The sequence below is a fragment of the Centruroides vittatus genome, unplaced genomic scaffold (genome assembly GCF_030686945.1).
Source record: "Centruroides vittatus isolate TY-2023 unplaced genomic scaffold, ASM3068694v2 contig_1401, whole genome shotgun sequence".
Lineage (NCBI taxonomy): Eukaryota > Metazoa > Arthropoda > Arachnida > Scorpiones > Buthidae > Centruroides > Centruroides vittatus.
Window position 1 is genome coordinate 173,672 of NW_027120880.1, and position 121,896 is coordinate 295,567.

The window sequence follows — 121,896 nt, forward strand, 5'->3', positions numbered from 1 at the left end:
CTGTTGTTTGATAAGTTCAAGTGTTGTTTGTGGAATAAGGTTGTTGTGTATAATTGTTCTTTTTTGATCAACAACCCTTTGTTCGGTGACAGTGAGGTGAGGATACTGTTGTGTGAATCTATGGTGTAGTTGTTGTCTGTATGCTGTCATGTTTGTTTCGAGTTTTGTGATGGTGTAGTAAGTACGGATGATAAACTCGTTCATTTCTACTGTCCATTTCATCCGTTGGCGTGGTTTTCCAGCCTTTGTGGTCTGTGGATGCATTGCCACAGAAACACCAAGGTTGGGTTTGTTCCTCACATCTGTTGAGGGCATTGCAGTAGCCATGCTTGGGCCGGTGCTGCTTTCGCCACCGGTAACCAAGGGAGACTGTGGCCTATTTTTCGAACGTGAGCCTCTGCCTAACCCACGAACGCGGACCTTGTTAACCCGGGCGACGTCCGAGCCGGTATCACACTTTGATCTAGTTATTACCATAATAAATATCTCCACAGAATGTGGGTGTGGTCACTCTTAGCTTCATTTCTCCCCATAGACCTTACTGGCATGGGTGTCCCTACCAGGAGCTTATGCTCCAGCCTGCATTGCCCTATGGATCAGTAAAATTACTGGGCTCTCCCACCACGACCAGGTGGTGACCACGGGAGAGTTATTATTATAATTATTATTATTATTATTATAACAAAATATATCATTTTTGAAACATCGGTATAAAATTAGGTTTATTTAATCTGTCCATTATAATCAACGTTAGAGTATTGTTAACAATTCTGATAACTTCAGGGGGCAAACGATAAGTACAGTGGCGTAGCTAGCATGGGTGACACCCGGTGCGGATATCGTAGTGTCACCCTTTTTAACTCTTTTATAAAACACTGTTGAATTGTAATATCTTCGCACTCGAGCAACTTGCACGATATAATGAATATGCGATGTCACGACGTATGAGTTTAGATTTCCATAATATTAAAATTATTAACATCTAAAAGTGATAAAAATTCTAAAGATTTTGTCACCTAGGCCCTGCCAATTGAAACTTTTATGTGGGTTTTAGACTTACAATATCTTTCAGGGCCTAGAGAAAGAAATTAAAAATGAAAGTATTTAATTTTTGAAAAACGTTCCACACTATTTTTTGAATATTTCTAGTTTTTAAACACGTACGAAATTTTCCATTTCTATAAAACCTGTATATTAGAGATAAAAGAAAAAGTATTCTATTTCTGAAATTACCTTTATTGTAAAAGTTGTAGAAACAGACCGAGGTCTTGAACATGACATTTCATCTCGTTTCTCTCGTTAATTATATATTCATTTGATTGAAATTACCAGTAATAGCTAAATCATATTCTTAAATTAAAAGTTGTGTAAAACGTAACAGAACTTTTAATTAAGTATAACGAGTATTGTTCAATTATACTTTTTCACTTAATTTTATAAAGGTAGTATTTGATAATTAGATTATAGAGCGAGTGATAAATTAAATATTTTAAAATAATCAAATAGCTACAACATGAGAAGTTTGTAATTAGGAAGAACATGTGAAGAGTTGTATCAGTATACAACTAGAATGTATTGGTGAAAAAGCTTAATGTCGTTTATTATTTATTATCCAATTAATTTTGAACTAATACTCTTTGTATTTTAACTAATTATCTATTCTATATTGTTTCTTATGACAAAATTTGTATTGGTTTTAAAACAAATCAATTTTTGAAAAACTTTTAGGAGTAAATTATGCTCGATACCCGATGTTTTACTTCATACTGTATTAGGCTTGTTGGGCTAGAAAAATGTACATTTTTATATCAATTTGACATCATTTTTCGGTTTGTTCGTTGTAAAACTGAAGAGATGACTTCAAATTGACGTTAAAGTGTACACTTCTTGGAAGAAACGAACGCTGCTATTATTAATAATAAAAAAATTTAAATTGATGTTATAGAACGGTGAAAATTTTCTGTGTTTGCATATTGTTTGAAATAAATAAACAAATTAGAAAATTCAACAATGAATTTCGTTTGTTATAAATCTTTTATTGTGAATAATGGATTTGCAGTTTTGCTTCTACTTTAAAACTGTGCAAGATAAATCGCGATTTTAACAGATGAAAATCCAGTTTTTGATAATTAGAAAAATTATTATTAATTTCGAAGTTAATCGCCCGACCCGAGTGTAAATAGTAGGAAACACTTGACGATTCCGAGCGTTTTCCTTGCGCTGTGCACGATGATCTCTGTATCATTCTCTCTTTAGAATATGTACTATCGAAGTTTTATCGATTTTATTTTATTTTTTCAATTTTATTTCAGATAAAGAACCAATTGAAAGTATATTAACAATACATTATCCTGCATTGAAACCACCCTCAGTTTAATTCAATCGTAACACCTAAATGATTTCGATTGACAAGTAAATATTGTTACGTTTAATTGCAATTCGTGTAAACTTTGATTTGATACGAGTGAGAGCATATCAATTGCAATTTACTTTTCTCAATGCTTCTATTTAAATAGGTTGAAATTTTATAATATCCTAGTTCAAGTTCATATATCATCATCTAATATATATCGTTTATCATTCCCGTAACCTAGAACTTATACGTTAACTTGAAATAGTGTTTACAGTTTCTAATCAGATTTATCGTTCTGTAATGTGACTATATTGGCAATTGTCTATATTGGAAATGTCGCCATCCCAGTTTTTACCGTAATGACGATTGTGCCCAGTCATTAAGAAATTTCTGGACAAACGGGGGGAAGACTGAGACCTTGACGATGGTTCAGTGGCTTCCAATGGAAATCATTTCCTGTAACTAACTTCACCCGACAGAACCAATCGAAAATACTTTCAGGATTTTGAAATTCTTTTTCATCTTTTAAGAACCTTAATTCGTTAATTGTCAACCTTCGTCAGTTTCAAAATTCAACCGTGGAAGTTAAAAATAAAATTTTGAGCATTATACAAGCTGCATTAAAAGAATAATGAGAATTTTGAGTATAACTTGTCTTGGAGAAGTAATATTTTCGAATCCTATTCTGTTTATATGAAAAAGTATTGTAAAGGTTAATTTTCTAAATTTTTCATACATGTAACATCTAAATAGGGGCCAGTTACCCATAAAAGTCCTTTCAGGAAGAATTTCAATCAGCAGATCGCTCACTTGCCGCGTTGACGTATACAAATAAAGAAATTAAGATCTAATTAAACAAATCAAATGTTTTCTATTACACGTTTTAATATATCCATATTACATAAAAGAGAATATTTAATATTAGATTACATTTTTGTAAAATATTTGATACATTTTGTAATATTTTAATTAAGTTAAACATATTTAGTTATATATTTTTACATTCTATGTAAATATGAGCATTTTAAAATATCATTTATTCTGATTACCGTAGACAAATACTTTCTCCATTAATAAGAGTTATTTGTCGTTCACAACAAAATAAATAATTATATTTAAATGTATAAGATTATTTATGTTAAAATATATATATTTAAACTAGAATGATTTCAGATTCTTCGACACAGGTTAAAGTATTTCAAACTAACAGATGTTCTTAACCTAAGTTTCACCGATTTCTTAGGAAGTTCGGTGAACTTGGACAAAATTAAATATTTTTTTTCACAGTAAAGACGTATTTACTGTGTAATTAATAATAAATTTATTTTTAGTTCTCTGAAAACAGAACTCCCTTTATAACATAGAACTGTAATGTTCGATATCACTGTTCTGTATGAAAATCCTCAGGAGAAAGAAAATATGATCCTTTTATATATTTTTGTGTGCTGAACATTTATCTGAAGATCATAATCTTCTATTGTCCACAATATTTTTCAATACTAATTTTTTGCAAAACAATATCTCTACTTTATATAACTGTTGTTTAAATAAAGCATAAAATCGGAGAAGTGCTAACAGCTAATAAGTGCTAACAGCTAATAAATGCTAACAGGTGTTTAAAAGAGTATATACACTAAAAATTCTGTTGCTTTTTATGCGAATGAAACAGTCGATCAATAGCCAGTAACTATTTGGTAAAAAAGTTACCCGATCGAGAAGCAAACGTACAAAGTCAAAAGTATATTGCTTTACCTGCTTGGTGGAAAAACTATAATTTTCTTACCTCCTATTAATATCAAGTTCGTTTTCACGAAAAACTTTTAGAACGGTATGAACAGAGAAGGAGAATGCTTCGCTTAACCTAAACAAAAGTTTTCTCATTTGAGCCATGCAAAAGTAAAGTAAGAAATTTTTGCTGGTCTCCAAGTAAGACTGAAGGAAAACTTTCGAGGAAAAGCTTGATCCAGGCGAAAGGACAGCGTGTGACGCATTCGAAAACGTGAGCAAGAAATTTTTGGGGAGTGTACGCGCTAACAAGTATGAAGAAATCATAAAGAAGTTCGTAACGTCCTACCAAATACTGGTTTGCAATATATCATTCGAAATTTATTTCCCGCATTCCCATTTAGATTATTTTTCCACGAACCTAAGCGCTGTTTGTGAGGAAGCGAGAGATTTCACAAGTAGAATGTAACAAAAAGAAAACTTCATAAAGTGTTTCAGTTTTAAATACACAAAATTATGGAAAATGAGTAATTAACATATACAGTAGAGCATCGATTATCCGACCTCCGATCAACCGTCAAATCGGTTAACCGACCGCGTTCTAGTCGGCAAATTCAAATGTCCGCGAGTTATGTGGCGCTACAATATTTGGCTATGTCTTGGCTACTTTAATATTATTTTTGTTAAATTTTTGCGTGTTTTAGCTGGCAACACTAGCTCGACCATGAAGGGGGAGACCAGTATTTAAACCAGGGTTAATTTTCTATTTTTCTTTATTTTTGTATTTATTTTGTGCATAATAAAGAAATAATTTTTAACGATACAATAGCGACGATTATTATTCAAAAAAAAAAAATTGTTAGGCTTAAGTCGATGAAAATTCAACGCGAAGTAGGTTAATAGCGATATACTAATTACATGGGATATACTAATATGATATACTAATAATGTAATTTTTTATACTTTTCGGTTATCCGTCTTTTTCAGTTATCCGACCAACCCCAGTTCCCAATTGAGTTGGATAATCGATTTTCTACTGTATTTATTTGTATCTAATCAGCCAATTAGCAATGTGTGTAGCCAATAAATATGATATTTTGAACAGAAAATGTTTATCTTCAAAACTTCATTTCTCTCAAAAGTGGTAGGTGTTTGGCCATTTCTGTTGCCAGATTCGGATTCAGTATCATTGAATCTATAAAAGTACAGCAACGAATTGCTTAACTTTCCCAGCAACATTTGAAACTGCATATGTGGCGCCTTCTCTTATGATATTTTATTATTAAAAAGTTTTTATACTTTTACTTATTATAAAATGGCAAAAAAAAAGTTTAGTTTTGAAAGTAGAAATAAGATTTATAAAAACGAGTACAATCGCTATTAAGTCCCATCCTACTCCAAATACCAAACACGACTCCCGTTATCTCCCCACTCCCTGACCTTTATTCACCAAACTTTAATAGCATTAATCTCCCTAATAAATAAACCTCCCTGCAAAATCTCAGAATATTTTGACAAAACACAGTTATTAAGCTTCAGAGGTGGTGAACAAAATCGTGATTCACACACATTCTAACATCCATACATACAAGAAAAAAACCCGAATTTGTTTGCATTTCTCGACGTGTCCTGTGTCCAAAAATGTAAAAATCTCTGGTCGTTTTTTGACCGATCGCTATACTTTCCTTTTGTTATATATAACAGAGATAGGAATGTAATAATAACCATACACTTTCCAAACGATGATCCTTATGAAATCTTAACATAAATTGCAAATATACTGCTTATACTATATATTCTGTATATATTCGTTTAATGGAGCAGTCAAATGTTTTAATTAAAATCTTAAAATTATTTTATATCAGTAAAAAATTATAACCCAAGTCATTTGTTACAACATACTTTATTCATGTAATGTTTATAATTTCTATAGAAAAATTGTTTTTATATAACACAATTTTGTCCTTCAAGTAATTTTATATGAAAATTCGTAAAATTTCTCAAACCATGAAATAAATACAGTCAAATCTGTTTTTATGCGGTCTTTTTTGTGCGATTTTTTATTTGTGCGATTTTTTTAATGCGATTTTTTATTTGTACGGTATAGTTGGCGACTAGTCTCGTGCGATTTGTCATGTCTCACGTTGACTTATTATAACTAAATAAACTTATTATAGTAATATTATTGCATGAATATGCGAAAAATGAAATAATTTATTTTTTAAGTCAACAAAACACCACCTGGACAAAAATATGTAAAACAGACGATAGACCAGACGATGCAGTCAAGTGCTGACATCTGTTGTCAATAAATTCTATTTCGTACGGTTTTGAGTTATTTTCTATGTGAGACTTTTTTATGCGGTCCCTGTTGACCGCATAAAAAATATTTTTTAATTGTGTTGCGAAAACTATTTTTTACAGCCATTCGTGAAGTTTCGTGCGATTTTTTTAATGCGTTTTTTTATGCGGTCCCTATCCACCGCATAAAAACAGGTTTGACTGTATAGCAAACACAAAAACATCTAATGAATAATATCTGTCGATATATGTATAATTGTATAAGCATAATATATAGATAACTCCATGTTTCGTATTATAAGCAATATACTATGGCTTGCAATAGTATATTACAGCAGTTAATAATTTGGCGCTATTTTACTTAGCAGTTTCAAGTCTTATTTACACACGAATTATACAAGCTACAGCTTAAAGTCTCTCCTGCTCTTCTAAATTTATTATTATTTAGTAGACAGGAAATGATCGTTTACCTTCTACCTAGATACCTATCGACTGAATCTCAATCTGCTTATCTGTTATTTACCTTCACAGATTTGTATATTTTCGAGTGACAAATATACTTCTATGATCACATCTCTTCATGAAGAACTCATTATTTTTTCTTATCTATTTTGTCTTTATTTCTTTCAATTATCCCAAAGAGTTTATCGTTAGTAAACCTATAAAATACAGAATACTGAACGGGAACAAATAAATCAAAATTAGCAAAACAAGCAGAGTGCATATTGATTGAGCTTACAAGTCACTAAGAACTAAAGCCAAGTAAACAATAGTAATGAGAAGGTAAACATATAAAGTGAACAGTTGGGATCGGATTTCTGCGTTGGATTAAACGTCGACTTTGACCTTTCCCGCGATCTATCTTGGGTTCGTGTAACTCATAGGAACAAATAAGCGTCTACTTAGAAAGCCAGGACGAAAACAAATCGTGGCGGTCGATCGAAAGGCTAAGTTCATAAGAGCTTTTGTTTGAAGGACATGAATGGGTTCTTCTAGCGAAAATTTATTATTATTATTATTCTCGCAAAAGAAACCTATAGATACATTGCACGAGTTGTCTGGTAAAGTAGCTTGAATACAGCTTGATAAACAACCAATTACATAATCCGTTTCATTTGAATCGGACTAAATCATTGGCTTACTTATCCAGTTTTATAAAAGCCCATTGTGAGCTTCCCCACAAGCCTACCACAATCTAAGTATTGAAAAAGATTATAAGGTATATGCAATATGTTTTAAAATGTAAACAAAATGAACAACTTTGTGATTCAGCGCTATATTATAAAACAATGGCTTACGTCTGATGCAAAATATTCATTTGTCTATTGAAAGAATATATTTTAATATTATCTCGTAATTTCTTTTTACTCGACTTTGCAGTTTACCGTGTTTGCATTTATTTAAGCAAATATTGAATTTAACTGTAAATTTTCAAAACTTATTTTTGCAAATCATTATTCGATTCAATTAAGTTTTTCGAACAATCCACGCATTTGTCAGTCTTGTATTGCTGACTGACTGTTTTTTGTGTTTTCTGTTTTGTAGATAAATTACAAATGCAACAATAGCATCGTATACACTGAGAAACGATAAGCCTAGCCACATTCCTAAAAAACCTCCCAAGTAACTAAATATTTCAATTGCCTGCAAGAAAAGAGTCGCTATAAAAGTAATTTTTTTAAAAAAATAATAATAATAAGTGGACGTATGAATATAATTTACATTTACCTCAAATTTCGGTGAATATTTATAGACCAGAACTTCTGGCTTGGGAATGTAAAGCTGAATTAAAGAAAAACGCTTCCTGAAATGATAGGTTATTCAGTTGATTAGAAGATTTGATGATTAATTAGGATTTTCACTTGTCAGAATTCTAAATCAATTATCAGGTAATCTAGCAATATTTACTTAATCTGTGAAAGATTATATTCGGGAAAATTTGAATCGTTAAGAATTCCTTTTATCTGGAAAAAAAATAATAAAATATATTGTTTCAACCAGAAATAAGAGAAAAATGTGATTAAAATAGAAAATGTTTCTTACGTAATCAACTGATGCAGTATTGATCTCATGTTTTTCAAAGTCATATTCATATTTCAAAGAACTGAAAATTTATATTTTAAAGCTTAATATTTTCTTCATACAAATAGAAATATCTCACTATTGAAAAACAATGAATTTGAATTACGCAATTAGAAACGCAATTGGTACGCGAAACGTTATTGTGAACGAAATTATATCCATGGGCGTCCACAGAAAATCTTCCAGGGGACGCTTGAATAGTGAAACTTTTTATTCGATTCCAAGGGGTGGCAAGAGCCACATTTGCGTCCTGTGCTGACGCCCAAAATTATTGTATTCAACAACTTGTTATTACAGCATTTACGTCCATTAAGCCTCTTTATGTAAATATTGCTCAGTAGAAACATTCTAATTGTTATAAAAATGGTCAGTTTTTGTAAATATTTCGAGCCAATTCATATTTAAGTGGAGATTTTCCTTAAAGTCTTTCCATACCATGGCATCAAGAACATCTTTTTAGCAAAAATCATTATGGATTTGAGAGTACCACAATGGGGCGGCCAGGTTTTTTTTTAAAATCTTTTTCCGCATTGTGGGCAGTAAGAGGGCATTTTTAGCAAGCCCATTATGGGTTCGGCCAAGCCCACAATGGGGTGGACAAGTGATAATGGACGAGGTCCATCATATATAGACGGACCATCATCGAGAAATTTCTGTTGTTAAGATCTGTCCGGATTCGATTTCGAGTTTCCGATAGCGTTAGGCTATCACATCTAACTGTTTGATTGTGATAAATTAAGGCTCGATGACGTACAGTACACTAACTTCGTAATTTACGCGAGCGTTACGTTTAAGAATGACACGCACACAATTTTAAATTTATCTTAAACGAAATTAAGAATAACTTTTGTATAAAATAATTTATTCCGGACGTAATACTTACATGGAATTTGTATAAATAGTATAAGCAGAGGATTTATTTTATTTGGTTACAACAACCCGATACGTGGGCGATCTACCGAGAGAAATGCCTTCCGAGAGAATTTTTATGACAACTGGTCCCTGTTTAGATGTTACTAACATGAAAAATACCCGGAAAACTCTACTTGGCCAGGTCGTTGGTTGTACCACGACCAGTGTACTGTACAGTGTGTTTTTACTCGACCACTGGTGAGCTCATAATCAGAGTGTATAACGACGGTATAACCAGAGGATTTTTTCTTCTAACTCTTTTCGCCCTGTGGGCACTAAGAGGGTCCCTTTAAGTAAGCCCATTATGGGTTCGGCCAGGCCTATAATGGAGCGATCGGGTGGCGAGGGACAGAGCCCGACATATCCAAACAGACCACCTCCCGAAAAATTCCTAGGGATTTTTAGACCCGTGAGGATCGATCCCGGGTACCCCAGAGCCGTAGGCTGCCACATTGACCGTCTATAACCAGGGGGTATGCAATGTTTCTGGGAAAAACGCCTAGAGTAAATGTCCTATATTTAATAGACCCTCTGTACAGTCATTAGTTGATCATACTAATGTAAAAAATGGCTTGAATGTGGTAAGAAATGCTCAAAATTAAAATATATTTTTTTATACTTTTCATTTTCTAAATACTAAAAAGCGTAAAAATATTCACTGTTCTGTAGTACAACACTTAAGAAATTAAAAAACTAGTATTTGATTGCTTGCTGTTCTCTCAATTAGTTGTATGTTGTCTGGAACTTAGCATAAAGTTATAGCAACTGTATGCTAAGTTTCCAATATTAGTTTTTTATTCTAAAGAACATAAAATACTAGTATTGGAAAAAATCATTTTTACCGTAAAAATACAAATATCACTTTTTTGCATTTAATTCATAAGTTTACAAGAATAATGTTTACATAAAAATTATTATAACATGAGAAATAACGTTTCAGATAATAAAAAAAGCAAATGTATTGAATAAATAATGGCAAACATAAAAAATATTTCAACAAATATCAATAAAATTTGTTCGTTTAATGCAAACAATAATTGAAATTTACTGTATTCATCAATTTTAAAACCACTGAACTCTGGTATTAAAGTTGATTACCTCGGCTAACGAGCTTCCAGTATAGTTGTGAACGAAATTTGGAGCCAGTTTCGTTCATAACTCTATACATTTCCCTTGGTAGATCGCCTATGGCTTCGTTGCCTTATCTTATAAAAGCAAATTATTGGCTGGTCTACCCTATTGCCAGCCTGACTAAACCCATAATAATTATGATTAAAAAGGTTTTCTTAGTAGCTATGGTACAGAAAAAAAATTTTTAATGAATATAAAAAGTAAAGTACAAATTACTTTAGATAATAGCGAGGTTGAGGCCGAAGTTTTAAACGCAAAAACGTGTACGTCGGACGTTGAGCGCCGCTTTCCCGTAAGCCTAGAAGTTTGACAATGGCGTTTGGAAAGTCAGTGGAATCATGCTCGACATTCCAAACTCCATTGTCAAACTTCTAGGCTTACGGGAAAGCGGCGCTCAACGTCCGACGTACACGTTTTTGCGTTTAAAACTTCGGCCTCAACCTCGCTAATACCAAATTTGTGCATGCTTTCGATTTTGATTGCTGACTTAATTACAATAATTGTAATTTTCAAAGATTTCAATGTAAAATTACAGATAAATTGTTCCTATTCTTCATTATTTGATAGATCATTAATAATATTTTAATTTGAAAATTCTTTCAAAACACCGAAATTGAGATGAAAATCATATATTAAATATTTTAGAATTTATTGTTAAGGATTATTTTAATTAATGTTGTAAAGTAATTTATATATAAATAATAACTTACTAACAAGCTCTGTTGCAAAGAGTGAAACATTCTGCATTGACATAAAACACTAAAAAAACCATACATTAAAATGACTGTTTCAATTTTAAAAAATTCAATACTATTTTACTTACCTTCATCATTCACGCATAAATTATAATCATGAGGATAGAAAGTCTCTCTCACAATACAACTAATGTTTTCCATTTGTTGCTTAATATCGCACTCTGCTAAACAGCTCTAATATGTATAAAAGAAACGTTTCTCTCGTTAATTATATTTCATTTGATTGAAATTACCAGTAATAGATAAATCGTAGTTTTGAATTAAAAGTACTGTAAGGCGTAACAGAACTTTAAATGAAGAATAATGACTATTATTCAACAAAACTTTATAGAGGTAATATTTGATAATTAGATAATAGAGCAACTGATAAATAAAATATTTTAAAATAATCAAATAGCTTTAATATATGAGGAATTGTTATGAAGAAGAACATGTAAAGACTTGAATCAGTATACAACTGGAATGTATTGGTGAGAAAATGTAATGTCGTTTATTATTTATTATCCACTTAATTTTGAACTAACCTGGCTTGTATTTTAACTAAAATTGTTTTCGTTACGTGAGCCTGGCGAACTCATGATGGGTAATGAATAAGATCCACTCCATGCCCATAGGGCACAGAATCAGAACTAAATAAAGAAAATAAGATAATCTAATTATCCGTCCATTTTTTAAAGCAAACGGAAAATGCACATATATTACACGTAACTTCCTGTACACACATTTATAGCCTACCGTGTATTTATACAGCGTATATGTATATGTATAATATAATGTATATATACCGACAGTACATTATATAGTGTAATAAAATATACAGGTAACCCCCGTATAACACGGTACTTTTATAGCACGGATTCACTCTGACACGGTTCGAGAATTGAGTAAAATCCTCGTACAACATGAAATGTAATAAAAACTATTAAAAGCGAACTTTATCTAATTTAAAAATAGGGAAATTCCCGTTCGATAAACGTGATAAAGCTTTTAAGTGCGAAAGATACCTCATTTGACATTTTTCGTACTATCAGATTTTCATGCATAATTTCCTTTTTTGGACAGGGTGTTTATATGGAGTTTATGGCACAGTTAGGCACTATACTCCGACGAGCTTGATTTGATCGCTAGGCGACCGACGAGCCGGCCTTAACATACGCGAGGGGAGATAGAATGCCTTCCGGGAGGACTTTTATGGGGAGTTGGCCCTTATTTAGGCGTTATCTGCAAGGAGAAAACCCGAAAACTCCTAGCTCTCAGCCTGTCCGACCGAGGCGCGAACCCACGAACTTCCCAGTGTTTAGGGTCTAGTTATCGCCGCTATGAGCGGCAACGGAGCCCACTCGGCCAGTAGTGGGCGGTTCGTGCATACATCATTTTCATGAACTATTAGTACTTAAGCACACTATGTAAATTTTTTTTCCCGCCTTCTGTCGATACACGTGGTCCTTATCGAAACTTCTCTCAATGTTGCCAGATCTCGACGCTTCTGCTTTTAGTGTTGTCAGATGTTTTTCCCTTATTCCATACTTGCTTTATTCCTTCACCGGTTTTTAAGCATTGAACCGTTGGGACCGTTACGTAGATTAAAAATTTTCGGTTAATAGTGCTTAGTGATGACGACGAAAACATTGTTTTATATTTTTTTTAGTTTAATAAAGCATTTTATTCGTAAAAATGCTTTATTAAACTAAAAAAAATCGTCATTTCTTAATGTACACCCATAGACCACGTGATGACAGTCGACAGAACATAATGGCGATGACTCGTGTGTCGCTACTCTGATATCTAGGTACTCTAGATTCGTGGGGCTAAGTTGTGCCTTCAATTGTCGCCCTGCAGAAATGTTTTAATCATGACAAAAAGCCACTTAAAATTCCTATGTCCACATTTATTCATTGAATGATTAGAGATGGAATCGCATATAATGCACATGCATTGAAAACCTCCCTATTCTGAGTGATTTTTTAGCTCATTTTACTTACACTTAGCTCAAATTATGAATTTTAAGAGATTGAAGTATCACATACGCTTAATCTGTTTCTAGCAGTCCGTAATTTTTTAGTTTAGGGGCCGTCCATAAATTACGTAAGGGCGATTTTGGCCATTCTAGACCCCCACCCATACCTGTGTAAGTAACCGTAATATTTTCTTTGATCCCCTCCCCTTCCTTATTTTACGTAATATTTAGAAATGATTTTATAGAAAGATTTTAACAAAAAAAATTTTTTTTATGAAACCCTAAAAACCTTAGGTCCAAAATATATAATTATTAATTAGTTAATTAATATGTACTATTATTTATAAAAGAATTTACGTGAACAAATTTGAAAATATAAAAATTTAATGAATTCGAATAAACAATAACAATTTATTTTAAGAATATTATTTTCTAATTATTAACAATCTTTTTATTTTCTTTTTTAACTGCACTTAATTACTATTCAAGTATCGACACAGAAACCTTTCAAAATGGCCGAAAACGTTATAAATTTGAATTAGAAGGCTGCATTATAAAGGTTTTTGTGTCGATACTTGAATCTTATTATTGTCTTGAATCTTATTATTATTATCATCATTAATCAACGTCATAATATTCATTTTTATAGTAATTTTAATTTTCACAAAATGACGCAGAAAACTTTGACAGATTGACTAGCTAGTGCATGTGTAAACAGAAACGTCATACAAAATAAAACAACAGAGAATAGAGAGAAACCACATTTCGTTGCCATATTGATTACATCTTGGCTAAAGCCAAGAAAATAAACTACACGCTGTTAAAATGTGCTATGTGCACCTGGGGACTAAATCATAAAGCTTGTAAAACTCTATATAATGGGGCAATACAACCAATGCTACTTTACGCGTCCTCTAGCTGGGGTCATGTAACTAGTAAAAATTCAGTAGCAACTAAATTACTTAACTCCCACCCACCCCAAAGTACCTTAACAGGCGTGTAACTACGGCATGGTTGGACTAACAATTAAGCAAAATAAGTAAAGGCTTAAAGCATCGCGGAAAGCACAGAAATTTTTTATTTCCTGATTTTTTACAATGGACCAAATGGTGCAGCTGAATCAAGATCCACAAAAAGAGGTTGCTATGATAAATGAAAAAATTGAAAGTACTTGCTGGCGTCGTTTTTTTCTAAAAGTAAAATTTTATATTTTATTATTGTTTATATTTTAAATTGCATATGCAATATATGGAGACAAAGATTTAAGTGATCAAGTCCAGATTAAAATTTTTAGAGGCCCTAATCTGGTGGTCTAGTAAATACTATTTCTATTATGTGACATCGCGTCATAAGGCAAGACTTTGTACTGTACCAAAATTTAAGCTATAAAATATGTAAAACCAGCAAATTTAGATTAAAAAATTCATAAAAATGTAGTAATTAGTTAAATATTTTTAACGAAAATAAGTACTTACGAACAGGCTTTGACCGAGAAATTCCCAAGAGTTAACGCACAATCAAGAATCAGTTCTTTTTCCTGTACAGCTGCTTCTCTGTATTCCGCAAGATAACGAGAAAACAACGGCTTTTCTGGAATCTTAAAATTAAAAATGGCGAACTTTATTATTTAATTTAAAGTTTTTGATTACATGTTAACAGATAAAATGACTAATATTACAGTTAATTTACTGGAAAACTGGGACTAGGATTAGTATTACAGTATTATTGGCTTTGAAAATCTAGGGAGTTGAATAACTATCCGGGTATTGTCGGTGTTGTAATCAGGGTCGTATTTAAGCATAAGGCGTTAACCTAGGCACCTCAGATACAGGAGTTGAAATAAAAATAATTTAGAAAATAAAGTAAAAATATTTGATTCTATTGATTGATGGGATGAGTTAACGCAACACACGGGTGATCTCCCAAGGAAGAATGCCACAGGAACGACTTACTGCCTTTATTTAGATCCAAGACACGTGAAGAAAACCCGGAAAATTCATGTGGCCAGTCAGATAGGCGGGGAAAAATTTCACCAGTAAAACACGTTGAATCGACTTTCAGAGCTTCCTTGACACATTATTATGCTAAAGGTAAAGAAATTTTTCACTTTCATTACGAAGAAAGTTTCGCTCTCTCTGACAAACGAATGTCATGCTGAAGTTTAATAATCTTAATTAAGGAAGCATCGAGAAGATGAAGATTTCATAGCAACGACGAGGTGAAGGAAAAAGTGCCTTTGTGGCTTTAATTAATAACAATTAGGAATTTTTTTGCCATCTGAACACAGATGCTTGTCGAAAAATATGTGCATTCTGAAGGACGGTGACTGAGTGTAAGAATGACATCTTATATGGTCTTATCATGAGGTACTGTAAGACTCAATAAAATGCAATTTGCCGTTACTTATTGCCCTGGTGTATACGCAGAATCATCGAGAAAATACTGCTGGAGAGTTTTCTCCGGATGATAAGAAAAATTCTGAGTTTGTAGCTATTGTACATGCTCAGCGGCACTGAACTTGTACAATGAAATATTGATTGATTGACTGTCATCCGGATATACGCCAACTTTGTTTCGCCCAGTTGACTGTGACTGGTCTTATCCTATAACTTCAATACCTGGAAAAACGCGAATTGCCTGAATCGTAAAGTTCAAGAAGTTTGTTAATAAAAACTTCATAAATAAATAATTTCGAATTTCATGCTGAAGTTTATGTAAATTCAAATATATTTTTTTATTTTTAATTAATTCCTGTAATTGTTTCAAGTTTGGTATTTTGTATTTCTTCACGTTGAAACTAATAACACTTAACCACTTAAAATTAAGCTATACTTACCATCAAGTTTTCTAAAGATGAGAAATTTCCCTACGCTCTGGGGGACTCGGATCGAATCCGAACGGGTCGAATAATCCCCAGGAATTTTTCGGGGGTGGTCCGTTCGGATATGTCGGGCCCCGTCCCTCACCACCCGGTCGCCCCATTGTGGGCCTAGCCGAACCCATAATGGGCCTACTAACAGAGGCCCTCTTAGTGCCCACAGGCGGAAAGAGTTAAAAAAAAAAACAATTAACCACTTAAAATTAAGCTATACTTACCATCAAGTTTTCTAAAGATGAGAAATTTCCCAAATTTTCGCAGAAGTCTTGATAAGTCTCGCAAAATTTAGTAATATTCTGCACTGGCTTACATTTTTGGGGATTTTCTTCACAGTAGCGAGTTCGGTGGACACTACATTAAGCATAAAAATATTAAAATACATGTTATATTTTTATCATTGAGATAATCACTTAGGACTATCCAATCCAAAGTTAAAATGCATTTATAGTGCTAATTTTATATGTTTATATAATTATTATTTATATCAGATGCTGTTAACAATTTTTATATTTAATTTGGTCGAATTCGGGCATTCGAAAAAACTCAGGGAGTTTAGAAGTGGTCTTTCTCCGACATGAATCGGTCTCTGATCATTCAGCCGTCCAATACTGAGCCTATTAGAACCTTAAATGGGCCAGAAAAACGTCTCCTTAGCGTCGTTCTGGTAAAAACTATTTAAAAAAATTATTAAACAAACTTTACAATAGAGTAAGTCAAATTTTCGGACACCGAGTAACCCAGTTAACCTGCTAGAGCTGATTCTTACATAAGGAATAGAAACAAAGCTTTAAAAAAAACAATATATATATATATATATTACAATCAAAACCCGTTTTTAGTTAGAACGTGTTTTAACTAGTTGAAACTAGTTTATACTGGATGTCTTTGTTAAAACCCGTTTTGTCTAGTTAAAACTAGTTTTAACTCAAATTTATTTTTGACTAGCAATAAATTCTAGTTATAACAAAGACATCCAGTATAAACTAGTTTCAACTAGTTAAAACGCGTTCTAACTAAAAACGGGTTTTGACTGTAACATATACATGTATTTCAGTTAAGTAATCTTAAGCTCTTTATGTACTGAAAAATATAATTTTTAAAGGTATTACACCAAAGTCTAAAATTCTTAAACATACATTTTTGTCACAAAATTTTTTTAAAATTATATTTACCCATTTGAATTACAAATAGTAACTCCAGGAGGTTCAATTGCATCTATAGGCTTCTCTTGAATATCGACCACGATGGGATATTGGAAATAGAAAATAAAATACCTCGTCACTTGGTAAAAACAACCGACGCAGAAAATTATGGAAATTGGAATTCTGAAAATTGTTCGATACATAGGTCTGTTGATTATTTTCGTATTTTCCATTTGTTTGTTTTTACTCTCGAAATGACAAGTGGCCATCCTTAGTGGTGACAATTGTCTTGTCGAAAATACTGTCAATTCGTATTGCTAATTGGCAATTATTTCTTAGATAATAACGTAAAAATGTACAACTGTACATTAAAACGCTACATCTACTTACTCCTTTCGATAAATGGGACAAACACGATATGGAGGCGAAAAATATTTTTACGAAAAACGAAATGTTCGATCTGAATTTATCAATACAATTTCGACTTTTAATTTTTTTAAATTTAAATATTTGCTATCCCTCACGCAATCTCCTAGTTAAATCAATAACAAGTAAGGCCACCAGTCGCCAAGCGGTTCCGTTCCCTAAACACTGAAAATTCGGTCGTAGACTTGCACCTCGCCACGTGGAGTTTTCCGGGCTTTCTCCACGTCTGTAACGCCTGAATAGAAGCCAGTTACCCTTAGAAAAACCTCCCGAAGGCATTCCCCCTAGGCAGATTGCCCAAGTGTTAACTTAATAAACAACAACCATAACAAATAAATATTATTTATTATTATTAAAAAACATTTTCACAAAAAATATTTTATAATAATTATCGTAATTTTCTGTAATTTATTTATTTAATTTAATTTTGTTTAATTTTATTTAATTAAATACGATATTGTCAGTATATCAGGATGGATGAACGGCAGATGCGGTTAAAGCGTTAGCTTATAGCTCTAGGAGACACAGGGTCGAATCCTGACTGGTCCAAATAACCTCTAAATTGTTCTGTCCCAAATATGTCAGGCCTCATTCTTTACCACCCGCTCTCCCCATTGTGGACCTCGCCGATCCCACAATGTGGTTTGGGGCAAAAGTGTCCGTAGAACTAAAACAATTAAATACAAGCCATTACGTTAATTAAATTCACATTTGTTATGATTTACTGTCTTAACCAAATTGAAAATATGAATTTTTCAAGCTTTTTAAAATCATGCCTATTATAAATTCGGCCAGGCCCATAAAGGAGGGACCGAGTAGTGAGGGATGACGCTCAATATATTCAAGACACACCACCAACAAAAAGCAAAAATTACCTGAGGTTGATAACCCGAATTTCATCTCAAATCTCGTAATTGGTAGTCTGATGTCTTATATTGACAACTAAGTGTGTGAAGCAGTTAACAATATCGTAAAGTTTGTAAGAGATACTAAATTGATATCTCTTACAAGTCATATGAAATCATTATTCTGAATTATATTTTATATTAAATTATTATTAACAGCAATGATTAAAATATTGCAAAATTTTAGCAATTTAAACTTTAAATATAATCAATTTCCCTATTTTATTCATTGATTTTGACCTTAGTTATACGTTAAATTATGATAAACTAACCGATTCTTTAAATTTTAGGGCTTATCACCGCAGTAAATACGATATTACAAATAAATGTACTTTATTTTATATCTAAATTTTACAATTAGTGTAGAATAAAAACTTAAAATAATTTAATCTTAAATATATACTAATGCACTCAATATGAACTTTGCACTGTTTTTGAGTCTCTCTCTAGTTGGTGTTTGATAAAAATAATAAAACAAAATATAAATAAAAATTCACTAAGAAAGGTCGAAATAGCCAGGAAGACGTCACAATTAGATAAATCGATGTTTTCTTATATGTACTGTACAACAGATTTGATTGTTTCTACATTTTTCTTTTATAATCGATCCAGCAATGAACAACACTACACGTAAATGACAAACTACATTTGGTATTAATTAAGCAGTAAATGTCATATTTTTAGCACAATGACCATATTTTTCATTTATTTAATTTAAAATATGTTCTCCACCTCAAATTACTATTGCAGTGTCTTGTACATCACACTTTTCCTTTAACAATAGAGTCGTGCCGGTCATCTTTTAACTGCTTTCAGGGAAAAAGTTTTGAATTGAAATAACTTTAGGCTCGCATTGGAAGTTCGTATATAGTTAATCGGGGCCTCCTGTGTCTACGGTTTCCATATTTGGTCTCCCCTTTTATCTACCTAACTCCTTACTCAATATTAAGAAACGACAGGTGGACGGACAAACGGACGACAGTGGGAATTTATGTCTACAATTTATTCAAATTGCAACCCAATTATCATCTTTGGATATGTCGATATCAAGAGATTTATGAATATCTCATATAATTTTTAGATAATTTTTTAGAAATACAGAAATATTAAAAAATATAGTAATGTTGATAAGGTAATAAATTTTTACTCGCATGTTTCAATGTTTATTAATGAAAATAAAAATTGATGACGTAAAAACAGAATATGAATATTTTAGTGTACAGTGATGGTTATTGTTACAGTTACTAATTGTAAATGTGTATAATAATTGATTAATTGTTTAATAATTTCGTCAATCCTCTAGAAGAGTCGTTCTCAGTAACAATCCATTGATCTTTACTGCTTAATATCAAATGCAGTTTACCATTAATTGTTGCTAATTACATGTAGTGTTGTCCACGGCTGGATCGATTATACAGAAATTTTTTTTTTTTTTTTAAATTGAATCTATTGTATAATACATATAAGAAAACATCGATATCTTTAATTGTGACGTCTTCCTGGATATTTCAACCTTTCTAGTAAAATTTTTATTTATGTTTTGTTTTGTTATTTTTATTAAATCCCAACTGAAGAAGAGTTCAAAGAGTGCGAAATGTGTGTAATCCCTAACGTTTAAAGAACTGGTTAGTTTATCATAATTTAACGTAGTAACTAAGGGCAAAAATCAATGAATAAAACAGGGGAATTGATTATATTTAAAATTTAAATTTCTAATTCTGCAATGTTTTAATCATTGCTGTTAATAATAAATTATTATTAGATATAATTTCATATGATTTGTAAGATATATAAATTTGGTATCACTCACAAACCGTAATATATTATTAATATGAAGCGGTTAAGGCGTCAGTCTACCATTTCGGGGAATCCGAGAGATCAAAGCCCCAGCTTCTTTTCGTGGGTTGTCTGTCTCGAATATATTGAGCGTCGTCCCACAGTACCCCGTCGATCCATTATGGGCCTGGCCGAATCTATGATAGGTATGATTTTAAAAAGCTTGAAAAATTCATATTTTTAATTTGGTTAAGTCAGTAAATCGTAACAAGTGTGAATTTCATTAACGTAATGGCTTGTGTTTCATTTTTTTGGTTCTACAGACACTTTTATCCCATACCATATTGTGGGATCGACGAGGCCCACAGTAGGGAGATCGGGTGGTGAGGGATGAAAACTTTTTTTCGTAAAAATATTTTTCGCCACCATATCGAGTTTGTCCCATTTATCGAAAGGAGTAAGTAGATGTAGCGTTTTAATGTACAGTTGTACATTTTTACGTTATTATCTAAGAAATAATCGCCAATTAGCAATACGAATTGACAGTATTTTCGACAAAACAATTGTTATCACTATGGATGGCCATTTGTCATTTCCAGAGTAAAAACAAACAAATGGAAAATACGAAAATAAGAAATAGACCTATGTATCGAACAACTTTCAGACAGAAGTTAGGATGGCTGTCACAATAAATTATACGCATATGATGTGCTGTACCTCAAATAAAAAGATTTGGTTAATTTGCGCCAAAATGGGCTATCTTTTTTAGTTTGGCGCATTGGCTACTTTTTGGGCTACATTTTTGTTAAATTATTCCATCGTTTGTTTGATCTAGAACGGAAAATCTACTTCGTTGACCTTTACGTGTAGTTTTATAGTTTAGGTGCGGCCCGAGACAATTTTTCATCTTCAAATGTGGCCCAAGAAAGCCGAAAGGTTGGACACCATTGCTGTACAGTATTGCAAAAGATTTTCCACTTCAGCAATTTTGTGAAGCCCATAGTCTTTTTCATTGCTAATGCTTAAAATACAGTACATGGACTACAAATAAAATTAATTACAGGCAGATTCGGTGAACAATTTCAAATGTAATGCATCCTTAAAAATATGCGTAAAAGTCAAAAGTCAGAATACTAACCACGCCGCTCCTCATCATATCCTAGTTCTGCATTGTTGTATATTGTACTGTATTTTGTGTTGTACTGTATTTTATGTTGTATATTGTATTGTATTTATCACTATGTTAAAGGTAAGAAAAAAATTAATATTAACTAACTAAATAAAAGATTCAACTAGCCTAGTGTTGAGAAAAATGTCACTTCATTGTGCCTGTATACAATTAATATTAAATTAGCATTTGCAATAAAAACAAGATATAGTTTGAATTCTTTCACACTTCCGTAATATATTATAATGTGAAATTTTGTGCTAAACAGTTTATATTGATATACTAATATAAAAACCGTCGTCTCTATGTATTGGAACTAACTTTTTCCTGCCAATGGGAAGGGGTGAATGACTGTTTCTACGGGCGGGATCGGTGGTGGGGATGTAACGTAAGCTACGAGACCCGGATCAGTTGTCTCCGAGCCTTTGGTGTGTGTAGATCGCGCCCGAAGTGAAAGTGGTTTTAGTGTCACGTCGAGAGTCAAGATGCAGAGTTTTTCCATCAAATTTTGCGTTAAATTGAACAAATCCGCTATTCAGATATTGGATATGATCCGCGAGGCTTACAAGGACGAAACCATGTCCAGAACGCGTCTTTGAGTGGCATAAAAAATTCAAAGACGGACGGGGAGACGTCGAAGACGAACAACGCGCAGGACGTCCGACAGCGACTCGAACAGAGGACAATGTGGCGAAAGTTCGAGAACTTTTGAGGATTAGGGTCCGCCGCGTCCGAAAGGAAATCGCCGATACCTGGATGCCCCATCACGACAATGCGCCCAATCACACGTCGCTAGTTGTGAGGGAGATACTGGCCAAACAACGTGTCAACGCTGCCCCAACCATCCTACAGTCCAGATATGGCTCCCCCCGACTTATTTTTGTTGCTTCGTATCGAAGGAGCCTGAAAGGACATCGTTTCGGGACGATTGAGGCAGTCCAAGCAGACCGCCTCAATCGTCCCCAAGAGATGCCTGAACAGTCTTGTGGTTGCCGCCTTCCAGGAGGCGTATGAAAACTGGAAAAAGGGTTGGCATGGATGTATTGATGCAGGGGGAGTCATATTTTGAAGATTATTAGCTCACTGTACATATATGTTTGATAATTTTCTTTTTGACTTCAGTCCCAATACTTATTGGACACAAACGCTGTACAATTGATATTTGTTCTTCAACGTGTCAGACAGAAAACAAAAAAAAAAATCCTAGTGGAAAGCATAAGAGAAAAATTTGTCAGGTAAATTTTAATCGAAAAGAAGAACAACAACAACCGAGACCCCTGAAGATCGTAAGAATAGCTTTGCCAGGGGCTGCAGAAACGTTTCGCTCGACTTGAAACTCTTCTCGATTCTTCAATCTCTACTTTCTCAAACAATATTCTGTCATGTTTGACAGGAGAATTTCTAGTATATATATAATTTTCTTGTGTTTCTAATTTTATACAATTAAATAAATTCATTTCTACTGTCTCAATTCGTGTTGACGAGCGAAATAGGGAATAACAGATCTGAATAGTTGTAGAATGAATCTGAACACAGTTTCTCATCAAAATTCTGACAAGAAACATTGCCAAAGAAATTAGCAAGATTAATTTTATCTTCAAAATCGAAACTGTCAAATAATAACCAAATCCATAAACAGCAAAACTTCGATTTAACGTTACCGTTTATTTGCCTCTGAATTTGGTATTATTTTCTGTGGAATTTTTTCAGTCTTCGTTCTGTGGGCAATAACCACTTTTCCACGCCCATCACGGATTCGGCTAGGCCTAATCCATGATTGGCATGGATTATATTTGCCAGTAATCATTAGATCATATTTTGTTTCCTGGAGGTTTTATGAAGAAAAATGTATTTTTTCAACAGTAAATTTTATTTTAATTGTAGTTACATTGAACTACAGTTCGAGCGAAAAGGTGATTTGTTCTAGTTCTACTTTGCAAAGTTCCACGCAGTAGCTTGTAGTCACCACGTTTTCGGTGTCGCAATTTTTGCTTGACTTTCTTTTTAGTCCGGCATTCACTCTCGTGAATATACCATAAGTAAAAACAAATCTGTTTAAAAGAATGTTTTTAGTCGATATCAATTGGTTGGTTGTATGAATCATGCTTTGCTCCTGAAAATAAAATCCTTTTGGCGGCTTTGATTCGTAGTTTACCTTAACGAAGTTTCATGTAAATGTTGAAGTGGTAGACCTTCATGCTAAAAACTCATTTGCAGTATCTAAAGAGATATCCAGCAATACGTTATGAAGGATTTCGAAATCTAACATAAAATTAGTTCCTGGAATGCGTATACTTTTGGAATCAAATTGATTCAAGATTATTTTAATTGCGTATATAAACGAACTATAGCGATCTGATCAATCTCTATCCGCGTATACAAACGCCATTTCGGATCGCGATCAAATTAATCCGAATGAAAGGCAGGATCGTTTGGATCGGATAAACAAGATTAAAGATGGTAGCCTCCATGGTTAAAGTCAAGTTTATTGTTGGCAGCAAAGAAATATGTTTAACTATCGATAATAAAAAGTATTTAAAACTTATAAATGGTAAGTAAAAACATTATTAAAATATCCGATAAACTGGGATAAAAAATAAGTATTAAGAGTTTTCGAAATTGTAGGGCAAGAATGCATGGTTTACAACACTCCCATTTTTCCATTATGTGAGCAATTTTTATTCACGGAATAAATACGATTCGATCCTACTTGTATACTGCCCGCTAACTAAAACACACGACAGAAACGATCTGTATCATGCGACAGATCGAATCTACACGATCGGATCATTCTGAAACGAATGTATATCCACTCCTGGTTAACTCTTCGCCTATGGGCATTGAGATGACCTATATATATATATCCGATCCATTATGGGGCTGCCAGGTGGTGAGGAACGAGTCCTCCCTTCCTGGGATTTTCCGACCTATCATGATTCAATCCTGGGACCTCCCCCAAACAACAGATTGCCATCTTAGTTACCCGGGTGGTCGATCAGTTAAAAACTACATCAAACTGATGTTGAGATGTATTGTACCTATTAAGAAACACCACAAAAATACCAAATACGATAAGACTTGATCCAAACTTCGATTTTCTGAATGCAAGATGCATATTATAGATAAACTATTGTATCATAATAGTGCATTAGTCTCCACAAATAAAAGTGGTTATTCGAAGTTCCATCACTTATGAAATAGCAAATTTTAAGAGCTTCAAGTAGAATATCTCACACAATACTTTGAGATGTATCGAAACGTGATATAAGTAAGGAATGACGTAGTTAACACGTTTGCATTTGACTCATTCTATGGCTGTAATGGAAAGGACCCCCAGGAACTTTCCTGAACATCCATGAAATGACGTACGCGTAATAATTAGCTTCATAAAAACTTTAGATAACAGCAGCATATTAAGAAAAGATTTGATTCAACCGGTAGAAAATATATTATTTATTAACAATTCTTTAAATACTTTTTCCATAGTTAAACTTTCATATAACAAAATAATTATTTCAGTCAAAAACAACGTTATAAAAGTTTCATTTTCAAATTTTATAAACTGGTTATCACTTTTATACATTTAATTTAACGTTTTCGCTGCCGACTGACGGGATTTTGCGTCTTGTGACGTTGTCCCGCCATGCGGATGGCTGCATTCGGAGTCTCGAAGTTTCTTGTAAATTGGTGCGTTGTTTTTCGGGTATTACTACTACTCGGAAGTGTAGGAAACATTTTCCAGATTATATTTTATTGCTTGGTTTCGTACTTTTTATGGACATATTTAATTATAATAGTTTTCTTCATTTTCTTCTTTGGTAGGTGCGGGTGACTCAATTTTGCGGACTACCTAATTCCATAAAGATTGTTGCAAATAAAAAATATTCTGTGTGTAACTGTATAGAATCTCTAACAGTGGCATACTTTATGGAAAAAAATGAATGGGAAAATTCGGTGCAAGTTTTCAAAGGCGGCAGCAAAAGTGTTAAATTAATTAACATAAAATGGATCCGATAAAATTTTAAAACAATTTTAAAAACCATTCACGCGTAATTTGATTTTAGAAATTTTATAAGGCAATGCAACGGAAATTGAGCAAAGAAATGGTTTCTTCAAATTAGCAATCGGTATAATTGTCAATCGCTACTTTGTGCATCATACAATAAATCTTTCTTAAATTGTTCTTTAATTTTATGTAATAATTGTGGATCGGATAAAATTTCTACAGCTGTGAAAGCCATAGATTTAGCCGCGATCAAAGTAGGTTGTTGAGCTTTTGCAGAACCTGAAGCTTCCGTGAAAGCGGAAGAATGATTAGGAGCAGAGGTTCCAATCGAGTAAGTGGGTTGGATGCTTGGTACTACGTGAGATACATTCCCTATGTCTGAAGAAGCCATGAAAGGAATATATCGTGGATTACCATCCAAAAATTCCACTCCTGAAAACGTTTACAATTATAAAAAATTTTTTACATTGTAAGCACAATACGTGGACATTCAATACTCACCCATCGGTTCTGCATATTTTTTATATGTTCGTGCCAAATAATCGTTTGTTATAAGAGGATCATATTGCCCATCAGTTATAAAATCCACTTTTACCTTGCAACCTGTAGCATCGGCCGCAGCTATACAGCATCGTTCTACTCTCTTCTTCAGATTATCTAGTTCTCGAGAATTACTAGCTCTAATATATAACTTCAATTCCGTTTCTTCTGGTATAACGTTAGGAACTTTGCCACCTTTAGTAATGACAGCTGAAGTATATTGCATAAGTACATATTTAGTGGTTGAATTTACATAAATAATTCAAATACAAAAATTACGTACCGTGAATTCGACAAGTGGGTTTTATCTGCTGTCTAAGAAAGGCAATATTGCTGTAACAAGCCACAGCAGCATCCAGCGCATTCAATCCTTCCCATGGATATCCAGAAGCATGTGCTGCTTTTCCTTTGTAACTCACAGTTAACTAGAAAATTGTAATATAAAAAAATACTTTGAAATTTTTAACAAAGTAGAACATATCACACAGGAACACTATTAAATGAATAAAATAGACTATTTTGTACAACAGATTATTTTGTATAATGGAGTGGATATCAGGCTGTTTGAACTCTTCAGTCCTTGTTAAACCTTAAAATGAATAAAACTTTATTCATTTTAAGGTTGTTCTTTTTTCTACTTTTTTAGCACATCTTACGTTTTACTAGTTTTTCCCCCTTTTTACCCTGTTGTTTTAAATACTTCCAGCAATCACATTTTAAACAATTGTACAGTAAAGACTGAAGAGGTACAAACAGTCCAAAATATATAACGGTTCCACTGTACAAAATAGAGTCTATTTTATTCATCTAATAGTGTTCTCCTGTATGATAAGTTTTACTTAGTAATTTTGTGCTTATTCCCAAAGAACAAAAGAAAGTACAAGAAGCAATCAAGTGTTCAAAATTCAATTATTTCACACATCAACATTTGTCTCAAAAAAAGTGGAATGTTTAAAAGTATATAGTTTTTACAACCGATATTTGATCATTTTTGTCAAACTGCAGTTTTTCTAAATCTAAATGCAACTTTCAATTGTCGTCGACTTAAAATTGATCAGTAAGTTTCAATCCACAGCTATGATATTTTATGTATAACAATTTTAAGTATCAACGTTTGATTAGGATGTATAGGTATAAAAATGTCTTATTTGATTGTCATAAATGTATAGTTAAAGACAAATGAAAATAATCTATCCAAAAGAATATATTTTAAAACATCATCATTAAAAAAAATTACATTGTGAATGTAAAGTATTTACAACGAGTCTCTAAACATTTAAATTACTTGGAATCAAATTTTAATTCCTTCTGCCTGCAGTAGTAAGAGGGTCGTTTTCATAACTACAATGGGTTTTGGCTAAGCTTACAATACTAACAGATGGACTGTGAGGGATGGAATCATGCTTAGGCTCTAGGGATCTAAATGTAGGAATGATGTTAGCTCAAAACTACATTAGAAAAACTTCTAATGGTTCAAATGTTTAGATTCCTTCATATCATGCTAAACTCCTAAAGCTAGTTAATATAAGGTTCTCTAATATTTGAGATTTATTCTCTAATTAAAATAGTTGTGTGCATACAGTACTTCTAAATAAATTTAGCATAATTTCTGGATTTATTTTTGATTAGAATGTATAGGTATAATGAACTTAAACTAATATCTATACCTATCTTTATACCTATACATCCTAATCCTTATCTTTATACCTATACATCCTAATCAAATTTCTTTAGGAAAGAATACTTACTGTATTTATTGTAGAAATTTTGGGTGTCTATAATGAACAACAATAGATCTTAAACTGCATTCAATAACATTTTAAAATTATCTCTAAATTTTTACATAAATGTAAACTAGAGTACTAAAAAGCAAATTCAAAAGTTTGAAAACAAAGGCTATAAACAATTTATAGAACCAAAGACATTTCAAATTCCACTAGAAAGCACAAAATTTAGAAATTCAAACCAATAAAATATTTTGTTCATAAAAAAAAAAAAAAAAAAATTAACAAAATTTTGAATTTTATTCTAGAAAAAGGATAATTTTAAAAAGACCGAAGCATGGAAAAAGACCAAATTATCATCATCATCAATTCATACTAAATGAAGATCAAATTAATACACTAACATAATTATATGAAAGTTTAATTTAAGTTAAAAGAAAAAACAAAACTATCTTATGAAATACTCAGAAATTATTAGTAGTTTAGTTTAGTAATTTAATGTGAAAGATATTCGAGCAGTAATTGTTCATCTTATTCATTATTACATACCTTTAGAACACCTATGAATGGAGGATATAGATGATCTGTAGGACTGGGATGAACCATTAAAGCAACATCAATATCTTTAAAAGCACCTGCTTCAATTAATTTAATTTTTCCTCCTCCACCTTCTTCTGCAGGAGTTCCAAGGACTACAACCTACAATAAAAGATTATTCAGGAAAGAAAATTTAAAATTTGGTAAGAAATTCTATAAGTTATAATTAATTTCATAAAAGTAAAATATTCACAAAAATATTTTGATACAAACATTTCAAATATCCATAAACACAATAGTTATATTAAAGCCAAACGACCGCAGAATAAGATTGGGTTATATTACTGCTACACTTAATAATTAAATGCTAAATAATTTGGCCTGGAGATAAATATTAATAAGAGGTGTCTAATGCCTATTACTTATTAAATTTAAATTTAAAATTATAACTAATTTAAAGGTTCTGGAAGAAAATAATTGGCCTGGAGCAGGCAGTGCCATAACTAGGTAGATGCAACATGTGCATCTGCACAGGGCCCACTTGGAATGGGGACCCAAAATGCATGTATTTGTTTTATTAATTTCCCAAACCTAATTAGTTAAGGGGCCTAAATGCAAATTCTTGCACAGGGCACGGGAATGGCTAGTTACAGCACTGGGAGCAGGACTCAAACCTGCAACTGCTGCTTACTGTGTGGATGCTCCAAACAGGTTCTTTTCTTCTAGAACCCTCTTAATAAATATTAATTTAATTAGAATTATTAAATTTAATAACAGATGATACCTAACACCTACCTCTAGGCCAAATTACTTAGCATTTAATTATTAATAGCAGTGGTAATATAGCCCAATCTAATCCTGCAATCATTTGGCTTTGACAAATATTTCAATTAAATTTCTGAAGAATTGAAGATTAGGGTAAAAGCAAAAGATGAAATAACTGATGTATGAATAAGTGTTTTGTAATCGCAACAGTTCACAAAATAAATGTATATATATTTTAACAATATTCTAAATTTTCTGTATTATTTAGTTATATTTAAAAATAAGTAAACAGTCTGATAAACCTGTTAATATTTGACAATTAAAAACACAACATTTTTACTTATAAGTATGATGATGATGATAAAGAAAAAGTTTAAGTTCATTTTCAAAAAGTAGACAATCCTTTGGAAACAATTAAAAACTTATTTGAAACTAAAATTATACACAAAATCCATTTAGAGACATTAAAAGCATTCAATTAGAAATGCTCATTAAAAAACAATGTTAAAAATAAAATCTTTCAGGCTTATTTTTATTGAAGAGAAAGAAAAATCCATTACATGACTATTTTGATCTACGAGTAAATCAACTGATAAAAATATTGGTAGAAATATTTCTATTCTGCTTACATAGCAACATTGAAATATACAAAAAGAAAGGAACTCTGAAAACATCCAATTCTTACAGCAACTACATTAGTTTAAAATAAATAAGCAGTTGAATAGGCTATATATAATAAGAAGATTGTAGCTACTAAAGTATATTTTAAAGTGCAAGAATGAATTGACGATAATAAAGAGAAGAAATTTTAGAAAGCTCTTTACATTTTAAACTAACACTTCTCCCACACCGGGTTGTATAAGTAGAAAAAAATTAACACCGAATTTTAACGAGGCAAAGGTGATCCGCACCACCCAACATCAAGAACATCTGAGAACTCTGGAGGAAATTGAAATTTATAAAGCCGATCGCACAACAACATGTATTAATTTCAAGGAAGAAAGGAAACTCTCCACTGCTTGGCAGTTTTTATTAGAAGAAGGGCCGTAAATCAGTTGACGTCACGTGTATTTATCATAGGAGGCGCACATCGTTCCCAAACGGAATAAAAGAAAATTTAAATATTTGGAACGGCACGCGGTTGCCCAACGTACTCGATCGTTTAAATTACGGAACACGTTCCATTTTTTATGCTGTTCGATTATCAAATCCAGAATTGGCCTGAGGAAGAGCCCAGGAGGGGCAATGAAAACGTTCGCCATTTAAAAAAATAGTTCGCACCGGTTATCGGTTTTAGAAGGTATTTAATTTTTTTCTTCTTTACATTTTATTTGTAATATTTTAAATTTTGTTGATATTAATGTATTGAAATTATTTCTTAAATAAACACCGCTAAAGACAAATGTTTCAAAAATGTTAATTAAAATTGGTAAATTAAAATTCAATCTGCATATGGTGGTACCTTGGTACTTGAACTTAATTCACTCCAAAGGTTGAGTACAATTCTGTTTGGGAACCAAATTAATCTAATTTTCATTATTCCTTGTGGGGAAAACTACCTGTTCTAAACCCCAATACACTTATTGTTTGAAACACTTACATATTTTTTCTGTCAACTGGGAATACATAGGCAATACAAAGTGCCAAAATATGTCTATTAATTTTAGCAATAATTTTGTATGACAAAGGTAAGCAACTCCAGGTTTCATTTTATTTTTAAATTAGTTACTTGTATTTATTGTAGAAAATATTTTTATGGATGAAAAAATTAAAGTTAAAAACAATTGTTATTAATCAAAAATTTGCTCTGACAGGTCATGTTTGTTTGGCACTTAGCCAAACAGATGAACCCCCAAACAAAGATTCAAATGCTAAATAATTAAAGTTTAAAGCAGAGTACTGAGATACCACTGTACTTTAAATTGAAACAAACAATTTTCTGACAATGTTTAACATGAAATCTGACTATTGTTTACAGTATATTCCATTTCAGAGCATTTTTATTGTATTGGTATAAAATTTTTCGTATGTGAAAAGTCTAAACTTATTCTCATCTGTTTTCAGTTCAACAATGTTCTTGCTATATACATTTAGGTTTTATATTTCACATTAATATTTTATAGTATTTATATTGATATAAATATATTTTACATTTATAAAATTTACTAAATTTACCTTTCCTTGAATAGTTGTTTGATTCTCCAGAACATTTTTTATGGCAAGTGCAGCAGCAACACCAGCTTCTGCAATCAAATTATGTCCACAAGCGTGACCAATTTCTGGAAGTGCATCATATTCACAAATCACTGCAACTTTTGGTGAGTTTCCTGTCAATAAATCCAAAATTCATTTCATAATATCCTAAATGACAATATGTATGTATATAGACTATAATTGTTTAAGATTAGGTTTATAAACTATACATATTACAAGAAAACTGATGTTTAGATCAATTTTCTTGCAATTTTTTCATAAATTCTTAAAATTATACATCAAATATATTTCACTGATTGTAACCTTAAATTTTTGAAAGTATTAGTATATTATTATGCACTTTGTTTATTAAAGGAAGTGTTAAAAGACAGGAAATTTTGCAATATCCCATTTTTTTTTAGTTTAAATTTAACTTCTTTTATCCAACAATTGTATCTTTTTTCTAAACTATGACTATTGAACAATTAATGATGTGGTTATATCCATATAATGTAATAATTCCATGTACAATTTAAACGATTTATAACTTAATTTCTCTATCACAAATACTAATAATGTAGAATGTATTGAAAATAAGAAAATTATATTTTTTTTTTATTATTTTATTGCATGTTATTAAGTTTCCACATGTCCACCATCATTAGTAATACAAATGCTAATACGATTTTGTAGTACTCTAAAAACATTTGTCAAGTTATTTACAGTAATGCCTGAAATCACATTAGTTATTTTAGCTTTCAAGTCTTCTAATGATTGAAGTTTGATTGCATACACTATTGTTTCCACATGTCCCCATAAAAAAAAATCTAATGGAATCAAGTATGGCAAACATGGAGACCAAGAAGTATTTTTAAAGTTTCAAAAAATTGTTAAATCATCATGTTGAAGAGTTAATAATTTTACTTAAAAGTAGGTACATTAAGCTTTCTAATACTATTTACAGTTTTTTTCCCTATCACAAATATTAATAATGTTATAAATTTTTAAAATTGCACACTGACACCTTGTATATAAAACATCGTTGCAGGAAATTGTAGCTTTCAAGTATAATTCAATATACGTTCTCTTCTAGAGTGCATATTTTGAAAATCTTAGATTAAACTACTTTGAAAATTTGTGTGAAAAATTATGATTATATTAATTTATTTTACAAACATAAAAACATTTTTACAAGATTTTAGGATTAAAATTTTACAAAAAAAGTATCGAAACTCAAAGATCACCGATAATCTTATCAGACATTCAAATGTAACTTATAATAATAGTTTTGCAACAACATAATCAGGAAATTCTGATTAGGCTATTGCAAAACTTGTAAAATATCAGTTTATAGCAAATTTCAAGATGTTCCTTTTTAAGAACTTTGCCATTTCATTAAAAAATTTAGAATTTAATGAAATTTGGTGTAATTAGAATTATGGAAACAATGTAAGCATTAAGAAAAAAACAGTAAAAATTTTGATAAAACACAAAACTTACATTTCCTTCTTTAAATTGTATGCTTAACAAAATTATAAATAATATATATATATATATATATATATATAATTTTTATTGTCTACAAATTTTTTAAAACTTATTTTATAGTAAATTATTCATGATTTGAATATTAAAAATAAATATAAATTACAAGTATATAAGTTAACTACTCAGTAAAAATGAAGTCAATATATATTTCCTGTAGAGTCAAGGATAATGCAACAGTATATACCTCTGTGGTAAAATTATATAACTTTATTAGAAGCAACTGTATTTTTTAATTTTAAAACTAGCATCTTCAATACCATTGAAAAATGTATTTGATCCAAAGCTTAAATAACATTAAAACTTAACTAAGCACATAGTCTCCACCAAAGAGGTGCGAGTTTGGCGACAACAATTGGTCACACCCTAGTACTGGTACAAAGGACTGACTGCATAGTAATACATTCAGGAAACCTTTCTCATGTGGCACCTTTCACAGCAGAGTTACTAACAGCTATTTTTCAGTAAGACTGCACACAACTATGGTTTCTTTGGAATGTCTCAATCACATTGCCATACTTCTTGGTTTGCTCATTTCCAGATACATCACCCATCAAGTATTTTTGGGACCAGATTAGATGCTAGCTTCTGTCATCTACATAATGTGAGGGATCTGGATTGACAGTTACAAAATCTGTAAGCAAATATGCCACAGGAGATAATATTCTGCCTGTATGCCTCCATGTAGTAGGAGTACTACAAGACACCATGATGATATAGTAACTTATTACCACTGTTATTAAGTTTGCACTAATACAGTTTCATTCAATTCCAATGGTTTCTCTTCAGCATGTAAATTATTTTGTCAGTGTATATACAATATAAATTTTAAAAAGTTTTAAACAGCAAATATTCAGGATGCCAATTACTGTTTATTTACTTACAAGTATCATTGACTTACAGTAAATATTTTAAAACTAGTAAAATTTTCTATAGATTCAGAACAGTTTAATTTAGATTAAAATTATCTTATTCTGAAGTATAAATTTTGTAATATGTCATATACTATATTTTAAGATTCATTCCAAATTCCCAAAGTTATGAAAATTATAACATACATTTACATAATAATATATGAATAAAAGCATTAACACTAAATTGATAACAAATTGCTACCTTAGAAAGCAATTTTAAAACCAGTCGTAGAGAAACTGTGTTGTGCTAGATTGCTTATTCGAATTGTTAAACACAAGATCGTGTTATTAACTCAAAGGAGGAGTCAAAAGCCAAGTGACTGAGTTAATAACACGATCTTGTGTTTAACAATTCAAATAAGTAATTTTAAAATGTTTTAAGTGATAAAACTGAAAAGATTGTTGAAAGAAATCTCTATTCACTAAAAAATTAATCTGCTGATAAAATATGTGAATAGCAGTTATCTAAATATATAAAAGTTGAAGGATACTGAATTTAATCATTTCAAAATGCAGATAAATGAAGAAATTGAGGTTTTAATATTTGAAAAATAAAAATTAGTTATCAGCATTAATTTAAATGCCTCAATTACTTTACGAAACTCCTATCTTCACTTTATCACGTTACCTTTCAAAATCTTCCTGTTAAAAATTGAGAGAATGGAAATATCAAGGCTAATTATTACATCCTGTAATTTGAATTGTACATTTATCATGAACAAGTTTAAAATAATTAGTTACATCCTAACGTGATTATTTTGTTAAAAGGATCCATAATATTCCTGACAGATTCACACACACATTTAGTTATTTCTAAAATTGATAATGTGAAACAAGTTTTTATATAAATACAGATAATTCCTGACTTTCAGAGCTAATTCATTTCTATAAATGTGTAGAAAACTGATGTTCAAAACTACAATAATACAATTTTATGTTATAAAAAATTTTCTTTTTAGCTTCTGAGAATGGAAACAATCTAAAAAGATAGGAAAATTGAATTTTAAAGTGAATATGTTACAATGCTTATAACAGTAGATAAAACTTGAAACCACTGATTAAACAGAAATTTTCACAAAACTTTTCCGTTACTAAAATCAAAATTGGCAAAATGTGCCACCAAGCGATAACTTAAGATTTATTTGTCAATTGAATGTAATTGAAGTGCAAATTTGGTATATGAAAAGTGATTTACAGATATCAAAGTATTGTATGCAGAAGAGAAAGTTCTGTATCACACAGTCAATCTGACTTTTAAAGTTAAATTCTAGAAGAACAAAGAAAATCTCTGGATAATTGATGTACGATTTTCATCAACATGGTTATTCCTATTTTTGACATGAATATAAACACTAAACAACTAGAGACCAGAGCAGACTTTTGTTTCTATTCTTGGTTTTTGAAAGATAACTATGCAATTTGTTTAGTTACTCTGCACTTATATTAATATATGTGTGTGATAAAATGCGAGACAGCAACAACTGATATGAGATTGCACTGTTTTGTTTACATTTATTATTTACATATCTAATCTATATGATCAGTATTTTTTTATGTTTACTTGTCAATTTGTTTGTTCTGTTTTTTTTGACTTGGCATGATATTTAGTTATTTTTATGCCAGAAAAATAATTGTTACTAAATCACAAACTTAAACTGTTTACTGTCCTATATTTGTTTATGGAAAAGTTTGGAAATTTATTGTTCCAAATTAAATAAGTTGAATTCACATTTCTATTGAATTTCAATTAAAATAAATCTTATTAATCAACTACAATAAAATAAAAATATTACACATTGCCAACAAAATTTTAGTATAAATATAAAAATACGTTAACGATGCGATCGTCTTACTATCAGTCATTTCAATCACCAGTAATACTCCAAGAACGATTTCAACTTGTAAAGATGACCTTTTATTTAAAGCTATGCATCTGCAGAAACAAGTCTGAACCATTTTCAGAGTATTGCCGGCAATCGAAACGACGAATAAAACGACGATCACTTCTTTAATGTATTTTTATATTTATAATAAATCTTAACTTATCCATTTTTAAAAATCTGGTTACGATGATTAAGCAATACACGCAAAACCAACATGCAACAGGAACATGCACTGCTTAATTTCATATACCCAATTTAAGTCATCATGCTCCTTTGAGGACTGTACCTTCTTTTTACATGACAATTGTCTACAAAACAGAAAAAACTGGTTAGAAATGTTATTAATCATATTTTATATTGAAGACACGGCTGGACTTGTCGCATCTCCGAGCTAAAACATATTAATGCCTTCCCCACCATTATATAATGATACACATAAAAACATGAGGTCCTGATCTGCAGTTTGTTAAGTTTATATGCTAAACAAACTGCAGCTCAGTGCAAATCAGTTAGCAAATTTAGTTTCTTGAACTTGAACTGTAGCATTTTGCAAACAGCAAACTAACTGATTTTTATGGTAAAATATACTTATTAATTACTCACTTTACCTCTTCCATATTCAGCTCTGAATGCAGTTGGGAGGATATAATGTTTTTCAACGTTAAAACCAAACTCTTCCAAGAAAGAAACTAATGTCTGGTGAGAACAAACCTCTTCATAATTCAACTCTGGCTTATTCCAAATATCTTGACTTAACTGGTTCAAGCGGGAGCTGTACTTGTCGACGATGCCGTGAACCAATTTGCTAACTTCTTCCATTTTGCGCGTGCTTTAGGAAACAGCTGGAACATTTTTTTATATAGCTACGACTCAGCGCTCCCTGGTGGAATTATTCGTTTTTAAAATTTTTTAAAAATTCTAAATTTCGGATGGTATAATATTACGGTTTACATGTTTATTTTTTAATACTAAAAATATATTAGAATTTCCTGTGTCTTCATTTATGAAAATACATTTTTATTTTGTGAAAGTAACAATTTTTGTCCGCACAAATTTTTAGCCAATTTCCTGTTTTGTCCGCATTTCTAAAGTGCGTTCGTAAAGTCAAACGAGTTATGCGGATTACTTCTGTTCCCTGATCACTAGGAGTTCGGACGGAGTTTTCCGGGACTTTTTCCACGTCTATAACTCCTGAAAGTTATTCTTAAAAGGCCTTCCGGAAGGCATTATTCCCCGCGTAACGACCATCATAAACGGATACAACCACTATTACGTCACACTTTACCACGGGGCGATATAGCATACAAGCTCATGCTCAACTAGCTAATATAAGACAAGATAAATTATAGAATATAGTCATGGTTGAGGATGTAAAGTTACACATTTCAATCAGTTTTAAGCCGACCGATGGCCGAAACCTCTGAATCGTAGGTTCGCGCCTGGACAACAGGCTGACCACGTGGAGTTTTCCAGGTTTTCTTCACGTTAGTGAAACTTAAATAGGGGCTAGTTTCTCATAAAAGACTACCAATGAAACGTTTTCCCCTTGGCAGATCTCCCATGTACAGTACGTCACGTTGTCTTAAACCAGTAATTTTCAACCGGTATGCCGCGAAAATTTTTTAATGTTAATTTAATTCACTTAGAAATTGCGGGATATTGAGCAGGTTTCTAAAGGCAATTATCGTGCCACTTTTAAGACGTAATGTTAACTACTTTTCTTATGTAAATGAAAATTATTAATTTAAATAACTATTGTTGTAACCTGCTGTGTTATTTTAAGGAACAACGATATTGTTTTGTTTAATTAATTCACAAAACATGTAGACAAAAAAATTAGGTTAAGTTGCAATATGGCGATAGAATGTTTACAAACATAACTTTAAATCACCTGATTTGTGCCGCGGAAATTTAATTATAGGTTCAAGTGTGCCGTGAGATTTAAAAAAAGTTGAAAAACACTGCTGTATACGAATGAAACCAATCGTAAGTAAATATCCTACGCTAAACTTTTATTAATTGAAAATGTTTCAGTTCAATGCACTTGAAACACTTGAAGTTGACGAGTTAATAGCGAGGTTGAGGCCGAAGTTTTAAACGCGAAAACGTGTACGACGAACGTTCAGGGCCGCTTTCCTGTAAGCCTAGAAGCTTGACAATGGCGTTTGGAAAGTCAGTGGAACCATGTTCGACATTCCAAAGGCCATTGCCAAACTTCTAGGCTTACAGGAAAGCGGCCTTGAACGTCCGACTTACACGTTTTCGCGTTTAAAACTTCGGCCTCAACCTTGCTAATGCCAATATACCTTTTTTTTAAAACTCTTTCCGCTCTGTGGGCACTAAGAGGGCCTCTTTTAGTAGGCCCATTATGGGTTCTGCCAGGCCCACAATGGGGCGACCGGGTGGTGAGGGACGGGGCCCGACATATCCGAACGGACCACTCCCGAAAAATTCCTGGGGATTTCTCGATCCGTTCGGATTCGAACCCGGGTCCCCCAGAGCGGTAGGCTGCCACCTTGACCGCTCGGCCATCTGGCCTATGCCAATATACCTGTTGATTCGATAGCGATACCATAAATATGTGAACAAATACATATTGATGAACATTACAGTAAACGTGTATACTACTCAGCAGCGCCGCTAGCTGTTTGAGCGCCCGTGTGCAATACCGATTATGCCGTCCCTGTTTAACTACGACTACCTACGCTGAGCTTGCCAGCAATACCAATTTGCCGCCACCTGGACGTCCCGCCCGCGTGCGGTGCACGCCTTGCACGCCCGCTTACGGCGGGCCTGATACTACTAATATTAAAATTAGCTACATTTCTGTGTTGTTCATCTAGAGACGCACTTGCAATGTAGCACTTGGCACACTAGAACCGAAGGCTACAGTATATTTCAGATAAACAGGACACAATAACTTATGAGCTACTGTAGCTAAATTATTAGTTTTTAACGAAAAACAAAATCATTTGTATATTTTTAGTCTAGATCTGGTAATGTTTACGGGGTAACGTCAGTGATGTCAACTTAGGAGTTTCTTCTCTAGATTTAGGGATAAATAAGCAGGAAATTTAGAGAAACTTGTTTCAGATTTTAAGGGAAATTTCAAATCTGTTTATGGATTTTTACGACAGGAGGTTGGCAATATGATTAGCGTTAGCATGATTTTAATTTTGCATTTAGCTATAAAAAATTATATATTTTTTTTAATTATCAAGATAGGAATTTAGCTACTTCTCCATTTCTTTAACTACAAAAACTAATTTCATTACGATTCAGCACAACTATTTTTATTGCTTCTGTTGGCAACTTAGCCTTAGCTTTTCTCATCTGTTTACTGTTTTGGGGGACCCACCAGTGGTCAAGCGATTCCGTTCCTGAACTGGGAGTTCGCACTTCACCAGGACGTGGATTTTTTCGGGTTTTCTCCACGTCTGTAATACCTGAATAGGGGCCAGTACTCTTAAGAAGGCAATCCCCCTAGGCAGATCGACCAAGTGTTGCGCTGCCATAATTTAATAAAACAAACAAAACAAACTGTATTGTAGTAATCGCGATTGATCCCACGCTTATTCACCGTTATATTTATTTATTTATTTTTTATCAATTCACTATTATGCAAGAACTAAGTAATTGTTTTGCTGAATCCTAAAATAGTAGATGACTCTTTTCTTTCTGTAAGTCACATTATATATATATATATATATATATATATATATATTCTCTGATACTAGGCATTTTTTAACGTTCCAAAACATATTTTTAAACAACATTACTTAATATAATTTATTAAGCAATTTTGGAAATGTCATTTTGAAATTTTATAATATGGTAACGATATAAAATATATATTTACCGCACTTAATAAATTCATTACAAATTAATTGTAGGCATAATTTTTGTAAGAAAAGTAAAAACAAGATATCACATTAGTTTTGTCGAAACCGTGTCTTCTCTTTCTTGTTTCTATGATTGTTTACCGGCCTTTTGTTGTAGATTTTACTTTCCCAATTATTTATTATACGTCGAGGGTAGCCATTTAATAAGAATTTAGTTCTTAGATCGTTAAGATGTTTTGATGGTTAGGTCGTTAAGATGATTATTTTGAAGTTAACAATAAGTTCTACACACAAAAAACAGGCATAAGCATGGGATCAGTCGTAGACCCGAAACTACCAGAACTAGTTAAGGTAGTTATAAATCAAACAATCAATAAAATTGCAGGCATAAAGTTTTATAAACGATATGTGGATGACATAATTATACTATATGACCAAGAAATAATAAAATTAGAAGAAATAGAAGAAAAAATAAACAAATTAAATGATAATATTAAATTTAAAGTTGAGAAGGAGACAAACACAGAAATAAATTACCTAGACATTAAATTAACCAGGAAAGCAAAAAGCATCGAATTCGAACCGTTTACTAAGCCATGCGAGATTAGAAAGGTTATAAGCTACAATTCAAACATCCCACTGTATATAAAAGAAAACATATTCAACGTTGAGTTTAAAAAAAATCGTGAACAGAAAAAGCTCACTACAGAAGAAGGAAAAACATCTTAACGATCTAAGAACTAAATTCTTATTAAATGGCTACCTTCGACGTATAATAAATAATTGGGAAAGTAAAATCTACAACAAAAGGCCGGTAAACAATCAAAGCAAAAATAAAAGCAGTTTAAGATACATCTCCTTCCCCTACATTCGTGGTTTCTTCGAACAGATAAATAAAAGTTTCGATAAAATGAATATAAAACTGGCACCAGCCTATAAAAACCTACAAAAAAGAATCCAGCAGACTAAGCCTAGCGCAAATAAACAACCAGACAAATACAACACTACTGACGTCGTTTATAAAATACCTTGCACGTGTGTCCCATCCAGGGCCGGATTATCGAATAGGCAAAGTAAGCAAATGTCTAGGGCCCGTAATTCGGAGGGGCCCGGCTTCAGTGCAGAAGATTTCTCTGTTTCAAAACGAGTTAAAAATTATGTAAGAAATTCGATAGGACAGAAAAGGCTGTATTTAACAATTCTTACTAAGCTCCGCTCGACTAGCCATTGCCTAAAAAAAAAAAAAAAAAAACAGGTCAACAGCCACCCGTGCGTCAGAAGTAATGTACGCCACGAGATCTCTCACCATCTAGAAATATTCCTAGGACCGCCTCTCGTGGTAGTACTAATGTATGGTTATGATTTATTTTCTAAATCTAAACTTATACGTAGCGACATCGCATATTCGATATAGCGTTCAAGTTGCTCGAGTGCGAAGATATTACAATTCAATAGTGTTTTATAAAAGAGTTAAAAAGGGTGACACTACGGTGTGACTTGGGGTGACACCACGATATCCGCACCGGGTGTCACCCATGCTAGCTACGCTAATGTCACATTATATAAGATTTGTTTAGAAGCAACTTATTTAAATGGAGCCCCAATTTAAATTTTGTCTAGGGCCCGCTAGAGGCTTAATCCGGCGCTGGTCCCATCAAAAGTTTACATTGGTGAAACAAAAAGAAGATTGGAAACAAGATTAAAAGAACACATCGCGGACCTAAAATATAATAGATTAATCTCTGTTTTTTACGATCATTGCACAACTCATAACTGCAGCATAGATAAAACTGATGTTAAAATAGTTCACAAAGAAAAAATCGGTACAAAAGAAAATTTAAAGAAAGCTACGAAATAACGATCGACAAAAATAATATTAACAAGAACCTTAGCATCGAAATCCATAAAAGTTGTTGTGACATCAAACAAAACAAGATATCACATGTTTATAGCAAGATCTGATAGGCGAGAGACAGGTAAGATAAGGCCTGGATTACTTACAAATGTGAAGTCTCCACCTACGGTAACTATAAAGGCTTAAAGCCAGACTGTTTGATTTTTGAGCACTTATTCTTCGTTCGGCAAGACTCGAGCAGGAGGTTAATCAGAGGTTAAAAAAAATCCCTCGGGTTTCTGATTAAAACCCGAGGGATTGTTTTTCATTTGTGGTTATTTTCACTCTGTGGGCACTCTGTGGGCACTAAGATGGCAATATTTTTTATACCTATTATAAGTTTCGCCAAATGCACGATGGATATGGAAAAATCCTCGAAGAGTAATGGTATGTATGAGTTTGGAAAAGTTCCTATGAATAAACGGGTAAGAAAAAATTCCTGGGATTACACTCGATTTAATTCCGAATCTTCCGAAGCGGTAGGCTGACTTCTTAACATGGAAAAAGTAAAAGCTCCCATTTCTTATATATATGTAAGCCTGCCTATTAAATGTCTTTATTCAAACGTTAAATATTTAATTATTTATAGAAACACAAAAATTTTTAATCCCAAAAAACGTAAAGTTTTAATTTAGCGTATCACAATTCGTTTTTCCACCAAAATAAAACAAATAATAGTCAAAAATCGTTAAAGTGTAATTAGCATTTGAGCTTGTAAAAAGTAAACTCAATGCGCTTAGAAAAACCTAAAATAAATAAATAAAAAAAAAAAAACAGTTGTTCTTCTCTTTTGAGTAACCGAAGAATGCACAAGGTTTAATTAATACGAATTTACGAATTTATCTGATGTTACGTCATTTGCATAGCGACAGATATTAAAAATATTAAAAGCGGAAAAAATAGCAATGGCCACATGCTGTGTACTGATGAGTTCTAAAAAATCACCGCCAGGTCCCCGAATAATTTTATCGGAAAAGAAACCTATTAAAAAGGAATATTCCCTTGCTGATGCTCGACCAGACATATGCAAATTAGAAACAGATCGTACTCCGCAGTTGAGGTGGAGGAGTACGAGATCAGCGTTAGACAACACACCGGTAGACGAATCTCAGGTATGGTTTCACGAATACGATTTGTGAAGAATAACCCAGTGTACTTCTACAGACTGATACTAAACCTTTTTTATGGAATTTTATCAAGATTCGTACCCTTGGACTATTACATCCGTCTAAACTACCGAATGAGGTACGGACCAGCTTTTAATGGTATACAAGCTCTCACCACCAGGATTTAGAAGGTAACAACCTCTAAAAACTAATTATGTATACTGTCACGTATTTATTTTAAATATTTGTATATAGCCATCTCTTACTTTTTAATGTTTAGTTGGCTGAAGAGGGGCATCGGCCCGAAACGCGTTATGTAATAAAAAGCGTTCCAACCGAATAAAAAGGATGAAAAATTCGCCCAGTGTTTAAGTTTACGTCACTACATTGTGTCTTCGAAAGAAAAGAAAAGAAACGAATTTACGATACAAAAGTTGGCTCTGAACGTCTTTAAATTTTCTGTAAAGGCTAGTAGATGTCTTTAGAAAATTAAGAAGAAGAAAGGCTCTGGGATTTCGACCCCTCAAATTAACTGTTCAATATAGATGATACAGGTAATACGTCTCAGGTTAAACAGTAAGAAACACAAAATGGTAGTGGTTTAACACGTGATATACTACCAAAAATCTTTCCTGCTGCCAATCCATATAAAAACGGGTTTAAATGACTTGATGGAATAAGGCAACGCAACACGAGGATGGTATGCCAAGGTTGTGCCTTTCGGGAGGACATTTTGTGGAAAACTGGTGAAAAAACCTGGAAAATTCACGTGCCAGCCGTTGGTCAGAGCGAACCCACGATCAACTTCACCGTTCAGTGGGTTTATCCATTCGGTTACTGATGGGCTTTTAAAAAATGTAATTATTGGACTGCAATTTAAAAAAAATTGTAGACATAAATTTCCATTGTCGTTTATCTGTCCTTCTGTCTGTCTTTCATTAATCTCTAGAACGGAGTTTGATAGATGAAAGTGGAAACTATACGTGGAAAGCTTAGGGGAAGGAGGCCCGTATTAACTATATAAGAACTTCCGAACAGAAGTCACGTTATTGCAATTTAGAAAGTTTTCCCTGAAAGGTGTTAGATAGATGATCGGTATGGCTCTATTCTAGCAGGAAAAGAACGATAAACATTTTAAATATGAAATTATCCTTTTATATTGTGTTTTATACAAAAAAAAAAAAAAAAAATATCCAGCAACAAGCATTTAAAATTATGATGGCGCCATCTGTTATGATATTTTAAAAAGTTTTTATAATATTACTTATCACGAAATGGCAAAATGCTTAATTTTAGGGGTGGAATTGAGTTCCATAAAACTTGTAGATGTTAATAACGAGTAGAATTTTCATTATGTATCAATACTACCCACTCGAGATATGACATATGACTCTCCCCTTTATCTCCCCATCCCGTCGAGATTTAACCACCAAAATTTAATAGCATCAATCTCCCTAATACACAAATCTCCCTTCAAAATTCCAAAAATTTTAGACAAAAGGCACAGGAATTATTAAGCTTGAAACTGGGTGAACAGAATCATGCCCCCCACACACACACATGCAGAAGGAAAAACCTCAAATTTTATCGACGTTTCAATGGCTCAACAATCAATAATATGAGATAAATAGTTTCAGCGCCTTCAGAGTAGACTTTCCTGAAATCCAGTGTGATGCAACGACATCGAAGATTGAATTCGCAGTTGTTCTAACAGGTTTTCTACATGACTGACTATTGTAAAAGCCATTAATCTTTCAGATTCGACTTAAAATTAAAATGCAAATTGCTTTTTTTACTACGGTATCAAATAACACTTTATTAAAATTTTCCTTTTAGATGAGTTACCACAGTTGAATGACAATTAGTCGTTAGCTTTGTAGTACATGCTATATTCATCTATTATTAATTACTAAGGAGCACGATAGGTTTGTAAGTTCAAAACTTTTTTTGCATATAGAATTTCGTGTAAGTGCTACTCGTATATAAGTAAATGTTTCGAATAATCTTAGCTTGTTTAATTTGCATAAAATAAGGAAATTTCAGATGCAAAAATAGAAGTATTAAAATTTCAAATCTATAAAAGAGTTTTTGGTTAATGTTACCTATGGTGCCAAAATGGCGGCTCGTCTCTGATTCCAGCTAACAGAAGAAAGGATACAGTGAGGATGCACACGCTAACCTAACCTAATCTAACCTAACCTATTCTAATAAATTACCATAATTATTACCAACCAAATTATTAGAATAGGTTAGGTTATGTTAGAATGTGCGTCCCCACTGTATCCTTTCTTCTGTTAGTTGGAATCAGAGACGAGCCGCCATTTTGGTACCATAGGTAACATTAACCGAGTTTTTATTGTCAATTTCAGGCTTTAGAGTTCTGGAGAGCTACACACACACACTTGGGCTAGGACTTCTCTATAGTTTCTTTTAATATGAAATCAAATGTCTTCTTCCATGCATTTAATTAAAATTATATAAATTAAAGTTTATTATGCAAATTCCAGCATGGATTCTCTTACAGATCCGGGTCCCAGAGCTATACCCCGGTTTCTCTTCTCCCTTGTCAGGCCTTGCATCTATATACATTATAGGAACATTGGTTAAGGGGTCACGGGGTTGATTTGTTGGAGATTTTACATAAACAAGAACACGAGTATCAATTATGAATTTGTCATCACTAATACTTGTTTTTTTTTTATCTATCTTCGAACGAATTTTTCCACTGTTTTGCCTAAATTTAGGAGGGTAATTGCCTCCTGCACTTCGACTCGAACATCCATGTTTTAGACTTTTTTAAATAAATTATAAACTTTAATAAACATATCATTTAACAATTACGCTTATTTTTTACGTAAATTTGTAGGGATGGTATCATTAAAACTGTCATTCATTAATAAGAAAATAAGCATGCCTAATTGTTGAACCGAATTTGAAGCGCGTGTGAAGGAGAGATGAGAGCAAACGGATAGAGAGGAGGAAGGATGTAAAGAAATGGGTTTTAATTTCATAGGCACTATTTTTTACCAAGCCCATTAAAGATTCGACCAGGCCCACAATGGGGCGATCGGATGATGAGGAATGGGACTCGACGTAGTAAACAATCGCTATTCTTTATTGAGGCGCTTAATATAACATCGTTTACATCGGATATTCACAAGTTTACAATCAAACCTCTGAACAACGGCCATTGGCGAAAATATAAAAATAGACATTCTTTTAAGGTTATCTTCAATTCATTTCAGTTCAAGAAATGTTCCCGAAAGAATGGCCGACATTCGAGTTTGACAGTTTGGCCGCTATTGGAGGTTGGAAATGAAAGAGTTAATATAAGCTTGATTCATAATTTAATACAGTAAAACCTGTCTTAAACGGATCCTGAAAAAATAACGGAATTACTTCCGAAATTAAATTAAATTCCTTATTTTTAAATTATAATATTTATAGAGTAAAATATTTTTTTAAAACGGAATGCGACGGCATATTTTCGTTTTATACAGGGTCGTGTTTTCATTCCTTTCTAATGAGTTAGGGAGAAACGGTGTTATTGTATTATCACAACTACTTTTCGGACAATGAAAGTAACTTTTTAACAAAGAAAAACAAAAACATAAAACATTACCATGATCTTAGAGCACAGGTCATAACATTAATAAGATTTAAATTTACCTTCTGATACGCCGAAAAATTTTGCTTTATCCAGGTTATATTACTCAATTCCTACTAGTGGCCGAGTGGATCTGGTAATTTGTCCCGGATTCGCACATGAATAACAAAGTAGCCGTGTGAAGTTTTTCAGGTTTTCTTCACGTGCTTAACATCTAAATAGAGAGGGAAACCACTTTATCTTAGAAAGTCCTCCCGGAAGGCAAACAAACCCTTTAGCAGATCACCCACGTGTTACCTTGCTTCGTCCCATCAATCCAAATCTATATTATGCAATGCAGTTTCCTCATTAGACAGGTTTCCATTTTTTTCCTGAGAGTTTGTTTAAGACAGGTTTTACTGTATCAATTTCTTTCAATTTAGAATAAATTGTAAAATTATTACACGTACGTAAATACGCCATTATTTCTATTTATTACAAGAATTAATTAGTCAAACCTCTGAACAGCGGACAGAAATGGCGGGAATACAGAAATGATCGTTGTTAAGAGGTTATTTTTATATACATTTCAAGAAGAAACGTCCATAAAAGAATGGCCGCCATTTAGAGGTGGCCGTTATTGGAGGTTTGACTATATTTACGACTTTAAGAAACTGAAACGAAACTTATTTTTCTAATCTTTTATTCGTATTTTATAAATTAAAATCGCCATTATAAGTTATTATATATTAATTAACAATATTTATTTCCGAGAAAAACCATTGAACGAAAGACCAAATTTCTGCATGAACACATTTATTTATGAAGATGAAGTTTACATTTATTTATTATTATTATTTTTTTTGCGCATGCATTTTTATATACAAGCACCCGTGGTTGGACATGGGCGGTCTATAAAGCATTTATTCTCACTCTCGCCTCTACTTATGGGCGAGATTATGAGAAAATCCATCACCCCACCCAGAAAAGAGCCCTTCGGTTACCTCGGCAGCTACTTGGCATTACAAATAAAGTGGGAAGTTAATCCCGATGGTGTTTATATCCTAATTATCCTCGTCTTCCTCCCGATCCTCCCGGGCGGAAAGGAGCTGGTTCTGCAGGAACCCCTTGTCTTCCTGGAATGACTCGTGCTGCTCTGTCTGCGTCGTCGTCTGTTAAGAAGGGCAATTTCTCGTTTCCTATGTTTCCATTGACGTAGAAGAAATCTCTGGCGCTTCCGCATGGTACGGATTCGTATGGATCGGCACAGGTCAAGCTGTATTGATTGAATATGGTTTGGTTTCCGCACATGAAACTCCATTGATACGTTTCGGGGCTTCCATCTTCTCTCACCACCGTCTGGCAAACGTGGAAAATTTGACAGTTGTTTTCTACGTCAGCGAAGTATCCGTCACCGCTACACGTGAAGCTCGTTTTAATACTTCCTATAAGTAACTCCACCCCATCAGGAAGCGCGTACGCTTGACGTTTAGTCTGAAAAATGTCGAAAATTTGGCCATAAGATCTTTAATTAACTAATTTTTAAGGTAATTTATAAGTTAAGTGCGGGAGTTTTATAATGGAAGAAGAGTTATCGATGATAGTTCGAAATAGTTCGAAATTATAAAAATAATTAACCTATAGAACCGTCTTTAATTGACTGAATCTAACCTTTAATTAGCCATTACCTTTAATTAGCCAATCTAATTAAAAATAAATAAATAAAATACAGTCAAACTTCTGAACAAACGGCGGTGTAAAAGTCACTATTATTGGGAAGCGGTCGTTTTTTTTTAAGTAGACATTTAAAAAATTAATGACTCACCCTGGGAAGCGCACTAGTCAAAGCTAAACAGCTTACTAAAATAAAATAAAAGAAAAAAAATTATATAAAAAACCAAGAAAAAACATAGGGAAAAAAGAGAAAAAATTTACCTAAAAGTAAAACGATTTTAATCATGTTTGAACTTCAAAAATCACTGAAATAAAACGTTTAAAGTGAGTAACTTTATAGAAATTTTCTAAACTACTACATCCGAAAATATGCCTTACCACAATAATCGGAAGATGAACGAGATGATGCGAAGAAGAGTAAACGTGCGTTTTATATAGTACCGTTAAGGCGCCATTATTCTTGGATCACGTGTTTCTACCTGTCAAATCTCACCAATAGGAAAAAAGAAACGGTGAAAGTGTGTCACCGGAAGGTGGGTTAGTAACGGATTTAATTGGCCCCGGGCGGAAGATGTGACTGACGAAAGACAGATGAAGCACGATCGACTCGTTCAAGGTCGGAAGATACCGGTTAACGGGGTCTCTCGTTTATGTCTGGATGTCATTGTTCGTCTACTTCCACCCCATTCTAGTCGATTTCCGTATCGTTATCCACTCAACCCGATGACAAATTACGTTTCTAAATAGCCGCATTGAAACTCGCTTCCGATAAGATAAAGCATCGCTTAGAAAATCACGTATGGTCTGTCCGCCACGAAGTCTGTCCGCCGAAATCATTAATTATACTCCACAATAAGACTCTCTAAGTATAGAGAAAGTAATTATCTTTTGATTTAACTGAAAATTTCTCGAATAGAGATGAAGATGAGCCAAAAATACTCCAAGTTTCAAGCAGGGTTGTGGGGCGAAAATGCTTTTTTTTTTTTTTCGGGAAGAAAAAGTTATATTACAGAAAAAGCTAAATAAAGTTTTGCTTATTTTAGGATAAACAACAGTCTTTTTCTATAAGAAGATAAAACGGATAAGTACTACCCAGGTAAGGAATAACTCGGTGGCGTGTTATCCTGTGGGCATAAAGAGCAATTACTTGGGATCCCCACCAATTAGGAGGTCCATTAAAATATTTTTCTCAAAAAATTTTCTAGAAGACACTGCACTGTACATAAGGTCCCCTAATTCAAATTTGCCTGGGTACCTACGAAACTATCAAGTGGCGCGCCGCTTGAATAATTAGCGAAGAATCTTGTCAACACGTCCGGATAAATGCTAATTTTGAATGCCTAATTGAATTTTAATTGAATAGAAGAGATAAAATCACAGTTTATTTAATTGTTTATTAATTTAATTCGTAATATCTGTATTCAGAATCGAAAAGGTGGAGTAGGCTAGTGTCCTGGGTGCAAGTTTTGAGGGCTGTGAACATTGAGACACACACCACTGGTTCGTGGATAATCATTGGGCTAGTGACGTGGCGTATTCTGGGTTTTATTCACGTCTCCAACACCAAATAGGGGCCAGTTTTACATAAAAGAAACTCCTCTTGTGAGGCACTTCTCTCTTAACAGATCGTCTAGATGTTTCGTTACCTCGTGCTATCAACCCAACCCCTTCTGTCTGCATCATTTGGCTAAATTCTATCAACTTGATTCATTTTATGAAAGATTCAAACGAAGAGAAATCGCGTCTAATTTTAAATTACCTCACAACTGCACTTTTTATTCCTTTTATATACACTCCAGGACATTTTTTTACTTCTAAAAACCTTCATCATTCCTTGGAAATTAATTTAATATTATAGGAATTCTATAGATTATAGTTAATAATAGTATTTCTGAATTTGTTAGAATAATAATAATAACAATAATAATTTTGAAATTATTATGATTTAAGACTAATTTAGATCCGAAATATTTTTTTAATGTCAAAATATCTATCATTAGGAAATCATGACTAAAGGATCAAATCTCTTTTATCAAAGGTTACATCAGGATCATCTTATAAAACTCTTCAAGAGATCGTAATTACGGGAAAGTATGTGAACAATTCGAAGTTAACAACTGTATTAATTTACCTACATTTTCCTTTCGTGAAAGACCTCGATTTATCTTACTTTCCATTAAAGAATTTGTATCAAAGAAGAAGATTTCAAATCAAATGTAATTACAGCTTGATTTTACTTTTAAAAATCACCAGTAATATTCAGCTAATGCCTGTTATTATTATTTAATTGTTGTGAGTTCGCGCCTCGTCAACGGCTGGTCATGTAGAGTTACCCAGGTTTTCCTCACCTTTGAAAACTTAAATAAGAGCTCGTTTTCCATAAAAGTCCATCCAGGAGTGCTCATGTGGCATTGCCAAAACCAAATAAACCCAAACCTTTATTGCCTATTAAAATAGAAATTATAGTATGGTTCTTCTAAGTACTTAAAAGAAAGAAAATCTGGAGCTTCAGGCCAATTGACGAAGACAGTGATAAAGAGAACGGAAAAAACGGTCAAGATAAAGAGATGGAGGGATAACAACAAGAATGCTCATGACTGGGAAAGATGGAGAGAAATGATTCCTCAGCTGCAATCTTCTAAGAAGAGAATGCCACAAAAGTAGAATAGTAACGTTCTATGAGGAATAAGGATTAGACTCCGAATGCTTTATTGTCCGTTTTTCCTTGCATTCTTTCTAGTCAACAAAATTAAATCTTCAGTAGCCTTGATTTTGCGCGATACAATCTTATAGATTCTCCTGGAATAATTTGAATTGCGTAATGTTTGGTTGGTCACTAGGATGCGGCAATCCAACACGTGGGAAATCCGCCAACTGGAGGACTTTCTATGGAAAACTGGCCCTTGTTTAGGTGTTAGCGCGAGAAGTAAACCTGAAAAACTATACGATAAATTAGTTTCTTTTATTTTTAATAATGTATTATAGATTCGTCGATTTTTCAGCCGAGGTTCTGAAGGTCCCGGAATCGAATCCGTGAATGAGAACCCCTGGAATTTTTTGTAAATGATCTATCTCGGTTACGTCGCGCCGTCCCTCACCACTCAGCCGCTCTACTGTGGGCCTGACCAAACCTACGATGGTCCACGAAAAAAAAAAAAAAGCCCTCTTAATGGCCTCAGAACAGGAAGAGCCCAAAAATTCCACGAAACTTATAGTTCCATTATAACAATTAAATACCAAACTGCAGCTCTAAGCGGAATATTGTATGTATATTTCTGATTTACCCGAGACTAATTATTGATGAATGGTCATTTACAAATCTCGTGTGTATTAGAATATTATTTCCTTTTTATTATTTATCATAAACAAAGGAGATTTTTTTTTCTAATTCTTTATTGTTCTTCCATCTGGTTTTCGTTCTTTTATTTTTACTTTTACTTTCCACGTTTCTCTGAATAATTGCATTCATTTGATTTAATGAATACGATTATGATGACCTTGAATTACGCCTTTAATATATTATTCTTTTGTATTTATTTTTTATGATTACCAGTTTATTTTTGCTGTTTTCTTTTGTTAAAATCGACATTATAAAGTATAGAATTTTAATTTTCCTTTAATACCTACATCATTGCATACATCTTTCTTCGATTTATACCATTAACTAGGCCCTATCAGAGGAAGGTAGGCAAGATTATTAGGTCCTACTCCCCGTAGAAGGATAAGAAAAAAGGGCCTTTTCTTATGAAGAGGTTGCTGAATATTGAAGCCCGAAAGGCACATGAAACCATTAAGCAAAGAAGCAAATTTAATTTAATTTAATTTCTTTGTAAATTTCGACTATTTTATGTTCTAGGTAAGCGGCACAACTGTAAAAACTCCCACATTCCAATCACATAAATAGAATGATATTCGTGTAATGTCTGCCATGTCAAATTTACTTCTTAATACGCAAAGCTTGTAATAGAATGGATGATTTTTAGCTAATGTTTTTGAGGTCTCCATAAAAATAAGGCCCTATCACACGGAATGAGTAAAGCCTGATGTCCTTGCTAACTTCCGTGTGGCAGAGCCTCACATTTATGAGGACCTCAAGAACACTTGTTATAAATTATTCATTTTATTGTATTACTTGTGTAGTAAGAAGAAACTTTATGGGCTTTTCAGGCCTCATAAAACGACCTCCTCATAGTCTACAGAACAAGAAAGAGCATTTATTTTTTATTATTTAAAAAAAACAATATAGATTTTACTTTTGTTTTCTAATTTTTAATATACTGGGGACCTGAGAGAGATAACATGATGCCCCAAGTTACAGCTTCTGTAGTGTATTTGTAAATTGGTCCGTAATTAATGAGGCTTTAATTTGTAGCCTTATAACGTGAGGCTCTAACCTAAGGCTTGTTTAGTGTATTTGTAAATTGGTCTCCGATTAAAAGTTTAATTTAACTTGTTCTCTCTATCACTGTATGATTTCAGTAGATGTTAACTGATTAAACTGTATCAAAACTTACTTACAATTACGAGAATTATAAATTTATTCTTATTTATAACATATATATTTTTTTTAAACTTTCGTTTACATTACTTGCTACCTGAATCACAAAGTACCTTTCAACGTAATCTCCATTCAAATCTATTGCATTACATTACCGAAACGTGATATCACTCGTAGAATATAAATTGCTGAAAATTGAATTTTATATGCAGTCGAACTTGCAATAACAGCCACCTCTAAACGTGGCCACTTTTTTTTAATAACATTAGCACATCGTATTAAACAACACGCTTTCGTTCTCTAATTAGGTCAAGTCTGAAATCAAAAATCAATATTTTTTATTTTAGTTCTATTCTTGATTAAAAATATCGAAATCTCCATCTTAAATATTTTAAAAATATATAAATATTGTCTTAGTGTTTGGCTAGTGTTACCAAGTTCTCTATTATTAGAATTATTCGTTGTCTCGGTGTTACTAGTTGTCTAATGTTTTTAATTGTGTAGTGTTACTAGTTTTCCTGGTGTTACTATCTGTGTAGTATTACTAGTTGTGTAGTTTAGTACTAGTGTTTAGTCAATTAATAACACTAAGTTTCTAGTGTTATTAATTAACTTGGTATTACTCGTTTACTAGTTCTTATTGTAAGATTATCGTTACTAAGTTCACTGTTACTAGTTGTTTTAATGTAAGACTAGTGTTACTAGTTGTCTTAGTGTTTGATTAGTATTAAAGACGATATATAAATACTGTCTTATTGTTTGATACATTTACATTATATAACTGACACATGCAAATCAATCGAAAAAAACAGGTTGAGCATAATTTGCATACTTTAATTTTTAAAAAATAAATAAATAATCGGGAAAAAAACTATAAATTTACGAAGGTATTTTTTAGGATGTATCTATATTTAAAATATAAAGTGTATACAGGATGTCAAAAAAATGCATATGTAAACTCGTCAGTGAAATATTACTGAAGTGGATGTAACAAGGAGGTCATCCATAACGCGCACACACAAGGAAAGTTAAAGGATGTTTCAAGTAATCGGGGCCACCAAGAGAGGTTCACTCGCCCTTCCAGTTCGCTTTTACTCTTTATAAATAAAGAAAGGTTAAAAGATGAACGGAATTCGAATAGGAATAGATGACAGATAGGAATTTGAGAACAGAATTTTTATCTCTCAGACTTAAAAAACATCCGTCATGGACACAAAATGGCGTCCGCAGAAGGCTAAAGTATGAAATTCTTTAAAAAACGCACGCCATGTTTAATTTAATTTAATTTCTTTGTAAATTTCGACTATTTTATGTTCTAGGTAAGCGGCACAACTGTAAAAATTCCCACATTCCAATCACATAAATAGAATGATATTCGTGTAACTGTCTGCCTTGTCAATCTTTACGTCATTTATGCACGACTTTTCGTGCCATTTAGTAAGGATCATCCCTCTTAGTTTCTTCTGACCTACATAACTCAAACGGCAAGAAAGTCGCACCCCGTTTTTATATCAAGAATTTTCGGAGAAGTAATTATTTATATAAACACAAAAAATTCAATTTCTCTCAACAATGGTGTGTGTGTATAACTCACTCGTTAGGTTACGTGTATACGCAAGGGTTAGCCATTCTGCGTCATTACAGTTATTAACCATCCCACACACGAGAACCTTTATTAAAAGAAAAAATTTAATTATTTTTTTAAAATTCTATTAAATTTTTACTCTAAATTATTTTATTATTTGGCTATTAAGTTAAAAAATAACCTGTCCAAACAGGGGATAAGACTCTTCAACCTCTTGTTTACGTCAAAAATAATTAATTTTGTGGTGTCGACGTAGGAATTTTTTCTAATTATTAAGTAAAATTAGCATTTTAAACGTTGTAAAATATAATTTTAGACGTATTTTATGGAAAATTTATGCAATTTACCGCTTTACAACACTAGAAATGTTTAAATAAACTGTTTAATTATTTTTCATAATAGATTTCGAGGAGTTAGGCTTGTACAAAGAAAACTACATATTTAATTTAATGCGTATTTTATGGAAAATTGCATGTGATTTACCGCTTTAAATAAATGAAAATATGTAAATAAACAGCTTCAAAATCGTTATACGCTATTGAAAAAAAGGGAATAAGAGTCTAAACGCCTACTGAAGTTGACCAAAAATGGATTGCTGAACTCTTCTTTACATATTCATACTCACGATTTCTGCTTGCTTTATGTTCGGTGGATGAACCGAAAAGGGCATAGCTGTCAGGCATATTTATAGAAGACCAAACATGTTAATTAGTACAAGAGATGTACTACAGTACAGCTTAGTTAATTTTCTTACAAAAATATATAAATCTAGTAAGGGATTCACAAGAAAAAATTTAATGGTGCGGACAAGGAAGCGCGTAATTTTGATTATTATAACCCTTCCTGTTCGAGAAGGTACCAAACTCGTTTTTTTCGTGAAAATTTACAACATTCTTGGCGTTTGTTATACTTTGTATGTAGGCGAATGTAACAAAATTATAATTATGTGGAAATATAAACTTATAGAAGGGTATTTTAATTTTTTCCATGTATGAGGGTAGAGGAGTATAATAATGGAAACTGCAATTGCGGTCGCGTAACATATCTTTAAGTGAACTAGGATCGAAATTTGCCTCGGGTTTACATAAATTGCTGCCTTAGATCGTGCCATGTTTAATGCCCAAATTAGTAGATAGAATGCCTAGATAAGTTAGAACTTATGAGAGGAAGAAAATGTCTACAATTACGTAGAAAGTATCATTATCGAACAAATAAATTACAGTTTTTCATGAGCTTAAGAGTACTTAAATTTCTTTTTTCTTATAGATTTCAATGAGTTGAGCTTTTATAAGCTCGTACAAAGAAATTGAATATTGAAAGCGAATTTCAATTAGGGCCTAAACAAGTCATTGCTCAAGGCTTCAGTTGCGAGTAAACTACTTCTCGAAACCTGTCTCGAGTTAAATGTATTGTTATTTAGTAGAGGGGAATTTTTTTCAGTGAATTTATATATATATATATAATGATTAAATGTTTATTTTGTAAAAATTAAAAAAAAAAACAAAAATGAAATGTGTTTAAAACTAATACAAATTAAAGACTAAATACAAATAAAATTTGCTGTCTTTTAATCAAATTACATAATCGTAGCAGTCGACGAACAGGTCCTGTACTAATGCTGTGTTCCAGCGTTTGTGCTAGTGTTGTATTCCTGTGCTTGCATTGTGTCAGTGTTCTATTCTATTCATGTGCTTGCGTTTTTGCCAGTGTTGTTTTTCCATGTTTGCGTTGTGCCAGTGTTGTTTCCCTGTGTTCATGTTGTATTACGTCTTTATGTTTGTGCCAGTGTTGTACCCTGTGTTTGTGTTGTATTCCCGTCTGTTTTTGTGCCAGCGTTGTATCCCTGTGTTTGTGTTGTATTCCGTCTTTATGTTTGTGACAGTGTTGTATCCCTGTGTTTGTGTTGTATTCCCGTCTGTGTTTGTGTCAGTGTTGTATTTCATTCGTGTGTTATGTCAGTGTTGTATTTCATTCGTGTGTTGTGTCAGTGTTGTATGCCTGTGCTTATATTGTGTTTGTGGAATTTCAATTTTCAATAGTTTGTATTTTAATAATTTGTCATGTAACCAGAATAAAATTACGAAGGCAATAATCAAAATCTTTACAAATCATGTCTTATGTAACAACCTTGAATATGCATGAAGTTAAATGATGTCGTACTCCATTTAACTATAAAATAACTAATTAGCTTGTATGACTATTTAATATAGGAAATATTTAAACGTAATTCTCTTAAAGACATTCAAATTAATCGTAGTTTTAAGCAACATATATGCAGTATAAATAAACATATAAAATGAAGGTCCAGATAGAGAAGGCCCCGGCAAGAGTCTTTGATCCAATAATTGAATTAATTCTTATGTTTGTTAATTTAGTTAATTAATTGCAATTTATTCTAGTGATTAGCTGACTTTTGGACAAACACTTCCGGGAGAGATAGGCCCATCTTATCTGTCATACATTCTGTATGCAGAGTTTAATTTACGGTAGTTGTGGCCCTCGCTACAACATAAAAGAGATCAACCACCAAATAATAATGATATTATATATAAAATGTCGTTGAGAATAGATCGAGGCCTCTCGTAACGTGATAACCAAAGTTGTAGCTTGTTTGCCTTATATGTAAATCAGGCTCTGTCCGCATGCAATGTAAATTATATCAGATATAATCATTCATTCATACAGATGTTTATGAAAGAAAGCTTATACACACACACACACACACACACACACACACACACACACACACACACACACACGGCTTACATTTGATGTAAAAGTTCGATATTTTGAAAGCTCAACAGTTAACTAATAGAAGTAATTTACATTTAGATTTCCTACTTTAACACTATTTAAAAAATTCTCACGAATGGACAAGTGTTGAGAAATTAGGATATAAGAAAACTCGTTTAAGGAATACAAAAACTGAAAAGAATTTGCGTTATATTTGTATAAATTCATCAATATTTTAAAATATAATGAATAATTTTAATAAATGACACATTTACTTATTAATTTTTCGTATAACAAATGTCAAAATACAGTAAAACCTGTCCAAAACGGTTCCGTGCGATTCCGTGCGGTTTACACAGGTTTTACTATAATAATTTTTTTCTACAATATCGAGTGAAATGTTTTATTCTAAAAGAGAAATGTAGTAACAAATCAGCAACTTTCTTAAAAATTTGAAACACCTGCAACTTTTCTACAAACATAGAATTAAATTTAATTATCCGGAAAGTAAAAAAAAAAAAAAAAAGAATACGTCTTAATCAGATAAAAATAGCAACTTATAGAATGTCCTAGAATTATTATCAGTTGATCTCTGTGCTGGCCATTTTCTGGTTTCATTTAATTTTTTAAGGAGAACGAGATTCCTGTGCATAGTTGACCTTTGCTAACGGTATTGTGATGCGTGAATAATGGAAAATCCGGGGTCGAAAACAACTGATTTTTTCAATTACTTACGGATTATTAGTAATATTTCGAGTTCTACGTCCTGAAAATTGATATTTTCTTTCAGAAATTATATCATTTCAGCAGAATAAATCACCAGAAATACGCGATTATATCTTAATTACAATATATTAAATTAGCCATGAACTTACTTCTGAAGTAAGCATTATAAAATGGCATAACACGTGATTTTTCTAATCCCTTCTTCATACTCCCATTGTTTTCTGTCTAATTTGCATAATCTAGGGATTTAACAAGCTTTTAGAAGGACAAGGGTGGAGGTTGCCATTCATAACTAAAAGTAAGCTTGGCTACTTAAAGTGACAGCTCTTAGTCAAGTGTGTTTTTGGGGAGTATATTTATCAAAGATTCTTCATTTAAATATTATAAAAATGTGTTAAGTTTACTTGAGAAACGTTCAAAATTAAAATTCTCGTGAGTGCAATCCTTATAATTGACATCACTGCACTTTTTAGAGGTGTATAAACGATAAATTAAAGTGTCTAAAGTACTGTATGGATGCGCTGAGGTCAAGGAGAAGACACTTCCATTCACTAAAATATTCGAGTTGGACACACATTTGTTGATCTGGCCACAAGCCAATAACGTTAGAACAATGCGGAACAATCTGGTTTCCCTGTGAACCATAACAGAATGCGGGACCAACCTTGAATCTGTACAGTACTTCACGAATATTTCGATGGAAAATACTCCAGTTGATGATGATCCAACACGCTATTGAAAGAATCTCAACCGGTTTGATTCCTGTTTATTTCGATGTATCTTAAATGACTTCGGGTGTAGACCCGAATTCGAACCATAATACAAACAAACGCCGCGTGAGGGAGATAATTGCTAACTGGCAATCCTTAAGTATTTTTATGCGTGACGTATCATTTTCAGCACGTAATTTTAATTGTTTGTACGTGTTTTATTCATAAATCGAATTAAGCGTGAAGTTATTTGGCTTATGATGAATTATTTTCAATTAATTGGGCGTAAATGAGTGCTAAATCTTTAACTAATTGGGCGTAATAGTTAAATAATTAATAATTAAATTAATCTCTAGCTTTTTGAGGAATTTAATTAGACTACTTAAGTCTGTCAACAATGCAAAACAAGATAAAATACATTATTTTAGTGTTAGCATCAAATTATTTTAATTATTTATGTAAATTTTGTGCGATTTTATAAAATACAATCGAATCTTCATTGACGGCCACCTGTAAACGACGGCCATTTTTTAGGAGCGTTGGAGAAAAATGCGTACGAAATAACCTCTCGACAACGGCCATCTTTACCTTCTCGTCAGTGGTCGTCGTTCAGAGGTTTGGTTATATTTTCAACCTTGAGTTTATACTTCTACATATTTTCTGTTTGTTTTCAAAATCATAGGTCAGTGCTAAATTAGCAGAAATAATAGCAAAGATAGATAAAGAATTTGTAAAAATCCTGATAATAAACATTAAAAAACCATTTAAATTTTTTATACTTTCCCAAAATCGTGCATTCACATAATTATAATAAAACTAAGTTGAATAACAGAATAGCGTGATCTAGCTTATTCATTAAATTCTATTCTATGAATAAGATTTAAAGAATTGCTGATGACTATTTATAATCTTGACTTTAAGTAGTATTAAATTAGCAATAAATACGGGAGTTCATAGAGCCCTCTCACCACCAAACCACCAAAATTTAATAGTATCAATCCTCTAATATACAAACCTCCCTGAGAAATAAAACCTGTTTAAACCGGACACGTACGGTATCGAATATATTTTTTCCGGTTCGGCAGGTTTCCGTTTTAAATAGCTGCATTTCGAAGAATTCTTCCAGCTTAGGCAGGTTTAAGTGTTATTACGGTTAGAGGCTTTACTGAGCCGCCATTGTTTAAGATATTTATGCAAATGAAAGAAGTTTCAAGATGAATTTTCATAAAAATTTCATAAATAAACAGTAAAATTCATGTTTAGAAAATCCAGATTGACAAACACGAGTTTAACAATGGGTGGATGCCAATTTTACTTACATGAGTAACGAGACGAATGCGCTACTTCTGTAAACTACTAGAACACGCTCGTCCTGTCTCTAATGAGAATCCTGTTTTACATATCATGGTTAAAATAAACTAATCTCCGAGTAAAGATAACAATGTAATTAGGAAATACCCAAGAGGTCAATGTAGCTGATTAGTTCATTCCAATGGTTACCACCATAGGTCGTCGGTTCTGTTCTCAATTAAACACATATTTCATTAAATCTTCCCTCTGTTGAGAATTATTTCCTTGTCTATGGATGTTTTCTCAAGATAATTCTTATTTTATTTATATTGTTTAACAATATTTAGCATTTGATATGTAGATTTCTTTGTATACGGTAACGAGATATGTGAATCCTCCCGAAGGACTTTCTATGGAAAATTGGCTCCTACAGAGGCGAAGAAACGCCGCGTGGTCAGCCTGTTGGCGAGGTGCGAACCCACGACCTGTGTTCAGTGATTTATCTATTGCAGTTTAGTCCATTTGATCTTACACATCCTTTTTATCTTATCCTCTATTTTAACACGATAAATTAATATTAACGTAACAAAAAGAGAAGAAATAAATTAAAATTTCTCTTAAGATTCCAGAGTTATCCGGATATATTACACAATAATAAATAGTAAATATTAATATAATATAATCAATCGTGGTTAAAATATTGTAAACGTGAATTTCACCATTTATAAGTGTGATGTAAGCTTACGCATTAATTTGAAGTAATTGATTTAAATGAATTATTAAATTATATATACAGTAATTTAGAAATTAAGATAAAACATTTCCTATAAATTTGATTAGTTCAATTGTTTTCTGTACCCTTTCAAAATCCGAGTCACGCTTCACGTTTATGCATGACGTGGGTTCATTAAAATAATTTAATTACCCCTTAAGGTGTGGCTTCTACGTAGAGTTTACAGCTTGATTAATTTATATAAAGAACGATTCGAATGCCAAATTGTAGAATTATTTCTAACGTTTTTTAATACTTTTTTTTGAAGCGGTGAGATGAAAGTTTCACTTCCTGATTTAGGATATGACGTCACGTTGAACTAAGTGAAGAGAGAAAGGGGTCAAGGCTGGATGGGAACCGCCTCTCTAAAAACAAATGGCAGCGTGTAGGAAGGCACCTGCAACAAGTCGAATAATTTTGGAAATGCCTATGTTTTGATGTAAACAATAAATTATTTTGACGTTTGTAATCATCTCCTTTGATATCCGAGACGAAGTTACTATTGTTTATATTGCTTAATGATCCTCATCCCGGATGTGACAAAACTATCCTTTGCTTACTTTCCGTAATATTATGCTATTATATAACAAAATATGCATCTAGATAAGGAATGTTTTCTACTATTTTATTAAGATAAAATTGATAATAAAATGAATATTAAATCAGTTTTACGTATAAACTTGTTTCTAGACGGAATTTAAGTTTGTAGTAATGCATAAGTTATCGTTATTTTGTACATTTTTTTAAAAATTAAAATTGTTTACATTTCTTCCTTTTGATTCACTAAAAATGATGAGATGGTTCTATGTTGCTTAGCAATAAACCCAAGCCATGCAATATCGTTATGTAACGATACTTTTTCGTTTTTTATTTACCCTAGTAACACCTAAACAGGGGTCATTTTTTCGTAAAAAGAGCAGCATCCTTCGCAGGTGTCCCTCGAGTTGCTTGCCGTAAATAAATACGAACAGACAATGAAGAATATTTTTTCACTCTTCTGCCCTTTGGAACTAAGAGGATCTTTTAAAAGGTATACCGAGTGAAGAAAACCCGAAAAACTCCATGCTGGCCAGGCTTTGAACCAACGACCAGTGTTCAGTGGTTTTATCCACTCGGTCACTGTTGTGCCACGGGCTGTTTTAAGGTCATGATAATTGAAAAAAGTCAACGGAAAAATGGAAATTGATGACAACAATTTAAAGACTAAAGTAGACAAAAGATGATAGAATTTTCTCTCTATTAAAGTATAACTATTTGGCCAGACAGTGACGTGTTATTCTATGGGTAAAAAGAGAAATTCTCTAGGTCCCCCACCAACAAGAGGCTCCGAACCAATCGTTTATAATCTCATTACTGTAGTAAAAATATCGAAATTTAAATTTGGGCCATCTTTGAGGAACCAAGATTGCTGGTGTGGCGCAGCTCCTTCACAGGTAATGTTAAAAAAACGAACGAAGATAACGGGTAATTCCTTCAAAATATTCCCTAAATATTCGTGTGCCCCATAAAGTTATAACGTGCCACTGGGGTCAGATAACCGAGGCGTATAAGGCCATGGCTTATCACTGTGGCACTCCACGAAAAAAAAAAAAAAATATATATATATATTTATTTATCAGTAATATGGTTTTTAATCAACTTTAAATCATTAAATTAATAAAATTACTCAGAATATTTTGTTGGGAAACTGATTTATACAGTCGTTCAGATTTTATATTTAGGATCGCTCGTAACTATAAATCAAAAGAAGAAAAATTTTTCTTTATTATAATTCTGAATTTTAATCTTCTAGTCTATGAAATGTGTATTAAATCACCGTGAAAACAATTTTCAATAAAAAACTCTTGGCAGTTGTTATCGTTATATGATCATTCAAGTGTACTGTACATACGTTAAGGGCTTGACAGATAATAAATCTGATCTTTATCACAAGAAGGGGTTAAACACGGAGATGCTTTAGACACTTGAAAACCGCAACAACCATTGGCATAGTGGATAAAACCACTGAGTTCGAGCCTCGCCAACAGGATGACCACGTGGTTTTTCAGACTTTTTTCTCTTAGTAACACCTAAATAGGAACCAGCATCCCATAAAAGTCCTCGTGGGAGGCATCGCCCACGTTGCCGTAACCAAATTAAACCACCTGAAAACTAATATCGAGGGAATTCCATAATACAACCCCAATGAGGTCACAACATTCTTGAATATTAAGCAATTGCTCTGAATCGGCCGAGGAGTCACCTCCTGACCTCTGCGATCTTCACATTTAAGATCAGGTTTACTATCTTTCAAATCTCACAGTGACAAACTTGCATACAAACACAAAATTGATTATTTAAATTAATCACTGTAGAATATTTGGCGCGTTATATTGTTTAAACAATGCGAGAATTTCTACTAATATTAAACATATTTCAGTTTTAATGAACTTTATAATTGTTCTATACATTGTAATTAACATGCTTTTAATTTTCTTATTCGATTAAGTGAGCCTTTGATCTAGCGACTGTTCGATATAGAGAGCATTTTATTGTTCTTTGCATACAATGAACTCTCGTTATAGTGAATGGATTGCTCATTCAGTTGAAAATTTATTGTTTTCGTATCGTTTATAAACACTAGTAAATTTTAACAGTGCTCATCAATCAGATCGGGGGGCATTTTTCTGATCTGAGGGGGTGAAAGATGCGATTGGTCAGACTCACTTTATATATAGGTCTACACATAGAAACAGGCTATACGATGGGGTTCTTTTTCAATATTCGGGAAGATATTACTCTTCCGGACGTCCTCTTGAAAGGAACCCTGCACTTGGTCTTAGGTTCGCACCTTGCCACGTGGCACGACAAAGCGCGCGGGGATTGCCACGTGGAGTTTTCCGGGTTTTCTCCACGTGTCTAACACCAGTTTCTCATAAAAATCCTCCCGGGAGACATTCCACATTGAAACACCGCCTATGTGTTACGTTGCCTCATCTCACAAAACCAAATTTTAACAGGAAAAATATAAATAATTTACTTTTATATTACTCTTTCTTGAAATTTATGACAAAAAGAAACCGGAAAAAACTGGAACGAATAAAAATATTTTTTTTAAATTTGAGTTTAAATTACACGAGATGAACACGTGTTGCGTCATAAAAATATCCTTTATTCGCTTTCTGAATATAATTAAGTTAAAATTATTAGTTTATTTATTATTATAAACGTAAATTGACATTAAAAAAGGTAAATAATTGTGTATAAAATCAATTTGTCAACTTGTTTCACTTCAATTGCTGGCAAGTAGACGTGTCGTTAAACAGAAGCATTCTTTAACACACGGGAAATGCATGTAAATCCCCATTTATTAATACAAGAAAAGTAACTTGGTTAATTATTTGTTGAATTAATTAATTAAATAAACCAAACACGTTTAAGAATGCATCCGGAAACTTAAGCCAACGCTAATTATTTTTAAAGATGAGTAGAATTTAATTATCTTGTAAATACACTACGTGATTAATTTATTTAATACGTTTTTAAGCGCTTAAATTAATAAATTTAATGATTATTTAGTTGTATTTACAGTAAATGAATTAATACTAATGGAATAAAGTTTAATTTTTATCATATTTTAATTGAGGGCGAATCAAAATTTCACGCCTACTGATGACATTTCCTGTTGAAATTTCCGTTTCTTGAGGCATTTTGAGTTTAATATTCACAGGTATTTATATATTTTATTCATAATTTTTTCTTTGCGAATGATTTTTATATTATATAATTAATTAATTGTAAATATTATAGGGCCTACAGTCAAACTTCGATTGATCTCTTGCATTTGTCGACCTTTTACATTGATCTTAAATCGAGTATGGCGTTAAATTGAAGTACCGAAAATTGTCATAGAAATGCATTTAATACACAGAATTCTCCATTTAATATTCACAAGGAAAATCTATTTATTAGCGCTTTACCAGGGTATCGTTATATTGAAGTTTGAATGTGTGTAGAAAAGGGTTTTTCTCTTGATATTTATTAATTTAAAACTTAAATTACATAATTATCTATTATTTACTTGTTTAGAGCCTACCATTTTCCGAGTGGATAAATCACTAAACACTGGTCGAGGGTTCGCGCTTGACTAACGGGCTGGTCACGTGAAGTTTGCCGGGTTTTGTCACGCGGTTTGGTTTATTTGGTTACGGTAATGCGACACGTGGGCGATCAGCTGCCTCCCGGGTGGACTTTTATAGAAAATTGGCCCATATTTAGGTGTACTAACGTGAAGAAAACTGGAAAAATTCCTTGTGGCCAGCCCATTCGCCAGATACAAACCCACGACCAATCAGCAGTGTTTAGTGGCTTTATCCAGTCGATCACTATTGGGTTTATTCGCATGTTTAACATCTATACAGGGGCCAGTTCCAATAGAAAGTCTCCCAGGAGGCATTCCTCCTTGGCAGATCGTCCACGTGTTGCATTGCCTTATTCCATCAATCTAAAACTATTTTTTTTTTTCTTTTTCAGTTTTGGCTTTTTACATCCTGTTGACACTAAAAAGAACCCGCAATAGGGTCTGCAAGATTCTCATTTCGGGTCCTTCAGTCCCTATGAGGGATAGGGCCCGATATATCCGGGAGAGATCACATTATTTCACTTCGATACATCATCTGTAAGGCAAATCAAAATTTAAAATAAGTCGACATTATCGGCTCGTTATCCTAATTGAAACATTCGTCGAATTGTCTTATTAAAGTTTAAAATATTAAATTCAGTAGTGTAAGTCATAAATTAATTTTTGAGCACTTTGGGAAATTCCGCATTTCAATTCCTTTATTTCATTCGAGGTAATCTGGTTTGACCCGTTCGTATTCATTCTTGGTTTCGCCGATTAACCTCATCACGGATCTAACAAGCCGGTATCGTGTGCATCTTGATGATAAACCTTACCGTCTATCACCCGTAAAGCGAGTTGTGCACACTCAATACAGAATTCCTAATTACATCATAGAAGAATATTGTATCAGAAGATAGAAGTTTACGAAAGGTTAACGTTAAGAATGGGTGTTTATCTGACACATTAATCACTTTTTGCATTATATTTAAGGCGATTAAATTACTGTCAAACGTTACTATAACGCTCTCTTTTTTATTTTTAAACTCTCGCCCTGTTAAAACTAAGAGGACCTTTTTTTCCAGGACACAGTGGATAAGACTACTGAAATGGTCATGGGTTCGCGCCTGGCAGACGTGGAGTTTTCCGGATTTTCTTTACGTTAATAACACCTAAATATGGCCAGTTTTCCATAAAAGACCTCCCGACAGGCATTTCCTCCTCGGCAGATCACCCATGTATACATTAATAAAACCAAATTTCAGGCCCACAATGGTCGGAAGGGATAGGATCTGACATATCCAGAACAGACTACCCCCGAAAAATTTCTGGAATTACTCACCCTGATTCTATTCTGGATTTCCCAGAACGGTAGACCGAGGTACTATCCCACCCATCGGCCGTCGTGTAGCACCCCTAAATAGCGTTAATCTGATAAAGGTCAATGAATATTTGTTAACAGGTCTTCCTCGTGAATATAAATGCACGATTCCGCATTTCATACGCCATTGTTATTATCGAATCGAGTGACTTTCAAACTCAAACTACGTACAACTCTTATCTGATGTTCTTCGGTTTAGCGCTGCAATCGATTTAGAGCCAGTTTTATAGGTAAAAAAAATCGAAATTTGATTAAATCTTTAAATACAAATAGTCAATGATAATTCGTGTTTTTCTCTAGAGTTGTGGATATAATAGCTTAACTAATATTAAGATTTTAATAACTAAACGAGATCGTAATCTGTAGCAAAGGAGATTGATTATTCATGGAAGGAAATATACGAAATATCACGACTTAGAACCGTTAATTTCAATTTAAAGAGGTTGATATCCTTGAACAGATACAACAATCGTTAACTATTGCTTTTCCTTTCCTAGCTTCTGTTCCAAAACCAGATCGCTCGTCTTCTTTCTGCCCTTGAACTGAAGAACTTTTCTTACATGACCTATATAAACCTATTAGTTTTTAATATTTAGAAAACTGGTTATCATTCCTATTAAACTTTTGTTATTTCCAGCTTTGAGATCATCACATCCGAAATTGTTCTTTGTATTAAACTAGTTTAAATCTATTAATATCGAGAATAGTACAAAAATCCAGTGAATTAAGTAGGTTTTTCAGGCTTATAAATACAAATAATGGACAGAAAATTAATTCGATCCTGTGTAAATTAATATTGTACGGGGTCTTCCTAAAAGAAATTCCACCATTATAATTATGTTAATTATTATCTGAGAAGGTTGTTATGCACATTAAACAATTGGAAAACTGCACATTACTCATGATGCACAATGAGTGACACGTTGCGAACTGCACAACACAAAACACTCTCTCTATTCCACAGTCGCCATTTCTGTTTATGGCGGTTCCTAGAGGTAGTAAACAACAAGATGTCCGAATACAGTTACAATACGTACATGGAATACTTCTCAGCTAATAACTAACATAATTACAGTAATTTAAAACAATAGAATCCATTTTGAAAGGCCCAGTATTTAAAGGAAACTCACCTTTTAATGTTAATAATTTATAAAGAATATAGAATTCTTATATAAAAAAACAATTACTAATACTTCCCACGTACAGTACTGCTTTTAAAAGACAGTTTAGGTAATCTTCCTAGACAACAGACTATTAAAAACGAGATTCTTAATATTCAGTTCGCGTGTAACATCCATACACTCAAGCATCCATTCTTACTAGTATTTAGGCTACAATTTTAATCTACTGTGACTATTTATCTTTCACGTAACTAGATATTTAAGTCTTTAAGTACTTTCACATATTATATAACTTATTACTTTCACATGTGCTCGACTTGTAAAGATAGATAAGCACTTACACGGGAAAGTAACAGGTCAACGTAGAAAAAATGTTTTATTCGTTTTGTTTTCTTGTAAGTAATCGATATTCTCACGTAACTTCAAGCTCGTATTTTCATACTAAAGGTGTTACAATACAATACAATACAAATATGTTATGTAAGATAATTGCTTACTTGTAAGCAATACCCCCAACCAACAGGCGTTATTTAAAGACACATGAATTAAATTACTGTCAAAATATCACGATCAATTAGTTTAAAGAAGATTAATGAAAGCTCCTAACTATTTTTTTTTTTTACTTCATTTCTAGTGTTATTCCTTATTCTAAAGTAAGTTTCAGACGTGACTGACTCTACCTTTGACCCGATAACACTTCCAACCCCCGTATTTTATTTATATTAAAATAGTAAAAAACACACGCAGCTGCTCTGTAGCAAATTGTAAAGTAAAACAAGTAACGTCCAAGACCGCGCCATGATAATTAAGTCCTTCGATTCCGTAAGGTTAGTACGCAGATAAACTTCTTTAGAAAGTAATCATTTTTACCTATTGACCCCGGAAGATTAAACAGCTGCGTACAAACAAAACTTCTAGCAGACAGATATGGGAATCGGTTTTTAAAAATATCTTTAATATATATATATACAGTATATTAAAAAAAACTGGTAGCTGATCTCGTAACGAACTGGTTTGTATGCGTCGAGTTAAAAGGATGGACTGTCTTATTTTCGTTGAGCGACTACTAATTTATGGCACGACCTCGACTTCTGACCCTCCAGAGGACTTCTGAGGCCAATTGTGAGGTGTTTTTGTTATGTTATCTACATTCTAATTCTATGGAAAAAAAAGGCAAAACAATTTATTACGGCAGTCTCAAACGTATCCACTGTACTTAATCTCTTTATTAGTAAATGTGGCGTTACTTTATGACAATTTCATCTGTATTTATAATTGTTGTCTAAAGGTTAGAGCAATTTCATACACTGTCTTATTGAAAACACGTGGCTTTCTTGTAAGAAATTTCTTGACAACTGAATTGATTACAAGCGGAAATTTTTTTTTTATAATAATAAAAACTTAATTAATAATAACAATACAAATTGTTTACCCCCTGAAGGACTTTTTCCTTTATCAGGCCAATAAGCAATCTCTTCAGTTTCTATCAATGACAAAATCTTCGAATTTGTATTGCAAACTTAAATTCCCAAATTTAAATATGATTGTAGACCTCATTTTACAGTACTTGAATTTAGCGCTACAGTATTTCGTGTGATAATTTGAGAGGCCAACTAACGATTAGAAATTGGCCCTACTTTAGGGTTAAATACGAAAGAAAACACAGAAAACTTTACAAGAAACTGGCCCTACATAGGTGAAGAAACATTGGAAAGTTTCACACGGGTCTGAACCCGCGACCAATCATTTTATTTCGAGTTATAAAAATGAATTTACATTCCTACGCCAAGAAAATTTGTCTGTTTATTCAAATTATTATGTGCCATTTTATATAATTAATGAGGCCGGATTCAAGAATTTTCTCTGCAGGGACAGATGACATATTTCATGAAATTTCACCTTTTTTTAAAAAATAAATCACTGCTATAAAAAACTCGTAGTTATAATATTTTTTTAGAAATTTCTCTTCATTTTTGTGTGTGTGTGTTTATGTGTTTACCATTTTAAAATATTCCTTCAAATGAGGGAAACACATAATTACCAAATTATATATATTCGAAAATATAGAATTTTGTTTTTATATCCTTAAAAATGCAGGTCATCCCGTCTGACATGTATAACATTAATGGAAACTTGTCCATTTATAGAGGACATCTGCTATACTTTAAGGAAGTTAATTAAGTTTGTCATTTCCAGTGACTGCATTTTGAAACGTAAGGCAGTAATAAAACTTGACCATTATGTTATTTTGAACAAAGTACGAGGAAAATTTTCATTTTTTTTTCTTATTAATCCATCTAAAATTTCATTTAAAGTATTATCCTCTTCAATTCATCTCAATGAATTTGTCTATTTACAATCCATGCAGGAAAATAACTGAGTCGGAGGTTACTTAATATTCAAATTTCCTTTGGAGATCAATCAAAGGAGGATAACTTCCGGTATATATGAGCCCCGCCCCAGTACAAAGCGGGCCCCATACCAAGGGCACCTCTTAACATGTACGTAGAATGTTTCTTTATTAATAAATATCAGTTTTAAATCAATAAAAATAACATCAATTTATACAGGTAAGAACCATTAAGGCCCCCCAAAATTTTCTCCGAGACGGGAAAAAGCCCCCTCTGCTTCCAGAAGAGCTTTGTATGTAAAACTAACCCCTATTTAGATGCTAGACACATGAAGAAAACCCGAAAACTCCACCTGTCAGCCCATTGCTAAGGCCCGAACCCACGATCTAGTTGGTTTAACTGAGGGAAGACAGAACAAGATATTTTAGCATTCGCACGATTTTTATTATTTATTTTTTTCTTGTTAAAATTGATAAACATGGAAACAAAATTTCATCAAAAAAGAAAGCTAAGTAGTTCCTTGGAGCCATTTTCTGGATGGATGATTCACGTGTCGGTAATTGGAAGCGAGTGAACAAAATGGCGGACTGTAAAAGAATTCGAAAATGTTGGTTGAACAGACAGTTAAATTGTACTTCAGATCAAATAATTTAATTTAAATTGTACTTGAAAATTTGCTCATATCGTGGCCCCAGTCTAGTGAGTCCCGAAACGGAATAAAAATATAATGGCCTCATCGTGAAACCATTGATTAAAAATGAATTTTTGTGTACAAATACTGTATATACATACTAGCAAATAAGCCCGGCGTTGCTGGGAGCAAAAAGTAACGATAGCGAAGATTAAGATTACTACATTATAGCCAATCCTATCCGTTTTCACAGAATGCAAGAATTAGGTCTCCCTGTTTCCAGACTAATTACAGAATTTTTAGATGGGCCTCATCTCACAGCTCACTTCAAATATTTTCGTTCTGTACGTATAGCTGAAAATGAGCCTCAAAAATGGTTAACACGATCCCATCTGACCACATCCATTGTGAACTTGTCAAATCCATGATGGGTGTGATCATTGGTGGATTAAGACCTTCCAGGTACAGTCACCGATCTCTTTCAGATCGTTCTTGAAATGTTTTGCTACCTTTGCTATACTGTTAATCGGGGCCTTCTGCACCTAAACTTTCAACATCTGGTTTGAGATTTCATCTATTTAACTCATTTATATGTTTACAATTTTTTCATATTATAGCTCAATTATGTATAAATGAGACTGATAACGGTGAGATAAAACTCGCAGTTTTATTGTTATGGTCCCACATTTCAGGCGGTCATAAATGTGAGCCAATAACATGGGACCCAAGGAGAATACTCGGTTTTTCACGGAGGATAACATTTCAAGTGGAAAGAAATCAAATTCCAATGAGTGGGAGAGTGGATAAAAACCACCGAACATTAGTACTTAAACACTCTCGGGTTCGAACCCGACCAACAGACAGTCGCGTAGAATTTTCCGGGTTTTTAAATTTGGTATGGTGACATTTCGAGATATGCAAAAGAAATTTCCCTAAAAAACAAATTATTACAAAAACTGATGTCTGTGGCTATTTTGGCGCTTTGCTTTAACCTTTGGTTGTGAAAACACACAAAACGTGTGGTTTATCGAGCACATATTGCAAATTTGGAAGCCTTAAAATACGGTATCAAATCGTATGTAAAAAGCATTATAGAGAATCAATTACGCCCTTGAACACACTGTTCATCGCAGAATTGGTCCCACACTGAGCAGTATCTTCTGCATCGCTAAGGTCTGTGTGTCTTGTAAATAAAACTTGTGTCGCTTGCAACGCCAAAACTTCCATAGTGGCAAATATAGTTTTAACCTGTTTTTTTTTCTTTTTTTATTATGCATATTTTTAATTAATAATTAAATAATTTTATAAATAAATTATTATAAATGTAGGACTTTCTTTTCGTCTTGTCTCCTACTTTTGAAACTTCGTTTGTGCTTAGTCCAATAAAGACACTTAATTGCTTACTAAACTAACATTTAATTGTGACACTAGACATTACAATTAACGACATAAACATTGGACATTAAATTTGAATCGTCTCGTCTTAGTGGAAAAGGAAAAAAATCCCGTCTGGACTCGTCTTCCATCTTTTTTCCCGCCTTTTCTTTCAACCGTCGTCTGGTTACTCTCAAGTCTCGTCTCGTCTCGTCTCGTCCCGCTCTCGTCGTCAGATGGCGTTTCGCTTTCCACAGCTCGGCCATCCTGCAAATCACTCCGTTCTCGGAGAGATGGCTGGAAAACTAAAAAAAAACAACACACACAAAAACATAAGAACAAAAAGAGAACATACGATCAGAAATGTTCTGGAAAAGTTCTTGATGTCAGTCAAGATCAATGGGCATGGCTTCATGTGGTCAGCTGCAGTAACAGTCACATTGGGACCTTCATGATGACCAATTTTCTCAACCGCATATCTGTCCCTAGGCATCGTCGAGGTAACCTTGTAAGGCCCAAAAAACTTAGGTCTTAGTTTGAGTCCTGTCCCATACTGAGTTCTCTGAATGGCAACAAGGTCGTTAACCTAATATTTGGGAGCTGGTTTTCTTTTCTTATTGTAGGATTTACGATTTTCCTCCTGTAGTTTCAAGATGTTTTGTTTGGCATCTTCTCGGATCTTGTCTCTATCTTGCATCGTAAAATTTAAAAATTCTTCCTCCAAGATCTCTTTTATTCTTAGGTCTTCTTTATTTTTCATTTTGGTACCGATCAAAATTTCAAAAGGTGTATATCTGGTATTACGCGTTGGCGTACTATTGATAATTCTTTGGACGTCTGAAACATCTTTGTAGCGTCTTCTTGCGCGAGTTTCGCCAAAACGGGGATCAAGATGCTATGCATACGTTCTATCTGTCCATTTCCTCTAGGAATACCTATGGTAATCGTAATGTGCTTAATCATCTCGTTGGTGCAATAATCGTTAAATTCTTTGGAGGTAAAAGCAGTTCCACGATCCGTGACAATACGAGACGGATTTCCAAATACCGCTTGTTGGATCCTCAACTTATCCAAAGCATCTCGTGTAGTTGTTGACTTAACGGGGTAAAACCACACAAACTTAGTAAAACTATCTACTACAGTGAATATGTGCTGATAGATTTTTGATAGATTCATTTCAATATATTTTACAAAATGCCAAAAAAGCAGAGGAATGCATTTTACTTCTTCATGAAGAAACTACAGGAAGAGAATAGAGCAGAAGGTAAGAATATTTCATTGAAGGAGATGGCTTCAATTGCTGGTCCTTTGTGGAAAGACTTACCTAAAAGTAAGAGAATAAAATATGAAACTATGGCATGAGAATATAAGAACGAATTGAAAGACAGCGTAGCAGGAAAAATGTGTTCGTTGGAACGCAGCGCAGTCCGTAATTATTTTAAATTTGGAACCCAACAAATAGTTTCGAAATTTTTTCAAGCCCTCAATTATCGCGAGTACTTCTAACTCGTAACTGTTATATTTTTCTTGCTGAGGTGATGTTTTCCTACTCATATAATTGATCGGGTAATACTTTCCGTTGTCAGCTTGTTGTAGCAAAACTGCTCCGAACCCGAGGCAACTTGCATCTGTATGTAATTCTAATGGAGCACCACGCTTGAAAATATGGAGAACTGGACTTTGTGATAGCATGTCCTTCAATTTTTGAAATGCTTCTAGTTGTTCTGGACCAAATTTGAATTTTACGCCATCTCTAAGTAAATCACTTAATTGTTTTGCTATCTCCGAATAGTGGGGAATTTCCTAAAATAACCCGTGAGTCCTAGAAAGCTATGAACATGTTTTACGGTTTTGGGTTGTGGAAACTTTTGAACGGCTGCTGTTTTAGTCGGAGAAGGTCTAATTGTTCCGCCTTTGATGACATAGCCGAGAAATTCTACTTCGTTCTTTAAGAATTGACATTTCTCGAAATTAAGTTCCAACCCATATTCTGAAGCTACTTTTAGTACACGCTTCAACTTTTCTAAACCTTCCTGTGTGTTTGACGACGGTATTAGGATATCGTCCATATAAATTACTACAGTTCTATCTTGTAACAATGGTCTAAACACATGGTAAATATAACGTTGAAATACACTTGGGCTATTACACAAGCCAAAAGGAACCTTTAAAAATTCGTACTGGCCCTTGTGTGTAACAAAAGAGGTATACTTTCTACATTTCTCATCAATGTCAACATGGAAAAATCCATTTTTTAAATCGAGCGACGTGAACACTTTTGATTGTTCCAAACGATCTATCACATCCTCAATCAAAGGCAAGGGGAAGTGATCTCTGACCGTTTTCCGATTCAACTTTCTGAAGTCGACGCACAGTCTAATTTTACCATTTTTCTTTTTGCATAAAACTACCGGCGCAGCATAATCTGAACAACTAGGTTTGATTATGCCACCGTCCAGCCATTCTTAGATTTGGTCTTCTACCATTTTTTGTTCTTCGAATGACATTTTACGTGGGCGATGACTAATGGGAATTTCGTCAGTTAAAATAATTTGCATCTTCAACCCGGTATCCTGAACCTTATTTGGCTCATAGGTTGTAATTAGTTTCATCAAATCCTGTCATTGCTCTGTGTCCAGAATGTGACTTAGGTCTATCTGACAATCTGTCGCATCTGCCAATTGACCCAAAAAGCATGTTTTTTCGTTCTCAACTTCTGAGGGATCAGTTAAATCATACTCCCTGTCGTCGGTGAACGAAACATGGTTAAAACGGTTCAATCTGCCCATATCTGCACTTGATTGTATTTTTTTGCTTCTATTGTAAGGCATCGAAAATGTATCAGATTTGGAAGTCAACTTTTCTTGTTTATTTGCGCCGAAATCATTTGTGTCACTGACCACAAGGGGTGGGCGCTCACCAAGTGATTTAGTGTTTTGAAAACCGTTTCCCTCTCCCATCTCAGTGGAATGCGAAAGGAATGTCTGCTCTTTTCTAGAGGCGTCATCTGATCTAACGAGTGTTGATTCAGCCACAGACTTTCCATCGGGAACAAAAATTCGAGTATAGTTAAAACGAATAGTATTTTGACTTCGCTTTCCCATGACTTTGAATCCGTAGTTTATTATAGGGAAGTTCAGTTTATTCAGAATATCTGTTCCTATTATTATAGAATTACATAGATCACCTTCTACCACGTAAATATTTGCAGGAAGAGAGTATTCGTCAATCTTTATTTCGCTTTCGAAGAAACCTAACGGAGAAACACTATTCCCATCTAATCCAATTAAAGATGCATTATCTAAGTTTAATTTCGGAGTCCCTACTTTTTCATAAAAATGCCTTGATATCATCGTTATTTCCGACCCGGTGTCGATGAGTCCTTTTGTTTTTGCACCTAGATTTCAACATCCGTTTCAATTTTGTTGTTACATCCAGAGAAATGGCTTAGTCCCATTTTGTTTAATTCTTTTTGAGGACAAGCGTTAGCTTTATTGCCGAATCTTTTGCACTTAAAACATCTAGTACCTTCAGATTTATACGAGCAATTACTCGAAATGTGACCAATTTCATTACAATTAAAACATTTGACAGTTTTACCGTCATGCTTACTCCGATAAGGCTGGGGTTTTCGATGCTATGTAGGTAGATTCGGTTTAGACTGAAACGAACGAGAATACGCAGACCGGATCTTCTCATACACTCTCATCTTTTCACGAAATTCTGTTAAATTATCTGTTCCGTATAACATCGCTTTGTTGCTGGGTATGTCACGTATACCAGAAATAACATATTCGATCAACCCGTCAGGTTCAATTTTTTCATGACTAGCGAGTTCTTGCATTTTAAAGAAATATTCTTGCACAGATTTATTGGAGAGCATTTGGCGTTTAGCCAACATACCGTGCAATCGCACTGAGTTATATTTACTACCAAATTCCGCTTTTAATTCCGATTTCAATTTATCCCAGGAATTAATACCGCTTTGACTTTTGACAAATAATTTCGCTAACCCTGTTAAGGATTGTTTTGCAAATATAAATTTATGTAAATCGGACCAAGTCATCATTTTAGCAAAGTCTTCGAGTGCAACCAGCCATTTATCGATAGAACAATACTCACTACCATCGAAAGGTTTGATTACGTTTTTCACGTCATGAAAGTTAATGGAAAGTTTGCTCATATCCGAAACGCGCGGACAATTATTGCCAGGTGAATCATCAACAGACTGAACTTCTAATACATCTTCGTCTTCGGTATCAACGTCTGCCAAGATCCGATTTGATTGCAATGATCTTAAATCAAAAAGAGAAATTCAAGCCTTTCGACGATTTCGTCTTTAGTACCGTCATATTTTGGCCTTTTTGTGCTCTATGAGCGGTAAAGGGCCTAAAACCACAAAAAAAAAAGTACCGTCATATTTAACATTTAACAAGTTGCACAAAACAACCAGATCGTTTAATCGAAAGTTCTCATTAATATATTGCACTTTCTTTTTTAGGTTTTCGTCCTCTTTGGATGGAAAATTGAATCCACCAAAAATTCTCAAAATTTTTCTGTTATTCCTATCTCCAATCTCTTCGAATACAAGTTGATGCAACAATTCTATCGAATTCGTCGAGGCCGACTTTAGCGTTTCGCCGATAATTTCTACGAGCGTCGCCATCTTAAAAATAGAATTTTAGAACTACTTACGGTTTGCCGGAATGTAAGTCGAAGTTCTTTCGGAAGGTCGATGTATTCGGACTGTCCACCGTCGAAATTTTCACAAAACAGAAATGTCCGTAAATGTCCAGCGTACTCACAAAACCAAAGCACAGTTCGTCGAATCTTCTCGAGTTAAGCCTAATCCTAAGCCTAATCCAAGCCTATTCCTATCCCGGACGAGCCCCCACTTTTGTAGGACTTTCTTTTCGTCTTGTCTCCTACTTTTGAAACTTCGCTTGTGCTTAGTCCAATAAAGTCACTTAATTGCTTACTAAACTAACATTTAATTGTGACACTAGACATTACAATTAACGACATAAACATTGGACATTAAATTTGAATCGTCTCGTCTTAGTGGAAAAGGAAAAAAGTCCCGTCTGGACTCGTCTTCCATCTTTTTTCCCGCCTTTTCTTTCAACCGTCGTCTGGCTACTCTCAAGTCTCGTCTCGTCTCGTCCCGCTCTCGTCGTCAGATGGCGTTTCGCTTTCCACATAAATATGTTTCATTTTTTATTTTTTAAAAATGCATGAAATGCATTATTTAACCTTGAAATTTTTTTCGTAATACTGTAAACAGGGCCATAAAAAAGCACTAAGCGGCCTTAGTGCAAAGGAACCAAAGGCATCCCTTTGCTCATGTTGATAAATCTATATACATATATAATCGAGATGAATTAATAATAATAATAACAATAGTGCATAGCTTCAGATGGGTATCTGAAAACTAACGGTTAGGAGTTGAAAGTTGAAATTTGGTACACGTCACGAGAACGTACACTAAAAAGGAATTTTTCGGAATTCCCCCCACGGGGAAGAGGGAGCGGATTAAGTCTTACCCTGAAGAACTCGGCTTCTACTGTACTATTTTAGATGTAATTTTTTGTTTTTAACTGCGTTTTAGTAGGATACCACATTTCGTAGAAGTTTATTCCTTAAGAATGAAAGTGTTAAGAGAAAGCAGCGTGAAAGATTTACAGGCGGACATGCGGTTTTTTGTGTTTTTGCGGGAAATCAAACATATATAAGAAGGCGATGTCTCCGGCCATTACTAGATATGAGCATGAGTTAATTGCTCTAGTTAAGTTCTACATGTCTACAAAAAATTCTTGAGGTTCTTGATACGGGTTCGAACCAGTCTTTCAGAGATTAGAATGGCACATGTATTGGCTGATTGAAAAGCACGTTCTTTTTTACATTAAAAATTATAATAAATTATGTCATTGAACATAAACGTACTCAGCAAAAATATATATACTCCAATAACCACCACCTTATAAGTTGCTGAGGGAATTTTTAATTAAGAAAACTAACGTTTTCGATCTATTCCATAGATCATTCTCAGGTTTGAACTGACGAACAAAAATAATTCCAAAGAATGGAACACAAAATATTTAAATTCAAAAAACTGACAACGGAGCAACTAATTAAAATTAGAATTAAAGCGCAAAAAATACATAAATGTAAACTAACAAACACATAACAATACCAAGGTTATTAGTACACGCTAACATCATTTAACAGATAATAAAATATTAAAGTTCTCCAAATACGAAACACATCGCAAATCATGAGCCATTTGTAAGTCTCTTAATTGCAAACTTCCAAGCTGACGCTATCCCTCAGCGTCCCTGGCGTTAATGCATCTGTTATCGAGTCTACTCTTGTATATTTCTATTTTTTCCGTCGTCTTTGCTAAAGTTGGAGGATATATTTGTTTGACGATATCCGCCTCTTCCCATCAACGACGAATCCTTCGGCCTGGGCCATCTGGGCCAGAACAGTTGCGTTAGAACTTTTCCTTACATCATATTTATGCTCTTTGATTCTTACACCTAGGTTCCTCGTTGTAACCCCTATATACTCCTGTTTTCGTCCTAATTGCTGGTTTTCATAAGGGATCCTATAGACCCCAGCTTTATCCTCTTTCTTAATCTCTCCTTTATCAGTTCTCAGAATTTTGTAGAGGGGCTCGTTTCGGGGCTCTCGGGCTCCGGGCTCGTTTTAAGATCAATGTTAATTTTTTAATGTCCGCTATCTCTTCATAATGCCCCGTACATTTTTGTTGAATGTAAACTTAGTATATCCACTAGGCCTTTGTTTAGAGGTTCTTGCGTCATTCTTTTCAAACTTTCTCACGATACCATTAATTACGTTTCTTCTGTAGCCCAAGTTCTCAGCTATTCGCATGATCCTGTCGATTTCGTTAACCCTGTCTATAACGTTATCGCAATAAGTAAAAGCCCTCCTGACTAAGGTACGAAAGGCTGCCAATTTATAACGAAATGGATCATTTGACTGTGGCGTGATGTAGAGTGGGCTATGCGTGGGTTTAGTATACACTTTAGTGGATAGATGCCCTCTCTTAAAAGTGATATTGATGTCTAAGAAGTGTATCTCTACTGAACTTTTCTGCTCCAGTTTCAGACGTAGGCCGTCTTTGTTATCGTTAATTCTTTCTATAAAGGTACTGATTCCTCGATTACTTCTCCATATTATAAGGATATCGTCAACATATCTCTTGTAGTAAACTATATTGTTTCTGAAGCTGTGTAGAACTTTTTCTTCAATTTTCTTAACCACTAATTCGCATAGAAGCCTCGACATAGGGCTTTCCATAGGAACTTCCCTATTCTGTTTGTAAGTATGGCCTTCGAAACCAAAGAAGGATTCACAGCACACCAGGTTAGCCATCTCCAAAACATCGTCCCTGTGGTGTAACAACTCTGGGTTTACTTTAAATAAGGATTCAATTAGCGCTTCCAAACAGGACTCACTTTTTACAGATGGGTACATACTCTCGTAATCTAATATAGTACCCACTTCCTCATCCATCAGAGTTATGTCTTGCAGCTCTTTAACTACGACCGTAGGATCCTTTGCAACCAATATACTGCCTTCCAGTAGGGAGGAAAGATAACCGTGCAACTTTTTTTCTAAGAAAAAACGTGGGGTCCCAAGGCTATTTGCGTTTGCTAAAACGCATAAGGAAGGCAAGAGAATAAGGCCAATTGTGGAAAAATTTAAAGCCCCTACGTTTTTCTTAGAAAAAAAGTTGCACGGTTATCTTTCCTCCCTACTGGAAGGCAGTATATTGGTTGCAAAGGATCCTACGGTCGTAGTTAAAGAGCTGCAAGACATAACTCTGATGGATGAGGAAGTGGGTACTATATTAGATTACGAGAGTATGTACCCATCTGTAAAAAGTGAGTCCTGTTTGGAAGCGCTAATTGAATCCTTATTTAAAGTAAACCCAGAGTTGTTACACCACAGGGACGATGTTTTGGAGATGGCTAACCTGGTGTGCTGTGAATCCTTCTTTGGTTTCGAAGGCCATACTTACAAACAGAATAGGGAAGTTCCTATGGAAAGCCCTATGTCGAGGCTTCTATGCGAATTAGTGGTTAAGAAAATTGAAGAAAAAGTTCTACACAGCTTCAGAAACAATATAGTTTACTACAAGAGATATGTTGACGATATCCTTATAATATGGAGAAGTAATCGAGGAATCAGTACCTTTATAGAAAGAATTAACGATAACAAAGACGGCCTACGTCTGAAACTGGAGCAGAAAAGTTCAGTAGAGATACACTTCTTAGACATCAATATCACTTTTAAGAGAGGGCATCTATCCACTAAAGTGTATACTAAACCCACGCATAGCCCACTCTACATCACGCCACAGTCAAATGATCCATTTCGTTATAAATTGGCAGCCTTTCGTACCTTAGTCAGGAGGGCTTTTACTTATTGCGATAACGTTATAGACAGGGTTAACGAAATCGACAGGATCATGCGAATAGCTGAGAACTTGGGCTACAGAAGAAACGTAATTAATGGTATCGTGAGAAAGTTTGAAAAGAATGACGCAAGAACCTCTAAACAAAGGCCTAGTGGATATACTAAGTTTACATTCAACAAAAATGTACGGGGCATTATGAAGAGATAGCGGACATTAAAAAATTAACATTGATCTTAAAACGAGCCCGGAGCCCGAGAGCCCCGAAACGAGCCCCTCTACAAAATTCTGAGAACTGATAAAGGAGAGATTAAGAAAGAGGATAAAGCTGGGGTCTATAGGATCCCTTATGAAAACCAGCAATTAGGACGAAAACAGGAGTATATAGGGGTTACAACGAGGAACCTAGGTGTAAGAATCAAAGAGCATAAATATGATGTAAGGAAAAGTTCTAACGCAACTGTTCTGGCCCAGATGGCCCAGGCCGAAGGATCCGTCGTTGATGGGAAGAGGCGGATATCGTCAAACAAATATATCCTTCAACTTTAGCAAAGACGACGGAAAAAATAGAAATATACAAGAGTAGACTCGATAACAGATGCATTAACGCCAGGGACGCTGAGGGATAGCGTCAGCTTGGAAGTTTGCAATTAAGAGACTTACAAATGGCTCATGATTTGCGATGTGTTTCGTATTTGGAGAACTTTAATATTTTATTATCTGTTAAATGATGTTAGCGTGTACTAATAACCTTGGTATTGTTATGTGTTTGTTAGTTTACATTTATGTATTTTTTGCGCTTTAATTCTAATTTTAGTTAGTTGCTCCGTTGTCAGTTTTTTGAATTTAAATATTTTGTGTTCCATTCTTTGGAATTATTTTTGTTCGTCAGTCAAACCTGAGAATGATCTATGGAATAGATCGAAAACGTTAGTTTTCTTAATTAAAAATTCCCTCAGCAACTTATAAGGTGGTAGTTATTGGAGTATATAAATTATGTCTTTGTTAAGAAAATTTTTTCAAATTAAGAATGAGAGGTAGGTTGATAGAGGTAGAAGGTTGAGTAAGAACAGAACATGTTTTAACTTTTATGAGAATTTATATTTTGAAAATAAAAGTTTAAAAAATGTATTTTGCTGAGTAAACATCATTATCACCTTATTTGCTAGTTAAAAAAATCCTTGAAATGAAATGCCGAGGTTAGTTGTGAGATAAAATCTCTGTAATGTCCGTCACGGATAAAGAAATGGGTAATTTACATCGAAGGTTGTTATACCGAGTACTGTTTTCTTAATAAAAAGGCGTAAAGCATCATTCCGACTAATTAGAAATAGAAAATATTGTATTTTTAATAATGAATTCATAAATCTTCCTGAATGAGAAGCTCGTGTTGATCAAAGAAAGAGGGAGTGTTTACAATGTTAAACTAACGTTATGACATCATTTTAAATTACATCTTACTTTACGAACACAACGTATAATACAAATCTTTCAAAGATATTTGCAAAGAAAATTCATGAAGACCTTGCGATGAGGCGCGCGAACCATGATGGTTCGCGCCTCATTAGCGGGTTAGCCAGGTGTTTTCATGGTTTTTTTCTTCACGTGTTTAACACTTAAATAGGGCAGATCACCTAAATGTTTCATTACCTTTCTTCATCAATCAAATCTAATTCCTTTATTTCATAAAGTAAGATAAACTTTGAAGTAAGAGAATTGGATTTACAGTGACCTTGTAATTTTGTAATGTTGATGTTGTAATGTTATAAATTACACAATTTTTTCAGAATTATTTTATGTAATAAAGATTTAATTATAAAAACACTCGCTTAGAATGTTGCTGGTTTTGTCTGAATATAGGCCTATACTACATACAACTTCGTTTTTTTTGAAATAATCATTGCATCGTCACTTGTTTCGAGGAATGAAAGGTATGCAATGTTACTATTCCAGTTATTGAATTTTCTTCATTTACATATTATTAAATTTAAGAATAATTTGCATTTAAAATGGCTATCGAGTAACTTTGATCCAGTGACATTGTCAATGGTCAAAGTCAGTATCGTTGAAGTAAGTGGTATTGAATTCAAGCCAAACTAAGAAATGAGTTTCCGTTGTTCAACAATATTGTGTCTGTTTCTGGCTGTTTCTGGTCAACATCTAAAACTTAATTAACTAGTCGAGTTTAAGATATTCAATCGAAATTAATGAAATTAATAATAAATGAGTTCAATCAATCAAATGAAACTTTAAAAAATTGAACTTTACTTTGTAATTTTGGCTCTATTTTCTGAATTTATAAATGTTTAATGAGATTTCTTTTAAATATTCTTAATTAAAAGATTTTAAAACCAGTTCGACTTTTAATTTTCCATATATTTTAAGGAGTTGTTCCTTGAAGAGCGAATCACCGTGCTCACCCACTGCTCCATTATGGGCTTGCTGAAAAGGGCCTCTTATTGCCTATTGAACGGAAAGAGTTAAAAAAAAACAAGCTTTTCGTAACTATCCATGAAACCTCTACAGTTCCTGTTATTTAAAATTTAGAAAAAATTATCTTAACCGGAAAACTTTCTAATGTTAATAAAAATAAGTAAAAAGTGGAGTCGTCATCTTACATTATACATGGTAGCCCCTCTACCTTAATCCACCAAAATTTAATAGCATCAATCCCCCTAATACATGAACCTCTCAGTAAAATTTCAGAAATTTTCGACAAAAAGCACAGGAGTTATTAAGCTTCAAACAGGACATACAAGACTAGATAGAATAACAAATGCAGAAATTAATTTTAAAAATGAGGATTTCAGAGGAAATTCATACACTAAAATGGCATGGACATCATCAGAAAATAAAGAAAGATCGATTACCATGAAAAATATTTTGAAATAAACATACTAATAATTAGATAGATGGGCATAATCAAGATTAACGTAGAGAAGAGAGGAAAAAACTGTTAGGACTAGAAAGAAGGGAATTGATCGATCGATAGAAACAAAATGGAGGACATTTACATTTCTATCCGCAGTAACTGGACAGGGAACGAGGCATAAACAATAAAAGTTCTGAACAATAGGCACTTACGGAAACATAAAAATCGCCATTGTTTGAAGTAGACTATTGTTAGAGATTACGGTGATTTTCATGTTCCCGTTAGTGGCCGTTGTTCGGAGATTTGACAATCTATATCTTGTTCTTTGTCCATTTATTGCCGGTAGAAATACAAATATCCTTCATATGCCATTATATATTCTGAGGGAATATTTTTGATAGATGCTCCTGTGTAACAATCTTTCTTGTATTACAATACAGTCGAGTGAGAGAGACGTACATTGTACTAAAATGTCTAACCATTCCATACAATAGCTTGTCAGTCTAAACTATTGTATGGAATAGAAGTCGGAAGTTCTTTGCCAAAGTACAACAAAAAAGTTAGAAATATTGCTCAACTGGTTACTTAGAGTATGGAATAATTTTTTTCCGGTTCGAATGTAGAACAACTTTATAATCTGAACAAGATTAATAACATTTTGTCTTCTATCCTGCTCACCACGAAGACGAGTGGTGAGGGACGGGCCCAATAAATCCGGGAAAGACCACGTTTTAAAAATTTTTGGGGAGACATTCCCCTCCTGTGATCCGTTGTTTTCCACCAAATCAAACCGATCAAAATGGTAGTTATTTGTAGGTGTTTGTAGTTTTATAGGATTTAAAATAAACACTTATAGAAATTAGATATTATTTTAATATTCGAAAACAATAAAAATACAGCTATTTATACGGATCGACGGCATAGAAATAGAATATTCAATTGTGTAATAAAGAATTAAATTACAAAGAAGTCAGTCACGCATGAGCGACCGGATTTTGAGATCCTACGCAAAATGCTACTCAAAATCTTAAAAGGTTTTGAAGGAGGTAAATTAAAATATGCGAGAATTAGCGGATACTAAAAAGAATTAAAAGAATAATTTTGTGTCACAAACAATATGGTTTATTTGAAGAAAAATATAAAGCAAACGTCATACAAAATACAAGGTAGATAAGAAAAATACAAGGTGACCACGAAGTAGTGGGCTAAGTGTATCCTTCGATATGCGAAGTTTGAAAGTGTGACGTTAAACACGAGTTTTGTCGTATTTGTGATTTCAGGAAGGCGCCTAAATACATTTTCATAATAAACTTGTATCACACATTTGAAGAAAATGGGGTCAATCATGAAGCACACTATGGTAGTGGCAACGTAAACCTAAGAAAGAAGCCAGTGTTTCCACTTCATTGGTGCCTATTCCAAGGAAGAGTCTATGATGGTTGTTGTCCTTGGAGTTTGCTCTGCCATACACAACATGTCAAAGCATTGTTCGAATTACCCGAAGATGTACCGTAGTGCTTGTACATGTTGTAAGCAATATAGGAGTAATACTCTGAAAGTTCACACACCAAAAGACGCTGATCACGGAGCAACATTTAGGGTTAGTCACGTGAAGCTTTACGTTTGTAACATCTAAATAGGAAGCAGTTTCATTGATTCCTATTTAGGGGGTGCTTCATCGGAAGTCTTTCCGATAGGCATCTCCTCTCGGCAAATCACCCACTTGTTGCATTGTCATGTAAAAACAAGCAATATGCTACTTTTTTACATATTTCTTCCCAGTGGGCACTAAAAGGGATTTTATTTTCAAATCCATCGTGGCAAACTCACGATGAGTCCCTCACCACCCGGCCATCTCACTGTGGTGGCCGGGTTGTGAGGCTCAAAGCCTGAAATATCCTAGACGGATAACCCCCGAAAAATTCCTGGGGGTTTTTTGACTGCCCGGATTCGAATAGACTGGCACCTTAATCGTTCAGCCATCGTTAGCTTTGACAGGCTGGTGCGGTTGACATATCAAGTGATCGACTTCATTGAAGGTTACACCCATCAGTAATGACAAAATTCTGGTATAATTACCCAAATAAAATTACATAAAAGTCTATCGGATGGCTGAAGAAATTCGGTTCCTACAGGACAGAAGAAAATCAGGACTCGGATATTTATGCCGTCTGCTGTCACCCTGGAGAACAGGACTTTAGTTTTGCTCCAGATAATCAATCAGACTCTAATACAGGCATGACAAATGCGGCTCCGAGAGCCGCATGCGGCTCTTTTTGAGTTACATGCGGCTCTTGCTGAAAGTGTTAATTTCTGTTTTTTATTATTATTTTTACGATTTTATTTTTATAATTTTGTGAAAATATGTTTATTTAAAAAATTCAATATTTGTTTTATATTATATTTATATTATATAATAAAATCGCACTCCTTACCATACTATCCGCCACGACAGTACAGAACTGCGGCTCCCATGCATTTTTCAAAACCTACATTGCGGCTCCCACTGAACTCTTGCTTGCCCACCCCTGCTCTAATATGTCAGATCCTGTTCATTAACTGGGTAATCCTATTGTTGGCTTGTTTGAACACATGATGGAATTGAAAAAAAGTCTTTTTACTGTTAACAAGGCGGAAAAGTTTTTAAAACCTCTTGAAAATATATTGTTTATTAGATATTTCAAATTTAATAAAGTAATCAGAAATTGTTTCTAAATTATTTCTAAATATGCAAGTTTAAAAATGTATAAATAATGTACAAATAGAGCGAAGAAACATTCAAAAATTGACAAAAATCACTTCATCGGTACTCAGAAAGAAGTCAATAGATATAAATAACAACTAATTATTTTTTTCAATTATTCAATTATTTTTAAACTTATTAGGTATAATTTTAAGCCAAGTAAAACAATACAGTCAACCTAGTTTGTCGGTATCCGAATAAACTAAAAGTAGTAAGGTATTGAAATAAAAGTCTAAAATTCCATCAGCCCACCAATGGTCGAGTGGATAGAACCACTGGCCGCTTGGTAGTGGGTTCGCACCTGGCCAACGGGCTAGCCACGTGGAGTTTTCCGAGTTTTCTTCACGTTTGTAACACCTAATAGGGAGCAATTTCCAGTAGAAAGTCCTCCCGCGAGGCATCTTCGTCGGCAGTGTCGCGTTGCCGTAACCAAATAAACCAATTCTAAAATTTCATACTGAAAATGTATTTTTTTTTTAATGACTAGAGATAAATTAGGGTTTGCTATTTGTTATTTGTTTATTATATTATTATTTTTATTATACAACATTATGTAATTGTTGCAGATTCGAAACGAAAGAGGGCGTAAATGTCAGTTTCGAAATGGTCGATTCAGCGTCGAGAGGCTCAACTCGTATTAAAAGTAGGCTATTTGTTTTTTATATTATTGTTGATTGCATTAATTTTAGCGTAAAACAGCTGTACTTTAGATCGACGAATATATAAACGCCCAAGATAAAGTTAATTAGAAGTTTTCTTAAAAAGAATCCATTGACTGCACCCAAATTTTCATTATAATTGAATTAATTATAGTTTTCATTGCCGTGTTATTAATTCACATTCATAAAAGCCTTTATAATTCGGTTGTTATTCGTGCATTAAAATGATTGAGTTTAATTAATATGATATTTTTCACACAATGCAATAAAACATCCTAATTTTGTAAGTTGTGGGCTTTAACAATTGGGTTAATGTTACCTATGGTTCCAAAATGGCGGCTCGTCTCTGATTCCAGCAAATAGAAGAAAGGAAACAGTGGGGTCGCGCGTTCTAACCTAACCTATTCTAATAATTTTGTTGGTAATAATTATGGTAATTTATTAGAATAGGTTAGGTTAGAACGTGCAACCCCACTGTTTCCTTTCTTCTATTTGCTGGAATCAAAGATGAGCCGCCATGTTGGAACCATAGGTAACATTAACAAAAAGTGCTAGAAATACATGAAATTTCATTGCAGAGTTAAGTTTAAATTTTATACATTTCTAGAAAGTGATGTTTATAACATTGAAAATGCTATTTTATCTTTACTGTATGTTGTTCCTGCTTTTATGTACAGAAGTAACTTGGATGTTGCTAGTGACCGAGTGGATAAAACCACCAAACGCGGTCGATCTGGGGTTCGTGCCTTGCCGACAAACTGTCGGCAAGGCGCAAACCCAAGACCGACCGTTACGTTTGTAACACTTAAATAGAGACTGGTTTCCAGTAAGACTTGTCCGGGAGACGACAGATTGCCCACATCGTGTTGTCATAATCAAATAAACGTAATTTTGGATGATGATTGATGGATGTTCGATTGTATTGATGCGGTTTTGAAATAAAATTACTATCTTTTTCTACAATAAAAGAAGTTTTCTTTTTGTTGCGTAAAGAATACGTGTCTAATTATGCTGATTTAACTATAAAATTTTCTCGAGTGAAATTAAAAATTGGTTTTCTGAAAATCGTAGCTATTATGATATTGTTATTCGACTTCTTTAATCGACAGTAAACGATGTTAGAATGTTAACTTTGTGTTTATGTACGTACGCATGGTATATGAGTAGTTGAGAATAACAAACCTAAAGGTTGAATAATCTGATGTATTTACAAGGGATTATCTATTAAGTGTACAATTTTTGAGTCATTTTTGACTCCTCCCTCCCTCCCTCCCTCCCTGTTGCATGTAATAATGTAATTTTCACAAACCTTTCCCCTTTAATTGTGTGTGTTCAATATTTTATAGTCCTCTGACATTGAAAAAATTACTTCAAAAAGTTTACTGCAAATATTTTGTAAATTACAGTTTGTTTAAATGAAGGTGAAGCACTTACACCAATAAACACATAAAATAATGAAGAAATGCAACTGTCTTTTAATGTTATGCTAATTCTAATTAACCAAAATTCACATAAGTATTCATATAGTATGATATATATTTATATATCAGATGCTTTTTCTCTCCATTGTAGATAATTAAACATTTGATTAAACATAACAAAGAACAATATACTTTCAACAATGTGTTACTGTCTTCCTTATGTCTGTACACAAAAGATTTGAATCTTTTGATTAATTAATTAGTAAAATGCTAAAAGACAGTTCCATTTCTTTATTATTTCATGATAGTTTGTTCACATGACTATAGTAAGTAGGGTTATAAGAAATTCGTATGCCAGTAATACCACTAAAAAGTCCACATAATAAATGTCTAGATACCCTCCCTCGTTATTTACGACGACGATCATTTTGCAACCCTCCTCCCTCTCTTAAACTGTGAAAATAATTAATGGACAGTCCCAAATCAAAACATGAATTATCATCATCATGTAATCAAGTTAGTGATGACTTGACAAAACTTAGCTTTCCTTTCAAATTACATACTTTTGAAAGTCTATAACTTTCATTTCACGTATTTAAAAATAGAAAGAATATTTTTGTTAATATAATAAAACAAAATATTAAGCAATTGTTTTTATTGTATAGTTTATAATCCGTATTTTGATTTTACTTTTTAAAATTTGCTTCTTTTGTAGAGAAATATATCATATTTGAAATTTTAGGTAGATCAATATTAATAGTATCGATAGTATAAGTAATACATTCTAAACTACATTATTTTCTTGCAAATTGCTCTATAATTATTCTCTTTTAGTAGGAATTTTAATATTTATACATAACAGTAATCAAGATATTTATAACTATTCTGATTTTTTGTAATAAAAACTATAGCACTGTATTTTACTATGACTTTATTTATATGAGAAATTACAATTGCAAAAGAGAGAAAAAAGTTATATGAAATATGATTAATGCATTTATAATCCTTATAAGATTAATCTCACGGAACAAATGTATTTTGTCAATATTAATCTTACTGCAAAAATATGGATATAATTAAGGTTTTCAATAACCAATTAAAAAAAATTGATATGTTTTCTTGATAGCTATTTAAAAAAATATACAAGATAATCAAAGTATATTTTTCAATGTGTCAAATAAGTTAAAAGGTAATTGCCAAATGATAGATTTGAATTGCTGACCTCAGTTCAAATGTAGAAGTGGCTGTTAACATCATTGCTTTTTCCACGATGATATCTACATTTGTTTAACAGGTTTTTCCTGTATTTTGTATTATTTAGACGTTTTTACAAACCAATATCCACTGTACATTTTAAATTTATACATAAGAAACAGTTAAAACTGGAAATAGATATTGATAATATTTTAGAGTTAGAATAGTATTATATTTTCCAATTTTGACATTTCCAAATTATAGAGATGTACTAGTACTGGGTAATTAATATTTATTTACAAGCTTTTATTTGACTGCTGCAGGAGAACTAGTGGACACCTGGAGATTACTAAAACATTATCATGTAAAGCATTTACTATCATTAAATAACTGTGCATGAACATCATTCTAGAATGTGGAAGCACTATGCAGTAGCATCTTTTTCCAAATGTGGCATCATCACAGTTCTCAACTTGTGACTGTGCTCATATTGCAACTTGTATGGAAATATTGTAGTTAACAATAACAGTACAGTAATAGTGTTGATGGTGGAAGGCAGACATTAAATTACCATACAAGCAAGAGATTGCATGCTAACCTGATGTCAACCAAGCCAACGAATCAACAGAATGGTGTCACTGACATAGATCATTTTGAATGCCAAAGTTAAAGGAAATGTTTTTAGATATGTTGCAGAAAAACTAACAAATTGATATGTTAATGTAAACATGAGACAGATATGTTACTTTCCTGTGTAAAGACTTAAAGAAATAAGCTTGTATCCTTGGGGGATGCATTATGCTCAAAGCCTTCTGTGCAAGGACTGCAATGGATGAATGGAATTTTCAGAATCCAGGATACCTAGATATTCTACAAAGAATCATTTAGTATGATGGAGCTATGTTTCATGTAGGAGGATTTGTAAACTGCATAACTTTAATTATTGGGTTTCCAATGATTACACATGCATGTCACACAAAGATCAACAATTTGTTATTGATAAAAGTTGAAGTCGTGCCATTAATGTGCATATGATGTGAGATTAGGGATTTCATTCTACTTTGTATCTACATCCGCAGAAAAACAATGAATATAGTGTTACTTGAATGTGTTAAAAATATCCTATTGTAAGCTCTTGGGAGAACAAGTACAGCCTACCTTTAGTCCAGATTATAGTATTTTATATCTATCTGTTTAATTAGCCTAATATGTTTAATTCCATCTTGATAATTTGTATACAAAGTTGATAAATTATTAAGATAGAAATTATTACTAAGATTATTCATCTTGTAGATACAGAGGATGTGAAAGGTTGAGATAGTTTCTGAACACAGGTCACACTTTTTACCTGATGTAAAAAGAATCTGTCCATGGTATGTCAATATATTATCGAGTCTAATTTGAGCAAGAAAGGTTTTAAATTTGTACCCAATATGGGTAAAGAATAAGTTGTTCTTGCTAGAGAAGTCTAATAAAATATCATATGTGTTAGGAAGAGAGATGTTTTCTTTGAAGGTCAGAAGCAACTGATTTATTAATCATGTTTTTGGTATGGGTTTTAAGTAACATTTTCCTTAATGTGTCTTCTTGCAAGAAGGCTGATAGACATAAACCATACTGATTTAGAATTTCAGAAAGCCTAGCCCATCAGTTTTTGTTTACTTTTCCACAGCTCAATTTATTTTAACAAACGTATTAAAGGTTGTAATGAGCTGTTGATTGTTAATAATCTGATTATAAATTTGACAATCCTCAGTACTGTAATAGTAGACATGTTTGTTCAGTTAAACTCCAATCTAATAGCTTGTTTTGAATGATTTTCAGTGTATGTGAAATATAATATTTATGCAATTTATTCTGCTTTTTGAAAAATTTACAACCACTGTGAAATATTTTCATGATTCAGGATATCTTCTAATTTAAAATTTGCAGTTAAGACTATTTACAAAAATATACATTTTAAGTTGTGAAATATGTTTATGGACGATTTTAAAAGTTAATTGTTATACCCCACTGACAATATTTATTTATGACATCTATCTTCCTTTGTAGGGATATCTTAGTGGGTGCTAGAATAACCACATTATCAGCTTGGAAATCGAGTGAATGACTTCATTGTCTATAAATATACCATCATTTCCAGTGAAAGTATTCTTGTAATCAAAAATGCAAAAGATGAAATGATAAAGAATCACTCTCGAGTAGGCCATTTCATATACAGGTAACCCCCGTATAACATGGCACTTCTATAGCACGAATTTACTCTAATATGGTTCGAGAATTGGGTAAAACCCTCATACAACATGAAATGTAATAAATTCTTACATACTTAAGTACTAATAGTTCACAAAAATTATTATTTTCGTGAACTATTAGTACTTAAGTATGTAAATTTTCTTTTCGCCTTCTGTCGATACACATGGTCCTTCTCGAAACTTGTTTCAATGTTGCCAGATCTCGACACTTCTGCTTTTGATGTTGCCAGATGTTTTTCCCTTATTCTATACTTGCTTTATTCTTCATAAGTGCTTAGCACCATATAAGGAAATTTATAAAGGTAAAGCATGGATCTGAAGATAATGCAGAAAAATGCTCAGAGAATAAGGATAACTTGCCAAGAAGAAAATGCCCTCGGTTAATAGTGCTTAGTGATGACGAAGAAAACATTGTTTAATTTATATTAATATGTATCACTTAAGAAAATTTTAATAAAGATATTTATCTTAATTATGAAAATATAATAGCATGTTTTTTAATTTTTGGGACCTAACCCCCCTTTTCATACTAGTTCTTTGTTTCGCATCACACGGCAATTTTTTTTGGAACGTAACTCCATTATACGGGAGTTACCTGTTCAAAATTTTACCTCTCTCTTGACAATGAACTTTGTTGTTTAAAAGTGCTAGAAAATAGTTTGTAAATAAAAGTAAACTATAGAAAAGCAGTTTGTTTTTTTTTAAAATACTTTGAGTTGTTTTGCACATTAAAAAGATTGTGAAACATACAGTTTAACAAGGGAAAATATTTAACCACTATTGAATAACATAAAGTTTATAACAAATAAATAGGAATAAAAGTAATAAATAAATTTGTTACAAAAATTTATTATTTTGAATGGCATGAATTATTTATACAATTTGTTTTATTTCTTGCTTAACTGTAAAGTTTAATATCAAGTATGTCCAACATTTATTAATAGTTACAGTACAGCATTGATTATCCGACTCAATTGGGGACTGGGGTTGGTCGGATAACCGAAAAGTATGAAAAAATACATTATTAGTATAGTATATTAGTATATCCCGTGTAATTAGTATATTAGTATATCACTATTAACCTACTTTACGTTGAATTTTCATTGATGTTAAGCCTAAAAAAAGTTTTTTCAAAATAATAATCGTCGCTATTGTATCATTAAAAATTATTTCTTTATTTTGCACAAAATAAATACAGTACTGTACTGTTTATTGAAAAATACAGTATAAAATAAAAAATATGTATATATTGGGGTTACATATTTTACATAAAGTAGGCCTATACATTAGAAAAAGAAGTCCAAAATTTTCTTTTGCTTCACAGCTGACCCTCGTTTTTTTGCTGCTAAATCTCGCACACGTTTTAAAAACAGCAATTGGATATCGTCGTTAAATAAAATTAAGTCTCGTTTAAATACTGGCTTCCCTTTCGTGGTCGAGCCAGTGTTGCCTGCTAAAACATGCAAAAATTTAACAAAAATAATATTAAAGTAGCCAAGACATAGCCAAATATTGTAGCACCACATCACTAGCGGACATTTGAATTTGCCGACTAGAATGTGGTCGGTTAACCGATGTGTCGGTTGATCGGGGGTCGGATAATCGATGCTCTACTGTACTTTCATTTTTGAGATATAAATTATAAATTTTGAGAATTTTTTTCGTGAAATATTTTATAACAACTAACTTTTAAATAATTTATGAATTTTAATAATTAAAATTCTCTTCAAAAATTTTTGTAAATGCTTAACTTTGAAAATAACACACAAACACCAAAAACCTGTTACAAAACACTAAACTTTACTAATACTAACATTTTCATTTATATAAAATGAATGTCATAAGGTAATGCAGAATGAAAACTGTAAAGAACATCTCTTGAAGTGTTTTGTGCAGTGTTTGTTCTGCATTACTTGATGATGATATACGGTACATTATAGACAAATTAAAACATTAGTAATAGCAAAGTTTAGTATTTCATAACTGATTTTTGGGCTTCAGTTTGAAAAAATTGTAGACAAATTCCCATTGTTGCCTGTCTGTCCATTTGTCCGGTTATCTGTCTTTTCTTAATCTCGAGAATAAGAGATACCAAGAATAATATAAAAACGTCTTTTATTTACACCCGTGGTCAGTACAATAATCAGGATTCGTATAGATTCCGATGCTCCTCGTAATCCGTTCGTACTCTTGTACGATCAATTAACACTAAAACCAGGCAGAACTCGTTGACGCGATTCCCGCGACAAAAAATAAAAGATAAACGATCAATATAAATCTACCGCGGTACAAAGAACTCTTATATCTAAAAACTAAACTACTTATGCTAACAAAATAAAAAGAGAAGAAGGAGAAGGATAGAGAATAGGATGAGACAAGAAGGGTACCCAAAATTGGTGAACACTCTGGTGGTGGTGGTGGCCGAAATATTTCTTTCTTGAGGGTTGAGGAAAAATGTCGTGAATATCTTCAATCAAAAACTTTCCTATAACTTTTCAGAAGTCCTGAGATCGAAATATTCAGTCTTAGCTTGACTAATGTCTCTCCAACTGATGCTAAAACAGTCTGGAGAACACTGCACTGCGTCTTCTTCCTCCGACGCCCCAGCCAAAAGTAGCTTATCCTTCCTTACTTTTACCCTCAGGGTTACCACCTTTCTTTTGTTTTCGAAGTAGGTGACTCACCACCCATATTAAGAAGCTTCTAGAAGTTGAAAGACAAAAGAATCGAGAACAAAGAAGGAAGAAAGTATAGAAATATATACATATATATTAGAAATATACAGATAAATACTGGTGTACTACCACATATGCCCCCCCTTAAGAATTATTTACCGTGGTGTAGCTTACGGTAATCCACTCTACGACCCCGTAAGTCGTACCGTTGAAGTGATGAGGGAGTTGGTTCAATTTCTCTATTATCCGTAGTCCTATGCTCGCTGTATTCGTTCCGTTGGTCATTTACTTGATCTTCGTGGGGGGCCGTTCTCAGTGTGGGCCTGATATATTCGTATATATCTTCACCCAGGTCACTAGTTGTCACTTCTTCCTCTACTACAGCAGGAACTTTGTCCATTCTTCTCTTACTAATTTCGTACATGGGGAAATGACACGGTTTCAACCGATCAACGTGTACGATCCAGGTGTTCTTTTTACAATTGTCGCTGATTTCCATGGTAACGGGACCTAGCTTACGCGTTATTCTATATGGGCCTAAGTACTTGGCCGAAAATTTTCCGTGACTCTTATTTCTCCCCTTCCGCAACAACCATACACGTTGTCCTACATTCCAATCAATAAGATTCCTTCTCTGGTTAATACATCCCCGGGTATAGGAATTCCGTTTCCTACCTAGCTCGTATGCAGCCTTACGTATAGCATTTAATCTGTCTTTAAAGTCCGTGTTGAAACGCTCCCCCCCGTCATCATCCGGCGATTCAACAGGAAAGGCTACAGGAAAATGAGGGTCAAACCCATAGAGTAAGAAGGCTGGGGATTCGTTGGTAGAGGTATGGGTTGCATTATTATAAGCAAATAACGCAGGTGACAAAAAATCGTCCCAGTTACGGTTGTCACCTTGTGAAATGCGGGCTATGGTACTGGTGATTGTTTTGTTGAAGCGCTCACAAATGGAGTTGGCGCACGGTCGATAAGCTGTTGTCACGTTGTGTTTTATTTTCAATAGACTACAAACATCCTGGAATGTTTTGGAAGTGAAATTACTCCCACGGTCGGAGATTAATATGCTAGGACAACCGTATCTACAAACAATATGATTAAATATGACATCAGCAACGCTTTGGGCGGATTGGTCTTTGATCGGTACTGCTTCCGCAAAGCGAGTATAAACGTCTATCATTGAGAAAATATAACGATTTTCGTTCTGTGATCTTTGTAGGGGGCCGATGATATCTATCGCAAGCTTCTGAAAGGGAAAACTAGCAACCTCGGTCTCCTGAAACGGAGCACGACCGCGATGGAGGTTGTGTTTTTGGCAAATCTTACAATTACGGATGATGTGTTTCGTGTGAGCACGGAGATTCTTTATGTAATAGTAGCGATCAATCAGATGACAAGTTTTATCTAAACCGATGTGACCCGACAAAGGGGAACAATGAAACGCCCATATTAATTCATTAACTGCATCTTTCCCTACACAAACTTGTTTCCAGTGGCGGATTCCAAAACGTCCTAGTTTATTGTGAACTAATACACCACCCTCTAAAGAAAATTCCGGTGGGATATCACTATCCGCGCATATCGGGTTGGGGTCACGGTTGGAAAAATTGTGTATTAATTTCTTAAAGAAATCGTCCTCCTTTTGGGACTTGATGACCTTTTTCCATAACTCGGAATTAACAGAGGCGACATTACAAGTGCGCAAGTCACAATTAGGCCTAACCTTCTCGGGCCTTGACAATAAATCAGCGATCAAATTCCTATTACCTTTTATATGGTTGATGTTAAGATCGTAATCCGTTAGCTCTATCGACCATCGCATCAACCTTTTATTATGGTTCTTCATGCTCTTTATGAATAAAAGGGGCTTATGGTCGGAGTGAATCTCAACTGGGTGTCCCAATACGATGGGTCTAAAATGACGAAGGGACAATATAATTGCGAAACATTCCTTCTCCACGGTGGAGTAATTCAGTTCTGCTCCACTAAATTTTCTACTAAAATAACCCACTGGGGCGAAATCATTATCAATTACTTGACCTAGCACTGATCCAGCACAAATATCAGATGCATCGGTGAACAGATGAAAACGGGATGAAAAGTCAGGATGTCTCAGCAAAGGGGGGTTAGTGAGTAACATTTTAAAACGGTCAAAGCTAATTTGACAGTCGTCGCCCCAATGGAACTTGGCTTTCTTCTTTGTTAATGCTGTCAATGGTAGGGCAATATCAGAGAAGTTTGGTATGAAATTACGGAAGAAGCCTATCATCCCTAAGAAACTCCTTACGCCTTTAACGTTGTGTGGTGGTTGTAGTTCACGAATGGCACGCACATTGTCGGGGTCCGGGCGGATACCTTCACGGCTAACAATATGGCCCAAGTACTTTAACTCCCTAACGACAAATCTACTCTTCCTAGGGTGTAATTTTAAGTTGGCATTATATAGAACACTTACGACTCTGTCAAGCAGTATCATGTGCTCTTCGAAAGACTTACTAAAAAGGACAATGTCGTCTTGGAATACGTAACACCCAATGCCGATAAAGGGCGCTAGGATTTTGGACATCACGTTCTGAAAAAAACGGCCACTGTTCTTCGCTCCCTGGGGTAGACGGCACATCTGATATTTTCCCCAGGGAGTCGAAAAGGCGTATACGTGACGAACAGAAGGGTCTAGACTAACTTGAAAATAACCTGATTTTAGATCTATTATTGAGAAAAATTTGCTACCATGAAATTTGCTCATGATTTCGTCGACTCTAGCTAATGGAAATTCCTGTGGTTGAGTTATTTCATTAATAAGTCTGAGATCTAATGTCATACGTAGTTCACCATCGGCTTTTTCGACAATGTGAATAGGAGAGTTCCACTCAGAAGAACTCTCCTCAATGATACCCGCCCTTAGATACGAATCAGTTAATGATTTTAATTTTTTTAGATAACATTCCGGGATACGGTATTGACGCTTATTAATAGGGTACGAGGATTTAAATATTGGCTTGTGGGAAGGCCCTATCATCCCTTTCAGTTCTTCGATGGAGTCAGCAAAACACCCTGGATACTTACTAAGGATATCGTAAACCCTTTCCTTTTCATGAATGCCTAAACCGTCAAGTCCTTGAACTAAAATGGGGGAATTAACAAGACAGTTAACGGGTGAGATGTATCCCTTGTATCTGTTACGATTATTGTCGCTTGTTATACCCCTTCTCATGCTGTCAATAACTTCTGGGGTACTATTAATTATGTCCATCCCTAATATGGCTTCATATTCCACATGATCGGGAAACGGCATGCACGCGATGATATTAGTATGTTTACAACCATTATATATCACCCCGACTCTGATAATTCTATTACACTCGGTAACTACTCCAGTTATTCCCCGAATACCCAATTTTTCTTCATCTATGGTTACTTTACGTACGGAAGTTTTAGATATTTGCTTTAATATACCTGAATTTATCAAAGACCTTTCTGCTCCAGTGTCTATAAGGAGTGTAATATCTACATTGTCTATTCTACCTTTTATAAGTGGGAGGCCTTTTCCGGATTGGAAAACTTGGGTGGCCAAATATAAACTCAACTCAGGGGCGCTGTGTTGGCCATCATGACACCCCTCTATTAGTTTAAATTCCCCCTTCCGCGGGATGAACACTCACGAGCAAAATGTCCCCGGTGCCCGCAAACATAGCATTTTCTATTAGTATTTCTGTGATCCCTATCCTTATACCCGGCGAGCTTTTCAACAGCCTCCGTTAGGGCTTCAATTTTTTTTTCTAGCTTGTCGATTCTATTTTCGCGCTCAATGTTAGATACAGAGATACTATCCGGTCCGCCACTGATCGGTTTTACGTCCTCCTCCGTTACAGTATAAACCCCTTTACGTTCGCTCAGGTTGCTACAATCTAATTCTATTCTCTCTTCAATTTCTGAAAATTCGAATGCCTCCTCCAAAGTTTTTGGAGACCGCCTTAACACATTCCCTCTTATTCTTCCGTTTAATCCTAAAACGAATCTTTCCCTAATTATATCGTCGCGTAATGCGTCTATCTTAGAATGATCCTTTACGGCACGGGACAATAGAGTTTTGGTCCGTATAGTGAAGTCTGTTACAGATTCGCTCGTGCCCTGTCTTAAGTTTAATAGTTGATCCAATACATTCTTTTCCCCAGCTCTTTTTTCAAAACACTTTGTTAAGTCCCGTCTAATATCTTCGTACGAATACGGATATTGTTCTAGTAAACAAAAGAAGGTATTAAGAGGTTCCCCCTTTAGCCTGGCCTGTAATACCGCTATTTTTACTCTATTGTCCCATCCTGCTAGGGTAGCGATGTTTTCGATGGTTTTAAAAAACTGCTTAATATTAATGGAGTCACTTTGGGTGCCAGAAAACATGGGGATCATCCCTAAAAATCCCGTTACGACTAACGGGGGATTGCTAGTGACCCCGTTACCATGGATCGTGCTTTCTACATGATCGTTAGTAGCCATAATAAAAGAAAAACTCGCGGCCAACTTACGAATTTAAACAAATTAAAATACTCGAACAAAACGAGCGTTCTGCTGGTATAGTACCGATGAGGAGACTTATAGACGGAATCCTGTCGCGGACGCCATTTTGTTGAGACACGCACGTGGTGATTTATGATCTAACAAAGAGATACCAAGAAATAAAATAAAAACGTTTTTTATTTACACCCGTGGTCTGTACAATAATCAGGATTCTTATAGATTCCGATGCTCCTCGTAATCCGTTCGTACTCTTGTACGATCAATTAACACTAAACCCAGACAGAACTCGTTGACGCGATTCCCGCGACAAAAAATAAAAGATAAACGATCAATATAAATCTACCGCGGTACAAAGAAGTCTTATATCTAAAAACTAAACTACTTATGCTAACAAAATAAAAAGAGAAGAAGGAGAAGGATAGAGAATAGGATGAGACAAGAAGGGTACCCAAAATTGGTGAACACTCTGGTGGTGGTGGTGGCCGAAATATTTCTTTCTTGAGGGTTGAGGAAAAATGTCGTGAATATCTTCAATCAAAAACTTTCCTATAACTTTCGAGAAGTCCTGAGATCGAAACTATTCAGTCTTAGCTTGACTAATGTCTCTCCAACTGATGCTAAAACAGTCTGGAGAACACTGCACTGCGTCTTCTTCCTCCGACGCCCCAGCCAAAAGTAGCTTATCCTTCCTTACTTTTACCCTCAGGGTTACCACCTTTCTTTTGTTTTCGAAGTAGGTGACTCACCACCCATATTAAGAAGCTTCTAGAAGTTGAAAGACAAAAGAATCGAGAACAAAGAAGGAAGAAAGTATAGAAATATATACATATATATTAGAAATATACAGATAAATACTGGTGTACTACCACATATGCCCCCCCCTTAAGAATTATTTACCGTGGTGTAGCTTACGGTAATCCACTCTACGACCCCGTAAGTCGTACCGTTGAAGTGATGAGGGAGTTGGTTCAATTTCTCTATTATCCGTAGTCCTATGCTCGCTGTATTCGTTCCGTTGGTCATTTACTTGATCTTCGTGGGGGGCCGTTCTCAGTGTGGGCCTGATATATTCGTATATATCTTCACCCAGGTCACTAGTTGTCACTTCTTCCTCTACTACAGCAGGAACTTTGTCCATTCTTCTCTTACTAATTTCGTACATGGGGAAATGACACGGTTTCAACCGATCAACGTGTACGATCCAGGTGTTCTTTTTACAATTGTCGCTGATTTCCATGGTAACGGGACCTAGCTTACGCGTTATTCTATATGGGCCTAAGTACTTGGCCGAAAATTTTCCGTGACTCTTATTTCTCCCCTTCCGCAACAACCATACACGTTGTCCTACATTCCAATCAATAAGATTCCTTCTCTGGTTAATACATCCCCGGGTATAGGAATTCCGTTTCCTACCTAGCTCGTATGCAGCCTTACGTATAGCATTTAATCTGTCTTTAAAGTCCGTGTTGAAACGCTCCCCCCCGTCATCATCCGGCGATTCAACAGGAAAGGCTACAGGAAAATGAGGGTCAAACCCATAGAGTAAGAAGGCTGGGGATTCGTTGGTAGAGGTATGGGTTGCATTATTATAAGCAAATAACGCAGGTGACAAAAAATCGTCCCAGTTACGGTTGTCACCTTGTGAAATGCGGGCTATGGTACTGGTGATTGTTTTGTTGAAGCGCTCACAAATGGAGTTGGCGCACGGTCGATAAGCTGTTGTCACGTTGTGTTTTATTTTCAATAGACTACAAACATCCTGGAATGTTTTGGAAGTGAAATTACTCCCACGGTCGGAGATTAATATGCTAGGACAACCGTATCTACAAACAATATGATTAAATATGACATCAGCAACGCTTTGGGCGGATTGGTCTTTGATCGGTACTGCTTCCGCAAAGCGAGTATAAACGTCTATCATTGAGAAAATATAACGATTTTCGTTCTGTGATCTTTGTAGGGGGCCGATGATATCTATCGCAAGCTTCTGAAAGGGAAAACTAGCAACCTCGGTCTCCTGAAACGGAGCACGACCGCGATGGAGGTTGTGTTTTTGGCAAATCTTACAATTACGGATGATGTGTTTCGTGTGAGCACGGAGATTCTTTATGTAATAGTAGCGATCAATCAGATGACAAGTTTTATCTAAACCGATGTGACCCGACAAAGGGGAACAATGAAACGCCCATATTAATTCATTAACTGCATCTTTCCCTACACAAACTTGTTTCCAGTGGCGGATTCCAAAACGTCCTAGTTTATTGTGAACTAATACACCACCCTCTAAAGAAAATTCCGGTGGGATACCACTATCCGCGCATATCGGGTTGGGGTCACGGTTGGAAAAATTGTGTATTAATTTCTTAAAGAAATCGTCCTCCTTTTGGGACTTGATGACCTTGTTCCATAACTCGGAATTAACAGAGGCGACATTACAAGTGCGCAAGTCACAATTAGGCCTAACCTTCTCGGGCCTTGACAATAAATCAGCGATCAAATTCCTATTACCTTTTATATGGTTGATGTTAAGATCGTAATCCGTTAGCTCTATCGACCATCGCATCAACCTTTTATTATGGTTCTTCATGCTCTTTATGAATAAAAGGGGCTTATGGTCGGAGTGAATCTCAACTGGGTGTCCCAATACGATGGGTCTAAAATGACGAAGGGACAATATAATTGCGAAACATTCCTTCTCCACGGTGGAGTAATTCAGTTCTGCTCCACTAAATTTTCTACTAAAATAACCCACTGGGGCGAAATCATTATCAATTACTTGACCTAGCACTGATCCAGCACAAATATCAGATGCATCGGTGAACAGATGAAAACGGGATGAAAAGTCAGGATGTCTCAGCAAAGGGGGGTTAGTGAGTAACATTTTAAAACGGTCAAAGCTAATTTGACAGTCGTCGCCCCAATGGAACTTGGCTTTCTTCTTTGTTAATGCTGTCAATGGTAGGGCAATATCAGAGAAGTTTGGTATGAAATTACGGAAGAAGCCTATCATCCCTAAGAAACTCCTTACGCCTTTAACGTTGTGTGGTGGTTGTAGTTCACGAATGGCACGCACATTGTCGGGGTCCGGGCGGATACCTTCACGGCTAACAATATGGCCCAAGTACTTTAACTCCCTAACGACAAATCTACTCTTCCTAGGGTGTAATTTTAAGTTGGCATTATATAGAACACTTACGACTCTGTCAAGCAGTATCATGTGCTCTTCGAAAGACTTACTAAAAAGGACAATGTCGTCTTGGAATACGTAACACCCAATGCCGATAAAGGGCGCTAGGATTTTGGACATCACGTTCTGAAAAAAACGGCCACTGTTCTTCGCTCCCTGGGGTAGACGGCACATCTGATATTTTCCCCAGGGAGTCGAAAAGGCGTATACGTGACGAACAGAAGGGTCTAGACTAACTTGAAAATAACCTGATTTTAGATCTATTATTGAGAAAAATTTGCTACCATGAAATTTGCTCATGATTTCGTCGACTCTAGCTAATGGAAATTCCTGTGGTTGAGTTATTTCATTAATAAGTCTGAGATCTAATGTCATACGTAGTTCACCATCGGCTTTTTCGACAATGTGAATAGGAGAGTTCCACTCAGAAGAACTCTCCTCAATGATACCCGCCCTTAGATACGAATCAGTTAATGATTTTAATTTTTTTAGATAACATTCCGGGATACGGTATTGACGCTTATTAATAGGGTACGAGGATTTAAATATTGGCTTGTGGGAAGGCCCTATCATCCCTTTCAGTTCTTCGATGGAGTCAGCAAAACACCCTGGATACTTACTAAGGATATCGTAAACCCTTTCCTTTTCATGAATGCCTAAACCGTCAAGTCCTTGAACTAAAATGGGGGAATTAACAAGACAGTTAACGGGTGAGATGTATCCCTTGTATCTGTTACGATTATTGTCGCTTGTTATACCCCTTCTCATGCTGTCAATAACTTCTGGGGTACTATTAATTATGTCCATCCCTAATATGGCTTCATATTCCACATGATCGGGAAACGGCATGCACGCGATGATATTAGTATGTTTACAACCATTATATATCACCCCGACTCTGATAATTCTATTACACTCGGTAACTACTCCAGTTATTCCCCGAATACCCAATTTTTCTTCATCTATGGTTACTTTACGTACGGAAGTTTTAGATATTTGCTTTAATATACCTGAATTTATCAAAGACCTTTCTGCTCCAGTGTCTATAAGGAGTGTAATATCTACATTGTCTATTCTACCTTTTATAAGTGGGAGGCCTTTTCCGGATTGGAAAACTTGGGTGGCCAAATATAAACTCAACTCAGGGGCGCTGTGTTGGCCATCATGACACCCCTCTATTAGTTTAAATTCCCCCTTCCGCGGGATGAACACTCACGAGCAAAATGTCCCCGGTGCCCGCAAACATAGCATTTTCTATTAGTATTTCTGTGATCCCTATCCTTATACCCGGCGAGCTTTTCAACAGCCTCCGTTAGGGCTTCAATTTTTTTTTCTAGCTTGTCGATTCTATTTTCGCGCTCAATGTTAGATACAGAGATACTATCCGGTCCGCCACTGATCGGTTTTACGTCCTCCTCCGTTACAGTATAAACCCCTTTACGTTCGCTCAGGTTGCTACAATCTAATTCTATTCTCTCTTCAATTTCTGAAAATTCGAATGCCTCCTCCAAAGTTTTTGGAGACCGCCTTAACACATTCCCTCTTATTCTTCCGTTTAATCCTAAAACGAATCTTTCCCTAATTATATCGTCGCGTAATGCGTCTATCTTAGAATGATCCTTTACGGCACGGGACAATAGAGTTTTGGTCCGTATAGTGAAGTCTGTTACAGATTCGCTCGTGCCCTGTCTTAAGTTTAATAGTTGATCCAATACATTCTTTTCCCCAGCTCTTTTTTCAAAACACTTTGTTAAGTCCCGTCTAATATCTTCGTACGAATACGGATATTGTTCTAGTAAACAAAAGAAGGTATTAAGAGGTTCCCCCTTTAGCCTGGCCTGTAATACCGCTATTTTTACTCTATTGTCCCATCCTGCTAGGGTAGCGATGTTTTCGATGGTTTTAAAAAACTGCTTAATATTAATGGAGTCACTTTGGGTGCCAGAAAACATGGGGATCATCCCTAAAAATCCCGTTACGACTAACGGGGGATTGCTAGTGACCCCGTTACCATGGATCGTGCTTTCTACATGATCGTTAGTAGCCATAATAAAAGAAAAACTCGCGGCCAACTTACGAATTTAAACAAATTAAAATACTCGAACAAAACGAGCGTTCTGCTGGTATAGTACCGATGAGGAGACTTATAGACGGAATCCTGTCGCGGACGCCATTTTGTTGAGACACGCACGTGGTGATTTATGATCTAACAAAGAGATACCAAGAATAATATAAAAACGTTTTTTATTTACACCCGTGGTCAGTACAATAATCAGGATTCGTATAGATTCCGATGCTCCTCGTAATCCGCTCGTACTCTTGTACGATCAATTAACACTAAAACCAGGCAGAACTCGTTGACGCGATTCCCGCGACAAAGAAATAAAAGATAAACGATCAATATAAATCTACCGCGGTACAAAGAACTCTTATATCTAAAAACTAAACTACTTATGCTAACAAAATAAAAAGAGAAGAAGGAGAAGGATAGAGAATAGGATGAGACAAGAAGGGTACCCAAAATTGGTGAACACTCTGGTGGTGGTGGTGGCCGAAATATTTCTTTCTTGAGGGTTGAGGAAAAATGTCGTGAATATCTTCAATCAAAAACTTTCCAATTACTTTTGAGAAGTCCTGAGATCGAACTATTCAGTCTTAGCTTGACTAATGTCTCTCCAACTGATGCTAAAACAGTCTGGAGAAAACTGCACTGCGTCTTCTTCCTCCGACGCCCCAGCCAAAAGTAGCTTATCCTTCCTTACTTTTACCCTCAGGGTTACCACCTTTCTTTTGTTTTCGAAGTAGGTGACTCACCACCCATATTAAGAAGCTTCTAGAAGTTGAAGGACAAAAGAATCGAGAACAAAGAAGGAAGAAAGTATAGAAATATATACATATATATTAGAAATATACAGATAAATACTGGTGTACTACCACAGTTGCCTGTCTGTCCATTTGTCCGGTTATCTGTCTTTTCTTAATCTCGAGAATAATATTAGATAAATGAAGTTCAAGATGAAATGCGGAAAGCTTAGGAGCAGGAGACCCCAATTAACAATATATGAAATTCTGATGCAAACCAGAAGTCATGTTATTTCAATTCAAAAATTTTCTCCTGAAAAGAGTTGATAGATGATCGTTGGACTCCATTGCTAACAGAAAAGTATGATTTACAGGGTGAAGATACTACAGTACTAATTTAAAGTGGAGAGCTTATATTTTAAATTAAATTAAAAATATGATTAAAACATTGCAGCCTGGCATTGTGACAATGTCGCAATAAATAATTGTTCGTTTGGTGTTTGTATTATTTTCTGTCAACTACAACCAATTTTTATTATTGTGTACTTTAACTATGATTTAGTAATATGTAATTTTAATATATAGAAGTTTAATTTTGAATTTTTGAATTTTGCAGATATGTAATGGATGATACAAATGATGATACTCATCTCTGCCTCAGATGTAAGAAGACTATCATAGGTCTTGAAAATTATATAATTCATCGAAGACAAATGTGCATGTATCTTCTTTCATCAACTAATGAAACTTCTATGCTCAGTCCTTCAATTGAATCAGAACATAGAGAAAATCCCTACATAGTTCACCTTTCTGCAGATCATTTTTTCTCTAGTTTAGAACTTCAAAGTAAAACCACTGCTCCTAAGAATTCGATTGTGGAAACTACTGAAAGCCAGAGAATCTCTACACTTAGTGATTCATCTTTGTTTTCAGATCAAATACTAAGCAAAAATGATAATGCATCTTGCAAAATTTCAAATGTAGAAATAGATTTTCATCTCGATGTTTCTAATAGCAGTGAAGATTGCCAAAATTATTTTTATCCACCTAGATCACACACGGGTGGTAAATGGAAACCTGGGACACGACCCGACATCGATAATCGGAGACATTGGGATGTTCATTCTTATCCTCCCTCTCCTGCTGATGAAATTGATAATTATGATGAAATTTCTGTGGATACAAAAACAGAGAAATTGAAACATACCAAAGAAGATATAAACAGCACTCGATTAGAAAGTAGAAGCCCTTCAGAAACATTTCCTAAAGAAATAAATCAAAAGAAAACTATAAAAACAGATTTAATGGGAAAAAATGTTGCGAAAAGTAAATCTGAAAATAACCAGAATGATTGTAAATGTGCACCTTGCAACAAAAATTTTGAAAACAAAATGAAACTGATGATTCATCTTTTGTCTTCCGAACACCAGAATAAATTTGATAGTGTCGATCAGTGGCATAATGCTGTTTTTTGTCATCAGCAAAGTTTAGTTTATACATCACTTTTTCAATGTTTAATCTGTAGATATTTTTTCAATGATGATAATGCATTTGTGACTCATTTAAAAACGGCCTGTCACATACAAAAAGTGAAACAGTTAAAAGAACCACTTGTGTGTTTATCATGTAATTTTGAATGTCATGGAAGCAATAATTTATTTAATCATATACTTTCTAAAAAACATCAAAAACAGATATGTTGTGTGTCTCACTATCATCCCATTGTAATTAAAAACAAGTCCATGCATTGTATATGTTGTAATTGGGCCAGTAAATGTCAATTACAGGTCACACATCGTAGGCAAGAGAATGTTATTTCTAATAGTATTAACAGAGAGCAAAGTGCCAATAATAATCCTAAAAATACTCAAGTGCAAGTGCCTACTGTAGAAGAAGAAATATTATCTAATACTGAATTGTTGAACTCTGTTAATGAAGAACAATTGAAATGCACAGATTGTAATTCAAATTCTGTATCATCTATTAAATTAAATGAAGATCAGAACAGTTGTAATTCAAACCAAAGGTTATCAAAGATTAAAAATATAATAAGAAGAACAAAAATTAGAAAAAAGAAGAAAGAATCAGAATATGATAGTATTCAAATAATAAAATCTGAAAATAATGAGAAAACTAAACATAATGATAAAAAACAAATAATTAAAAAATTTTTATGTCCTTATTGCAGCAAACCTTATCCTAAACATCATCTTAAGTTTCATATTTTTACACATACTGGTGAAAAACCATTCAAATGCTATATATGTAGCAGAGGTTTTGCACAAAGGAGTACACTTCAAGTCCACATAAAAAGACATCTGGGATTGAAACGGTTTAAATGTGACAAATGTGATTTTAGGACCGTACGTAGAAGCGTATTACTTAGGCATCAAGAAATCCATAAAAGTAATAGGCCTCGTAATTGCCTTTGTGACATCTGTGGTTCTCCCCAGTTAGATCAATGGTCTCTCAAGCAACACATGAAAATCCATACAAAGAGTACTCACAAATGTACCCATTCTGGTTGTCATTTAACGTTTCGTTCTCCGAGCGAATTACTGTATCATTTACGGGTGCACACAAATGAAAGACCTTATCTTTGCGACATTTGCGGCTACTGTGGCAAGACTCCGCATCAATTGAAAAAGCACCAGAGATCACACACGGGAGAGCGTCCTTTCAAATGCAAGCATTGCAATTATTCTGCCACTCTCAGCAGCCATTTACTTCGCCACATGAGACTGCATACGGGATCAAAACCATACAAGTGTCCTTATTGTCCTTATGCTTGTAATACTCAGGAAAATATTAGAAAGCACATTTTAAAAACTAAGAAACATGCGGGTAAGAAAATGTACCCATGTAAATTTTGTGATTTTGCATGTAATGAATTTCAATATTATCGCGAACATCTGTCAAAACAACACTCCGACCAGTTTCCAAATGGAGAAAAACAAATAGACTCCTCAGTTATTGCTGGGGTATACGTAAAAGATTTTCCAAGACAAGTCGACAAAGTTGTTCCATATTCTCCAAGAAAAAAATCTCCAGAAGTTGCAAAGAAACAGAAGAAGAAGAAAGATAAACCTAATACAAGGACAGATATAAAACATCCAGAGATGGAATCTCAAAGAACTTCGATGCCAGAAACTGTAACAAATAGTGAAATTTGTGATAACGAACAGCCAGAATCAGTTTTGTACATAGAAATTCCTCCAACGAGCCTTCCACAAAACGTAAGTTCAGAAAATATATTTAAAGACATTTCCAACGAATCGAATTTAGGAACACAAGTGTCTATAGACAATTTAATCAATCGTACCGTTTCCGAATCATACACTTACTCTGACGACGGTACAGGAACCCAAATATTAGTTTCCAACGGTTTAGATTGTATTAATACAGATGATATGTCCAATTTGATCGATCCTTCCACACTTCACATAACTGATAATACAGAAAACACCATATTTATCTACGTGCCTTTCACCTAACGAATCGAAATTTATTCTCATCTTATAGCAGTTTCAGTGCAAATTTTCTTATTGATCAATCTAAAACCAAATTAAAATAAATTGGAATTATCTTAATATTTAAGTCCAGTTAGTATGTGTTTTATGTGGAAAAATTTAATGTTTTTCATCCGAAACTGCAATAAGAATTGAATTATGAAATGTCGATTTGAAATTTTATATTACCTAATAATATAACTTATATTGCAATGTAAAAGTTCAATGCCGTGTATTTATATGACATATTAAGTATTTGTTATATATATATATATATAACAGTACATGTTAATATTACAAATATGAGAAAGGATAAAATTCATACAGAAATGTAAATTGCGAGTACTCACTTAGCATCGTCATAACGTTCATAAAAGATACATATGTAATCATTTACAATTATTGTTATTGAACTTTCTTTGTAAAAATATAAAACTTTTAAGGTAAAAGACTATGTAGATCCTTATCAATACCGATTTCGACGGGGCAGACCATAACGTAAGGCAAAGAAGTTTCGTTTATTCGTTTATGTTACAATTATGCATTTTGGGCAAGCCTTTCTTCAGACTATTAAAATAAAAGCATTATTATTATATAACATTGTAACTCTTGTGTATATTATTTAGCCTATAGTAGAACTGTTTCGCTTAACGTCGCATTTTTACAAGAACCTACCGACGAAGTAAGACTTAGCGGCAGTTCAAATATTTCATCAGAAAACAAGTGCCAAAATCTTTCAAAATGAAAACCACCATTTTACATTACTGTAATAACCATGATGATAACCAATGGAACAGATCTAATGCCTAAAGAATGATTGGAAATTATATTTATCATCATCCTACAATTTTACGTCAAAACACTGCTCTCTACGAATTTGGGAAGATGAACGGCCGGCCGGATGACCGAACCATTAATGTGCCCGCCTACCGCTCTGGAGGACCCGAGAACGAACCCGAACGGATCAAAAAATCCCATAAACTTTTCGTGTGGTGCCACCCCGATATGTCGGGCCCGTCCCTCACCTACGGCAGTCACATTGTGAACCTTCCGAACTGACGATCATAAAAGGCCCACTTAGTGCTCATGGAGCGGTTAGAGTAAAAATCTGAAATGAAGATATTATGTAAGAGAGTGAACTATCCTAATAAATCCTTTTTAGGTACCTTTTTTCATACTAACCGCTCTGAGGCATTAAAATGGCCTTGTCATTTGGCCATTCATAAAATTGAGACGGCCGGGTAGTGAGGAGTGGTTTTATATATATACGTAATTGACCATTCCCCAAAAATTACTTGGATCGCTCAGCCGGATACGATTCCGGGTCCCCCAAAGCAGCAGGCTCGCGCCTAAACGCTTCGGCCATCCGCCATCAGTTACGTCGTAGCATAACTAATAATATCCCGATGTTCTAAATTATTATTATATTATAATTATCAATTTAGATAAAAGATGAAGCCTAACGTCTACCTCTAGTATCAAATTATTAAATATAGCACAATAATAGCCCGATTATTAACGGCGATCGTTTTGGCTTAAGTATTTAGTGAGCAAAAAATAATCTTTAATGAATTTCAACAATCACAGCAATTAGCTTCTATTATTAAAATAAATAAATAAATAATAATAATGTTAAATAAAATGAATTCCAGTTGGGTAATTTCGAATCGAATAGAACGAATTTTATTTGAATTCATTAGGTGAAATTCCATTTCGAAAGATTATTCCAGAATTTCATCTTCAAAATTTTAACTAAAAATTAGAGGAAAATGCAAAAAGGAGGTAATTTATTTGAATTTATTTTGACATTTATAATTATATTTTCTCGCTTCTTATTACTTAAATACCATCGAGTATACTGTAATATCCATTTATAATAGGCTATAGGTATAAAAAATTCTATCGATTATATTCAAAATTAATTCGTAATATATAAAGAATGAAGTTAAGGTGGGAAGAAATTTAATTATCGGATGTTATATTTAAGCATTTCTGTTTTAAAAAGTTTCTGAAAAAATGGCCATGATTCGACTGTTATATATAAATATGTAACTTCAGCAGCCTACGTTTAAACTGTCGAAACATTTCTACATTCGGAACATTGGTTAAGTTGAAAATTTCCAATCACAAAACTACACTCGGCAGAGACTTAATTAATACACAATCATCACAAAGCACCTTAATTTGCCGAGATTATTTCGATACAAACACGCTTTCGACGTATTCTATGGGCCATCTTCAAGTTTACATAATTTTTGGAACGACAGTTACAAAGCGTTCCAAAATAGAACATTGAAAATTTAAAATGCACTTTTTGCCTGAGCAATGCCAGACCCATCTGCTAGTATAATGATAATTGTATTCTTGCAATACTATTGTTTTATTTTTCAAATAAATTTTGTACTACAAATTTATAGAAAATTCAAGAAACTTTTGCATCAACTCTGTATCTATTACTTTTATAAACGAAATAATAGCGAATAAATTTATTTTTCAACAGAATTTAATTATTCATCTGCCCGCCGATATGGTGAGTTACTGTTTTTATACCAGTTATTCGTAGATCGACATTATATTGCTGCATACATTAATTAATGTATATTTTTCTTTTCTCGGTGTTCCTCTCCATAATCGATACAGTTGTAAGTGTAGTCTTCATTGTTAATTCTAAACCTTTAGAATGATTATATAATGAAAATTTGTTAAATTATCTTTATTTAGATGTCGGCAAAAAGGGAGCTCTTCCGCCAACAGTTATCTCCCGATTTGTTAGCACAGAGGAAGAAAAATGATGCTGGAGCCGTGAGTCCAATACCCAAAGAAATGGACGCAGATTCCGATTACGTTGGCTTTTCCAATTTGACAAATGAGATTTATCGACTGTCGGTCAGACGAGGATTTCACTTCACTTTAATGCTTGTCGTATGTAACTTTTCATTCTATAAATGTACCGAAAGTGTACAAAATTATATATTTCCTCTATTATCATCTACGCACGCTTCAATAGGAGAAGCGGGATTGGGAAAATCTACATTCCTGAACAACCTCTTCCTCTCCAATATTTACTGCGACGAATATCCGAGTCCTTCCGAAAGAATCAAACCGACAGTGCAGGTCAGAAACAATATTTTAATCTACAATTTATATTGATTTAACTCGTATCATGCAATTTCAGATCGACACGACGAAGCTGCAGCTGGAAGAAAATGGCGTCAAGTTAAATCTAACGGTGGTGGATGTACCCGGATTCGGCGATTCTTTAAACAATACCGGATGGTAAATTTCTTACCAGTGCGAATGAATTGAATTTAAAATATTTAAATAAAATGTTTTTCAGTTGGCGTCCAATAACTAATTTCATCAATGAGAGATTCGACCAATATTTAGAAGACGAATCGCGTGTGAATCGTGATGTTATTGTGCCAGACAATCGGGTGCATTGTTGCCTTTATTTTATTTCGCCTTGTGGAAATGGGTGAGAATTCATTAAAAATTATATAAATAAATACTTATATTAAAATTAATTTATTTACAGTCGATTCAATATATATACATTTTAAATTCTTTTCCTCCTGTGGGCACCATAAGGGCCTTTTTTCAAGCCCATTTTGGATTCGGCTAGGCCCACTAATATGCGGCAGGATGGAGATGGACGGGAGCAGATATACCCCAAAAATTTTCTGGAGTTCTTTCGATCCGTTCGGATTCTATCCTGGATCCTCTTCATCTTAACACTCAGCCATCCGACCATCTAAAATAACGTGTACCTTTGGGTGTTAGACACATGAAAACGAGGAAAACTTCACATTGCCAGCCCACGCTCTGGGGAACCAAGATCGAATCGGGATGGTCGAAAACCTCAGAAAATTTTCGAGTATTGATCCGTCCGTCCCTCACCTATCTGTCTGCATTCTGGCCTGTTGAAATCCACGCTGAACCTGGCCTGGAAAAAAACAGGCTTTCTTGCTGCCCACGGGGTGTTGAAAGTGTAAAAGAAATTAAGTATCATGTATGAAAATTATTAAAGATATTAATATTGAAATAATTCGTTTTATTATTTACATTTGCAGGTTAAGACCCTTGGATGTTGAAGTGATGAAGAATTTGCATGATAAAGTTAACATCATTCCACTTATTGTAAAGGCTGATTCGTTTACTCCCGAAGAGTGTGCAGCTTTTAAGAAAACAGTAGGTTCTGTTAGTTCCTTTTCCGTAAAATATGATTTTCAGCAATTAGAAAACAAAATTAGATTTTTTATCTTTACGATTTCTAAAATTAAATAACGTTGATACTTTACAGATAATGAATCAAATTGCACACCACAATATTAAAATCTACGATTTTCCATCCCACGTTCACGGAAATAACGAAGCTCTTAATAATCTTAAGGTAATTACAATGTAACTACCTAATTATAATTATATCTGGAACGTACAGAAGGATTTATTTGCATTTTCGTCATTACTCGACAATTAAGTTCATATACAGAGTGTATCAGTACAGCGGTTACAAACTTTCAGGAGAGATAGAGTACACCTAGACGATGGAAAATCACATGTGATTTCCCATCGTCTAGGTGTACTCTACACCCTGTATAATAGATTAGGAATAATTTTTATTTAATTAAAATGATTCGAACGATTTCTTTGAAGGAAAGACTTCCCTTTGCCATTATGGGAAGTATGTCATTAGAGGACGTATCCGGCGCCAAAAAGAGAGGAAGAAAATATCCATGGGGTACGGCAGAAAGTGAGTAGTTTTGTATTGTATTGTTTCTGTAAATAATGATAATTAGAGTATTATTTACTCTGATTATGATGGAATCGCACTGAAGACAAGCAAACATATTGTATAATATTCAACAATTCGCGATTCCAAAATCATATGAAAAATATTCAATTTATTTAATTTAATGTAAACACTATAAATAAAATAATTACAAATTTGATTTGTTGTCTTAGAGTTAAAGGTTTTTAATTGATATATTTAATGTGCAATTTATCTGAAACGATAAAGACTTCAGTTTTTATACGCCGAGGGACCGAGTTCGAGTTCAGGCTGTATCCTCAGAAATTTCACGGGTAATGGTCTAAACCAATACCCATTCCTCGTGGGTCTGATGAAACGATAATTCATGGATTTCGCATGTTTCATCTAAAACACGGGGCTTATGAGAGTCTTTTATAACACTAAATATATTTTAATATTACTGCATTTGTATTTATTGAAGGAATCACATATATTTAACACACTAATTAATAAAATGTTTAAATTAATGACTAATGTTCATAGATTTCGTACATCATTGAAACGTGTAATATTACTTTTTCCAGTTGAGAACGTAGAACATTGTGATTTTGTAGCATTCAGAAATTTATTTGTGAGGTAATGAAAAATGATATATTCATTCGAAAATGCTTTATTACGTACAAAAGCAATAAGTATATTACATATTTTTTGTAGAACACATCTGCAAAATTTAATTGATACAACTAATAATCAACATTATGAAATGTATCGATGCAGAAAACTGAGTGCATTCGGTAAAGAAGGAAGAAGATCATCCAATAAGTAAATTCAAACAATATTATATTAGAAAATGAAAGGGAATTATACGAGATTTTGCGTTATAAATTTGTTAAATTTTTACTCGAAGAAATCCCATGGCTGAAATGGAAGAAGAAAAGCGCCATCACGAAGCCAAATTGAAGAAGATGGAGCAGGAAATGGAACGGGTTTTCGAGATGAAAATCAGAGAGAAAATGCAAAAATTGAAGGATTCCGAAGCCGAAGTATATTATTATCGAAATTAATTTCGATAAATAATTTTGCATTTAACATTAATTAAATATTTTGTGTTTATTAATTAGCTGGAACGTCGCAACGAGCAGATGATTGCGGCTTTAGAATTTCAAAGAAAGGATTTGGAGGAAAGACGCCTGAGCTTCGAAAGAGAGAAAAAATTGGAAGAGTCTAAGTCAGTACTTTCATAAAATATATTCATTTCCGTTACTATAAAAATTTAATTGCATAAGAGTACAGATTTTCATCGTTAGACAATAGCGAGGTTGAGGCCGAAGTTTTAAACGCGAAAACGTGTACGTCAGACGTTCAGTGCCGCTTTCCCGTAAGCCTAGAAGTTTGACAATGGCATTTGGAATGTCGAGCGTGATTTCACCGACTTTCCAAACGCCATTGTCAAACTTCTAGGCTTACGGGAAAGCGGCGACGAACGTCCGTCCGACGTACACGTTTTGGCGTTTAAAACTTCGGCTTCAACCTCGCTGATGCAATTATTTGCAGTCGATTTAAAGTAATTTTCAAGCAAAGAAGTTGAATTTAACCAATAATTTTCTTGCAACAAATCCGATCAATTTAACTAAATACAACTTTGAATTGATATCTCCGTTGGGTCAGTTGCAAGTTCCAAAAATATTTTCAAATAAGTCAGTTACCCATTATAAATACTAAATTCCCGTATTGTTTTGTAATCGATTGTGTCAATATTCGTTCTTCTTTGTTTCTGCATCGAACCAAAAAATATTCCTTGTGATATAGAAACGGGCGAATACGGCTTCTTCTATTAATTATAGATTTCTTTTTCTGTAACAGGTCGATTCAGAACCTTCGGGACAAAAAGGCAGAAAAGAAAAAACATTTATTCTAAAGAAAGGATTCCCACGCATTAAAATTTAAGCAAAATTTCCTTAGCGATTTTACATTTTGTTTTTATAATTCAGTTAACATTTTATATTATTTCTCCTATCAAAATAAATTAATTACTGTTGAAAAAATGTTTTGTGGTTTCAATCTTTCCATAGAAACAACCGTTTCTTCGAACCTGTTCCGATCCCGAAACACATATTCAAAATGAGAATAAATCTACGATTCATTGTAATTTAACAATAGGACCGGCGCGTGGGATGAGGCGGGGGAAGTTAAAGAAAAAACAGTAATGCGCACTAATTCGGGGGGGCGCTGTTTGATTCTCGTGGATGTTGGTGTGAAAATCTTTGTTCTCCAGTGATTCGACTTATTTCTGCTTTCTTCTTGAAAAATGTCAGAGTTTCGGGCTGAGAAAAGGAAAACTTTTTCGCCACTATGTCAAGACGGATCACCGCGAAATGTAAGAAAACGAGGAAAATGTCTGGGGTGAGTCAAACAGTTGATCTTGTCTTATATAAGTGCCGAAAAGGAAATTAATGTTGAAGAAGGAATTCGACTTCTGTTAAAATTGCAAGCTTCTTAAAGAGTAAAAAACTACAAATAGTTTTAGAGCGTTTAGATAGAATGCAAGCGTAGATTGAGAATTCGGTTAATGTTACCTTAGGTGCCAAGATGGCGGCTCGTTTCTGATTCTAGCAAGGAAACAGTGGAACGCACGTTCTAACCTAACCTAACCTATTCTAATAAATTACCATAATTATTAGCAACCAAATTATTAGAATAGGTTAGCAATGTGGATTAGTCTCTGTAAACCTTGTAGACTGGTAGACTCATCTCACAGTCCATACAGCAAGCCGACTATATATTAAAGAGTAGGTTAGGTTAGGTTAGAACGTGCGTCCCACTGTTTCCTTGCTGGAATCAGAGACGAGCCGCCATCTTGGCAATTAAGGTAACATTAACCGAGAATTCATTTAAAAATTTAAAAAACGGTTGAAATTGTAGGTGGCGCCATCTGTTACGATATTTTATTTTTAAAACTTATTATATTATTAATTAGTTATTATTAATGACAAAAAGCTTAATTTTGAAAGTAGAGATGAGTTTTAAAAAATTGTAAATGCTAATAGCCAATAAAATCTTCATTAAGCCCGACCCCACCGAAATTTAATAGCATCAATTCCCCCCATACACAAACAATCCTGCAAAATTTCAGAAATATTCGAGCAAGGCACAGGAGTTATTAAGCTTCAAACTCAAACGGGTTGAATAAAATCGTGCCACATACACACTAATATCCATAGATACATACAGAAAACAACGCCGGAAATTGCTTATTTTTTCATTTCTTAACGCTTGAAGGCCCCCGAGTGCAAAATTATAAAAACCTTGGGAGACCGATCGCCATGCTTTCCCTCTGTTATGCTAATGCAGCATTTCTCAACCTTTTAAAGCCCGAAGACTAGTAAAATGTGTGAAAAACGCTACGAACCACTAAGTTATGTAGGCCCAATTTTTCTTAAATATATGAAAGCATTAACAACATTTAGGGCATAATAAATCTAAAAGCATGTTTCGAATACATGTAGAAATATAATTAATTTGGAAGTAAACTATTAAAAGTGAATCGTCATTGAACCTTTGTTAAGAAACGCTGTCTTAATACATGACACAGATTAGAAAAACACACAGAATGTATTATAATGTAAATTTTTAACATTTATTGGCGAATTAACTGGTTAAAAAACGTAGTCTTGGTTATCTGTCCAGGAAATCCTCGGCATCTTCCTAATCACCCCAATTAAAACAAACGAGTGTCGTAATTGTTTTAAAACAAGCAGTAAGAGGCAAATGGAGAGAACAACTGCTACAGAAGCTTCTTACAGTGATCGATAAGTGAACAAACCAGAATTACAGGCAGCGAATGTCAACACAGTTAAGCGATAAAAATGGACGACAACACGTTTTAATTGAAATTGGGTAATTACATTAGTCAGAAGTGGCGAGTGATGCGGGCCATTTGTCGAAACAAACGTCGAACAATTGGAATTACTTACTTTGTTCTTATTAAACATAACATTTAATGATGATGGTTTTTTTAATTGTTATTACGTTAAATATGTGAGTTTTAAATAAACTGAAAGATGGGTTTTAAAAAAATAATAATAAAATAAAGATAGCAGAGCGTGGTTTCGATCCACGGACCTCTGGGTTATGGGCCCAGCACGCTTCCACTGCGCCACTCTGCTCTCATTTTCTACACGTAAAATAATATGTATTTATAATATAATAATGCAGTTTACCTTGCATGTTTTCACATTTCATTCTCATGAAGAGTGTCCCAAAGTGAAAAGCGAATTTTGCACGAAAGGTACATCTTAGGTATCTGTACTTCAGGATTACCTGTCAATTTAATCATATTTTTTTTACAAAACTTGAACTGTTTTCACCACTTTAATTAAAATATAAGTCAAATTAACCTTTAAAATTCTTCAATATTCGATGAAAATAATATGATTGGATATATTTGATATGAAAGTCATAAATATATATAATACTGTATATATATTATTAAACCAGTTCTATGCAATTGTTTTTTGTTTTTATTCAATGCCCGAACGAATGACATTGAATACAAATTCAACTTTTGACCTGTTTTTTCTTATATATTTTCTCATTTCCTTTGGAATTAATTTCGAAATCTTCATTTACAATTGCTACTGTTAGGGTTTTGTATGACTATTCTTGTTAAGCGGTTTACAAAGGTTATTTTAAAAAGATAAACAGTAAACTATACTCTTCATATTCTCCAGAATGTCTTCTCCTTATGTATATACATCTTTTAATATATGCTCTCTGCACGCTCTCTCCCCCTCTGTACAGAAATAATTGAAACTATAAGTAAAGATCACTTTATATCATGTTCTAAAAGAAATGAGGAGGAGCCTGAACAGATCACTCAAAAACGCCTGATCATTAAGGGCGATTATACTCCAGAAATTTGTTTTATTTATTTCTTTTTTCCTTCCAGTCTTCTTTTCGAATAATAGATTAATAAATTAAAGGTATATTTGTAAGAATAAATCTATTTTAATAGTCTTTGCATGCGGAGTCGGAATCGATAGTAGTAGCCTATTTGACTCCTTTGAGACGAAATGACTCCTCTAGTTCTTTTTAAAGCCGCAACAGAAGCTTTATTATTTGGAAATCTCGGCGTTGTTTATGGTAATTGCACTTTTCATTAGTTCTTTGCCGTATTTAGCAATCACGCTCTTGAAGATAAGAAGGAACATACTTATTTATAGATGATTTTAGTCAGTCTATGTGATGGGTTAGTCGTCGCTTCTGAGACACAATCCTGCGGCCGTTCTTGGTCACCCTCTCTCGAAAACCTTAGTGGGAGTTTATAGGTGAAAATTGAAACTAAAATAGCCCGTCTGGACATGGCTTTAGTGTATTCAAGTCCATGCTGCAATTATACAAGTTATATTTAAGGTCAATGATAGCAATGGATTTAAATAATTAACACCATTCTCGGGTACCCAGCGTTGCTCGGGCTTTAGAAGGATAGAGGTTGGTGAGGTTGGGTTGCAAGAGGGTGATAAAAATAATAATCTTAGTAACTAAAATGTGCATTTATTGGCCCGAGTATTTACAATAATCATTTTAAAAAACACACAAAGGAAAAAGAAATTGCTCGGGTTTAAGTTAGCAGGAAGTGGGGGACCTCCGCAATATTTTTACTATTTTTACTTTCCCTGCTGTTATATATATAACAGAGGAAAAGTATGGCGATCGGTCAAAAATGACCCCCAAGATTTTTACATCGTTGGACTTAGGACACCTTAAAACGTCGAGAAATGCAAAACAATTTCGGAGGTCCTTTCTGTACGTATTAATGCTTGTGTGTGGGGGGGCAAGATTCTGTTCACCCCACTCTGAAGCTTAATAACTCCTGTGCTTTTTGTCGAAAATTTCTGAAATTCTGCAGGAAAGTTTGTGTATTAGGGCGATTAAAGCTGTTAAAGTTTGGTGGTTAAAGGTCGAGGGAGTGAAGAGATAGAGGGGATCAGGTGTCGTAGCTCGAGTGGGATCTGATTAATGAAGATTTTACTCGTTATTAGCATTTACAATTTTTTTTATATAAAACCCATCCCTATCCTCAAAATTAAGCTTTTTGCCATTTTATAGTAATTAATAATATAAAAAGTTTTTTAATAAAATATCGTAACAGATGGCGCCACACGCATTTTAAACGTTATTGCTGGGAAAGTGAAGCAACTCGTTGCTGGATTTTCTCTAAGGTGTCGAAGGATGTTCATTCCAAATTTGGCGAGGATACGTTGACCCTTTGCCTAACAAACATACGTACTAGTACACACATATTTTAACTTTTACTCGTATACACGTAGATATATAACTCAAATTAAATTTTGCCAGAACGCATCCTCTCCTTAAATATATTCGTGACAAACTTGGTATTTGTTCTCTTGTTCTCTCCACCACGTCAACGCCTCCTTGTTCCTCTTCACAAGATTTTCTTCTAAGTATTGTTCAACTTCCATCATCGCAGCCGATTCGCTCGAAACTGTTTTAAAATTAATCAAAAGAGCAATTATTTAGAGACACGGTCACAATACCGGGCTGCAATTTTTAACCTTCATCCCGGCTCTCCAATTCAAATTAGTATTGTCTTACCCCTGTACATCATACTTTACCTGTTAGCAATAGAGTCGTGCCGGTCATTTATCTACCACCTTTCGGGGTAAAACTTTTGAATTGAAATCACGTGACTTCCGGTTTGTACCGGAAGTTAGTATATAGTTAATCGGGGCCTCCTGCTCCTAAGCTTTCATCTATCTAATCCCGTTCTTGTTCTCGAAAATTTATAGTGGGAATTTATAGGTTTACAATTTTTTTAAATTGCAGTCCAGTGAAGGCTGTGAGTTGATTCGAAGGGTGTACTATAGATTACCACCTATGGAATTTCAGGACATTGATTATATATTTGAACTCAGGGGACCGAGACGAGTTCAACGGTCCCCTATTTTTGGACCGGGGACGAAAAATAAAAAAGTTATCATACTTTTTAAGTTGAATACTTTTTAATGCTCTCACGAAGACGGCACCATATTTGCTAGTACTGCCATCTTGCGGTAAAGTCTGCAAACTATGACGTCGGACTACGGTCATCTCCAGTAGGGTTAAACACGTGATACGAGAGCGGAGAAAGCGACGCGACTTCCGATCATCGCGCGATCGCCATTTCGGTTAATGTTACTTATGGCAGCGAACATGGCGGCCGTTCCCACTGTTCGTGCTCCCGACTGACCTCCCGGAGGGGAGCCGCCGGCAGGCCGCCATGTGCTAAACGTCACTAGTTATTGATTCACGGTAGTTCTTGAACAAAGTAAAAAAAAAAAGAGGGAAACGTCTACTAAAGGCAATTTTAACGGCAAGCGACACGACTCCCGATCGCGATAACGAGGCCGACTTAGCGGAGAGAGCGACGCGACTACCTATCATCGCGCAATCACTGGAAAAAAGTATGATAACTTTATTATTTTTCGTCTCCGGTCCAAAAGTAGGGTATCGTTGAACTCGTCTCGGTCTCCTGAGTTCATATATGTACCCAAAGACCCGAAATTCCATAGGTGGTAATCTATAGTATCCAGGACCGGATTTTAGGCGATTGGAGCGATTGGTGCCAATCGGGCCCCGCATCATGTCAAAATTTATATATTTAAAAATAGTACATGTTACAAAAATAAATATCTAGGTATATTATTATTAAAAATAAAATAACATATTTCAATATGTAAATTAACAGTTAATTAATTTTGTTATTTAAAGTTTGAGGGGTCCCGCAAAAAAAATTCAATCTGGCCTCGCACCTATTGGATCCGGCGCTGATAGTATCCCCGATTCGGATAATTCCAGGAGTGACCGAGTGGATGAAACAAATAGTAGTTGGTCGCGGGTTCGCACCTTATCAACGAATTGGCTAGGGCTTTTTTCGTACCTAAAGAAGGGCCAGTTTCCCATAAAAATTGTTCCAGGAGGCACCTTTAGAGTTCACTCGTGTGTTACATTGCCTTATTACATTAATCCATTCCAATATATTGATTCAAACACTAAAGGTTTTGAAAAGTGGGCCTCAGTTTATTCCCTCCTTAGAGGCTGAACATATAAAAACACCTATTAGCACAAGAAAAAACGCAATAAAATTTTGCTGAAACTGTACACCATTAGTATTTTAGTTAACCAAGACTTTCAATACCACAGAGAAGCTGCTAGCAATGAATCTTTTCATTAGATACCATAATTAATATTTTGAGAAAATATATAACGAAAAAAGTGATAGCTCAATAATCTTTGATCCAGATTAGTAAATTAGACACAAAACGGCGCGAATCTTTACAATTTCGTTTTAAGGTAAATTGGTATACGGCAATGCCACACATGGTCGATCTGCCGAGGAAGTAATGCCTCCCGGATTTTGTAGGAAACTAGCCCCTATTTAGATATTACTAACGTGAAAAAACCCGGAAAACTCCACGTGGCCAGGCGCGAACCCATGACTAACTACCAGTTTTCGGTGGTTTTATCCATTTGACCACTTTAAAATTTCGTTTTATTTATAAGTGCAGAATTATAAACATTTATTTCACTTTTTTGATTTTACTTTAGACGACAGCATATCAAAATTCTTCCACACAGATAATTCATTATCCCCAATTTCTGGTTCCTCCTCTTCTAGTATTAAATCAGCCTTTCCTTTATTTGTCTCCCTCGCAACTAATTCCACTGCTGTCTTTTTTACTTCGTCAGTGGCACTCCTGTCACTAAAAGCTAACAACTTAAATCGAGGATCCAGAAAAGAGCACAAAGCAATATTTTTATTATTTTCTAAACTTAAAAATCTTGTGGGAAGATCGTGCAACAAAGTACTGAGGAGATTTTTAACCGCGCGATCGAAATTTTGTTCCATTAATTCGGTACATATGAAGATTAAACCATTTGTAAATATAATTATTTGACTCGCCATTACGTATTGTTCTCGATAGAGTTGGACCGAACTTCTTCGGTAGGTTTCAATATTTTAAGAATCTGTTTGCATATTCCCTATTCTTCTTCTGTGGGGAGTGGCACATCTTCATTGAACAAAGTTGTCACCATCTCCCTTAATTCCACAAATGTTTCCACCATGTAATAAGTGAAATTCCACCTACCGACATCATCGTGGATTAACTCCTTACCAGCTGAAGTACCTTGTTGGTAGGTTGTTATAATATTCCTTTTAACGTAACGACAATCTGTCTAATTTTCTTTAATAACGGTCCAATATGTTCTAGAGAATTTTGCAAAATTGAATTTAATGTATGGGCGTAACAACAGAACCATTCCCAATTCAATTGTTGTGCCACGGTTCTTAAATTAGCCACATCGTCGCTTACCACGATCAAAATTTTATCAGCTAAATTAAATTTCTCTACAATAGATCGAATCTGCTGCCAAATCTTCTATCGAATAGGATCCATCTTGCAGAATGCAACCTAATAACACCGATTGTAACTGAAATTTATCCGTTTCGTGATGGGCCGTTAATGAAAGATACGGCTCATTGTTCTGGGATGTCCAACAGTCAAATGTTAAGCAAACTGCTTTCGCCATACTTAATTTCTCTGTAACTTTATGCAGACATTGCTTGTAGATTGTAGGTACCATAGTCTGAATTATAACTATCTTCTCTGGTAATTCGTAATTTGGGTCTAACGCTTTGATAAAGTGGACGAAATCCCATCAGGATGACCCATCTAAAAATTCTCTAATTAGTCGGGAAATAATTCTTGCACTCTGTGAAAACGCGTAAGATCGGCTATAATGTAATAATCTTAATCTTTGCGATCGTTACTTTTTGCTCGAGCAACGCCGTGCTTATCTGCTAGTTAAATATAAC

The 121,896-nt window shown here is 34.0% G+C and overlaps 3 protein-coding genes and 1 pseudogene across 3 annotated transcripts; 2 read left to right on the top strand and 2 right to left on the bottom strand.

The window, feature by feature from the left end:
* Nucleotides 1-25,042: 25,042 nt before the first annotated feature.
* On the bottom strand, nucleotides 25,043-36,485 carry LOC136968150 (xaa-Arg dipeptidase-like). The gene is made up of 6 exons (XM_067262111.1): nucleotides 36,227-36,485; nucleotides 31,259-31,410; nucleotides 28,331-28,480; nucleotides 26,341-26,482; nucleotides 26,019-26,267; nucleotides 25,043-25,949 (listed from the first exon to the last, which is right to left on the bottom strand). Exons 1-6 carry the CDS (start codon nucleotides 36,435-36,437, stop codon nucleotides 25,648-25,650), a joined length of 1,206 nt encoding a protein of 401 aa, XP_067118212.1. The 5' UTR covers nucleotides 36,438-36,485; the 3' UTR covers nucleotides 25,043-25,647.
* A 10,360-nt stretch (nucleotides 36,486-46,845) lies between these two features.
* LOC136968155 (U-scoloptoxin(01)-Er1a-like) lies at nucleotides 46,846-48,022 on the bottom strand. The gene is made up of 3 exons (XM_067262118.1): nucleotides 47,982-48,022; nucleotides 47,872-47,906; nucleotides 46,846-47,540 (listed from the first exon to the last, which is right to left on the bottom strand). Exons 1-3 carry the CDS (start codon nucleotides 48,004-48,006, stop codon nucleotides 47,115-47,117), a joined length of 486 nt encoding a protein of 161 aa, XP_067118219.1. The 5' UTR covers nucleotides 48,007-48,022; the 3' UTR covers nucleotides 46,846-47,114.
* A 37,612-nt stretch (nucleotides 48,023-85,634) lies between these two features.
* On the top strand, nucleotides 85,635-107,493 carry LOC136968142 (zinc finger protein 470-like). Its single transcript, XM_067262102.1, has 2 exons — nucleotides 85,635-85,692; nucleotides 104,377-107,493. Exon 2 carries the CDS (start codon nucleotides 104,384-104,386, stop codon nucleotides 107,252-107,254), a length of 2,871 nt encoding a protein of 956 aa, XP_067118203.1. The 5' UTR covers nucleotides 85,635-85,692; nucleotides 104,377-104,383; the 3' UTR covers nucleotides 107,255-107,493.
* A 2,277-nt stretch (nucleotides 107,494-109,770) lies between these two features.
* On the top strand, nucleotides 109,771-114,017 carry LOC136968148 (septin-7-like; annotated as a pseudogene).
* Nucleotides 114,018-121,896: the final 7,879 nt, after the last annotated feature.

Coding starts and splice junctions, on each gene's coding strand:
- LOC136968150 (XM_067262111.1), bottom strand. CDS start 36,437: ATGGAAGAAGTTAGCAAATTGGTTCACGGCATCGTCGACAAGTACAGC. Junction 31,411..36,226: donor CAGAGCTGAATATGGAAGAG/GTAAAGTGAGTA, acceptor ATTTATTGACAG/GAAACTCACCAAAAGTTGCA. Junction 26,268..26,340: donor ACCCACTTGTCGAATTCACG/GTACGTAATTTT, acceptor AATATACTTCAG/CTGTCATTACTAAAGGTGGC.
- LOC136968155 (XM_067262118.1), bottom strand. CDS start 48,006: ATGATTAAAATCGTTTTACTTTTAG. Junction 47,907..47,981: donor TAAAATCGTTTTACTTTTAG/GTAAATTTTTTC, acceptor ATTTTATTTTAG/TAAGCTGTTTAGCTTTGACT. Junction 47,541..47,871: donor TGACTAGTGCGCTTCCCAGG/GTGAGTCATTAA, acceptor GACATTTTTCAG/ACTAAACGTCAAGCGTACGC.
- LOC136968142 (XM_067262102.1), top strand. CDS start 104,384: ATGGATGATACAAATGATGATACTCATCTCTGCCTCAGATGTAAGAAG.